The following is a 144179-nucleotide window of genomic DNA, read 5'->3' as shown; positions in this document are numbered from 1 at the left end:
TCGTTATTTTAGATGTGGATTGTCTGTTCTATTTTTCTGTCCTAAGGGGAATGTCTCGTCATAAATGACTGTATTTATATCGAGGTTTTATTCTAAACATATTTTTCAAACATTTTTGCGTTGTTTTTTTTTAAATTATTATGTGAGTATGCATATACAAAAAAAACCTAACCAGCTTATTATGTCTTTTTTCAGTGGCTACGGTCCCCCCCCCCCCCCCTATTTTACATTTCCTGTGTTCTGCAGCTCACTTGTTAGCTTTGCTGTGTAGATTGGGGCAAGTCCAGCAAAGTCATCTCATTATCATTAGAGGGTGTACGATTTAATGACAAATTATGACTCAGGATTTAATGGAGACTGTATTAGTCTATGGAAACTTTTTTGATTGATAATTTCCATTTATTGCAGCTGCCATAAAGCAAAAAACATCCTTCTGTACCGTTTATACAGACAAAGGAAAGTGTGCGTCTACAATATGGCAGTCCAGGGAAGTTTTTATAATAAATACATCATACTTTCTCTAAATGGATCATTTTCCTTATGATTGTTTAAAAGATTGAAAATTTAAAAAAAAATATCCATTAGGCCGAGGATCACACAGGAGGTTTTCGTGTTATTTATTTTATTAATATTATTATTAGTATTAGTATTATTTAGGTATTTCTATTCATATCTTGCATTTTAGAGCTCCCTGTATGTTTTTAAATTCCTCCATGTTCAGTTTTGTTAGTCTTCATTAAAGGTTGTGAGCGCCACCTAGTATAAAAAATAATCCTTGCAAAATCAGCAGAATAGATAAGTACTACTCATGAGCGTCAGGAAAATCATGAATGTATGTGTGTACATATAAGCAGCAAAAGCAACTGCTAAGAGGCCCCCAGAAAGAGGGGGCTCCAGATCAGTTTTGCTTTCTTAGGCAGTGTGGAACTCCTCAACAAAACAAAAATAAGAAGGGGGAAAAGGAAGAAAAATTCTCGCTGTTATAGGCAGCTACATTCTTCATGAAACATGAGACATTATCTTATATCTCAAGTTTAGCGTTTGAAGTCTTTCATCATTAACCCCTTAGGTTAGTTCTCATACATGAGCCCTGCTGACATCATTTTCTGGTAATACTATCAGCAGGAAATCCTTGGTCTCCATCCAGCTGTGTAGGGTGTGAGGTATCCAGCCCGAGGCTGAATTCAGCAGAAACCCTGGACTGCTGTTAAAGGGCATTTTTGCCAATTATCCTGTGGGTTTTTCGCCTTTTTAGAAATGATTTTGAGATTTTATTGCATCTCCTATTCCTGGACATCATAATACAAGAACATGAATATGGCTCATAGTATCCCTCATCTCTACAAGGGAAACTACTATGGGGCCCAGTAAAAGGGGGGCCCAGGTCAGATTAACATCCTCCTACTATTACACTTGTAACAGCGAGGACCTGCACTTATCTCCTTCTCTACGTGGACCCCCACAATGTAATTAAGAGAAGCAGGGGAGAATAGAAATGTGAGGTTCAGAGAGATTTTTATTGGGAATTAGATATGATTGCCACATTAGTGATCTATCTATCTATCTATCTATCTATCTATCTATCTATCTATCTATCTATCTATCTATCTATCTATCTATCTATCTATCTATCTATCTATCTATCTATCTATCTATCTATCTATCTATCTCATATCTATCTATCCATATCTATCTATCTATCTATCTATCTATCTATCTATCTATCTATCTATCTATCTATCTATCTATCTATCTATCTATCTATCTATCTATCTATCTATCCTCCCTTTTACAAATAAGTCACAGGTGGGCGCTGTAGTTTATTATATATGCAGAACTCCGGTCTATTTGTGTGATTGTAATTTGATTTACTGGAGGATTGATTCTGCTGATGCTGATCCTCCGCAGGTGAACCATTTCTCAAGGACTTCTCGCTAATTATCTAGAGTGTAACCTTCCCGTATGTGATAACACAACAAATGATGTTGGATCTCAAGGAGAGAGTAAGGAGAAAGGTGCATATATTACGTATCCTTCGCTTTATTTCTGTAATGACAGTACTACTCCATCTTTAACGTATAGTATAATTGTCATACATTATATAATCAGTCCACTCCTCAGTTGATGATATTTGCAGGGATAATCCCAATCTGTGATGTATTATAAATCTAATATTGGTAACTAGACAGTTTATGTAATAGGAATATACTCTGCATGCCTAGCTGTGAGCAGTTCCAGGTAATGGTATATAAGATGACAAGCTTGTCCATTGGTCCCTGCACTTTCATGTTCCGACACAGGTTAAGAAGATGGGTAGACAGAGTAGACAGCTGTCTAGGGAGCCATGGGAGAGGGGTGAGGCACAATTTAAAGGAACAGTGTCATCACAAATTATTTTTTTATATGTTAAAGATGTTAGTGCTTTATTAAAAACGTTTATATTCATTTGTGTGTTTGTGTTTTACTTTTTCTTATTTTTACACTTTTTCTTCCCTATGGGGGCTGCCATTTTTTGTTCCATTTCTGTCTGTGTCGATTAACGACACATACAGACATGGAATACGGCAGCCACAGTCCCATAGGGACTGCGAACGGCTCCCGTCCCATTGACTTCAGTGTACGGCGTCTGTGTGGGAACTGCGCATGCGCCGCTCCCACACAGTCCAATTCGAAATTGGCGCCGTCCGGCGCCATTTTCCTGTAGACCGGAAGTCGCGGCCGGACAGTAATATTACTACTTCCGGTCGCGGCTTCCGGATTTGTGCACTTGGACCAGCGGCAGCAAACGGAGCGGACGGGCCGGAGGGAGCCGCGGCGGCAGGAGCAGGTAAGAGATTTCAATGTATGTTCGTGTTTGTGTGTGTTTACTACTGTATGTAAACCTACTACGCTGTGTGTTAGCTCAAAAAATGGCGACACACAGCGTAGGAGGTTACACCGTTCAAACCCCTCGTTTATCCCGGCACTAGCCAGGATAAAGGAGGGGGGGATGCTGAGAGCTCACTAGAGCGAGGGCTTTTAACCCATTGTTGCAATGCTGCAATTTTGGGAATAGCTCCATCTAGTGACCAAAAATGGGTAGTATTATAAATTAGAATTAATTTATAATATTTCCTGACTATTTCCTGACTCGTGAAAAAAATAAAAAAAATTTGAACCATGTTTAATCACCCACACACTAAATGTTTAATTTTTAAAAAAAAAACATGTTTTTCTAGCAACACATTCCCTTTAATGGATTAATCCCATGGTTGTGATGTATTATAAATCTAATATAGGTATCCTATGACATCCTAGATCCTAGACATCCTATGGAATAGGAATATACTCTGCAAGCCTGGCTGCTAACAGTCCTAGGTATATGATATGACAACTTTGTCCATTGATCGCTCCTCTTTCATTGTCTGAGACAAGTTAAGAAGATGGGTAGATGGAGTGGGCAGATGTCTAGGGAGCCATGGGTCAGGAGTACATGGGTGCAGAGCCGGCCTTAGGATAGATGGCGCCCCATGAACAATTATCTCTCGGTGCCCCAGCCCATCATAAAAAAAATGCCCCATAAAAAAGTACAATGCCCCCCCACAGTATAATGCCCCATATAGTGCCTCAACAAAGTAAAATGCCACCTTAGTGCTCCACGCACAGTATAATGCCCCTTTAGTGACCCCCATGGAGTATAATAATAATATTTAATAATATATTATAACCCCTTCAGGGACACAGTATTTTGTCCTCTAATTGTGCCCACAAAGTATTATGCCCCCTAAGTGCCACACACAGTATGTTGCCCCCTGTAGTGCCCCTACACAGTATATTGTCCGCTTAGTGGCCTCCACACAGTATAATGCCCCCCTCCCCTGGCTGCCACACACAGCCCCCCCCCTTGTAGATAGTGTCCCCCCCTGTATATTGTGCGATACAGCCGTCCTCTAGACAGTGCCATAAATGGAAAGAGTCGTCAGGGGCTTCTCCTGGAGTGGAATGCCCATTCACAGCGTCGGGAACACTGTGGACAGGGATTCTGCTTCAGGAGTTGCCCCTGATGTCACTGTCAAAATATGGACAGAGACATCAAGTGCTCCATCCAGGGGTGGAATCCCCGGCCACAGGGGAATTCTGCTCCTTCAGGGAGCTACAGTGGCGCTAGTAGACAGCAGAGCGGAGAGAAACCTCCCTGCTCTACTGTAGTGTTCAATAGTATATGCGTCCTATGGCGCGCCCTATATGCGTCCTATGGCTGCTACAGCGGTAGCAATGCTACTGAGAGTAGAATTGCCTGGGCGGAAAGGCAGCTGCTAGGTCGCCGGGCCCGGGCGCTTCTGAAACACAAGCAGGGGAAGGGTGCCAGCGCATCGTCCCCTTCCACCTGCTGGAGTGATGCGCCCTGTGTAATGGTACAGGTCGCACTCCCCTAAGGCCGACCCTGCATGGGTGAGGGGTGCGGCACAATATTTTAGATTCACCCGCACCACATCAATAAAAGTTATTATAGTAACTGGGGCCGTGGCCTCCTGTTACTATAGTAACTAACAGTACTTACCTTCCTGCTTCCGGAGTGCAGCGGAGGTCCTAACGTTACAGCGCTGTGCGCAGCGCCTGACGTCACAATACTATGCGCCGCGAACAACTTCCTGATCCTGGATGGAGTCAGGACATCCGCTGCGGCTGAAGAGGAGGTTAAAATTAATATCCCTGTCTGCTGAAGCTGATTGGCGGGGTCTGACTCCCGGGACCCCGCCATTCAGCTGTTTTGAAGGGGCCGCAGCACTCGTATGAGAGCTGCTTCCCCTTCATTCCGGTCACTTGCTCACATTTTTAATCAGTGTCGGCGATTCACAGTGTGAGCGAGTAGGAGAAATGAAGAGGAAGCAGCTCTCGTACGAGCGCTGCGGCCCCTTCAAAACAGCTTATTGGCAGGGTCACGGGAGTCGGATCCCAAGCTATCAGCTATTGATGGCCTATCCTAAGGATAGGCCATCAATGTTTAGGGACTGGACAACCCCTTTAAGCCTACGATGTAGCAGGCTTAGAGGGCCCATGAGACAGTATCACAGATTGTGTGATTCTGTCTGCTGGCCCCTGTATCTAAGCCAATCACATGGTAGGCTTAGATACATGGCCAATGTGTGATGCTGTCTGCTGGGCCCTGTATCTAAGCCTACCACATGGTAGGCTTAGATGCAGGGCCCCAGCAGAAAGTAATCTTGTACAGTATAAGATTAGTGTCTGCTGGGGCCCTGTATCTAAGCATCTTACATAACTACATGGTAAGCTTAGATACAGGGCCCATAGGTAAAACCGTCTGTTGGACCCTGTATCTAAGCCTACCACATGATAGGCTTAGATACAAGGCTCCAGCAGACAGTAATCTTATACTGTATAAGATTACTGTCTGCTGGACCCTGTATCTATGCCTACCTTGTGGTAGGCTTAGATACAGGGTCATACAAACTGTATGAAACTTGGGCCTTGTATCTAAGCCTAACACATGTGTTACTAATAATTTTTCTTGTGTTTGTGATTTTTTACAAGTTCGGTCGTTGGACTTCGTCGGATTCGAGGACTACGATGGCGGCTTTTTTTATTATCAATAAAATGGTTAATGAGGGTTGTGTGTTTTTTTTTAATTTCAATAAAATATTTTTCTATGTCTTTGTGTTTTTTTTAAACTATATTACTTACTTAGTAATGGCTGCTGGCTGATTGACAGCGACCATTACTAAGGCAGGGTTTAGTGCTAGCTGGTGCAGAGGCTAACACTAACCCCCTTTATTACCCCGGTATCCACCACCACCAGGGTTGCTGGGAAGAGCCAGGTACGATCCAGTACCCGACCATCTGTAGTGATGGTCGGGTAACGGGGCGGCCGCAGGCTGGTATTATGAGGCTGGGAAAGGCCAGAAACAGCGGCCCTTTGCCCCACGGTAATGCTGCCTGCTGCTGCTTTATTGTATCTGGCTGGTTATGAAAAATGAGGGGGACCCTACGTCATTTAAAAAAAATAAATAATAATAATTGGAATGATGTGGGGTCCGCCCCAATTTTCATAACCAACCAGATACAACACAGCAGCAGCATTACCAGGGTGGAGAGGGCCAGTGTTTTTGGCCTTCCCCAGCCTAATAATACCAACCTGCGGCCATCCCAGTGCCTGACCGTCACTACAGATGGTCGGGTACTGGTTCGTATCCGGCTCTTCCCAGTACCCCTGGTGGCGGTACGTACCGGGGTAATAATGGGGGTTAGTGTTAGCCTCTGAACCTGCTAACATTAAGCCCCGCCTTAGTAATGGACGTTGTCAATCAGCCAGCGGCCATTACTAAGGTGGTAATAATAAAGTATAAAAAAAAATACAAGGACATAGAAAAAATATTTTATTGAAATAAAAAAACACACACAACCACCATTAACCGTTTTATTGACAATAAAAAACGCCGTTATCGAAGTAGTCCTCGAATCCGACGTAGTCCAACAACCAAACCTGTAAAAAAACAAGAAAATAATTAGTAACACATAAAGAAGCAAATCAATTATTATTCTTAAGTTTCCTGGGTCCAGCGCTGGAGCCGCAATGTCAGCGAGCTGGGCCCTATATCTAATCCAATCATGTGTGATACTGTCTGCTGAGCCACTGTATCTAATCCTATCATGTGTGATACTGTCTGCTGAGTCCTGTATCTAATCGTATCATGTGTGATACTGTCTGCTGGGCCCTATATCTAATCCTATCATGTGTGATGCTGTCTGCTGAGCCACTGTATCTAATCCTATCATGCGTGATACTGTCTGCTGAGCCGCTGTATCTAATCCTATCATGTGTGATACTGTCTGCTGAGCCACTGTATCTAATCCTCTCATGTGTGATACTGTCTGCTGAGCTGTGTATCTAATCCTCTCATGTGTGATACTGTCTGCTGAGCTGTGTTATCTAATCCTATCATGTGTGATACTGTCTGCTGAGCCACTGTATCTAATCCTATCATGTGTGATACTGTCTGCTGAGCCACTGTATCTAATCCTATCATGTGTGATACTGTCTGCTGAGCTGTGTTATCTAATCCTATCATGTGTGCTACTGTCATCTGAGCTGTGTATCTAATCCTATCATGTGTGATACTGTCTGCTGAGAACCTGTATCTAATCCTATCCATAGTTTATAGGGTCGTAGTGCTATAGATATGCTGTCTCCCATACACACACATACACATATATACACACACACACATATTATTTTTTTTGGGGGGGGGCACATATGTATTGGGGCTATTTCCCCTGACATTATGAAGCCCCTGGCTGCTAGTGCTGCATTGTTGGGTCACTTAGGAGCCGTCGGCCATGAGAAATTTGCAGGGGGGCCCAATAAGAACTTTTGCATCGGGGCCCATGAGCCTTTACCTACGCCCCTGTGTGTCTCTGAAGTCCTCTCTCTATCTGAACGGAATTTTTCTAAAACTGAGCTCCTTGTGTTCCCACCATCTACTAACCTCCCTAAACCTGATGTCTCCATCTCTGTGTGTGGCACTACAATAACTCCTAGGCGGCACTCCCGCTGTCTTGGGGTTATTTTTGACTCCGATCTTTCCTTTACTTCACACATCCAATCACATTCACGCTCCAGAAGAGGCTGGACGCAGCTGCAGGCTTAAGGGAAGCCGACATGACCGTCCTGGTAGGGAAAGGGTTAATGTTACGAGGTCAGGGAAAGTTGAAGGAGCTGAAGGAGGGACGGGGAGGAGTTAAGGGGGGCGGGGGGGCCGTTACTGCGCTTCCCGCTGTTTCTCGGCATTGAGCCGGAAGCAGCGGGAGGAGTAACACACATTAAGCAAAGCTCCCCGTTGCCCGGTTTTTTAGTAATGGCAGAGGCCTTGATTTTAGAGCGGCTGCGCGCCGCTGCTGTGCACCACGGTCCCGGATGGCTGGAGGAGACCGTGGCTGCATTAACGCGGATCCCGGACGCCGTTTCGCCACGTCGGGCACGGCGTTCGGGGTCTGTTGTAAGGGACAGGCTCCCCTCCCCCGGCCCCCCTACGAGCATGGCTATGGCGGCGGGGGGGGAGTCGGCAACAACCGCTCCTGCGCTGGGCAGGCAGAGAGCGGTGGCAGGGGTGACGGCGATGCAGGCTGTGTCGACCCGTCCCTCTCGGCGGTCCCGACCTCCAGAGCGCCTTAGTCCGGAGGTAGTCCCGCGGACACGGCGTCGCAGAGGGAGCCCGATCCCGGACGCTGCAGGCCAGGCAGCTGGGAGGACCGCCCCTTCCCAGGCCCTGCGTCCTGGCAGGAATCCCAGGCCGCGACGGGGTCCGGCGGTAAGCAGGGAGTCGCAGGCCGGGCTCCCTGTCACCCCTCCCCCATCAGATGGAAGATGTCGAGAGCAAGGTACGGCCGCCCCGCATGGTGATGTTCCGGCCAGGGGGCAGGCTTCGTCAGGATCGTCTAGACGGACGACTAGATCTGCAGCGACGTCGAGGCAACAGGTCCGGTCGGAAGTCTGGGTCCCGGCGGTCGGGCGGCAGGTTGCCGGCCCATCGGTCAGCGCGTCCTCATCCCCTTTCCGAGGATGTCGTTGGGAGGGACAGTCGTCGGCGAGAGAAGAACTGGAGGAAGGTGAACTGGACGTCTATCGTCGAGGTCAGGATGGTCCGGCTGACGGGAACACAGCGCCTGTGCAGCCCGGTGAGTGTATAACTCCATTATTGTCTTATCCAGCGATTTTTATGTCGGGTGTCGGCGGGGGGGCTGCTAGCATAGCATCGGGGGCCGGTAGTGGCGCGGGCGGACGCGACGGAGCGGGTTTGGCAGATTTAGTGGGTTGCTTACGGGAGCTGGTGGGGCGCCTTGATAGGGCCGCGGCGCCGGTTGTAACGGAAGTGTCCCCTGCGGTAGTTTGGGAAGGCCCCAGGGACGTGGGATCGTTGCAGGCGCGTCCTGTGGTGGCGGTTAAAGAGGCGGTCGCGGTGTCGGTGCAGACTGAGGCACAGAAGGACGGCGATCGAGTGCGCATGGACGATCGTGCTCGGGGGGAGGTGTATGTTTGTTTTGAGGGTCCGTTGGGGGCGCATTTAAAGCAGGAGGTGCGTGATCGGATCTGGAAAGATGAATACGTTGAAATTTTTTCTCTCTTGCCGCTGGCTAAATTCAATTTGGATAAGAGCAAGCGGGATGAGAGTAAAAAGGACGAGGAGGAACGGCGGCGGTATAGGCTTATCCCGCAGACGTTCGTTAATTGGTCGCAGGCGTTCGCCATATTGGCTAGTGTGATAGGGGAAAAGGCGCCGGAAAATTGTTCGGCGTTATTTTGTTATTTTGATGCTATTGGGGAGGCTCATAGGGCGTATGGGGGTCAGGCGTGGCTGCGATATGATGAGCAATTCCGTCAGCGGAAGGCGGTTCGGCCGGCGATTCGGTGGGACCAGAAGGATATTGCTCTCTGGTTACGGGTTACGGCTCCGGTTAGGCAGCCCTTTCCCGGGAGCGGTGGCCAGGGAGGCCAGACTAGTCAGAGTGGACCAAGCGGCGGGGGAAAGGCGGGGTTTTGCTGGCAATTCAATGAAGGCCAGTGCAAGTTTGGGGCCACGTGCAAGTTCAAGCACGTGTGCTCCGAGTGTAATGGTGCATCACACGGGGCGGCAAAATGTCTGCGGAAAAAGAGGTCCGGGAACCAGCACGGGGCTGGTCAAGGGGGTGTCGCCGGTGAGGGTGGAAAGGATGGCCCCTTATCTAAATGAGTATCCGGATAGGGCGGCAGCTAAGTTGCTTTATGAAGGGTTTAGTGTTGGTTTTGTTATTCCTCCGCCTCCTTATGAGGTTCCGGTTACGCGGAGGAATTTAAAATCGGCTTACTTGCATGCGGAAGTCGTGTCGGAAAAGTTGTTAAAAGAAGTTTCGTTGGGGCGCATGTCGGGGCCATTTGTGGAGTCGCCGGTAAAAGATTTAGTTGTGTCCCCTTTGGGTATTGTCCCTAAACGCGAGCCCGGAAAGTTTCGTTTGATTCAACATTTATCGTATCCCAAAGGTTCGTCGGTAAATGACGGGATTGATCACGAGTTGTGTTCCGTAGTTTATACCTCATTCGATAAGGCGGTGGGGTTAGTGCGGGCTGCGGGTCCGGGGGCGCTGCTAGCAAAAACCGACATCGAGGCGGCGTTCAGGTTGTTGCCGGTCCATCCAGAAAGCCAACGGCTGTTGGGTTGTTTTTGGAATGGGGCCTTTTACGTGGATCGGTGCCTTCCGATGGGGTGTTCTCTTTCTTGTGCATACTTCGAGGCGTTTAGTAGCTTCGTGGAGTGGGTAACGAGGGGAGTATCCGGGGTCGATTCGTTGATCCATTACTTAGATGATTTTTTGTGCGTTGGCCCGGGGGGTTCGCCGGTTTGCGGTAACTTGCTTCATGCCCTGCAGAAGGTGGCGAGGGATTTTGGGATCCCTTTGGCGCCGGAAAAAACGGAGGGCCCGGTAGCGACGATTTCTTTCTTGGGAATCGAAATTGACTCGGTGGCGATGGAGTGTCGGCTCCCGGCGGATAAGTTGGGTGCTTTGAGGCTGGAGGTGCGACGGGCTTGTAGAAGGAAGAAAATGTCGCTGAGGGAGCTTCAGTCGCTGCTGGGGAAGTTGAATTTCGCCTGCCGGATTATGCCGATGGGGAGGGTGTTTGGTAGAAGGTTGGCGGCGGCAACGGCGGGAGTGCGGGCGCCGCATCATTTTGTGAGGCTCAAGGAGGAGCACCGAGCTGATCTTCAGGTTTGGGATGACTTCTTGGGCCAGTACAATGGTCGCTCGCTATGGATGGCCCCAGCGCAGGATACGAGTGATCTGAATATTTTCACGGATGCGGCTGGGGCGGGTGGCTTTGGAGCTTACGGGGGAGGTCCGTGGTGCGCAGGTCAATGGCCGGCTAGCTGGGTGTCCAGTGGATTGACGCGGAATCTGGCCCTGCTCGAGCTGTTTCCCATCGTGGTGGCGGCTACCATTTGGGGGGACAGGCTCAGGGATAAGAAGGTCCGTTTTTACTGCGACAACATGGGGGTGGTGCTTGCCATTAATAACATCACGGCGTCCTCTCCTCCGGTAGTTCAATTGTTGCGACATTTAGTGTTGGTGTGTTTGTCGCTGAACGCGTGGGTGGTGGCGGTGCATGTCCCGGGTGTACGGAATTGTGTTGCTGATGCTCTTTCTCGCTCGCAGTGGGACCGGTTTCGGGAATTGGCCCCGGGAGCGGAACGTCTCGGTTTGGCGTGTCCGGATCATCTATGGGATCTGGTATCGGTCCCGTAGAGCAGCTGTTACAAAGGTCTTTGGCGCGCACGACGTGGAGGGCTTATGCTGCTTGTTGGAGGCAGTGGGAGGAGTGGGTAAGAGAGTTGGGTGATGTCAATACGGATAGAGACAGGTTGGTGGCACTTTTGTATTGGTTAGGGGATGCCTGGGAGGGGGGGTTTTCAGTAGCGAAGGTGAACCGGTTTATATCCGCGGTGGCGTTTGGGCTTAAGTTGCGGGGCTTGCGGGATGTATCGAAGGAATTTCTGGTATCGCAGGCTTTGAAGGGGTTGCGCAGAGGTAGGGTGGAGGCGGATAGTAGAAGGCCGGTGTCGTTTGCTTTGCTGGGCTTGTTGGGCGGTTCATTGGCATCGGTATGTCGTTCTTCAGATGAAATGGATTTGTTTCGGTTGGCTTTCTCGTTGGCGTTCTTCGGAGCATTTAGAGTAGGTGAGTTGGTGTCGCCAAGTACTAAACAGGCAGGGGGGCTGAGATCTGGGGAGGTGAGCCTTTTTGCAGATCGGTTGGAGGTATGGTTGCGTAGATCAAAAACTGACCAATTAGGGAAGGGAAAACTGATAGTTTTGTTCGCTCTCCCGGGGTCGGTCATGTGCCCAGTAGAGTGCATGCGGGGTTTTACAAAAAACAGGGGGTCTCCAGATTTGCCTTTGTTACGTCATGTGGACGGGTCGTTCTTGTCCAGGTTTCAGTTTGGAGCTGTTTTTAAAAAATGTTTGACGGCGGTTGGGGTTGCAGCAGGCTCATATTCATCTCATTCCTTCCGGATTGGCGCAGCAACGGAAGCAGGGCGCTGGGGGTTGGATGATGAGGGGGTGAGGCGTATTGGTCGTTGGGAGTCTAAAAGGTTTAAGTCCTATGTCCGCCCCCATATGTTGTAATTTTGTTGTTTATGCTTGCAAATGTTATATGGTGGTGCCTAACTGTGTTTTCCGTTTCAGATTCGCCTCCTTGTCTGGTGTGGTTGATGGGTCATTCGTACGTGCACTGGGGGGCTTTGAGGGCGGACGTCCGCCCGGATGGTCGCCAGTTGCGCATTCCGCGACAGGATGCGGTTGTGCATTGGCTGGGGTTTAGAGGTATGTCGTGGAACAGGGTGTTGGCGGAATTCCAGACATATGTGCGGCTTGATAGGGTTCCGGAGGTTTTAGTGTTGCACGTGGGTGGGAATGACTTAGGAGTCCGCCCTTTTCGTGAGTTGGTGCGGGATATCAAACATGATTTGTTGTGTTTGTGGGTATCTTATCCCAAGTTGGTGGTAGTGTGGTCGGACATAGTCCCAAGGAAGCATTGGCGGTTAGCTAGATCGGTGGAGAGAGTCAATAAGGCTCGGATAAAAGTTAACCGGGCGGTGTCCCGTTTTGTGGCAAAGAACGGGGGCATTTGCGTGAGGCATAGGGATTTGGAGTCAGGATTGGGGAATTTCTGGAGGAGTGACGGGGTTCATCTGACCGAGGTTGGCATTGATATTTGGAGCTTGGCTATAGCAGAAGGCATAGAAAGGGCGGTGGTGGTGTGGAGGAACTCACAGGCTTAAGGTGGTCAAGGCCTGTTTCGCGGTGGCGGGGGGAGTCCTTGAGGCCAGTCAGTACAAAATGGTGGGGGGGTCGCATCGGGGGTATGCGTCCCCCAAAAAAGGTACATGGTTGAAGACTTCATCGGGTGTTATCCCTTTGAAGTGGTCTTCTGGTAGAAGGTATGTCACTTGAAGGCTTCATCGGGTGTTATCCCTTTGAAGTGGACTTCTAGTGGTCGGTATATCACTTGAGGGCTTCATCGGGTGTTATCCCCTTGAAGTGGACTTCTAGTGGTTGGAGCCATCTGCAGAGGTGAACGGTGCTTCCGAGCTGGTTTACGGCTGGAGGTAATTAGTGGTTTGCAGATGGCTAATTCGGTGTGTTCTTGAAAGGAACATCTGAAGGGGCTTCAAGGACTTCCTCTGCTCGGGTTAATGTTAACGTTTAATTGTTATTTATGATTCTGACCCATGTTGGGTCATGTGAATTATTAGGAGGAATTCTCTGGTGGATTCCTAACTAGTTATCCGAATGTTTCGGATTTAAATTGTTTTTATAAAACTGTGAAATTAATAAACGGCTGCTGTGGCCATTTCACATCCAACCTCGGTGTCATGTGTCGTTACTAAATGGGGGTGGGGGATAGTATGGTTTAAGGTTAACACACGACTCTACCTAGGCAGGTCAAGAAGAGGCTGGACGCAGCTGCAGGCTTAAGGGAAGCCGACATGACCGTCCTGGTAGGGAAAGGGTTAATGTTACGAGGTCAGGGAAAGTTGAAGGAGCTGAAGGAGGGACGGGGAGGAGTTAAGGGGGGCGGGGGGGCCGTTACTGCGCTTCCCGCTGTTTCTCGGCATTGAGCCGGAAGCAGCGGGAGGAGTAACACACATTAAGCAAAGCTCCCACCCTCCCACCCTTGTTTTGTTACTCCTTAGGTCTTATGTACGTCTGCCTATGAGCGTTTTGTTTTATTTTGTGTGCTTATTTAACATGTTTTTCTTTTTTCCGGAGTAGGTTCTGTTGTCATGGCAGCTGGCGGGGGGAGTCCTTGAGGCCAGTCAGTACAAAATGGTGGGGGGGTCGCATCGGGGGTATGCGTCCCCCAAAAAAGGTACATGGTTGAAGACTTCATCGGGTGTTATCCCTTTGAAGTGGTCTTCTGGTAGAAGGTATGTCACTTGAAGGCTTCATCGGGTGTTATCCCTTTGAAGTGGACTTCTAGTGGTCGGTATATCACTTGAGGGCTTCATCGGGTGTTATCCCCTTGAAGTGGACTTCTAGTGGTTGGAGCCATCTGCAGAGGTGAACGGTGCTTCCGAGCTGGTTTACGGCTGGAGGTAATTAGTGGTTTGCAGATGGCTAATTCGGTGTGTTCTTGAAAGGAACATCTGAAGGGGCTTCAAGGACTTCCTCTGCTCGGGTTAATGTTAACGTTTAATTGTTATTTATGATTCTGACCCATGTTGGGTCATGTGAATTATTAGGAGGAATTCTCTGGTGGATTCCTAACTAGTTATCCGAATGTTTCGGATTTAAATTGTTTTTATAAAACTGTGAAATTAATAAACGGCTGCTGTGGCCATTTCACATCCAACCTCGGTGTCATGTGTCGTTACTAAATGGGGGTGGGGGATAGTATGGTTTAAGGTTAACACACGACTCTACCTAGGCAGGTCATGTCAATTTCACCACAAAAAAATCTGCAGAATCCGCTCTTTTCTTACCGTGGAAACAGCCAAAACTCTCATTGTCGCTCTGATTCACTCTCCTCTTGACTTCTATAACTCATTACTAATCGGTCTTCCACTCACTAAATTCTCCCCTCCCAAATCTATCCTTAAAGTTGTAGCTAAACGTTTAACAAACTTCTGACATGTCATAGTGACATGTCAGAAGTTTGGATTGGTGGGGTCCGAGCACTGAGACCCCCACCAATCGCTAGAACGAAGCAGCTGAAGCTCCCGTGTGATCACTCAGCCGCTTCGTGTCTGTTCGGCTTTTCCGGAAAGCTGATGTATCGGAGTACGGGCTCATAGACTTTCTATTGAGTCCGTACACCGATATATTTATTTCCGAAAAAAGCAGAACAGACACGAAGCGGCTGAGCGCTCACACAAGCTCTTCAGCTGCTTTGTTCTAGCGATTGGTGGGGGTCTCAGTGCTCGGAACCCACCAATCCAAACTTCTGACATGTCACTATGAGATGTCAGAAGTTTGTCAAACATTTAGCTACAACTTTAATGCAGCAGCCAGGCTCATGTTTCTCACCAACCACTACCAGGATGACTCTACCCTGTGGCGGTCACTGCACTGGTTGCCCATCCCCTTCAGAATTAAATTCATACTTCTTACTCTCACCCACAAAGCTCTCCACAGTGCTGCACCTCCTTACATCTCCTCCCTCATCTCTGTCTACCACCCTACTCGCGCTCTACGTTTTGCCAACGACCTTAGATTAACATCCTCCATAATCCAAACCTCCCACTCCCGTCACCATGACTTCTCTCGTGCTGCACCAGTCCTCTGGAGAGCGCTACCCCAGGCAATCAGATTAATTCCCAACATCCGCAGCTTTAAACGTGCCCTGAAAACACATCTTTTTAGACAGGCCTATAACATTCCCTAATCTGACTCCTTTCCTTAGCCGCCCTCCTTTTACATTAGCCACGAGAACTTGACCCCTTCATTCAGCAGTATCCCCCACACTCTTTGCACCCTAATGCATTGCATGTCTGCCATACACAGATACTGACTGGTGACGGCTCATGCAGCTTTATGTGTACTACCCCATGTGCACAAGCATGTTTTACATTTTGTGTCACCCTTATTTCCTCATAGATTGTAAGCTCTTGCGAGGAGGGTCTTCACTCCTCGTTTGAATTGTAAATTAGTTTTGTCACTACGTAATGTCTGATATTGTCTGTTCCCGAACCCTCTGAATTGTAAAGTGCTGCGGAATATGTTGGCGCTATATAAATAAAGATTATTATTATTATTAGAGCTAAAGACCAATAATTGACTGATTAACTCTTACTGCTCTTGTGGGATATCTCAGATTTGCCCTCTGTTCGTTGATAACATTATTGACTGCTCATTTGGAGGATCCAATATCCTAACAAGGGACTTGATACTTTCACTAATAATCTGGTTTTTATAATCTGGTTATGCATAATCTCAATCCACATGTTGGGTTTAGAGCGCTTGTTGGGGTTCTACAAAGTCCTACCGGTAACTGCAGGAACCTAGGTATCTATTAAGTAGGTAATAGGATTAAGGATGCCGCACAAAATGTTTGTCTGTAAGTAAATTGGAAAGGAAATGGATTTAAGGATTTTATCAGACAGGTTGGACAATTAGTTAAATTGATGAATTCATCAGTCTGTGTCTTTTAGACCCATAATTCGCAAATAAAGCTAGAATAATGATGTGATCTGCACTACTTTGCGGACTGCAATCAATGGTGGACAAGGGTGACTGTATAGACCATAAAGGCTACAGATCTTGAGGTCTTAAATAGGTTGTAACACGATATCCCTTTAAATATGGGGGCCAATACGGCGATCAGCTGATCACCACGGGTCTTGCTCCTGAGACCCCCAGCAAACATCTGATTTTGACAGGGAAAGTTGCTGTCACTTGATCATTTCCCCTGCAGCGGCCTCTGCAGGGCTAATCTAAGAATTACATGAGACTTGGTTCAACTTGATGGACATATGTATTTTTTCAACCATAACTATATTCGGATGATTGGGCGTCCATGTAGCAAGTCTGCCAGAGCAAGAGCCATTGCTTGTTAGTGGCTCTCTGCTCTGGTTCATAGATGGGGGACCCAAGCGGTGGGACCCCCATGACATAAATATGCCTTGATAGGCCGTAAGGGAGCCTTCGATGCAGAAATTCCTGATTTTATTTGCAGTAATATGGTAAAAAAAAAATAACTCCAACAGGAAGACAAAAAGTTCTCCTAGGTCGTAAACTCCACAATTCCTTCTGAAAATCCATCCACCAGCATCTACTTTTCTGAGCCATGAGGTCTTCAAGTGCTGGCAGAACCCCTGGGGTTTAATTATAGGGGGTGCAAAGGTTGAAGATGCACCAAAGTCAGATGGGAGCCATAAAAGAACACCAGTACAATAAATGGAACTTGATGGTTTCAGGGCCCTGGTACAGTTTTGCATGGGAGACCAGGAGCTTAAAGTTATGCCTCTGTAGAACACTATCAATGTCCCACCATCCCTTCTTCCACACCTCCCAACTTTCAAGTATCGCAAATAGGGACACATTTTGTTTTTTTAAGCCACGCCTCTAATTCCATCCAATCCCCACCCATACATACGTGATTTAGCCCACACAGTATCATACTCCCATAGGGACTCCCACACAGTATAATCCCAAATAGCTGCCCCTACACAGTATAATGGCCTCTAACTCCCACCATACAGTATAATGTCCCCATAGCTGCCACCATAGAGTATAATGCCCCCCGTAGATGCCACCATACTGTATACAGCCAACACAGATGCCCCATAAAGTATAATGCCCACACAGATGCCCCCATGCAGTATAACGCCCACACAGGTGCCCCTTTACTGTATAATGCCCACAGAGATGCCCCCATGCAGTATAATGCCCAAACAAATTCCACCATAGCTGCCCCCATACACTATAATGACCCATAGCTGCCCCATACAGTATAATGCTCACATAGCTGCCCCCATAATGCATAAGGCCCCCATAGCTGCCCCATACAGTATAATGCCAACACAGATACCCCCATACAGTATAATGCCCCCATAGCTGTGCCCATACAGTATAATGCCCCATACAGTATAATGTCCCATATCTGCCCCATACAGTATAATGTCCCTATAGATTCCCCCATACAGTATAATGCCCCATAGCTGCCCAATGCATTATAATGCCCCCATAGCTGTCCTCATACAGTAGAATGCCCTTTTAACTGCCACCATACAGTATGATGCCCATACATTATAATGCCACATTAGCTGCCCCATACACTATAATGCCACCTTAGCTGCCCCTAGTGGCAGTACCCACATATAAAGTGCCAGTGCCCTCGTAGATATTGCCACAGTGCCCATGTAGATAGTGCCAGACACAGTGCCCATGTAGATAGTGCCACAGTGCCCATGTAGATAGTGCCACAACCCTCTTGAAGATATTGCCACCACCCATATTGATAATGTTACCCCCCTTTAGATAGTGCCATTGGGACTCCCTCTAGGAGCATAATCCCAGGCTAGAGCTCAGCAATGCTCCGGCCAGGGATTCTGCTCCAGCACTAGCCCCTGACGTCACTGTCCATATATGGACATTAACGTCAGGGGTTCCCTCTAGGAGCGCAATCCCCTGCCAGAGCATTGGCAAAGCTCTGGCAGGGGATTCCACTCCTGGAGAAGCCACTGACGTCACTGTCCAAGTATTGCTGTGCTCAGGGAGTCCTCTGTACTAATGCTGAAGCAGGTAGCTGACGGTTCCCTGCTTCAGCATTGGGTTCAACTGTATCTGCATCCTGAGAACGCAGATATAGTTGACACTGGGACATACCACCATCAGGCCGGGACAGCGGGACACCACCCGGAATCCGAGACCGTTCCACTATTTCGGGACGATTGGGATTTATGGTTCCTCTGTAGTGTGAATGACATTGGGATTGTCACCCACTGTTTGTTTCCTCTTGCTAAGCAACAGTTTGTGCATCTTTAGGCTGCTTAAATCAAATAGCACCTTCAAAAATGAGTCTGAAATACTTCCTAATAAATAATTAAAATGGGTGATCCACTCTTACTAGAGTTCCTCTTTAATGCAGTATGGTGTATCAAAATGTTACCCTACTCAGATCTGAACAAATGGCTGAACATAAAAATATAATAATACATCTATACATCAATAATATATCTATACCCTTCATTATATAATATATCAATATAACTATAACCACAAAAAAATGGATATATACAAACCCACAATCTGTGAGAATGGACACTCCTCCAGTCATAGCTGTACAAGAAAATACACCGACTCTTTGTTCTTGGATGAAACTGAGCCCCCCTCTCCATAAAAAACAACATTTCCTTACTAGTAAAGCATCTACAGGGGGTCTTTGTAGTAGCTGCAAGGCCCATTGTGTGTAGTAGAAAAACAAAAGACTAATACAGTTTGTAGCTATGCTGAAAACAATAGGGGAGAGGAGAACAGAGGGTGGGACCCCGCAGGGAGTGTTAGAGACCTATGACTTTCGTCTACTCTGGTTACCTCACTTTTGTCTGATGGTTCTTGTTTTAATATCTTATATATGTAAATATAGATGCATCCTGACAATTGACCAAGGATACTGAGCACACATCAAGGGGACAGTCCTTGAGTTTAAGGGGTTGTCTGGTTTAGAAAAACCCCTTTCAAATACCCATTCAGGGGCCACATAGCCAAGAGCTATTAGAAAAATGTCTCTCAATCTGGAGGACCCAGCACATCCATGTGTTTCACATATAGCCCATTCATTTCAATAGGAACTGTGTAATGCCTCATTTAACCTGTGGTGACACTGCAGTTAAATTGAACACTTGCTGCTGGGTTGCTTTGCAGATTACAACTGATCGCTTGGGGTCTCAGCAGCAGGACACATTGTGCGAAGACATCCCCTTTAAGCTCTTCTAAACTATATTCTTTTGTTAGAATTGAGAATTCTTTACACAATGAGGGATTTGAGGTCTGTAAATGACTCCCAAGATGCTGATGAGTGAAAACCATTTAATTATAGTGTCTTCATGTCTGTGAATACCGGCAAGGCTACACAAAGGTCCAACTTTGTGTAGAGTCTGGGTCATGTCTGTTATCTGGTGATATGACTTGTCTGTTTCAAGTAGGTCAGAGCTGTTTATTTGGCTGAAGATGCTTCCTGTTTACAGAAAATATACACAAAAAGAATTATTAAATACAATATTCTCATTAAGGGGTTGTGTGGTTTAGAAAGGGCTACAGGGGGGAGGGCTTGTTGAGGACCCCCATCTATTAACCAGAGCAGAAAGAGTATTTAAAGAACGTCTGTCTCTATGGAGGACCCAGCACATCCATGTATTATACAAACAGCCCATCGATTTAAATGGGAATTGTGTAATGCTTTATTTCTCCTGTGGAGGCGTTGCGAGGAAATGTAACACTTCCTGCCAGGATACTCTACAAGTGATCACTGGAGGTCCAAGCAGGGGGACACCTTGTTATCAACTTAACTTCAAGGAAATCCTACAATGGCTCCAAACTGGAGGTTCAATTCAATGGACCCTCTTTGGATATCCACAATGTTGGCAGGCCTAACATTAAGTTCATTGCCTGTTTTCAAATGCCACGCACAGGTAGTAGATGCAGTTATTTTGAAATGTGGGCCAAAAATAGCGCACCATGTGAGTTTATTAGTAACTAAACTCAGCCCTCCTGACAATGCTAATGTGCCAAGAACAATAACATAGGTAGGGATCCCTACTCACTGAACCTCAACCCGAACCGTTTCTTTTAGTGAAAATAGATCCCTACGTAGGTACCTCCATTTGCCATCTTTAGCGTCAGGTCACACGTTGCGTAAATACTGCAGATTTTCCGGAACGGAATTCGTTGTGGAAAATCTGTAGCAAATACGGTAGCAGCAAAGTGGATGAGATACAACAAATCTCATCCATACGCTGCGTAAATACTGAGCAGAAAAAATGCTCAGAAATTGACATGCGGTGCGGAATATTATTCCTTAGCATGACAATTGTATTTGCGTAAATGCTGCTTATTTGTTGCGGGTTTTCCCCATTGAAGTCAATAGGGAGGTAAAACCCACAACAAATAGAAGTTGTTGCGTTTTTTTTGCAGCGGACTCACAGCAATTCCGCCACAACTTATACTTACCCAGGAGCCTGTGTTTCTTCTTCCAGGCCGGCCTGGATGACGTCAGAAGGCCGGCCTCCTGGGATGACGTTTCATCCCATGTGACCGCCGCTGCAGCCAATCACAGGCTGCAGCGGTCTCCTGGGATGAAACCTCATGAAGCTAAATATATGTTATCCGCAGCGGACATTCCGGGTGAAAAACTGCACCACAGTTTGGTGCGCTTTTTCGCCCGGAATTCCCTGCGGGGCACAGGACGGATACGCTGCATGCTTTTACGCAGCGTATCCACTCCGTGTGAACTTCCCACATAATACTGCAATTCAATTCCTAAATAATACCATCATACACCACATACTAATACTGGGTGGTTTTAGTTTGCCACCCCCTAAACCAGACCTGATTCTAACCTGCCAGATTTATTGAGTATCTGGGAGTCGTTGGCAGCCCCTTGATCATCTTACATATGTCCATAGTTTAAATCTGGTCTAATCCTTCTCTAAAGGGAACCTTTCAGCAGTTTTAAAGTGTTATATGATATAGGGGAGAGGAGGAGAATTTTCAACTCAACTTTTTTTCTCGATCATGCAAGATATATGACCTAAAAAACTATGTTTGACTCCCCCGGTGTGACAGTCGCGAGTGCCACGCTCTGCTCTGACTGATAGTTCTAGTGGCCAATCAGGAGACCGCTGGAGCCGTCACTCAGAACAGAGGGGCGGGGCTTGCAGCGTGCATTGCAGGAACACTTGCACATCAAGTCCCGCCTTACTGGCACTCGTGATCGGCACGCCGGGGAACTTAAACATTGTTTTCTCGGCCATGCAACTTGCATGATCAAGAAAAAAATGGATGTTTAAAATGCCCTCCCCAGTTTTGAGACCACAAACTTGCTGCCAGGTTCCCTTTAAGGTTCCATCTTTGGCCAACATATTGAGTGGTATGATGTCCGGAATTGCTCAGGAATGGAACGTGACAAGTTGACTTCATCCCTTTAATAAAAAATGACAACCCATGAATCTTCCGACTGAATATGTAGGATGATTGCGACAGCAAAAAAAATCAGTATGGCAGATAAAGCTACAGCACAAGGACATTTGAGGCGGAGGGTGGAACCAAAGCTGCTGGGCCGGAGTCTATGCGGAGAGAAGGCTTCATAGAAAGAGGATGGAGGCTGAGCTCAGGCCTGGATGTGAGGTGCATGCAAAGTGGATGTAGAGTACAACATGCTGCGCACACGCCGGGATCGGATCATCCTCTGTAATACATGCCGGGGGGATATGCAGGAAAGACAGCATGAAATCTGTAGAGAATTACTGAAAAACAGAGCGCGATACACTGACCCTACTACAAATTAAGCCGGTCGCACCATATAGATTTTATCATTCCTCACGGAACATTGTATTGATTGTGTAATGATCAGACTATTCATCCAGAAACAATTATCGTCAGGATTTTACTCTTGGCATGTGCTCGCTTCTACACGAATATTTTTGGATCCATTTGTAATGACAAAAACTCAACCTTTTATGACCTCAGAGTATCATGTTGGTTTGTTCCTTAGGCTTCGTTCACATCTGCGTCGGGGCTCCGTTCATGGGTTCTGTCGGAGCTTTCCGTCAGGGAAACCCGTGAACGGAACCCTGAATTAAAAAAACGGAAACCATAGGTTTCCTTTTGTCACCGTTGTTTAAGGGTTTCGTTGTGTTGCGGAATGAATAGCGCAGTCAACTGCGGTAAAATTACGGAACCCTTAAACAACGGTGACAAACGGCAACCATTTGCATCGGATCCGTCACCATTGAAATCAATGGTGATGCAAACAGAAACGTATGGTTTCCTCTGACGGAAAGCTCCAACGGAACCCATGAACGGAGCCCTGACGCAGATGTGAACGAAGCCTTACCAATACTATTGTGGAAAAACATAAAATTTTAATGAATTGAAAAGCTGCAAAAAATAATAATTGGAAAATTTAACTAATATTAACGTCAACATTCGTTTTAATCTAATAAGGTCTAATTTTCTATACTAATTAATGTCTTAATATGTCTTAAAAGGTGTCGGTGCTCAATTTTTCCTATACATTGCTCCAAATCCCCTACATAAAGTTAAATTATATACTTCTGGCTGCCTGCAGCCACCACTAGGGGGAGATTAGGATTGTACTGCATACTATTTATAAATTGAATAATAAAACAGTATGCAGTAAGCTCTCAAGCTCCCTCTAGTGGTGACTACAGGCAGCCCAATTTATATAATTTAACTCTATGGGGGAATTTATAAAACTTTTTCTACGTCAGAAAATGCAAAAGGGTCCAAAAGTTAAATTGCGACTTTTGGCTGTTTTACACCGCGCTCGGCACTTTTGTGGAAAGAGGGCATGGCTTCACAAAAGTGGGTGGGGCCACAAATGGCAAACAAATGTATTATAATTTACGCCAGAAAACTGACATATATTATAGTGGAAATCTTCATCAGCTCCTAGCTGAAAATGAAATGGTGTTAAAATGTGGACATTTCCTTTAAGGCCTTAATATGTCAATCAGTCTAGAATGTAGAAATATTACCCAGATATGTATAGTGCATGTGACGTAGACGTAATTTCAGTCCAGCCAAAATAATGCTACACTACCAGTCATCTGAATATCACCTGAAATACATAGGTATTGAGTCACTAGGAAAATAAAACGTTTATCTGCTAGGAAGGAAACCTCCCACCAGATATTTGGGGTCTGTACTGTCCATCTAGGAGATGTCACCATTGTATAGATTTTGTCCAATTGGGTAAACGCTATTCCTACCACTGGGTTAAAGAGGCTCTGTCACCACATTATAAGTGCCCTATCACCTACATAAGGAGATCGGCGCTGTAATGTAGGTGACAGTAATGCTTTTTATTTAAAAAAAACGATCTATTTTCACCACTTTATTAGCGATTTTAGCTTTATGCTAATGATTTTCTCAATGGACAACTGGGCGTGTTTTACTATTGACCAAGAGGGCGTTGTACAGGGGAGTGTATGACGCTGACCAATCAATGACCAATCAGCCTCATACACTCCTCTCCATTCATTTAGTCAGCGCATAGGGATCCTGCTAGATCCTTATGTGCTGTCTTATACTAACACATTAATGATACTGAAGTGTTTAGACAGTGAATAGACATTCCTTGGGATGTCTATTCACAATCTCTGCACTTCGTTACTGTTTCTGTGGTAGTTACAGCAGAGCAAGCGTAATCTCGTTGTACCCTGTCATTTACAACGTAATCTCGTGAGATTACGCTTGCTCTGCTGTAACTACCACAGAAACAGTAACAAAGTGCGGGGATTGTGAATAGACATCCCGTGGAAGGTCTATTCACTGTCTAAACACTTCAGTATTGTTAATGTGTCAGTATAAAACAGCACATACTGATCTAAAAGGATCCCTATGCGCTGACTAAATGAATGGAGAGAAGTGCATGACGCTGATTGGTCACTGATTGGTCAGCGTCATACACTCATCTGTACAACGCCCACTTGGTCATATAGTAAAACACGCCCAGTTGTCCATTGAGAAAATCATTAGCATAAAGCTAAAATCGCTAATAAAGTGGTGAAAATAGATCGGTTTTTTAAAATAAAAAGCATTACTGTCACCTACATTACAGCGCCGATCTCCTTATTTAGGTGATAGGGCACTTATAATGTGGTGACAGAGCCTCTTTAACCCAGTGGTAGGAATAGCGTTTACCCAATTGGACAAAATCTATACAATGGTGACATCTCCTAGATGGACAGTACAGACCCCAAATATCTGGTGGGAGGTTTCCTTCCTAGCGGATAAAGTTTTTATTTTCCTAGTGACTCAACAGGGACTGGGATTGGACAATATCTCACCTAATCCCCAGGCTATCATACGGGGAGTAGATACTAGATCATTAGGTCAAAAGGGAGTGGGTAATATCCTACTAGGTTATGAGGAAATGGATGTTATCCCATAGGTCATCAATGGGATGGAAATGTATGGGGGCATAGCTGAGAATGGTGTAGTGTTGTTTTTTTTGTATTCTATCTAATCTTACAGTGGAATGTATAGAGAGGGGGATGCAGAAAGGTTTTCTTATCATCAGTGGTCATTATCCTACTGAGTCACCAAAAAGTGAATGCAATCCCAATGGCCACAATATAGGTGCAAACTGGTATAGGTGAATAATATTCACCCATACCTTCAATATCCTTCGCCTTGAATGTCTCCAGTACAAATATTTTTGAATGAAACTATTACTATTCTTCCGTTTCTGGATCAAAAAAATATTTGCGTGGTGATCGGTTTTTCATTGCAATGAGAATTCTTATTTCTTGGTCATTTCCCTGTGACTGTCTCTTTAAGACGACAATAAAAATGGCTCCAGACGAGATTTTAAAAATACGCAAAAACTGAAAGAACCGGATAGACCAGGTCGATGAGACGACTTTATTTATACACATAAACACCGGGAAAAGCCAGCCGGGTAACGGGTGAATAGGAAGTGAAACTGCGTTAATAACAGAAAGCGAGAGGTCATTGTAGTCTGAAGACATCTTCATGGATGATTCAAAATCTCGCAGGAAGTTCCTTAGATGGAGTTGATACGCAATAGTCTGCAACAGGTGTGGATACTTATTTAAAGGGCTTCTCCAACTTTAGGACGTTTTGGACATATTATCTAGACATGCGCATAGCAAAAGAGTGTCAACAGTCTGTTACGGGCACCTATTAGGAGCGGTCGAACATCTAATGTGAATGGGGGTGTCCCAACTCTCAACCGACGTATACGGGGAAATGTGTTGCATTATATGTATGTCTTGTTCCGGATTTCTATTTATTCTGAGCCAATGCAAACTTCAATGATCGGAGGTGTCAGTCTCTGCATGGAGTGCTGAGACCGCTTTGTTCAGAGCTCACAGACAGAACTAATCTTATATTCTGTAATGTCGACAAACTTAGCTGGACAATTCTTTGTTTTCAAGGGCACTCGAAAGATCTGGTGAGTAAAACAAAATGACAGTCCTTTTACACGGTCCGATATGGGCCATGAAAAGGAGCGCAATCAACAGTTTGTTGTGTTCACAAGGAGCAATGATCGGTTATGTATGTGGACGAGCGATCGTTACTATGATCGCACGTCCCCATGCATTTCCATTATGTCGGCAGCACAGCTCCCTGTTTACCGACTGGCGACCATTTAATTTGCCACTCAAAAGAGCAGATCAGCCAATGAATAAGCGTTTGCTCGTTGATCGGCTGATCATTGACCTGTTTACACCGGACAATGATCGGGAACGAGCGTTCATATGAACACACGTTTGCCCGATCATTGGCTCCATGTATAAGGGCCTTAACATAAACTAGTCTTGAAGTAGAGAAACCTTGAACTCATCCTCTTATGCCCTTTTAGAAGGACCAATTATAGGGAAAACTAGCGTTCATATGAACGCTTGTCCCCATCATTGCCCTGTGTAAACAGGCGAACAATCAGCCGACGAGCGAGCAAACACTTGTTCATCGGCTGATCTACTCATTCATGCGACCAATAAAGGTTCTTTTACACGTCCCGATATATTCAGTGAAAATAACACAGAGCTCCTTGATCGGCGATCGTTGGCTCCTTGCTAAGATCGGTAATGAATGGGGACGAATGATCGTTACTACTATTGTTCCTCCCCATACATTTCCATCATGTCGGCAGCACATTTCCCTCTTTACACTGGTAGATGTGCTGCCGATTAGTGACCATTATATTAGCCACATAGACAAGCAAATCAGCCAATGAACGGGTCTTTGCTCCCTCATCGGCTGATTGTTGCCCTGTTTACACAGGACAATGATCGGGAACGAGCCTTTATATGAATGCTGAATTGCCTGATAATTGGCCCATGTAAAAGGGCCTTTAAATGGTCACTAGTCGGCAGCCCATCTCCCTGTGTAAACAGGGAGATGGGCTGCCGACATGATGGAAATGTATGGGGACAAGCGATCGTAGTAATGATCGCTCGTCCCCATGCATAACCAATCACTGCTCCTTGTGAAAGGAGCAAACGAGCGGCCCATACTCATCGTCGTCTCAAGTCAACAAGTTGTTATAATCAAAAAACATTTCAGGAAACTTGTAATTTCATCTCAGAGGAAGTGTCCATTATTAGTCAATGCCATGAATTAAAAGGTCCCATTAAACAAGCTTGTAATCTGCCTACAATGAGCAGTAAACAGTCCGGCCCTGACTTTTCATTATAACATGCGGATTTAATTTGAAAACAAAACAAGTAATGAGGCCATTGTAGTCCAGGTCGTGTCTGGGGTGTCTGAGTATCAAGGAAAACTATCAGCGGGCCCTGCATACAAAAAAAAAGATGTTTGTCTAGAGATACCGGATGATCACGTTCATTAGATCAGGGCTCAGAGAGAGATTCCAATCATGGAAGAGAAGGATTCGTAATATCTGCGGGTGATGGGCTGAATATATTGACAGAGGCGGCAGTAAGACCGATATCAGCAGTAGTTCATGATCCACATTGTGCGTTCTGATCAGTGTAATGGGGACCGCAGACCAATCATTTAGGTGATATGATAAGTTGGAGTAATAATTGCTGTGTATGAAGGGACAAGTAAATTGGTTCCGACCAATGGGGATGCAATCTATAAGAACATATAACATTCAGCTATTTAGGAGTATGCAAGTGTTCAGGACTGGATTATAGCATGAGCAAAATGGGCAATATGCCTCCACCAGGGAGTCTGGCTGGCCAACCAGAGTACCAGAGGATCCTGGTGGGTCCAAAAACCTCTAGGCCCACTTTGGCCTCCCCTATACTGTCCGCACCAAACTCTACACTTATATCGTAGCGCCCATTGTAATTTGAACTCAATAAAACATTGTTATGTTCACTGTAGACAATATTATGTAGGCATTTCATGGTGGTATTATTTGGGCACCATGTGTTACTGTTATATGGCATTATTTAGGCACTATTTGACAGTATTACTCATCTTTTCAGTTTTTAACCCTTAGTTAATGCCAAGCACCATTTATACATGGCACAGGGAGGTTGCAGGCTCAGGAGCTGAACCCGCAGAAGACGTCAGCTGTATGTTAAAGCTGACATGATGCTGCAACGACCCGGATCGGAGATAACTCTGATTCTGACCGCTTAACCTCTTTGATGCCTCAGTCTATAGTTACCGCAGGATCTACGTGGTTAGACAGAAGGAGGGGACTCCCTTTGTCACACACTCCCTTTGTCACACCATCGGCGCCTCCTCAGTGCGATCGCTGGGTGACAATGGGTTTCCATGGCAGCTGGGGGGACTAGTGAAGCTCCCCGGGTTTGCCACCATTGTTCTTCTATTAGGTCTGCCAGAGGCAGGGCCTTATAGCATGTGTGTCAGTTTTACACTGACAGGCATAATACGCTGCAATACAGAAGTAATGCAGTGTATTATATCAGTGATCGAGCGATCACATAGTAAAATTCCATAGTAAGACTCAAAAAAATACAAATTAAAAATTGGAAAAAAATATAAAAAAAGAACAAAATACATTATAAAATTTTTCCTCATTACAAAATGCTTTACCACAGTGTAAAAAACAAAGGTAAATGTACACAAAATTGCTAAAGCCGCAACTATAACGACCTGTACTATAAAACAAATGCATTTTTTATCCTGCACGTTGAGTTCTGTAAAAAAAAAGAAAAAAACAATTCCAGAATTGCTGTTATTTGTTCATCCCGCCTCCGAAAAAATGTAATAAAAAGCGTTTAAAATGACGTATGTATCTAAAAAATAGTATAAATGATAACTACAGCTCATCTTGCAAAAGAATAAGCCCTAATATTTCTCCGTCGCCGGAAAAAAGAAGAAAATACCTAAAATAGTGTTTTTATTGTGCAATAATAGTAAAACATAAATATATAAATTTTGTATCATCACCGGAATCATATCGACCTACAGAAAAAAGTTAACGTACAATTAAAAATAGCGAATAGGGAAACGGACAGCTCGAGTGGCTTTCGTGGAGTCATTTGCATATGGCAATAAGGCCGGGTTCCCAAGGGACTGATACGCTGCGTAAAAACGACGCAGCGTATTCGACCTGGAACCCGCGGTACATTCCGTTCCAAAACTGGATGACACTGCAGTCCATGCGACCGCTGTAGCCTGTGATTGGCTGCAGCGGTCACGTGGGATGCAACGTCATCCCAGGAGTCTGGACTGCAGGAAGGAGGAGTAAGTATGATTTATTTTTTTTCATTTTTTGTAGTTGCGATTTTTGCGGGGTTTTTGCTGCAAATACACCGCAAAAGTGGCAACACTTGGCTTTCTGTTCTGCATCCCCATCTAATTGACTGGGAAAAACCCGCAACGGAAAATCAACGAAAACGCAGCATAAATTGACGTGCTGTGGAATTAAATTCCGCACCGCAGGTCAAGTTCTTAACGTTTACGCTGCGTTTTTTTCCGCAGCGTGGCCATGAGATTTTCTGAATCTCATCCGCTTTACTGCTACTGTAAATGCTGCGGAATTTACACACAGAATTCCGTTGCGGAAATTCTGCAGCATTTACGCTACGTGGGAACCCGGCCTGAGGCGTCATTCACACGGCAGGGTTTCCCGTTCATAAATCGGCCGGCACCCGGCTGCATTAGGAATAATAGACCCCTAATGGGGCTATTCACACGAACACATGGGGATTCCCCTTCAGGAGTTGCCGCTGATGTCACTGTCCGGATCTGCCCGGCCCGGCACGGATGCAAAACTTAATGCAAACCGGCCGGGCAAAATGGCCGATTTTACTGGCCGACACTCGGGCTCGGGAACGACCCGGTCGTGTGAATCCCGCCTAAAGCCTTTTAATCCGGACAAACAAGATAATACAAACAAAAGGTATGTGGGCACATCGTTTTACAAGACCTACATGGACAAATTATTGGGCAAACAAGCGTTTCATGTGAACGCTCGTTTCCGATCAATGCCCTGTGTAAACACGGCAACGATCAGCTGATGAACGAGCAAACTGCAGCCTAAAATATTGTTGTTATCGGCATCACATGCCGCTGTGTAAACACGGAGGTGTGCTATTGACCAAGGTTGCCAACCAGATTTTTTTTTTCAGGACAACTTATTCAGAAATCACGGACAGTAAAAAAAAATTAATATGGAAAACCACAATGAATCATAAAGATTAGAAGTAATATATGTCTATAGCTTAGGATAGTGATATGAATACATTATCAGCAGGTACTGCCGCCTCTAAACCAATAATAATTACAAGCCCAATAAATGCTACAAACTCATTCAACTTCAAAAAAATCACGAACGCAAGATTTTTTTTTTACGGGCACTGGAAAAAAGACCAATATTTTTACTGAGTGTCCAGGAATTTGGGAACCCTGAAACCGACATGATAGAAATGTATGGGGACGAGCGATCAGAGTAACGAGCGCTCGTCCCCATACACGTCTCCTTATGAAAGGAGCAAACGAGCGACGATCAACGAGCTGTCTCATTGATCGGCGCTCGTTTACACGGCCCACGTCGGGCCGTGCAATAGGATCCAAACACTAGGACCACTTTGGTAGGCAAATAGGCTCTGACAGATTCCCTTTGAGAAAAAAAAAATGCCAGGACCCTCCCAGACATTGGTCCAGGGGTGTTTACAGACCTCGGTTTGGCACGGATATCGCTGAAAGGTTCTTGCTATGATGGGAATGTTTTTCCTATGGGAAAGTCATTCTGATTATGGGAAAATATCTTTGTTGTAATATTAACGGTTGTACCGCACAGCAGTGAGAGGGTCAAGGGGTTATATATATATATATATATATATATATCTGCTTATTTTAAGGCTGTAATATAAACACTTCAACACAAATTATATGAGAACGTTTTTTCTATCATACAATTAATAAACTTTATTTACATAAAACTGGAAAATCTCTTTAAAGATAAGTGGTGATTGATGTAAATGGCAGCCCCTTTTCTTCCCCTCCCTATTATCTCTGGATTCCCTAAAAGGGTGTAAGAAAATGGGTTTTCTAAACTGGTTAACCCCTTTAAGCATAAGAGATAAACGTGTTATTTCTAGGAAGTTACAAGCATCCTCCAAATTCTTCCATGAAATTTTCCAACTAGAACATCAGATTGTTGGTGGATCCCATCGAAATCCTTGACACGAAAAGCTCATGTCTATAATCAATTTGAAGGGGTTGTCCAGTTATAGAAAAACAGTGCCACCCCTGTCCATATGTTGTGATGGTATTGCAGCACAGCTCGATTGAAGTGAAGTGGGCTAAGCTGCAATACCACATACAACCTGTGGGCATGTGTGGCGCTGTTTTTGGCAGTAATCAGTTATGTTTTTCTAATTATGAACATGGATATCACTGACTTTTGACTAAACTGACTACTTATCATGTCTCAGTAAATGTATTGATGGGAATTAGTGCTTTTGGTTAGTTAAGATAGAAATGAGGGGTTAGCTCTAGACCACATATAGGAAAGGTGATATACTGGGAATTAAGAACTTGCCTAGAGATGTTCTGCATGCAGTGGTGGTCCAGCTCAATCTGCAGTTAGCATGCTGCTCAGCAGGGTCACCTATGAGATATAGATCGCTAAAGGTTTTCCCACATTCATAAATTATCACCTATTCACAGGATAAGTGATAATTTTCTGATCGCTGGGGCCCCCACCAATCGTGAGAACATTGAATGAAGCGATGGTCAAGCACGTGCGCTCCCGCTCCATTCAAAGTCTATGGGAATGACAGAAACAGCCGAGCGCAGTACTTGGCCGTTCTCGCGATTGGTGGGGGTCCCAGCAATCAGAAAATTATCACCTATACTGTGGATAGGGGATAATTTATGATTCTGGGGAAACCCCTCTAAGGCCCTTTTACACAGGCTGATTTACTACAAAAAGAAGAATAATCCAGACAATGGACTTTGAATTAGTATATAGTGGTCAAATAAGGCCTAGTTCACACAGAGTTTATTGCAGGCAGAAAATTCTGCCTGGAAAAATTAGCTCCGGTTTTTTGGAAGTGGTTTTGTACCACACACCTTTTTTTAGACCGGATGGAGAAGAAAAGAGAAAAAGAACTAAAAAGAATCTGATACGTCACCTGTGAGTCACTCAATGTAAATGTTTATTTTCCCTGCGACAGATCAGTACTATAGTCACTGTATGATCTGCAGCGAGATGACGGATGGTAGCATTCTTTTTTGTGAAACAGTAACTTCCAGCATATCCAAACCATTGTTCAGGCTATACTGGGAGCTGTCGTTTTATGTCGTACAAGCTTACACGGCAGGGGTTAAACGGAATTTGCAAATGATCTCTGTACTGAACTGTATTTGTGCTGGTGCTGTATATATGTACTGAGCTTAGTTCTGGTGCTGTATATTTATGTACTGAGCTTGGTTCTGGTGCTGGATATATGTACTGAGCTTGGTTCTGGTGCTGTATATAAGTACTGAGCTTTGCTCTGGTGCTGTATTTATGTACTGAGCTTTGTTCTGGTCCTGTATATATGTACTGAGCTTGGTTCTTGGGCTGTATATATGTACTGAGCTTTGTTGTGGTGCTGTTTATATGTACTGAGCTTTGTTCTGGTGCTGTATATATGTACTCGGCTTGGTTCTGGGGCTGTATATATGTACTGAGCTTTGTTCTGGTGCTGTATTTATGTACTGAGCTTTGTTCTGGTGCTGTATTTATGTACTGAGCTTTGTTCTGGTGCTGTATATATGTACTGAGCTTGGTTCTGGGGTTGTATATATGTATTGAGCTCGGTTCTGGTTTTGTGTATATGAACTGAGTTTGGATCTGCTGTTGTATATATGTACTGAACTTTGTTCTGGTGCTGTATATTTTCACTGAACTTGGTTCTGCGGCTGTATATATGTACTGAGCTTGGTTCTGGGGCTGTATTTATGTACTGAGCTTGGTTTTGGGGCTGTATATAAGTACTGAGCTTGGTTCTGGTGCTGTATATTTTTACTGGGCTTGGTTCTGGTGCTGTATTTAGGTACTGTGTTTGGTTGTGGAGCTGTATATATATATATATATATATATATATATATATGTATATATATATATATATATGTATATATATATATATATATATATATATATATATGCTGAGCTTGGTTCTGGTTCTGTATATATGATATATGTACTGAGCTTTGTTCTTGTGCTGTATATATGTACTGAGCTTTATTCTCGTGCTGTATATATGTACTGAGCTTGGTTCTGGGGCTGTATATATGTACTCAACTTTGTTCTGGGGATATATTTATGTACTGAGCTCGTTCTGGTGCTGTATTTATGTACTGAGCTTTGTTCTGGTGCTGTATATATGTACTGAGCTTGGTTCTGGGGTTGTATATATGTATTGAGCTCGGTTCTGGTGTTGTGCATATGAACTGAGTTTGGATCTGCTGTTTTATATACATGTACTAAGCTTGGTTCTGGTGCTGTATATTTTCACTGAACTTGGTTCTGGGGCTGTATATATGTACTGAGCTTGGTTCTGGGGCTGTATTTATGTACTGAGCTTGGTTTTGGGGCTGTATATAAGTACTGAGCTTTGCTCTGGTGCTGTATTTATGTACTGAGCTTTGTTCTGGTCCTGTATATATGTACTGAGCTTGGTTCTTGGGCTGTATATATGTACTGAGCTTTGTTGTGGTGCTGTTTATATGTACTGAGCTTTGTTCTGGTGCTGTATATATGTACTCGGCTTGGTTCTGGGGCTGTATATATGTACTGAGCTTTGTTCTGGTGCTGTATTTATGTACTGAGCTTTGTTCTGGTGCTGTATTTATGTACTGAGCTTTGTTCTGGTGCTGTATATATGTACTGAGCTTGGTTCTGGGGTTGTATATATGTATTGAGCTCGGTTCTGGTGTTGTGCATATGAACTGAGTTTGGATCTGCTGTTTTATATACATGTACTAAGCTTGGTTCTGGTGCTGTATATTTTCACTGAACTTGGTTCTGGGGCTGTATATATGTACTGAGCTTGGTTCTGGGGCTGTATTTATGTACTGAGCTTGGTTTTGGGGCTGTATATAAGTACTGAGCTTGGTTCTGGTGCTGTATTTATGTACTGTGCTTTGTTTTGGAGCTGTATATATGTACTGAGCTTGGTTCTGGGGCTGTATATTTGTACTGAGCTTGTTCTGGTTATCTTAAGGTAAAATTAGATGTTAAATATATACAGTAAAAACGAAACCTAAAAAAACAAGGAGGAATCGCAGATTTTTCACAATTCACCCATTATATGGTACTTTAAATGGTGCCAATAAAAACTAAAACTCCTCCGGCAAAAAATAATCCTTCACACAATACTCCATTGACATAAAAATAAAAAAGTTATGGCTCTAGGAAGGGGGCGAGTGAAAATGAAAAGAACAAAATATGTCTTGGACTTTAAGGGGTTAAACTACAGAGACTGGTTCGTTAACCTCTTCCCGCCGCAGCCATTTTTCAGATTTTCATTTTTGTTTTTTCTTCCCCACATTCCAAAAGCCATAACTTTTTTATTTTTCCGTCTATATAGTCCTATGAGGGCTTGATTTTTGCGGAACGAGTTGTAGTTTTTCGTAGCACCATTTATTGTGCCATATACTGTACTAGGAAACGGGAAAAAAATATTTGTGGGGTAGAAAATGAAAAAAGCGATTCCTCCATTGTTTTTTTGCGCTTCGTTTTTCCGGAATTCACTGTGCAATTAAAACAACATGTTAACTTTATTCTGTGGGTCAATACGATTACGGTGATACCAAATATATATAGATAAAAAATAAAATTTATTTTGTGTCGCCAAATTCCGAGAGACATAACTTTTTTATTTTTCCGTCGATTAAGTAACATGAGGGCTTATTTTTTGCGGGATAAGCTGTAGTTTTTAATTATACTATTTTGGCGTACATGCGACGGTTTGATTTCTTTTTATTTCATTTTTTGTGGGAGATGAGGTGACCAAAAAATAGCGATTCTGTCTTTTACATTTTTTTTTTTTTTACGGCATTCACCGTGCGGGTTAAATAATGATATATTGTAATAGTTCAGACTTTTACGGACGCGGCGATACCAATTATGTTTATTTGTTTCATTTTTACTATGCTCTCGGGGAAAAATGGGAAAAGGTTTTTTTTTTTAACTTTTCATTTTTTTAATTATTTTTTTTCATAAAAAACAACAACTTTTATTTAAAAAATTGTGACTTTTTTTATTAGTCCCCTAGGGGACTTCAACCAGCGATCGTTAGATCGCTTGCACTAAATACTGCAATACTAATGTATTCTGCTTTTACAGCAAATTCAAAACCGTGCCAGATCTATGGCCGCCTAAATTGAAATCTGCAAATATACGGTACAGCGTCACCAGAGTCGGGGGGGGGGGGGAGGGGTGCACTTTGTGAACCGGCCGGGGCCCATGGTACACTTAATCCGCCCCTGACTGGGGATTTTAAAAAAATGACCTTCCATGGGTCTCATACGATTTACAATACAAATGAGCCAGACACATCAGGTCCACTCACTCTACCACTATGTTCAATGGTTCCCAGTGCAGATATTGATTCATGATGGGGGTCACATGAAGACCTTGGTATTGCCCCCTCTTCCATGTCACTTAAATTGCCAATACAATAGACCCAGCTAATAACCGGACACTGGTATAAATAATGAGAGACGCGGCCGCAGCCAATGTAAAACTGGTCATACATATAAGAAGATTTCTTAAGATGAAACCTATCGATTTCAGGAGGATCAGACAATAGTCTAATGTCTAAGGAGCTGGAAGTTGTGGATTTCCATTGGGATAAGCGGCATCAGCTATATCCAGTTGCCGCTTATCTCCAATTATTAAAATACATACACATGCAACTAAGCCCAATGTAAATGTTAATCGTCGATTCAGGCACATAACAGATATTGTTGGCAGGTAAGCTGTATGGTCAGCGCAAGTTGGACGTAAACAACATAAGCAAAAGTAGGGAAAGCAAATATCTTGTAGGGTGTGTGCCCCTTTAACAGATGGTGTCCTAATAAGGAAAAAGAATGGAACGCTGGAAATCCTCTTATTTTTGAACAGCGATACAGAAAGTGTAATAAAACTGAATACCAAAAGCACAAGCAATGACCAATGTGCAAACAATGTGTAAATGAAAACGAATGGCCCCTAGCAATGGGTGTGAGTCACAGATAGTAGCGTGCCGTCATGGTGGGTGGCGATACAGGAAGTTACGCAAGGAACGTCCTAATCTCAGCAGGTTGAGTAAAACATGACAAAGCCGAAAGGGCACAGCCGGAAGCCAGAGAGCGTAACAGGTTTATTCCACTAGGCTGAACTTCTTACTAGTGATACCATTTTTTATATGAAACGTAATATTTATTACGGATTAACCTATAGCGCAGTTTATCGGAAGCATACTGGTTAATGAATAGAATGCGAGACAGTAAAGACTGACACGTACACAGGCAGAGCAGGGGAAATGAGACTGCAGATTTAACAATGTAGGTTTATACACCATTCAGGGCCTGTGGAAAGCTGGGTCGTAATTGCCTTTAGAGGTGTTGTCACTTTTTGAAAATGAAGCATTTGATAGGACAAGACTTTGTACAAGCGGAGTTATGGTTCAAGGTAATTGTGTTAGGTGGGAATTCTGATTCAATCCCCCCACCATGACTTATATTAACCCCACGTTCCCAGCAATAACATTTGATCTGCTGGATCCCGTGGTGTCCTAGTGCATTGCTGTTCTATCCCGAGCCTCCCTGCCCTCGCTGCGTTACTTTGTATAAGATTTCCTGCCGTCCTCTGCCAGCGTGACCTTTCAAAATATCAAACTCATCATGTGCCACATCACTGAGATTTCTTATGATTACATGACACACTTTTACTTTCTCGCTTTTGACCCTAAGCCAAATTTAACCCTTATGCTGTTATTGCTGATAGTGTCGCTCCATTCACGTGGAAGACGCCTACACCACATTTCAGGGATATGAGTACATAGCGGGACTTACCAGGTCTAAAATAAGCAGGGCAGCTGGGTGCCGTATATCAACGCCATATACTGTCACTGTAAAAGGTAATCAGCCTAGGCAAATCTCTCCTGGTCCTGATCGTTGGCTACAATGTATCAGTATAGGTAATATTCATCAGAATCTTTAGATTGTTTAGACTGGATGCAAGTGTAACAAACATTCAGCTGTGATCATGAGGTCTAAGTGGGTTTTGTATGTAGACAAGAAGGTTTTCATTCATTGACAGCAAGCAGGGTTATTGAAAATGGTGATAAAGATAACGTGTGCATGGACCCAGTACAGTGGCACATGGGGGTGGGTGGTGATTGGATTTGTATTACAGACCTGTAGGCACTCTGCGGTGTGGCGCTTCTTCCAGCTCGCTGGCGCAGAGTAGAGCAGACAGGTAGATGCCAGTTATTGACGTCACCAGCCTGTGCCTCCAACCATTCACTATAGTGTGCTGACATCTCTGTCTACTGCTTCCTCCAGAGTCAGACATGCCAACTCTCCCGGTTTTACCGGGATTCACCTTATTTTTAGCATCCCTTACCTGGTTACCTGGTGATATATATAGTTTTGTTTAGGGGCGCATCATCCTAAAAAAAAAAAAAGTCATACATTATGTATAGGATTAATCCAATAGACAGCTGCCTGTATACTTACCCTCCTCGCTCCCATCTCTTGTTCAGTTCCGGGCACCACCGCACCTGGTCCTGGCGCCATCCAGCATCAGGATGTAGAGTGTGGGGGCTTACACGTCCTGACACTGGACAGAGGAGAGGATATAGTCAGCTCTAATGTCAACATTTTTTCTTTGCTGGATCTGGGATCTGAATTAAGGGTGGTCTTACACGGCCCGATCAGCGAGACAGCTCGTTTATCGGCGCTCGTTTGCTCCTCCCATAAGGATCTAGTATAGGGAAGAGCGCTCGTTACTCCAATCACTCGTTCCCATACATTTCTATCATGTCGGCAGCGCGTCTCTGTTTACACCGCGAGATGTGCTGCCGACAGCGATAATATTTTCGCCATTTAAAATGATGCGATCAGCGGATGAACGAGCGTTTGCCCCATAATTGGCCCGTGTAAAAGGGGTCTGGGGTTTGATATTGATATAAAGGGTTTGGGGTCTGAATATAATTAGGGGGTCAGGTCTGGGGTCTGAATCTGATGTCTGAAATTAATAAAGGGATCTGGTCTGGGGTCTGATATTAGCATAGGCGATTGGAATATATTTAGGGGCTCTGGTCTGGGGTCCGAATCTGGGGTCTGATATTAATATAGGGAATGTGAATATATTTAGGGGCTCTGGTATTAGCATAGGCGATTGGAATATATTTAGGGGATCTGGTCTGGGGTCTGAATCTGGGGTCTGATATTAATATAGGCGATTGGAATATATTTAGGGGGTCTGGTATCAGGTCTGAAATCAGTTTTGGGGTCTGATATTGATATAAGGGTCTTGTCTGGATCTGATATTAATATGGGGGTCTGAAAACATTTAGCCTTGCCCTTTCATTTAAGCCACTTCATTTTAAAAAGGCCAATTCCATTATGGGGAACTGATGACTAAACCCATCCCATGGTTTTCCAGGGGAGCAGTTTTGTGTCCAGTAGCATCAATTTTGCAAACGGACGTCTCCCTGAGCTGGACAGGGAAACATTGCATACAATGGAGGAGATGGGGGGAGCTGTTACCCATAGCAGCCAATCAGATTCGACCTCTCATTTTTCAGAGGCCCTTTGGAAAATGAAAGCAACAAACTGATTGGCTGCCATGGGCAACTACTCCACTTTTCCTTTGCACCAGTTTTGATACATCTCCTCCAATTTTTCTGTCATCAGTTGTGTCCGGCTCAGGCAAAAAACAACTGGGCAGACATAACTGTTACATGTGAACGAGCTCTAACAAATCTATACTCTTGCAATAGCAAAATAACTGTAAGTGTGTCTTGGTCAAGCTTGGCATTGTATACCCCACACCTATGGAAAGTGAGATATTTTCTGGCCTCCTCTGGTGCAAGGGCCAAAAGGGACTGTCAGAGCCATCATTTTTGTATTACAATAAGGACTTGAACATCCCAAGGAGCAAAATTATTCAACAATTCTGGTTCAAGTAATAACTATAACAAAATCAATACTTCAGGGGGTTCATGTTGTTGTCATGATGTCTAGAGGATTGGACGACACCCATAATCGAATTGGAACTCCCTCCTGCAGACAATGAAACAAGGAGCAAGTGGAGCAGTGGACCAATCATATTCCAGCTCTCATATTTCTGAAGCCATTTGGAGAAAGGAAGCTAAAACCTGATTGGTCGCTATGGGAAACTGGTCCACTTTTGCTTTGCACCAGTATTGATAAATCTCCCCCATGGTCTGCACATTTTGTAGCACCATAATATGGGTCAATGTGTTTAATAGGTCATTGATAGGCCCAAGCTCAGGTGTCCATACTGCATACCTCCCAACCGACCCGGATTTAGCGGTGCAGTCCCGGATTCTGGGTGGTGTCCCGCTGTCCCGGGTGGCTGGGGGTATGTGCCACTGTCAACTGTATCTGCGTCCTGAGGACGCAAATACAGTTGAATCCAATGCTGAAGCAGGGAACCTTTAGCTCCCTGCTTCAGCATTATTAGTTCAGAGCGAAGGAGCAGAGGAAGCTCCTCCGCTCGCTGAGGACTCCCTGGGCACAGTGCTACTTTAAGCGCTGTGCCCTGGGAAGCCCTTAACTTCACTGTCCATATATCGATAGTGACGTCAGTGGATCCTCTGGAGCGGAATCCCCATTGCCGATGCTCTGGCCGGGGATTCTGTTCCTAGAAGTAACCCCTTAGGTCACTGTCGGCAATGCTCTGGCAGGGGATTCCACTCCAGGAGTAGCCCGTGAAATTACTGTCCATATATGGACAGTGACATCAAAGGTTCCCTCTAGGAGCAGAATCCATGGCCTATGCTCTGGCTGGGGATTCCGCTCCTAGAGGGAGTCTCAATAGCCCTATCTTGAAGGGGGTAGCACTATCTACAGGGCCGGTAGTGCCATTTTCAAGTGGGGTGTGGCATTATCTACATGGGCACTGTGGCACTATATAGGGGCACTATCTACAGGGGACACTGGCACTATCTACATGAGCAGCACTGTGGCACTATCTACGTGGGCACTGACACTTTATATGTGGGCACTGCCACTAAAGGCAGCAAAGGGGGCATTATACTGTATGGGGGCATCTATGGCAGCATTATACTGTATGGGGGAAGCTATAGGGGCATTATACAATATGGGACAGCTGTGGGGTCATTATACTGTATGGTGGTGCTAAGGGGGCATTATACTGTATGGGGGAAGCTATAGTGGCATTATACTGTATGGGGGCAGCTGTGGGGCATTCTACTGTATGGGGGGCAGCTATGGGGAAATTTTGCTGTATGGGGGCAGCTATTAAGCATTATTCTATATGAGGGAATTTGTTTGGGCGTTATACTGCATGGGGCATCTAAGTGGGCATTATACTGTATGGTGGCATCTGTGTGAGCATTATACTGCATGGGGGAATCTGTAAGGGCTTTATACTGTATGGGTGCATCTATGAGGGCATTATACTGTAAGGCGGTAGCTATGGGGGCATTATAGTGTATGGTGGCAGCTATGGGGGCATTATACTGTGTGGGGGCAGCTATTTGCCATTATAATGTGTGGGAGGCACTATGAGAGCATGATACTGTGTGGGCTGAACCGGGTGTGTATTGGCGGGGATTGGATGGGATTAGAGGCGTGGCTTAAAATAAAACAAATATTACATACTGCCCTCAGAGTAAATAAACTAGTGACACAATCTTATGAATGCACCAACTTCAGTCTATAAAATTGCCATACAGAGTAACCTGCTGCATGTGTAAGCTCGAGTGGCAAACCTAGGGTATCCATCGCCACCAAAACAGTCCACAACCAACTTACTTTGTGCAATATCTCATCTTGTACTGGCAGACTTCTCAGACCTTGTTTACACAGAGCAGAATTGGATTCAAGAAAGAAGATCTATAAGGCCTTTCTTTATATATTTATCCTGTTTAGGTTCCATTCCTGATTTAGGCTTAAAAAAATATGTGCAAAATCTGCACTGTGTGAACAAGTCCTTAGGGTGGAATCACACATGGCAGATTTTGTTACTGAAAATAAGTTCTATTCATCTGAATAGAACTTTCAGAAATGCATGCACCGGCTGCAGAAACTGAATGGAGCAGATTTTCAATCGCAGAAATTTCTGCAACAAGATCTGGTGCTTGTGACTGCGCCCTGTACTGAGAGGTACAAGCGACTTTAAACAACAACTCAGGAAACAGTTCAATTCCAAATATTCCATTTTTTAAATGTTCCTTAACATTTAATTCTTCAAGCCAACCATTGTTTCTGCTTCCTCCCTGATACAGAGATGTGCGATCTCTTCTCAAGGGACCCAGTCTCCGTTTGGATACAGGGAGCTTCTCTCCACCTAAACCGCCACTACTACTGACACATCTACCGCCTCGTACATATCTGTATTGGGCTTCCGTTCATGGGTTCTGTTAGACCTTTCCGTCATGGGAACCAATGAATGGAAAGCTAAACGGAAACCATAGTTTCTGTTTGCATTACCATTTATTTCAATGGTAATGCTTTAGTTGCAAATGGTTTCCGTTTGTCTTCGTTCAGTAAGGTTTCTGGTTTTTTTAGCGGAAACAATGGTGTAGTTGACTGCTATCGGACATATCTACCTTGGACATAGGGAGCTCCCTCCACCTGTTCCAGCACTACTACGGACACAGCTACCTCGGACATAGGGAGCTTCCCTCCACCTGCTCCGGCACTACTATGGACACATCTACCCCAGACATAAGAAGGTTCCCTCCACCTGCTCTGACGCTACTACGGACATATCTACCCCAGACATAAGAAGGTTCCCTCCACCTGCTCTGGCGCTACTACGGACATATCTACCCCAGACATAGGAAGCTTCCCTCCACCTGCTCCGGCACTACTATGGACATATCTACCCCGGACATAGGAAGCTTCCCTCCACCTGCTCTGGCGCTACTACGGACATATTTACCCCAGACATAGGAAGCTTCCCTCCACCTGCTCCGGCACTACTATGGACACATCTACCCCTGACATAAGAAGGTTCCCTCCACCTGCTCTGGCACTACAACGGACATATCTACCCCGGACATAGGGAGTTTCCCTCCACCTGCTCCGGCACTACTATGGACATATCTACCCCGGACATAGGAAGCTTCCCTCCACCTGCTCTGGCGCTACTACGGACATATCTACCCCGGACATAGGAAGCTTCCCTCCACCTGCTCTGGCGCTACTACGGACATATTTACCCCAGACATAGGAAGCTTCCGTCCACCTGCTCCGGCACTACTATGGACACATCTACCCCTGACATAAGAAGGTTCCCTCCACCTGCTCCGGCACTACTATGGACACATCTACCCCTGACATAAGAAGGTTCCCTCCACCTGCTCTGGCACTACAACGGACATATCTACCCCGGACATAGGGAGTTTCCCTCCACCTGCTCTGGCACTACTATGGACATATCTACCCCGGACATAGGAAGCTTCCCTCCACCTGCTCTGGCGCTACTATGGACATATCTAACCCGAACATAGGAAGCTTCCCTCCACCTGCTCTGGCACTACTATGGACAGTACTCCGACTTTCTCTAGGAATCTTTACCACAGTTGCTCACATTTCGAATCCCTCTACACCACTATACTCATGGCTGGGATCACAGCCCTTTATATATCCTACAGTTTCTACTTTTGTCACCACCATGGTGCCGGGGGCCGTATTCCTCCACACCACCATGTTGGAATAATGGCCAATAGGAGGGAGTGCCATCTTGCCAGTACATATCCAGTTTGTTTATAGGTTAATAGAGTGAAACATTCCGGAGCATGAGATTATAAGCAAATCTTATAATAATAAAAGGTGCATTTATATGAATGAGGTTACTGAACAGATATAGAAGGAATATGTTATTTCTTAGAGACCTCCTAAAGTGATATAAGGCACAACATAGTTGAACACATAACTTTGGGGTCGTTTCCCAGACACCCTTACACAGGCACTGTATTCATCCAGGGACACCAACTTCCCATTAAGGACTAATCAGCCACAAAGACTATGTTGACTGCATTGTCTTTACTGCATGGCACGACTAATAGATCAAAGTGGAGGAAATAAATACACTTGCGAAGGTTGCATTAATGGCTCTCCCAAGGGTCCCAGTTTTTCCAAGATGCTTCTCTTTCTCACTAGAAATGTTGAATTCATACATTTTCTATGATTTAGAATCTCGGTCATAAAATATTGACCGGTGAGGTCCGACTGCCGGCCTTATTGTTCTCTAGAAATGGCTGGTTTTAGTCCATTAGTCAATTGAGATAAATGGGTGTTATGGAAATTACACTCAGTATGTCCATAATTCCTATTCATTTCAGTAGAGGGGCTATACCTAGGTGAGTAGGATTGGTTGCAAACCACTGATCAATGTTTTATGACCTATCTCATTAATAGGTTCTAAATCATTATAGTGGGAAAACAATTGAAGGGTCATTTTAAAGTAAAACAGACATGGAAGAACAATTTATTTTAAGGGCTTGTCTCACAAAGGCGGAAAGTCATCCTAGCAATCCGCATTGAGTCCGACTTCAGCTGTGATCGCCAGGAGTAATGGTGGAGAGTCATACATTTCTCCTGTAGCAGGAGCTGAAGGGGCACTGTAGTATTACATGGCAGCCAGTACTGGAGGACCCTCCGGTAGGCCCGGGCTATGAAACAATAATGGGTCTCAAAGGTCCAAAGGTAAATTTGGATTTAATCACTTGTCACTAGGGTCTATTTCTTATGGGATGATTCACAAATAACCTAATAGACCTGATGATGAAGTGTATGATGCATTTAAAGTGGACATGAACATGTTCTGTGCAGATGGAGAGTGGGACCCTATAATTATTTCCTTTACTAGGCCCAAGGAACCCCAATCTTTGCCATCAATATATCTGTTCAGCTTGGACACCCCATTGTAGGTTGCCTTGGAGAAAAACAATCAGACTGGGTAAATCCAACCTGTTCAAATAACTGTCGCGTAAAAAAACGCCCTGTGGGAACAAAACACTGTTTTTCCTTTGAAATCAATTGGCAGATGTTTGGAGGTGTTCAGCCTCCGTATTTTCAGCCATTGTTCGGGGCGTTTACGGCTCGAAAAACAGCTGAAAATAAGCCGTGTGAACATACCCTTTCAAACAGCGGCGTAAAAAGACGAAATGCCGTTTTTTCCATTGATTTTAATGGGCAGATGTTTGTAGGCATTCAGCTACCGTTTTTTCAGTGAAAACACAGCGTGTGAACATACCCTAAACTGGAAGTGTTTAGGAAACACAGCAACTCAGCAACGAAGTGGAAGATCACGCAAAGTTACAGACCGCGGCCGCCGAGTGCTGAGGAGCATAGTATATGAAAGTCTACAACGCAGAGTACAAACCTCCCCTGGTATTAACATCCGCACAAAAACTGTGCCCCGGGAGCTTCATGGCATAGGTTTCCATGTCCGAGCAGCTGCATGCAAGCCCGACAAGACCAAGCACAATGCCAAGCATCGGATGGAGTGGTGTAAAGCCGCCGCCACCGGACTCTGGAGCAGGGGAGACGTGTTCTGTGGAGTGATGATTCACGCTTCTCTATCTGGAGTCTGATGGATGAGTCTGGGTTTGGTGAATGCCCGGAGAAAATTACCTGCCCAGCTGTATTGTGCCAACTGTAAGGTTTGGTGGAGGAGGGATAATGCTATGGGGTTGTTTTTCAGGGGTCGGCCTAGGCCGCGTAGTCCCAGTGATGGGAAATCTCAACACTTCAGCCTATCAAGACATTTTGGACAATTGTAGTTTCCAACTTTGTGGGAACAGTTTGGGGTTCGGCTCTTTTCTGTTCCAGCATGAATGTGCCCCAGTGCACAAGGTCCATAAAGACATGGTTGGTTGGTTGGTTGGTTGGTTGGTTGGTTGGTTTGTTGGTTGGTTGGTTGGTTGGTTGGTTGGTTGGGGGAGTTTGGCGTGGAAGAATTTGACTGGTCCGCACGGAGTCCTGACCTCAACCCCATCCAACACCTTTGGGATGAACTAGAACGAAGATGACGAGTCAGGCCTCTCCTCAAACATCAGGTTCTGACCCCCCAAATGATCTTCAGGATGAATGGACCAGAATTTCCACAGACACCCCAAAATCTTGTAGAAACCTTCCCAGAAAAGTGGAGGTTGTTTTATCTGCAAAAGGGGAGACCAGTTCTATATGAATGTCTATGGATTTAGAATGGGATGTCATAAAAGCTCCTATAGATGTAATGTGTAGGTTTCCTAATACTTTAGTGTGTATAGAGCCATAAGACAACTGTGTGCATGAGTCTTGAAGATATTCCTAGTAATTAAATTATAATAAACATTATTATTAATAATAATAATAAAAATAACAACAACAACAAAGACATAAAAAGTCTAACAAATATAAACTGTGTTGTAGTTGTGCACGAGATAGAAATATATTAACATAAATATATGTTAAAATAGTTTTATGCTGATATCTTTGTGCAGTAGTCTCCCAACACAGGACTGGGGCGTAACAGAACAGAAGAGCCGAGCTGTCAATCACACTGCAGTCCCACCCACATTTAGATGCTCAGCAGTTTAAACAATGGGGAAATAACTGTAACCAGTAGAGAATGATACTTTTTTTCCCTTTTATTTGCCATAACACAATATTTGTGGAAGATCCTGATAGAGTTTACATATGGAATCAACAAAACTAATTAAAGTTCACCCTGGTCAATTATACAATGAAAATTTTGTTTCATAATCCACATTCATCATTCCGTATAGATTTAAGATCACTAGACAGGCAGCGCGATAGATAGATAGATAGATAGATAGATAGATAGATAGATAGATAGATAGATAGATAGATAGATAGATAGATAGATAGATAGATAGATAGATAGATAGAGGACACTCACACTAAGCTGATAAAACTGAGGCTGATTTATTGAACACTTAGGTCAACTCTGAAACCAGTCAATAAATCATCTCAGACCTTCTAGTACCTGCTCCACCTTTCTCCACTAGTAATAATTCATCATACAATATAGGATGACCCCCTCCCCATCCAGCTGATATATTAAATTCTGCCACTGCTTCCCTTCCCCCCACCTCTTCCTAGATACAAACAATCATTAAAGAACATTTCCATGTAGAATAAAAGAAACAATAATCACAGGTAGATGTCCTTGAATTGTCCTCTATTCAATCATTCCTGTTCAAGGATTTGCCACCCATCTTTCTTAGACCCCTGATTGGCAAATCTACCAGGGTAAGTATCACTACAGATTTGCTATTCAGGAATCCAGGAAAGCTGGGTTACAATATTAGTTAAATTGGCTGAATAAAATGAAAAACTGTAAAATAGCCCCATGATCCATTACTTAGTTTTTTGTTGTTGTTTTAGAAAAGCTGGGTGGAAGTCAGTTACTGCTCACACAGGGTCTTGACACCCAACTTTCCCGGACTACTGAACAGTATGTCAGCCTAGATGTGAAAGAACAAAAAGAACATGTTGATATATATCTCCATAACTAGGCAAACTTGCCATTCAGTAGCCTGGGAAAGCTGATTGAAAATCCCACTAGGTGCTGACCATATTGGTGGTCACTCAGCTTTCCCAGAAACAGATCTAGCTAAAAAAAAAAAAAAACTTTAAATCCATCAAATGCATACCATCCCATTATTTTTCCAGCATACAAATAGTTATTAATACATTGCATGTAATTCCAGTAGCAGTAGACTTTATTAGATCCGGGCTGTCCTCTCTGTGCATGTCAGATCATGCAGTGTCCTAGATTTTATAGCCTTGCAGTAAGGAGAGGGTTAATCCTTGGATGAACAGGTGAAAGAGGAGGGATCTAGTATGATAATAGTAAAGAGTGACGTCAGCAACTGGGAGCAGTTCCACAGCTTAGAAGAGGGAGAGGTGATTGATACTGGAGAGAGAAGGAGCAGAGTCTCCTATAGGAGCCTATACAGGAGCCTCATCCAAGGCGAGAGAGAATTGCCAAGGAGAGCAACAGAGTGCAAAGGAGACCCAGAGAAAGAGACAGCAGGCAGAGCCAAGAGACAGCTGGAGCCAGTGCCTGCAGGATGCAGCTTTTCTTCCTTCTGCTGGGACTGCTATGCACAGGTAAAGCAACAGCTCCCATGGACCTTATACTTTACACTACACCCCACCAATACACACACAGGTGATCTCTTCTTTTGTACCTACACCCTTAAACTTACCCCTTGCAATATGGCCTCTCATTGAACCTTGAGATATTACCTGTCTGTGTCCTGTATAGAGCCCTGCCCAGTCATTCTGCATCAGTCCTAAGGACTCTAGTGCCTGTTCTTCATCGGTTCTTTTATCATTTGTGGGTGTTTTGTGCTACAGGTTATGTTGCAATTTGTATTTGTTTGTTTTTTATTCTACCTTGTTACAATGTATCCGGGGAAAGTGTAATATTATGTTGATCTATGTGTTTATTTAGAATTCTACACGGTTGCTATGCTGTTGCTGCTGATCTTTGTGCCCAAGCTGGTATGGCTGTATTCTCTATATACATGGATACCAGTTCTATACAGTATAGTCCCTTCTCTTTGGTGTCTGCCCAGCTTTGTATCTCTACTATATCATATTTATGTTCTTTAACGTTTACATGCCCCTTTCTTCTGTAGCTCATATAGGTGCTCCTGCTTTCTAGCTAGAGCCCCTATGGGATCTGTAGTAAGACATGAATATGTATACAGAAAGAAAGGCATCTTGCATTAAACATTACCATAAATACATTATATCCAGTGATTGAATGGGCCTGGAGTCCTCTTGGATGTTCTGTTTACCCATAAATACGATCTGATCCTATACACACCCTCAATATTAACATTTATAGCTTATGAAACTCCTACAGTACATTGACCTTTTCTCTCTGACAGATACAGTGCTCTTATTTGCTTGTATTACCTGTAGCCATCTCTAAAGGAATTGACTTTTTATTCTAAGTAGGGTATATATGTCTCTTTGGGAGGGGGCTGGATCATAAAGGGTTAAATACATAGGATATTGATGATCATTTTCAAGGCTGCATTGACTGGCAGCTTTTATAGGTGATTTATTTGTGTGCTGCAAAATTCCAGATGAGGACTTTCAACCCTCATGGATACTCGTATACTGTCTTAAAGGGGTACGCCCCTCACAGCCAAAGTTAGCCACCAGGCTTTCCTTGGATATGTCCCTAGTAACGCGTCCATGTCGCTGGTAGAGTCATTACAAGGTATAAATGTAAATGCCAGATGCACCTATGAGAGAGAGATCAGCTAGTTTGCTATTGTAAGTGTAGAACCCCTTTAAACAGTCTAGGACCACTGACTGGATGGAGGCCACGTTTTTAAAGAGACATGGTCTATAAAATATAAAATTGCATTGTAGAAAATATATTAATTCTAGGGCTTATTCAACCAGATGGCACCGGGTAATAGGATTGCATGGAGTCAGAAATGAAAAGATAATGCAATAAAACAGAGGACCCAACAAGCTTTAGAGACCCATTAAAGCTAATAGTTGGGCAGTCTGGTTTTATATCCTCTATAGCTTCTTGCAGTTTACAGCTCTGCCCTCATTATACCATCTCCACTGTATAAAGTAACTGGTCTGTGGTGTTCTGGAATTCTGGGAATGCATGGGTAATAATTAGATGGGGGGAGGGGTGATCAGGACTCTATCTCCAAGGGGAGCTTATTGTATATGTGAGAGAGAGAAGAAAAAAACTGAGGTCACAGTCCCTTGTATACACTCGGCCTGTCACACCCAGCTAGGAGAAGCGGCTCTTAAAATGATTGTGTGCCCCATCCCCCAGAGCCCAGGCTTTCTCACCGATACTAGTTGAGTTTCTTTGTTGAAAGGAAGTTATTGTGGGGATGAGCCAATTCCAGGGCTTGGGTCTCAATGAAAAACTTTTTCCTGTTCATATCCTGATACAATGTTGCAGAATTATTTCTCAACAACTTGATACTGATGCAACAAGTGACAATTTGGTTCACATCAGATAGTGGTGTCATTGAGAAAGGGCATTTATAATTTATAGACCTAGTTCTACGAAATGTTCCTTGAGCTGTATCTATAGAAAATTGCTTCCCAAGTGATGTTTATTTGTTATTTAATCTTTTTTTTTTTTTTTTTTTTTATTATTATTATTTTACCCTCCACAAGCCATTATTATCTGTTTAGTGCATTCTTTAAATTGAAAAATGCATATAGAAAATATATCCAAAAACATCTGCAGGAACCCGACCTAACAGTTAGTACCGAAACTTTTGTATTTCTGGTTTGACAAGTAGTAAAACCGCTCCCTGCAGTGCCTTACAAGTTGTCGGGTGTGTGTGTGTATATATATATACTCCGTGTTCCTATGCTGGCCAGAAAGCTTTTCTGACTATTGTGTAAGGACTCCACATGTACAAACGAAATTATTCTAGCCATTACCCCAAAAAGTTCTGGTGTGTGTTTTTATTTTTTTTGTTTTTTTTTGTGTATTTGACTTTAGGTTACTCTTGTGTTTGAGATGTACTTTAGGTTGGCAGTCTTAGGGCTTGTCCACACGTAACGAAATTGCCGCAGAAAATAAAACTAGCAGAAATTCCGCTGCGGAAAAAACGCACCATTTCCTGTGTTTTTTGAGTGCAGAAAATGGTGCGTGTTTTGCTGCATTTTTCTCAATGCTGGCAGATGGAAACTTTACGCAGCGTGTGGATGAGCTTTGTTAGATCTCACCTGCTTTGCTGCTAATGTATTTTTTTTTGCGTATTTTCCATCCGCCATTCCGGACAAAAAATACGCAGCAATTCCGGACGAAAAATACGCAGCAATTCCGTTAAGTGTGGATGCGCCCTTAAGGTTTGTTTGCTCCTAACAATTCTCATTTGCACCTTTTCCAGATCAGTTGTAATGTGCCCGGTGTAAACATACAAAGTGATGAACTGGTTGGCCAACTCTTGCCCATGGTGCTACCTTGTTGGCACATTTGTATATACGATGAATGTCCTTGGAAAGTTTTTGGAACTTGAGTCATTTGTCTGTACTTTAAATATTTGATGTGTAAATGGGCCTTTATGTATAGGCTGAGGGTGTGCAGGACGATTGGTGGCAGTAATCTGTAGGGAGCAAAGGGATAGATGAGTAGTGGTGGTGATGAGGGCTGGTGAGACCCCATTTGCGCTGTCTTAAAACAGAGGTCCCATAATTTTAGTTGTCTCCTCCCTCCTTTTCGGCCAAACCTGGTCTTCCTTGAATATGTCCAGGACAAAAAAAAAAAAAAAATGTTCTCACTGGTGGATATCTCTATGTAGGTGCCCTATTTCTCCAATATTGCCCCTCCCAGTGGTAGAATGCCAAAGCTTTCATCTATAGAAACTGAGGCAGTCTGAATGCCTCTTCTGCTCTTTACTTTGCACCATGTTTTACACTGCAGCACAGATTAATGAATTTTGTCAATTATTCTATATGTAACATTTTAAATGGTGTAGAGGTGGTAGTCAAACCTGAGCCCTGGTGCCTGCCACATAAGATACCAGTGTTCTAAATGGCACATTTATGGTGGGGGCCCTGTTACAGATTTTGCAGAGTATATGCCCACTATGTAAATACAATACAGATACCGAAGGTTTATGAATGGGGGATGGGCATCTGTTGATGCGAAGAAATTTGAAGCAGAACTGGACAAATGAAAAAGTTTCTGTGAAATTACTATTGTTCTTGTACTTTCCCTTTCATCATCTCCAATCTGTTCTAAGTGTTCCGGACAAATGTTACTTATTGATTTAATCTGCTACAAACTCTGGCTTGAACAAAAAAATAAACTGCAAATAGCGAGAGGACCTTATTTTAAAAGAAATTACCAAGGATTGGCAGAGATTACAAGAACGCCATGTACTGTTCTGCCATCCAGTCTGTTTTCTACCTCCTCCGCGCAAAACGAATATTAAAGACATCACTCAAAAACATGAGTTTGGCTCGGTTGCCATCACTTCTTCATTCCTTCTTACTGACTGATGAGAACATGAAGTAGAACTATGAAGAGGTTTTACCATAAAGGACATGACAATCGGACATGGGTGGGGGCAGGTAGATGGGACCTTAACCAATTTTGGGACCTATATTCCATGGAGAGAAGACCACACGTGCATAGTCCTCTCCTTTGAATAGGACATATCAAAAACCCATTCATTCTTCTATCAGAAGAATGTTTGGTTGGTCCTGGAACAACCCGAACCTGCTCCGGTTTTTTTGGCCCTAGACCCCCCCCCCCCCCGTTCAGCCAACTAATCGAGAGGACTGTGTTGGCAGTGGAGCCAATCGATCTAATCCATCCATCCAATGCATCTTCTCTATAGGCTTCAATGCAGCCCATCAACATCATACAGATAAAACCTATACCTCCTATCAATGTATATGGTGAACTATATACTTCCAATGCATCCTATGAATATGCTAAGTATCCAACACATACTACATTGTAGGCATATATTGACTGCCTATTGATTGTCAATCACTATATAGAGAACTGTATACCTTAAAGTGTGTACATAGGGATAAGGGGGCCACGTGACATGGATCAAATACCCCATCACTTATGGCTCTGGGTGACGCCAACAAGAACAGAAGGACCTGTTTGTTTGTTTTTTTAATTGCCTTCCTTAACTCTTTTGAATGACTTTAATGAGGATTTCCCCCCCCCCTCCTTTTTTTTTTTTTTTTTTTTTTTTTTCCATATTTGCCGTTCCTCTAGGGAAGAGCTCTTCACATGTTCTTGGCAACCAATAGATGTTACTGACATTGAGTGGGCCTTTTCTTACCCAGAGGACCCATAGAAGCCAAAATGGGCTTCCCTATATGCCCTTGTATACCTCCAGTTCAGCCTGTTGGAATACAGAGAACAAGAAGCTTCCTGTACATGGGGCCAATGTAGAGGGATCTATAGATCTCCAATATATGGTGAACTATTTCAGTCCATAGTCAGTATATAGAGCACTATAGGCCTCCAGTACAGGGTGTGCATACATAGGCCTCCAATGCTTGGGTCTATAACCCCCTTGCCTCGTGATTTTTACATAATTTACCATAGAGCTACTAAACGTGAATTGATAGGCTACTACCAAGTTTAGCCACCTCCAGTGTGCCGCGGCAACAGGTACGTGATTGCCCCTTTAATAACTCCTGATGTCCCCTCTACCTGTATTAGCCGTCTTGCCGCCCTACATTCCCTTTGATGTAGTATTCATCTGATTTTTTTTTTTTTTTTTTTTTTTTTTTTTTTTTTTTTTTTTTTTACTACCGATCCTGGAGTCGTCCAACCCTCATTGTTCTCCCCGTCCTCCCCCCTTCCTCCTGTTCATTTATCTCTTTGCTCTTATTACAATCTCTTCCCTTTTTACTTCTCGTCTCCACATCTATTTTTTGCTCTTGGTTTACGCTCTGTTGCTCTCGGATTTTATCCTGGTTACAGTCAGCGGCAGCGAAGAGGGGTAGATAAAAAGCAGAAATCATCAAATGCCAGTGAGAGTTAACCCCGCTCGGAAACAGTCCGTTAGATGAGCGTTTAATACGAGCGTGCTCCCTGCGTAACACTAGTGATTATTAAAGAATTATGCATCGGTTTGTGTACGGCCATCTGTATGCACACGGGAAAACAAAGCAAGTCTTATATAAAGCGGAAGCAACAATACCGCACGCCTGCAATGCAGTTTATGTTCCACATTATTTAAAGGGCAATTACCCATAGAATAAAAAAAGTCTTCAGTAGATCCATGTCCTTGAGTCGTCCTCTGTTGTCAAATTGTTAAAAATTCTCCAACAATTTTTGGGTCTTGTCTCTTTCTGGGTTATAACCAATATGGCTGCCATCCCAGGGGGTGTCACTCGGCTTTTCCAGACTCCTGAATAATGTGCCTATATTTGCATCACTGTATTACTAGGCAGATGAAGTATTCAGATGTGTAGGAAAGCTGGGTGATGACCTTTTTGGGACTACAGTAGTTGTCACTCGGCTTTCCTAGGAGTAGATATAGAACTAAGAAATGGCTGAATAGTATTTTTAAAAACTTGAGAAAATAAGACGGATCAGAGTGTTGCCCGGACCCTAAGGCATATATACGGACCCGGGGCCACTCCGAAACCGCAATGCAGCCCCATTTATCTCCAACTATTTACACACCGCTGGGTTGGTAGCAGCAAATCTACGGGGCCAGATCACCTTACCTTGTGCATTGGCCCCCCTCATTTTATATTTTCATATAGATGAGGGTCCGAAGGTTATACGATCTCTATGGCCTACCTAATCGATATATCATCAATGCATTTTCTGGAAAAACCTTCTTCAATTATGTTTATGATAAGATTTACCCAGCAGCAGAGTTGCCCCTATGCAAAATCTGTAATGGGGCCTCTTCCAACAAACTCTTGCCAATCGTCCTTTTACGGGGCAGAGGGGCCTCTGGCCCAAAGGTCATGGATGTGGGAGAAAAAAAAATCAGGCCCTTCTGTTCTCGATGGCAAAACCCAGTATCACAATTTGGGTGGCCCAGCTTGATTTTTGGTATGGGGGGGGGGGGCCGCCTCTTTCTTCTTCCGTCTGCACTTTAGGCTAGGCTGGCACAAGTCACACATGGGTTGCCCTGCCAATGCCTGACTTGTGGGTTTTTTTCTGCTTTTAACGAAGTTCTCTTTTCATTCCTGATTGCTGTAAAACTCCAGCGTCATGAACAGGCCGAAACCTTTTCTCAGAACTTGCCAGTTAATCCATTTAAAGCCGCACACACGCAGAATGCAAATTCACCTTGTTGATTTGATGTGATGAATGGGCCCTGTCTGCAGCTGGAATGGAAAGCCCAATGCGACCGCACAACCTGCACGTATCCCATGTCCTGAGAGAGTTATAGCCGTATATTTCTTATACTGTGACCTTGTGTACGATAATGAGGTAATGCAGAATTTAAAGGACCCTCTGCCTTTCTGGACCTAAATTAACTATTGTGTATTGCATTAATGTACTTGATAGGGCCACCAGCCACTGCATTGGGTCGGCCCTGCTACAGATTTTATTTAGAGGGTGATGTGATGTTGCACGTGGTATTCGTTTTCTAGTTCGTATATGTGTTTAGGAATGGGGGTCCCCACTATATTGGCTTAACATGCCCTTTTAAGGGCATCAGAAAGGGGCTACTTACAGGGTTATCCTGTCGCCCTGGCTACTGTAACTACCACAGTTTGTGCCAAAAAACTTCCCATTACCTACATGTTTTGCAGAGAAAATGTAGTATTACATAGCTCCAATTGAATTGGAAGACAAAGCATGAAGTCCTCTGGAGCGAGAAACGCTGATCGCAGTGACTCTCCGCACTCCTGGTCCCGAATCAGACCTTCTTTTATGTCAATGTACTCTCCCTGCATATGATTAGGTGTTGTCCTGATTGGTTTACCTTGTCTGGCTATTCTATATAAAGTTCAGACCAGTTGGCTGCGGTCAGTCAGGGCGTGCTGGTAGATCCACTGATTGGGGACCATTAAGTTGTATTATAAGATCACTAGCATGCAATTCATTATGAATTGGTCGGGCACGTAGCCAATGGTGAATAAGCGTGGAGTAAAGTGTTGCATTCTAAGTCGGTCATGTGACTGATGACCGCCGATACAGTAAGCGTTCCACTTGGCACAGTTTCGACATGACTTACTGAATGTCTCTTACTCATCGCATTTACTCATCTGCTCTACATGGGTTATGGACAGGATGGGAAGTAATGACGGCTGTGGCCTCTGTATTTCTGCATATATATGCTGTAGTGTGTTGCCTTTAAAAAAAAAAAAATTCTAGCAGGGGAGACGTTCATAAACGTTGGTGTTACTGTGTAACCCTTAGGGTATGTTCACACGGCCTATTTACGGACGTAATTCGGGCGTTTTAACCCCCGAATTACGTCCGAAATTACGGCTTGAAAGCGTTGACAAACATCTGCCCATTGAAAACAGCCCCGTAATTTCAGCCGTTACGGACGCTGCCGTGTGAACATACCCTTAGCATTCCGCAAGAGTTCAATGTTACGTACAATGTTGCAGCCACCAGATGTTAAAAACATCCTCCCTTGTGTGTATGTTACGTTTCCTCCAGGAAACGGCATCCTCATCGTTTTAACTAAAATACACGCTTGGTTTCTTTTTTTGTACATGATGATGTTTGTACACAATAGCCTTTCATATTTTACCGGCCATTGGCCTAAATTAGAATTGTCGGCCATTCATGTACCTTGGGTGTCGTAGAGCTCTATTATGGCCATGAGGGTATGTTCACACGCAGAGTCAAAAACCTCTCAAAATACGGAGCTGTTTTGAAGAGAAAACCGCTTCTGATTTTCAGACGTTTTTTGTGCCACTCTCGATTTTCGCAGCCTTTTTTTTTTACGGCCGTTTTTGGAGTTTTTTTCAATAGTCTATGGAAAACTGCTCCAAAAAACGTCCCAAGAAGTGTCCTGCACTACTTTTTCGCGGCCGTTTTTTAAGTGTAAAAAAAACGCTCCGTCGGAACAGAACACTGTTTTCCCATTGAAATAAGTGGCCAGATGTTTGGTGGCGTTCTGCTTCCGATTTTTCGGGCGTTTACAGCCTGAAAAATGGTCGAAAATAGGTAGTGTGAACATACCCTAAGGGCTTATTCAGACTAACCGTCTACGCGCGTGATTTTCTCACCCGTCGCACGGTCCTATGTTAGTCAATGGGACCGTTCAGACTGTCCGTGATTTTCATGCAACGTATGTCCGCTGCGTAAAACTCACGACATGTCCTACATTTGCCCGTTTTTCACGCATCACGCACCCATTAAAGCCAATGGGTGCGTGAAAACCGCGCACGGCACACGGAAGAACTTCCGCGCGCTACAGTAGTCAAAACTATGAATGAAAACAAAAGCACCACGTGCTTTTCTATTTACAAACCTAAAAACAGTGTCATGATGGCTGCGCGAAAATCACGTAGCCACGCATCATATGCTGCTGACACACTGAGCTTTTATGGACATTTTGCGTGCGTAAAACGCACAACCGGCCTTACTGTAATGATTTTGGCTGTTTTAGCCAGAAAGAAACAGAACTTGTTGGATATAGTCCTAGTCAATAAAGGCTTTGCTGCAGCAGACTGATGTTGGGTCCCATGTGGATCATACCACTTTTGGGAAATTTAAATTTTTATTTTTTTCCCCTTTTACATAGAAGGTACTTGGTAGTGGACTTGTCTGTATTGTATAAACTGAAAACCATGGCATTGATTAAATTGATTTCTAGTGTTTTATGGCATTGATTACACTTGGTACATTCCCATTGATTTTCTTCAAGCCCTTGGGAGAGGTATTGCCTGCTGTATGTAATACCATTAGTTTCCCTGTTTGCTTGTGAAAGGCATCATAATTCAGAAATGGCGCAATATTACAGTAAACGTTCTTTAATCCTGCATTCATTGGTGCCGGATTACCAAATATTCTGGTTTATTGGATAGTCGTAGAACGTTATATACAGTAACTGATGTGGGTAATTACAATCTGTGTACCGTGCTGGTTAATGGGAATATGTTGGTGTTATATAAACCATAGAAAATGCTTAAAATTCACACCTTGTCTGGACTATCAGATTAAAGGTATTGTTACATAGTCAGAATAAAGGTATTGTTACATAGTTACTACGGCGGAAAAAAGCCATCAAGTTCAACCAAGAGGTGCGAGGAAGGGATATGGGTAAACTTTTGAACTTTGTTTTACCTCTGTTGATCTAGAGAAAGGTAAAAAAATACCTATAAGGCATGAGACCATTTTCCCTAAAAAGGAAAAATTTCCCTCCCGATCCAAATTGGTGATCAGACTGAATTGATTTTCAAGCAAGAATTCTACACCATGACATAGGTGCTGATCTTATTTGGTTGTAAGAAATTATCCAAGTCTTTTTAAAAATAAAAAATAATTTTTTTTTAAGCATTACACAAATTTCTCCAACAGTAGGACCGGTGTGATATTTGGTAAAACTTACCATTTCCTTGATTTAGGTTGACACCTTTTGTCCAAATTCTAGCTCAACCCGACCAGCATGGACCTCAGATCTTCTTTTTGTGTAGGTTTTGCGGGGCTAAAATAAGACCCAGGAACCTCCATGACCCTTCTCTTCATAAATCCGTTCATTTTATTCTAGTTTTCAGATGGTAAAACTATGGGACTTATCATGATGTAACCTCCTTGGTTCCACATCTTCATTTTGGACTTGGGTGTCTGGTGATTCCTCAATTTCACAAGTGGACAACTTATAGATCTGAAATATGGTAGAAGGAATGGGTAGACCGTTCTTAGAAAATTAGGACACATGAGAGCCCTAAGTATATGGGATTTGGTTGTAAGGATGACTGACTATCAATTCGGCTAGGTCCAGCCCCGGTCTACCTGAGGGGGGGGGGGATGAAGTCTTTGAAAGGTATAAACTAGTCTTGTTGCCCAGTGACCATCATCCTTTGTAGGATAGACAAGCCCATAGTCCTCTGTTTCTAGGTGTGTAGTAGGATTATACTGTTTGTCTGTTTTTTACCCTAGACAAACCTTTTTTGGTCTCGGTTGAGTTGTATAACACCGTAATTCAGTGGCTTAAGGAACGTCCCGGTCTTTCTGGTCCAACAAATACTGTTGAACCAAAGTACCCTCCGATAGTTGTTTTTCCTAAAAATTGTTCCTTTGATGTGGCAAACCGATGTAACTTTTTTTTTTTTTTTTTTTTGGATTACATTTATGAGCCGTTTCTCCTGAATATTTAGTGATGATAGATGTATATATGCAATAAGTGGACCATGGAGACCTAGCAGCTCTATGTACAGTGTCACAGGGACATTGCTACGTGCTGTTTGTACAAACCTTTTAGACCAATGTTACTCGGCAGTATTTAGGTCAGTATTTTTTTTAGTATTTGAAAGCCAAAACTAGAAGTGTGACCAAGACAGAGGGGTACAATTCTTTCCATTATACTTTTTTCTCTATGTAGGTTACACGCCTGATTTTTGCTTACAAACACTGATGCAAAATACTGGCTGAAATCAGGGGCAGACATATCACATGTGCAGTTGCATCGGGCCCATTGCCACCTATTTAAAAGGTTTTCTGGACATTTTCTACTGATGGTCTAGCCTTAGCATTGGCCATCAATATCAGATTGGTTCGGGTCCGACTCCCGGCACTCCCACTGATCAGCTGAGTGAAGGGGCGGCGGCGTTCGCAGTCAGTTTTACAGGCATATCGCTGTACACTTCTGTAGCGGCTGGGGATTGTAGTTCCAGTCCCAAGTGAATGGGACTTAGCTGGAATCCCATGCATAGCCACTACGGAAGCGTACAGCGATCTGCCTGGTAAACACTGAAGGGGCCACTCAACGAACACTGGGGCCCCATGAATCGGCTGATCGATGGAGATCGCCGGCAGTTGGACCGATGTGATATTGATGATCTATCCTAAGGATAGACCATCCCTATAAGATGCCCAGACAAACCATTTAAAAGCAGCTTCCTACTGACTATTAGGGTATGTTCACATGGCCTATTTACGGACGTAATTCGGGCGTTTCACGCCTCAAATTACGTCCGACAATGCGCCTCGATAGCGTTGGCAAACATCTGCCCATTGAAAGCAATGGGCTGACATTTGTCTGTTCACACGAGGCGTATATTTACGCGTCGCTGTCAAAAGACAGCGCGTAAATAGACGCCCGCGCCAAGGAAGTGTCATGTCACTTCTTCAGACGTAAATGGAGCCGTTTTCCATGGACTCCATGGAAAACCAGCTCCAGTTACATCTGTAATGGACGTGGCGTTCAAGCGCCTGCACATGCCGTTACGGCTGAAATGACGGGGCGGTTTTCTCCTGAAAACAGCCCCGTAATTTCGGCCGTTACGGACGCTGCCGTGTGAACATACCCTTAGATTGCATATAAGGCTGGATTCACACGAGCATGTTCGGTCTGTAATGGACGGAACGTATTTCGGCCGCAAGTCCCGGACCGAACCCACTGCAGGGAGCCGGGCTCCTAGCATCATAGTTATGTACGACGCTAGGAGTCCCTGCCTCGCTGCGGGGCAACTGTCCTGTACTATAATCATGTTTTCAGTACGGGACAGTAGTTCCCTGCAGTGTGTTCGGTCCGGGACTTGCGGCCGAAATACGTTCCGTCCTTTACGGACCGAACATGCTCGTGTGACTCAAGCCTTAGGGATTGTGCATAAACCATTGTGCCACTAGGGCCCTCTGCTGTCTCTGCCCCTGACCAAAATACTGCCATGTAATAGTAGCCTGAGGGTGGCTTTACAAACGGCGTTTTGGAAAACCGCAACTGCAGTTTTTTGGTTTTTTTTATGCCGATTTTTGAGCCAAAGTCAGGAGTAGATCCAGGGGGTGGGAGAGGTTGTGTGTGTGGTTTTTATTTTGTTGAAATATTTTCTATTCCTTTTTGAATACACTACTGGCTTTGGCTCAAAAAAACTGCCATGAAACTGTAGCGGGTTCCGAAAAATTGGCTGCAAAAAAACCCTGCTGTGGCCAGAGTTTCGCATGGGGGTCAATGGGGAAATATGTAACTAACTACAAAGTTGTGTTTTTTTTTTTTTTTGGTTTTTTTTTTGCCTTTTTTTCTCTTTCAGAATAAATCATGTGTTGCAAAAAGGAATCTTGATTTGCAATGTATAAAACATCATAAAAAAAAAATCCATCTAATAAAAAAAAAGAAGGCCACGCATAAAGTTAGTGGAGAACGTCTGACTGTTCTCGTGAAGCCTCGGCTGGTGGTCCTCCAAGGCTTTAAATTAGAGATTTTTATGTGACAACTAAGAGTACACAATTTTTCTTTTGTCCTCCCGGAGCGCTTAGTACAGTATTTCTTCTGTTCCTTTTGGGGACGAGCCAGGGACTTGTGTTACTATTGATGGTCCTAACTTGCACCTAGTCTTAACCCTGGCCCTTTCTTCTTTGTATTTCCTTTTATTCCGGACTCTCAGCGGTTACACGTAATTGTTAGGTAGTAACTGCTGGATCACGGCGGTGTCAGAGACGGGTCATAGCGGTTTATATCGCTTCCTCGCAGTTACTGGATGTGGCTTTTATGAGAATTTTTGTGTCTGTAGTTTTTGTTTTTTTTTTAGAACCAGTCGCTGGGTTTATGACTTGGTGGATTATTATTCCATTTTATTGTAATTAGTTCAGCATTAGTGAGGGAGTTATACATTTGATACAGTAACTGAAACCTTATATTACCTATGATTACTGGCATTTCTAATACAGAAGGTCGTCTGTATCTTAGAGGCAGCCCTGCTAGGGGGCCCTGTTATAAGAAGGGGTCCCAATTTATTCCCCTTTACCACCTGTATGTATGAACCTGTAGGGGTTCAGCCGTCCACAATCACTGGAAGGGGTTAATGACCAATAGGTCCCACGACCCTACTCCTCTACGTGGTGTGAGGGAAGGGGGTGTAATGGCAAACACATCCCCAGTAGTGGCCCCATTTTGGTTTTCACTATGCGGCCCCTCTTGTGTATCGCTCCCGTTTCATGCAACCATACAGCAAACGGGACGGACAGCATGATGGCGGCATCCTATGGTCTAGCATAAAATTTGTGGACTTTAGGAATACACACCCCATTCTGCATTGGGGTTCATGTTTTGTTGTGACCTCAACCAACCCACTATCACCCCCCCCCCCCCCCGCCATGTACAAGCCTATAGTGTAGTGATCGGTGCTGCTTTTAGTTTCCGCAACCTTTTCCTAAAGAGCACCCAAGCTAAAACATACAAATATTTATTGGGTTGCTGGGGATAAGCGGCGCCCCGTGTGTATGGCAGCTGCTTATCTTAGAGGACTAAATAGTTTGTCTGACTGTTCTCTTATATGTGTGCCCATTACACATCCAGCTCTTGCAGGACAAAGATTTATTGGAAATTACATGTACAATTTCATTCTTGATGCTACAAAGCGCCTTGGAAAAATATCCTGGAGATTTGTAATTTATTACAAGCTTTGGATGTTTTTTATGATCCATTATTTATTATTTTTTTTGTTTTTTTTTCACTAAATTTGACAGTAAAAAAAAACAGCCGGTAATGTCAGACGCTCGGTATAAAGGGCTCATTGTGTTCTCTGAGTGGCATCGTCGGCCCGGGCTTTCTTTTGTGCGGCAGGTAGACATGAAGGCCACGGCTACTAGAATTATTTTTTTTTTTCTATAAATAGCTTTTCCGTACTGTAGTGCTGTGTGTTTCCATGGCCGTTCTGTCATCTAGAGGTCGATCTCTGCAAGAGAAAAGAATGAGCGCGTTAATATTCTACAGGTGTCCGCCTAGCAGAGTCGAGCAACGTGTGAATCGCTGTGGAGAAGTAGTGTGTGTGTGATCGTAGCTGTGTTCTGTGCGGACGCTCATTCCTGCCATTATTAACAACGCGTTTTGAATTGTTTACCCAACACCAAGATTTTCTTTGCCCGGCGTGTGGATAGTTTGGTCACTCGTTGTGAGGAAACTCCGATTGAGACCAGGACACTTCATCTGATACGTCTTCGATTTATTTAGAAATAAAATTGTATTCTTGAGCTTCTCCGGGGTTGTCCACTTTCAGCAAATTAATGTCGTGGCGATTTTATTTTTTAGAATTAAGTTATACGACTTGTCCAATATACCTTCTGACTTCATTAGTTTTCAAGATCTCTGCTTGTTGTTGTTCACTTTAATCGTTCATTGTTTACTTCCAGCGGTTTAAATTCTGTCCATGATCATGTGATGGACGCACAGCTGCACAGCTTGTCACAGGGTCATGTGATGGACACACAGGTTCACTGGAAGACCCAGCTCTGATACACATACTGTAACGAGCCATGCACCTGTGTCCATCACATGACCGTGGACAGAATTGTATTCAATGGAAGTAAACTGATGGTTCCTACTGAATAACCGCAAGCAGAGATCTTGAAAACCGTAAGTGTATTGGAAAATTGTTTAACTTTTCATGACATAAAAAAAAGAAATTTATAATTTTGCTGAAACCGGACAAGTTCTCACTGCAGAGTCTACATCATGACTTGAGAAACTACCGTACCACCACCTTCCCCCAATAATGGCTTAAGGGGAGGGGGATGTAAAAAAAAAATGTGCCAACCTTAGAAGCCATATTGTGAAGGGTATTTGCTTCCCCTCTGCCACACAAGTGAAGGTTAAATTGCAAGGCTGGACCGATCCAAGGAGCCAGGTAGCCAAGTTGCCTAGAGGTTTGCGCCTACATTTTTGGATTGTCTTCTATTAAAAAATTGGGGTTCTAAAGTCAAGTGTTTTTGTGTCTTCCTGGTGTAGCTATCTAAATAACTGGGGCATTTAATAAAGCTGTAGTAACAAGTGACCACGGAGTTAAGATGTAGCACTCAATGATGTGGGAAGAACATCCAAGTGTAGACCATAAAGTGTTGTAAGAAGTTATGGAGATACAGTAGACCGGTTCCTTGGACTTTCCTTTATGACAGTCCGAGTGAGATCTCCACTAGGACTATGTTGGTGGAGCAATGGGACAATCCACCGTTGTTTTAGGCCTACCTGGAGGGAGGAGGCCACCTGATTTAAGTTGCAGATGTTTAGGTCAACAGGTCCTACATCTAGGTCGGGTTCTTCTGGACACCAAAGATAGCTATAACGTTTCTGATGGGTTTAGTCTGGTTGTACAGGGCAGATCCAAGGGGGACCATAGAGATGACTTATCCCATAAGGGTAGAAGCATTTAAGAACCCCTTTAATCTATTCTTTATATTGGGGAACATGTTGACCTTTTTGGAAGTCTTTGTATTTTACTTTAGTCCTAAACTCCCAAGAACTTGGACATAAAGTTACAAGTTGGCTTTGTTATATTTGCTTACTTGATATTTTATGTTCTGTGACTTCTCGGAATGTGGTAGCCGCGTGCACGGGTAGATATTTGTGGTATGAGAGACTGGTTGGTTTATTCTATACAAAGCTAAAGAAATGTACGTTCCTGCTAGACTGTTAGTTTTTGTGTGGGGTATTGCCATCGTTCACCTACACAGTGATTTGTGGCATGTTTATTCAGTAACTTTATCTCATTCCACATAAGGATTTCCAAGCCTTTGACATAAACCAGATGTTAAGGGTAGAAGCAGACTTGGCAGGCTAGAGGTTAACGGCTTTAGACTTTATTACGCCTTTAAGCCTCGTTCCAGACTCCAGTGTCTGTTTTTTTTTTAGCAGTCATTAGTTTTTTTCTGTGTGGAGGTATTTTATTTGTTTCATTCTTTAGGCCGGATTCACACGAACGTTGCAAACCTCGGACGCGAAAAACAGCAGTTTTTCACGTCCGAGGTTTATCCATGATGTACGCTGCGGGTCTCGTTATCATTTGTCCACCATAGACTAGAGTCTATGGAGGGATGCGTGAAGCGCAAAAACAAAATAGGACATGTCCTATTTTCTCTCGGACCCTTCACACGCTCCGTTGAAACAACGGCCGTGTGAACGGTCACGTTGAATTATATAGGTCCTTGTGACGGCCGTTGTTTTCGACGGCCGTATTACACGTTTGTGTGAATTGGCCCCTTTTACTGAGGATTTATATTACAAGTAGCCGTTTAGTAGATGATCTGGTGTTCTCTAAAGCGGACCGTGAGATATTAAGGCTGCAAAGGGGGTAATGGTGCCAGGGGCCCAAAATGTCATAACCAGAAAGAGGCCTGGGTAGCGGGTGAATTGGGGTTTGTACAATTTTATCTTATGGGCAACAAATGAAAATTTAGATCGAAGTGTCCAATTATGGGTACTGTTAGTTCCCATAATAAATGATTAATGTACATTAAAAAAAAACGGAAAACCGCTTTTAACATGTAGATTTGATTAGTCTTGGTTGAACTTGCAGGATCGGTTTTCTTGGTGATCGTGAGGGTGTCCAACAGACCCCCAACCTGGTCTGTGGCACACCCAGAATCCTCTGCTCTAAGCTACAGTCAATGATCCAATATCTGGATTTACATGTATGTGCCGGGTTTTTTTTCCTATCTCCGCTATGGTGTCGCGGAGATCATGTTGTACATCTAGAGACCATCTCCCTCCCCCATCTAAAATGTAGTCGCGTAGAATTCCAGTATTCGCTATGGGTGGGATTCCAAGACGGAGATTTATTAAAACTAGAGTTAAGCTGGGTTCACACGAGCATGTTGCGTCCGTAAAGGACGGAACGTATTTCGGCCGCAAGTCCCGCACCGAACACACTGCAGGGAGCCGGGCTCCTAGCATCATAGTTATGTACGACGCTAGGAGTCCCTGCCTCTCTGCAGGACAACTGTCCCGTACTGTAATCATGTTTTCAGTACGGGACAGTAGTTCCACGGAGAGGCAGGGACTCCTAGCGTCGTACATAACTATGATGCTAGGAGCCCGGCTCCCTGCACTGTGTTCTGTCCGGGACTTGTGGCCGAAATATGATCTGTTCTTTAAGGACCGAACATGCTCGTGTGAATCCAGCCTAAGGAAAAAGTGGATCCGTTGCCCATAGCCACCAACTAGATTAGTTCTGAGGCCCTTTATAAAATGAAAGCCGTGACCTTATTGGTTGCCAGGGACAACAGCTCCTCATTTCCTTGCACTTGTTTTGATAAATCTTATATATATATATATATATATATATATATATATATATATATATATATATAATCTCAGTCTGACAGGACAATTTTCCTATGCGATCATTTTGAAACACAAGGCCGTGACGTCTTTAGGTGTTTTTTTATTTGACTACACTTTATATGTCAACGCGCCGGCGTAACCAACAGTCCCATTATTCGAGGACTTGACCTCAAGTGGTGGAGTTTATGCACATTTACATTAATGGGCGTGGGCCTTCAAATTTTACCGCAATTTGGGATACAATTGTTGGACGTACACCTGAGCGTGCGAATGATCACCAGGTTGAGGTTGTACCAGGCATTGTTCACCTCCAAGACCTTCCGTAAATAGTCATGGCATCGGAAAACTAAAGGGCGAGTCATTTGTGTCGGTAAAAATAATGGCCGCCCACCATAAATTTCATATCACGGATTTCTGCCGTAATTGCGTTCGTAAATCTCCAGCACCGTGTTACATGTAGTGAATGGCCTGTATGTACGCTCCATTCCCACCCTCGGTATAATTCTCGTGAAGTGGGGGGGATGGGCTGTGCCGATGAACCAATGAACCATATTAGTTACATGGCGACTACCACCCCCCCCCCCCCTTCCCTATTTACTGTCTATTCATTTGCAAACACCTGCCTGGTGCGTCGCTGGTTTCATCCTCTCTGATCCTCAGTATTTACATGAACAATTACACTCATCAGGCGGCAGATGACAATCTTGCAACATGCTCATCAGCTTCCAGCCATTATGAACATAGAGGGGGTTCTTGTGAATGATTTCCAGCACACGTACGCCGCTCTGATCATATGAATATATAGAAATGACGTCATATATGCCGCATAGAAGGATCATGGAACGCAGAAGCCATTTATACTGCGCGCTGATGGCGATGCATGAAGTCTTATGTTTGGTTAGAAATCCCAGTCGCCCAGTTTTCCCACATATCTGAATGGCAAATCTGGCAATTTTTGCACCGATATGGACGTATGATTATATATCTGCATAACTAAACAGAGCTGCCATTCAGGAGTCTGGGAAAGCTGGGTGTCATCTGTAATAGCAGCCATGTTGGTTGTCATCGCTATATTATCCAATTTGAAGTTGCATCAGTTTCTGGGATAACTGGATGGCGACCGCCGTAGCCACTATTACAGCTCCCATGGAGGTGCCATCCAACTTTCTATGGCTCCTGAATGGCGTGATATTTAAGCAGGGGCGTATATTCCTACGTAACTAGGCAGATTTTCTATTCAGGAATCTGGGTGACAAAATCAGTGGGAGCTAGAATAGTGTAGTCCTGTTGTTTGTCACCCAGCTTTCCCAAAAAACCTAAGAAAAGTAGTTTTTAATCTGGATACCAGGAGTTATCCAGCAACCAGGACACTACAACTCCCATCATGTCCTCGCAGCTGCAGGAAATGCTGGAACTTGTAGTTTATCAACAGCTGGAGAGTCACCGGTTAGAGCGCTGTTCACACGACTCCTGACCTCTGTCAGTAGAGAGATTGGCAGTGGATGAATTGCAAGCTCCGTATCTGATAAAGGGATCGGGCACTTGGGAGGGTATAAAGACTTTTGTCATATAATCAGTCCTGGGCTGCGTCAATGCCTTGGAATGCCGGACAGCTCATGATGGACTCCTCAGAAGATAAGTCTGATTAGTCATCTGGGCATGTGGTGCCTGGTCAATGATTCATTGCCGACAGGGCATTTAGGAGATTTGCTCATTGATTGTACTTGAGTGAAGGGTTAATAAAGTGATTGCTGCGAAAGATCTAGAAATACAGACCGTCATCTATATAATAGAACACCCCTTTTAATTATATTATATCATGGTAGAGCGAATTTGATCCATACGGATGTTTATCTCTGTTTGCTTTGGATGGACTTGCGCACCCAGGGCTATCTATATCCACTACCCAGCTTTCCCTGAGACCTAAAGCGCTCACACCGCTATGGGAGCTACAGGAATAGCCATATTGGTCATCGACCAACTTTCCAAGCAAAATCTATGTAATGTGGTTTTTCGGATTCGAGGCCTTTACCGGCAGCTTCCTGACACTAGCAATAGCCTTTCCAGTCAAACTACAGAGCGATCATCATGGGTTAAAACTGACAATGGGATTATTTTGCAGTGTGCCAGATTAATGAGAAAAACATTATCTCTCCCAAGTTTCCAGCCTTATGTGGAGGGGGCATGTGGCATAATCCTAAAATTGTGCCACAGAATAACAAAAAACTGCTGGAAAGTCTGTAGGCCAAACTGTGCAGCAGCACCTGCATGGTGGATGATCTCTGATCCAGCTGATTTGGACTGTAACCACTCTGGAATGTTATGCATGATGGGAGTTGTAGTCTGGGAGGTAACTAGAGAGTAGTGGCCCTTTTATTTGGATCGCTTTAGTTGCTTGGGTGATCAGAAGTAGGGTCTCCCCTCCCCCACTCTTACTGCAGTAGGTTGCGTTCAAGTGCCAGGCTCCGTTAAATACTTGAATGCTATAAAACATGCAGATCTGTTCCCTGAGGTGGTACATTTACATGTTCCCTCGCCAGCGAGTAGCTGGGTAATGGCTGTATGTAGACGTGTGGAGACGTGCAGGATTACTTCTGTGTGTCCAGATGTGTTCCTCTAAGTCTCGATAAAAAGGGAATTAAAATAAAAATAGTCTTACAGAATAACCTACCAATAACAAACGCTTAAACGACACACAATACCAATGCTTGCTTTGCATGCGGCTGGCAGAGTGATTGCCTATGGCATCACACCGACTCTCCGCCCCATGGAAATTAATGGAGAGGCCCAACAAAGAGCTATGGAGCTTCACGTGACTCCGTTATTTTCTATGGGTCATTGTGACATTGAAGTGGGGCAGAAGTTGCTACAACACTAATGCAAATGCTGTCGAAGGGGGCAGTAAATGAATATGCTGAAAAAATCCAAGATGGCTGAAACTTTTAGGATCGAAGATCCATGGTAAGGCCTGGCGGCACTCCTGCTTCATAGTCCGAGCCAGCTGGAGATTATGGGATGTGTTAATGTTAATCTACTATCTATGGGCAACTGCTGTAGACAGCCCTTTTTAAGATTGCCCTTTAGGGCATAAAGGGGTTCCCCATATCTAGAAGCTCTAATAGCCAAAGCAACGAGCGATCTGGGTAAACCTGTTCCATGCTGAGGATGTATTAGACAGGGGGTACACTGTAATGTTGCCCAAGGGCCCACGTTCACCCCAGACCGGCCTAGTTAAGGGCAGATACACAGCGCCCCATTGTTTTTGCAAAGGGACTTTGAATAGAAGTGGTTTTCCTAGTCCCTGACAGCTGCTCACCCCGTGCATCTTGCCAAGTAAATGTTCAAGAGGGAATTGCTCAGGGTATTTATTGGCCAAGGGGACTATGATAAATGGCTTTGGCCGAGAGCGATATTAACAATTAGGAAATCGCATGATGAGGGGAGACCAATTCATTATATTAGTGAGTTGCTAATAATATTTCCTAATACGATTGTCAGTGTATCGAAACCTTGAATTGGCGGCGTAAACTTCTGCATACTTGTACTTTACTTTAATTGTTGCAGTGACTGGAAGCTCAATTATTGTTTACCAAGTGCGCCAAGTGTTCCTCGTGCCCACCAGACATTAAATCACATGGTGCTAAGATGTCTCGAGTCCAGACATATCCGAAGCTCCAACTCTGTAATTTATTCAAAACATTATTCACATTCTCAAGATTACAGGCTTGTCCATACACAATGGAATTGTTGCAGAAAATTTCTGCAGCAATTCCGTTGAAAGTAGCAGACCTTCCGCTGCAGAAAAAACGCAACAATTTTTTTGCTGCAGAAAATGGTGCATATTTTGCTGCGGTTTTCTCAATGCTGGGGGATGGTGACATCTCTTCTGAAAAACGCAGCAATTCTGGCCACGTTCCACAGCAGGAATTGACATGCTGCAGTACGAAAAATACTTTGTTAAATCTCATCCGCTATGCTGCTACTGTAGTCTGCTGCATTTTTTTTTCCGTCCGCAATTCCGCTGTGTGTGGACAACCCCTTAATAAAACTTCCCGTTCTGTTGAGCGGCGGTCTCATGAAGACAAAATCTTCCACCAGAGCCGCTCTTTGTGAGCACTTCTCTATTCTGGTTTATAGAGGGGATCCTAAGTAGGGGACCCCTTTTAATGGTGTCCATATGACCTAATGGGGTATATAGACACCATAAAAGGGGGTGCCCTACTTGGGAACCCCTCTAAGTCTGAGTGGAGGGTTACACACAAGGAACGGCTTTAGCGAACCCACCCCTTCCATGTATTACACGGTCAGCCAGTCGTTTTGAAAGACCCAAATGGGTGGCTGCAGCTCCCCCTGGCTGATCAGCGGGGGTTTCTGAAGATGATCTGTGGTGGTTGGCTAATTGCAGAAGAGGAAAATTCAAGGACTTGTCTGTCCTCTTTTCTTTTCTTTTTTTCTTTAATACTTGTCTAGAATCTCCTTTGACCTCAAGGGTTAACGGCCTAGATATTCCCAGTGAATCATGAAGTCTGCCATTGGAATCCTAGAAAAGTAATTAATATGGGATTTCCCAAAAATTCCAAAGGAAAATAACACCTGCAATTTTAAGGGCTGACAATTTTTTTTTATTTATTTTGTTTTTTTATTGGTGGAGTAGAACAATATCTCTATTTTTTTTTTCCCCCTCTTCTAGGGAAGTTTCCATACTTTAGATAAATTAAAGGATATGCGCACCATATAAGTAGCCCGGCTTGGTCACATCCACGTAGGTTGGATGAACTTATCACCTAAAAGTTGGTGTAAACACAACTCAGGTGGGGGAGACCGGCCCGAAGGGTCATTCCAGGAAGTCAAGCACACAGGTCTAGAAAGCTGAGCTACGGGGTGATGGTTGGTGCAGTCCTCGCACTGTTTATCTGCCAGGAGGGGGTCACTGGGGTCTGCAATGTTTTTTTTCCCTGACTAATAAAATAGCGGCTCTGTGTTGCCGGTTAGAGAACTTGCTCCTAGTTTATAGCTCTCTACTAAATGCTATGCCAGAGGCTGGGAAAGATCCTCCTCTATAGTCTTATCATGTCCTTAGCAGTATTGTGTTTTTATGGTTTGGGAGTGGTGTATGTTCTTTCCTCTATTAGTGTTGACAATTTTCCAGCGACTGTCCTCTTCCCGTATAAGCGGGGACTTGTTGAACCATTGATAGGTTTACTTTGGGATTTCACAAATGGTGTAAGCCGGAGTTCACACTGTGCATTTGCCGTGCATTACATATAAAATATGGACCTCAATGGGGGAAAAAATGCAAAATGTAATGATATGATTTGCTCAGACTGAACAACCAGATGTTAGTAACATTTGTCTTTGGTCTCCGGTATAATTGCATGCCGTGTTTTTTTTTTTTTTTGTTTGTTTTTTTTTTTTAGATCCAACCAATATTAAGTCTTTTGATTACTCCCAACATGCATTTCTGCTCTGCTTCCATATCCCTTTCCACCCTACTCATCGGTCTACTTTCTTCAGTCTTGCAGGCCAAAGATGTTTCAGTAACGGACAAGCTGACCGGTATCGTTGGTAAGGAAGTCCTTTTGCCATGCACGTTTACAAGCACCGACGCCAGCGTGCGCGTCACTCAGATTATGTGGATGAAAGGTACCACCAGCTTAGCAGTGTATAGTCCTCAGCATGGCATCCATTTGCCCTACCCAGAACATTACCAGCTAGTGGATCCATCTCAAACCAGTGCAACACTCAAGATCTCACCGATAAATTACACAGATGAAGGGGACTATGTGTGTGAGGTGACCACCTTTCCAGGTGGTAATGTCAAAGCCACCACCACTTTGATCATCAAAGGTAAATCTACATATAAACCTATTGCGTGACTATTTGAGATTGATAAACCAATCAAATACTTGACTAAAGTTGTATAACCCCAATATTGAGGGGAAATTTTGGACTAAAACTACCTTCACCAGCATTATCTACCATCAAGTGCTGCTGAAAAGGGACTAGACGTTTCTGATGTTCTTGGCCAATACGCCGAGGCTACCGCCTCCTTTTGAGTTTTGGCATCTTTGACCATCTACAGTAGACCAGGCAGTCAAAAATGTTGATGGACACTGTCTATTTTTGCCGTGTTGTATAAAAAAACCTGTTGACCATTGGCTGCTTGATCTCTATGGACTGCTTTATATTGTGTACGGCTAGCCTAATTGGGTATATGTAAGTGGCCACACTAGACGTAAACCCTTTTAAGGTGGATCCAACTGGTCCCTACGGACGATAACTTTTTCTCTTGGTTCATGTTTTTACAAATATCTCCTGTGGCTTTCCAGTTCATAAGATTTTCTAATATTTTTCCACTTTCAGCCATACCACAGAATTCTGCAGAAGCCAACTTCGGCGTGGTGGCAGGTGACCAAGAACAGGCAGTAGCTACATGTAAATCAGCCAATGGGAGGCCTCCATCCCAGATAACATGGCACACTAGCATTCCTGGCAATGTGAGCAACACCATGACCAATAACACTGATGGAACATACACTGTAGTCAGCCAGTACTTTCTTACACCGACGTGGACTGCTGATGGGATGCCAGTCACTTGCGTAACCAACTATGAGTCAACGGACTACCCGATTCCTTTGAAATTATCGGTGCAATGTAAGTACCTTTTGATGTTTGTGGGATTTATCATCTCTGCAATAGACCGGGGTAAAGCAAAGTCCTTAAACTGTAACTCCCTACTTTTGTAGATTATCCTGTGGTTACCATTGAAGGCTTTGATGACAATTGGCACTTACATCGCAATGGAGTCTACCTCACTTGCACTGGAAAAGGCAACCCCCCTCCTACATCATACATCTGGAAGACGTAAGTAGAAATATTTAATGCAGAAACTTAGATATTGATTTTAATGGGTAGATTTTATTTTTATTTTTTTCACCGTAAGACTATGGAGCGCTCTGCCATTGAGTTGATTTGTAAGTCTTTGTTTTTTGTTTTTTATAAGGTGTACGTCTAGCTTATATGGGTTTGGGTTTCTGCACCCTCTGAATCAACACTACATGAACATAATGGACCCCAGTGATACCATTTGTCCATATATTGTAGGTCTCTAAGCCCCTCCCCATTAGATTTGGTATATGATGCCGTAAGGCTTCATTCACATCTGTGTTGGGGCTCCGTTCATGGGTTCCGGGAGAACTTTCCGTCAGGGGAACCCATTCACGGTACCCTGCCTGAAACAAATGGAAACCATAGGTTTTCATTTGCATCACCATTGATTGCAATGGTGAATGATCCGATGCAAATGGTTTAAGTTTGTCTCCGTTGTGCAAGGGTTCCGTTGTTTTGACGGAATCAAGAGCACAGTCGACTACGGTATTGATTCTTTCAAAACGACGGAACCCTTACACGACGGAGACAAACTGAAACCATTTTCACTGGATCCGTCACCATTGAAATCAATGGTGATGCAAATGGAAACCTATGGTTTCAGTCCGGGTATCTACCGTTCATGGGCTCCCCTGACAGAAAGGTTGGACGGAACCCATGAACGAAGCCGCGACGCAGGTGTGAACTAAGCCTAACATGGTTGTTGAGTTCGTTTTCAGTCAATTAAAGCTTGAGATGACGGTTCCTAAAACGTACCCCTTGATACAATCTGCCTTTTGGCCGGCTGTTTAATCTGTGTGACCCAAATGATGGTTCAGTTGGGTTAACTTGCCTGTGTATTGGTTCTTCTTAAATGTGGAGAAGGAGGTAACAAGACCAAAAGTCCACCTATCTCCACTTTCCCCGCATGGTATTGATTATTTTTCTTTCTAGTGTTGCTTTAAATCATGTATCGAGAACCTACCCAAAAACATCTGTCTCAAAGAATCTTTGTGCCACACTATTTTTAGTATAATTTTGTGTTCTTTTTTTATAAGTGCCGATGGATCTCCACTCCCTGCATCGGTCCGGGCAGAGGGCAATGTATTGTACGTGGATGAAGTAGACGAGCGTGTAAACAGATCGTTTTTATGTGAAGTCACCAATGCTCTTGGGAGCAGGGCGTCCCGTCAGGATGTCCTCGTGAGAGGTAAATACCATGATGCCAACTATTGCATGTGTGACCGGTATGCGGTGCCTGTGTGACTGAACCAAACATTGTCCCAACAGACTGCCTTGATCCTATCCTCCCTCACGCATACGTTTTCTATTTCTCTAACTCCCCATAATGGACAATTCATACATTTGCTCATCCAGATACCTACTGACATCAAGTTCTATTGATGGTTCTCCTACTGTTCACCAATCATCTGCTAATGGTGGTCATTTTCTCTACTAACTGGATGGAACCGCACACCACACATCTAAAATTGATTTTCTTCCCCTCTGTATAAATTGTCATGCCCCATATACCTGTCCAAGGTGCCATCTTGTCATAGTCCACCAGCTGAATAATGACTTTCTGTCTGTTCTTCTACAATTCTGCATGACCTAGCATGATTACCTCCCAGGTCATAATAAATTGGCTTGAAAGTTCTGACCTGCTTGACATTTTGCATGTAGTGTAGATCCTGGACTGGTCTACAGGCAAAATGTTATATAGTTGGTCTTTTTTAGATCTCTCAATATCATACCTTTTTTTTTTTTTTTTTTTAAATAGAGTCTCAAGTAGTCTGCATGTGGTATATATTTTCAATGGGAATTGGGTTAATAATTTTTATTTTATTCATATGATGTATACAAAGAGTAGTCAACCACATATCCGAGAAACCTACTTCATTAATCCATCGTATAAAATAACCGCCTATGATGTAGGTGGGGACCAGAGCTGTTTAAAGTGTACCCCCAGATTTGAAAGGACAGTATTGTGCAAAAAGTTAAATCTACAGCCCAAGGCTACATTCACACGAACGTAGCCCACATCGGACGTGAAAGACTGCCGTTTTCCACGTCCAAGGTGGACCCGTTCGGGATGTGTGGTCATGGACCCCCTATAGACTAGTCTATGGAGGGATGCGTAACGCAGTAAAATAGGACATATCCTGATTTTCATTGAAATACATGGGTCCGTGTGACGGCCGTTGTTTTAACGGACAAGATTCACGTTCGTGTGAATGAGCCCGAAAATATTAGAGTTCCGATGAATGGGACAGATTTCCATTGGTTGGAACTTCTCATATTTAATGCCACAGACCGAACTGTTATCCTTAGCAGTTCTTAAAAGGTTTGATACAGATATACGGCCTCCTTTTTTCAGGATATATTTATCACTAAGTCCACCAACTTTTGTATGAAAGCATTACAATTATTTGGGTGGTTCCTGACTTTTGACTCTCTCCCACCGAGGGTATGTTGACACTCAGTTTTCGGGACGTAAAAGCCTCAAAATACGCCTGAAAAAACGGTAGCTGAACGCCTACAAACATCTGCCCATTGACATCAATCTAGTTCAGACGAGGCGTTTCTTTCTACGCCGCTGTTTTAAAACATGGCACGTAAAAGAAGTCCCGTAAAAAGGAGCATGTCCCCTCTTGAGGTGTTTTTGGAGCAGTTTTTCATTGTCGCCTGGAAAAACATTTTCATCTTAAAAAAATGGCTGATAATCCGAGGCCGTTTTCTCTGAAAACGGCTCCGTAATTTTCAACCGTTTCTTATTCGGCGTGTGAATATAGCCTCACCATTTCCAGTAATTATCCCATTTGCAAACCATACATCAAAACTATAGCTTGGTGATCGGATCTCAGAACAACTGAAGAGTAGAGCGCCCCATCTTCCTTATGGCCCGCTCCATTTTGGAATGACTCCATCCACAATTCTGATACCCATTCCAATAATATTAGAGAATTGCCATTTATACAATTTTCCTAATCCATTCTGTGAAATTCTAAGATTTTGTTTTCATCCTGGACGCGTTGGTTGTCAACGAACAGCATTGTCTTCAAGCCGCAGGCCCCAAAAACCCATTTAACGCCTAAGTATATATTGCACATTATGTGCAAGTCTGCAGATGCCCTTTAAGTTCTCATTTATGGGTAAAAGGCGGGAGATTGGTTTAGATCTAATTCAATTTTCCGTCAATTTGGGTTGTAAAAATGAAACCTGTAAAGTTCTTCTGGGTTCCAAGCAGGAAAATGAAAAAATTCCAGGTTCCCATCATGAGCGGAGATTTTTGTATCTGCCATTTTAATTTTAATCAATGTAAGCAATGACACTGACCTTCAATAGTATTGATTTTTGGCTTAATAGCCTGTACTGGTAGAAGCCGAGAGACATTTTTGTATATGTGTCTACGGAATGAAAAACTCATCAGCATTCTGTCACCGGCCCTGCTAAAATCTTTGATTAGAAAGCCATGTTGTTGGGTCGACCGTATCCAGCTAATTATTATTAGGACTGTTTGATGTATACGTTTTTTTTTTTTTTTTGTAAATTAAAGATTTTAAAGAAAAATAGAAATTTCAGAATCCAAACAGACTCTGACTCATTTATCACACAATAATTGTGCAAGTATTTCCATATCTCTATGTTGTCCCCTTTCCCATGAGAGCTGCCCTCATTAAAGAGCATTATCAACCACACAAAATGTAAATATAAAACATTATTTATGGCTAGAAAAAAAAATAAAATATATATATATATAATTTTTATTTTGTGTTTGTTTGTTTTTTTTTTTTTATTAAAAAAAAAAAAAAAATTCCCCACTTTTTACATTTCTATCTACCTCCTGAGAAAGCTGGGTGGCAACCGTAATGATGGCTTTTTTGGTTCTCTCCCAACATTCCCAGACTTTTTAACCAAGAGAAGTAAAATCTGTAACCGTTTCACAGCAGAAGACGACCTATGGGTTAATGTTTTTTGATATTTTTATTTTTATATATAGCCATGCCATTTAAGTGAGCGAGAGGTTACAATACGACAGCAGATTGAGATACGACATAGTGAAGACAACATTTCTTCCATTTGTGTCTAACCCCTCTGACCCAAGCTGTTATATAGTATATGGACCCACCTGGAAATTTGCCCCATCTTATTGCTATTGCACGTGGTCCTCCATTTCTGTGCACCCTGGTGATTATAGATGCGTGCCCCACACCAGAAGTGTAGTAATCGGGGGCATGATTGTAATCGACCGTGCTGTGTGAGCGCTGGGTTGAAGGAGTACTAGAACCGGTGAAGGTCTCTGTGGCGCCTGGGTAGCATTACAGATATGTGGGCGGTTCCTGACTTTTTTGATTCGGACTGTCACCGTACGTAGGGTTAATCCAACTGCTTTAAACATTGGGCTGTAGGTTACAAGATAGGACATGGAAATCTCAATCTTTTTATCTTTGCTTAAACTTTTTTTCTTTTTAATGGCGTACTGTCTCTTTTAAAAGCTTAGGGCTTTTTACAAAATACCTCATCGGAGGCGTGTGCCAACGCTGTCAACGGCCCTTTTGTTATTTCACGCTCTGCCTTTTCCAGGTGAACCAGCCAGGTGATAGATTTAAAGTTTCTCATTTCCTATCCTGGCAAATGAGGTCACGTGACTATGACCCGAGGCAATACGGTGGGGTGATGGACTTTTCAAAGTAGCGATTTAAAGGTCCTGTTTTTCTGGCTCTTGTCTGGAAGGTGTTGAGTCATTGACCGCGTGTGACGAGAATTTATGTAAATCGTTTAACTTGGAGGAGAAATGAAAAGAGATTTCAGGCCGTGCGCATATTTCTCGTGTGTTCAGCCACAAACTACTGTAAATTTGTTTATAGACCGAACACGCTAATATGTTCTGCGTGACACGATATCAAGATTAATTCGAATTAATTACATGTCACAGTGAGAATTAGAAGTATGTTAAGATAGAAAATACTGATCCATCTACAGATAGGCACATAATAAAGGATGGATATTAAAGAGCACTTCCCCTTTAAATAAATACAAAAATAACAAATTGAAGCTAATTTTTAATTTTTTTTTAAACTTTATTTAGCCACAGTCCCAATATAACAAAAAAAAAATAAAATAAATAAAAAAAAAAAAAAAATATATATATATATATAGCACTTTGAGAAAGTGAAATCGGATCAATGACTTTGCCACAATTTTTGCCATGTTCGATCTTGTACCCAGTTGATAAAATCCACATGTGGTTTTGTATATGAATCTTATTGATTTTAGGGTTCCGGCCCATGTCCATGCCGTGAGCGTGGCGCATACCGCCCAACATTTACCCTAGAAGCAACGCGTGTAGGTAAAAATACCTTGATCACAACATGTGATGCAGAATATCACTATTTTTGTCATGGATTTGTTTTGGATTCTTGGGGGGAAAACTGTGGCGCACCACAAAATCCCAAGTAAAAATAATACACATAATTGGTATCACCACAACCGTAACGACCCCGAACTATAAAACTATCATGTTGTTTAACCCGCACGGTAAATGCTGTAAAAATAAAAAAAAAACATGCCAAAAATTACTCCTATGGACTAAACAAACCCTCATACAGCTACGACACCACAAATACTCTAGATTTTTTTTTTTCTGTTTTACTACTTTTGCATAACAAAAACACTATAAAATAAATAAATTCAGCATCGCCATGAACTTACTGACCCATAGAATAACGGTAACATGTTACGGTAAACGGCATAAATTTAAAATGCAAAAATTGTGCCATTTATGGGGTTTTTCCATTTCCTCCCATTTTTGGGGTGATTTGTACCCCCAAAAAGGGTACCAAGAAAAAGTCCTCCCACTGCTATTTTACCGGAAAAATAAATGACCGAGTTATGGCTCCACAAAATCGCTTGGTCATTTATGCCCAAAATAGGCTGGCCACTAAAGAGTTAATGGTATTGACAGGCCATAGAAATAAGCATAATCACTGATGATCCAGAAAAGTCTGGGGTCCAGGCAGGGACCAACCGCATAAAATTGAGCAGGGGTGTAGAGTAGCAGGGTTGAGCAGGTGTAGCTATAGGGGGGTGTAGAGCATGTAGATCCAGACCCTGGTACCTAGGGGGCACAAAGGTCCCTCTGCCACATTAAAAAGAACACTAGCATTATAAATGGTACATGATCGGTGGGGGGGATTGGCTGTTTCAGATTTTGCATTGGGGCACAGATGTTACCCTTCTTAGATGTATCGTAGAATTTTTAAATCGGTATCGGACCGCAATGCACGGAAAAGAGTGATGTAACTTTTTGTGAATTTTTGAAGAAAATAAAAATAAAAAATAGTGCCAAGCAACTGCAGGGCAGGAACCCGGAATCTAAATTTTCTTTCTTCCATGGAAAATAAAACTTTGTCTTACTGACTTGAGGAGATTTTTGTTAAGCTGGTTTCTCGTGGTTCAGTTTTAACCAAAAATTGCCATCGGTTTTTGAGTGTTTGAGTTATTTTATTTTTGTATACGGTTATTTACAGGGCATTCTGCCAAAACCTAAAGCAAATAATGTGTGACCATGACCAGGTTATAGATTGAGGAAGCCCTGGTCTTGCTCGACAAGCATCCTGCTCTTGTTTTTCAATTTCCAGTGGCTTCTTTGATCCCCGTGAAGAAGGGGAACGTATGTGAAAGACGAGTTAGCAATCAACAGGCAGGCATTGTGCTCGAATACGGCTCTCCGGCTGACACTGCAAGCGCCGGGCTGCTATGGGAATATCAGAGGTGGGGGGAGGGGATCATACAAGATGGAGATTTCAAGCAACCAGCATCCAGCAACATGTTCCCTACATTCATGCCTATTGAAGCAACTAGGTCAATTATTAACATGAGTACACGACGCAGCTGCGCTCCAATCATTCGCGCTCCTTCCTCACAATGAATGGCTTTTGTGTTTTTCGCTTTCTAATCTGTGTGCTGTTTACAGACTTGGGCAACCGGACTATTTTTGGATTTTAGCCTTCATTTGTTGCACTGGCCATTGTGAAAGTGCAACCTTTACAAACGAAATATAAATTGTATGCCAGTCCCAGGAATGCTGGCATAGTGTAACCGCCTCATGTTTTCACTTGTCGAAAACCATATGCAAAACAATTGCCGATAAGAGGCTGCCACGTAGTGATCTCGTGTGTATATATATATATCTCGTTTAGACTTCTATTTACGCTTTCCGATGGGGACAAGAAGCTTTTCAAGTTGGAGAAGGTCTTATTTTTGTCTTCTTGTTTCCATTATACCTCTGGCGGAGGAGAGGGTGAACGAAGTTGTTAGACCCCATGGGGTGTCTGCCGTAATACGGATCCTAACAGGTGACCATCTGAAATTGAGTGCCAACTGTACTTTTTAAACTATAAGACATGTTCGACAACAGGCACACGCTTGTATAGAAGAAACGGACCGTAAAAACCTTAACATGGCATTCAGACTATTAGGCTGAGTTTTTTTGCAGGCGGGAAATCTGCCTGCACGCCGATTTTCGTGGTGTTTTTTGCCGGGGGCAAAAAACAGAGCGAAATACGCTTTCTCTGCCTCCCATTGATGTCAGAGGTGTAAACGCCCGAAGATGGGGCATGTTCCTTCTTTTTCCCGCGAGACTGCTTTTCTGCTAGCGTGAAAAAAAAAAACAAAAAAAATAACTCCTCAGTCTCCCGTTGAAATCAATGGGAGGCATTTTTGGCGCGTTTTCCGTGTAAAAAAAAAAAGTCAAACTGTGTGAACTCCCCCTTAGATGTGCAAAATCTTAAGCACAGTCTTTGTAGTTAAAATATTATTAGCATTAGCGTACCCATTATTTATACTCCCCCCCCCCCCCCCCCCCACCTACGGTTGTTTTTATGTCCAGAAACTCCCTCTACCTACTTCTGTATTACAAAAAATGTCTTCCATCATGACCAAAAACCTGTTCCCTCTACAGGTAAAATGTATTCCACTGTATCTATTGCTGTTCATTTGGGCTCTTAGTTATAGCACCCAACCAGTTAACCTCTGAAATTATAGTACAGTTGTTCGCTGGTTACTGTGGGTATAAGGTTGAGTCATATTTTTATTTATTTTTTACTTTTTGTATTCATTCTTACAAAAAAAACTTCAAAGCCGATGAATTTCCATGGTTAGGTTATGTTCACACACCCTATTTGCGGACGTAATTCGGGAGTTTTACGCCTCGAATTACGTCCGAAAATACGGCTCCAAACCGGCTGCAAACACCTGCCCATTGAATTCAATGGGGTTACGATGTTCTGTGCACACAGGCTTTTTTTTTTTTTTACACACGCCACTGTCAAAAGACGGCGTGTATAAAGACGCCCGCATCAAAGAAGTGCATGTCACTTCTTGGGACGTAATTGGAGCCGTTTTTCATAGACTCCATTGAAAAAAACAGCTCCAATTACGTCTGTAATTGCCGCCGCGATAAAACGCTGGTACGAGCAATTACGTCAGAAATTCAGGAGCTGTTTTAGCCTGAAAACAGCTCCTTAATTTCAGGCGTAATGGACGTTGCCGTGTGAACATACCCTTACAATATTCCATAGAATGAGGATTCCATAAACTATAGATATAACCTGGTCATTCATGGCTGAGGGGGGTTCAGGGACAAGCGACGGATGTTTAAAGAGTGGGGTTAAAAATGTTTTTTTTTTTTCCTGCAAAATATAGAGCGGAGTCCAGGTACGAAGACTCCTCCAAGTATGCCAATAGGGCTGGAGGGGCATGTGTAAAAGGGTCTTGGTGATGTGAGTGTCTATAGGTTGGGTCTAGTATTTTGCTATGTGTATTTTAATTTCTCGTTCGAAATCGAGGCCTGATGAATTAAAAAAAACATCAGTCCTAAAAGTAGCATATATGTAAATTTGTACAATATGACCGTAGGAGCAACCGTTTTTAGGTGAACTATGTTCTAATAAGGGCTCTACCGTGAGATGTCATTCGGTATAAAGAATTGAGAATTAAAAAGAAAAAGCACGGTGCCACATAGTGTGAGTAAGCCCAGGAGTAGCAGACAGTAAAATACAAGTGAATGCTCACCACAGGACAGTAGAATAATCGCGTTGAAATAGCTGATAGGAGTGAGTGCTGCTGCCGAAATCCCAACCGGTCAGGCCAATTGGCCACCGCAATGAAGAAAAAATATAAAGTAGGAAAAAATGGAGATACATGCGGCACTGCTTCTCAATAAACGTACAAATGATGTAAGGTGATGAAGTTTTATTGATACAAACCAGGCTACGCGTTTCAATGCCGCACCGGCATCTTCCTCAGGCCATATCGATATGGCAAGAGGAAGATGCCGGTGCGGCATTGAAACGCGTAGCCTGGTTTGTATCAATAAAACTTCATCACCTTACATCATTTGTTCGTTTATTGAGAAGCAGAGTCGGTATAAGGGTATGTGCACACACACTAATTATGTCCGTTACATACGGACGTATTTCGGCCGCAAGTTCCGGACCGAACTCAGTGCAGGGAGCCGGGCTCCTAGCATCATACTTATGTACGACGCTAGCAGTCCCTGCCTCGCTGCCGTACAACTGTCCCGTACTGTAATCATGTTTTCAGTACGTGACAGTTGTCCTGCAGCGAGGCAGGGACTCCTAGCATCGTACATAAGTATGATGCTAGGAGCCCGGCTCCCTGCACTGTGTTCGGTCCGGTACTTGCGGCCGAAATACGTCCGTCAATTACGGATGTAATTAGTGTGTGTGCACATACCCTTAAGGGCAGAAGGGGATTTTTCTCTCCCTGTTGCTGTCAGGTCCTGCTCTGCTTTGATTGCTAGGAGGAGAACCCGTCCTGTTGTGCGCAGCCCACAATCCATTACCATTAGTAACTCGAGAGCCAAGAGCAGTTGGGAAATGGAAGGTCCAAGACATGAGTTGGGAAATCAATGTTTTTTTTTTTTGTTTTTTTTTGTTATTATTATTTTTTTTTAGCTATCCTGAGGATGATGAGAATTCTGAAAAGTCTCACATTGTGTTACAGTAAAAAGCTCTGGAAGATTTGACCGTTAATTTTTTTTTTCTTTTCAACGGGTGAGATCAGTGTCTGGAAATAGTTAACTGGAAAATCCTGCACTACTTCCTCTTCCCTGGGATTTCTTCCCGTATGATAAGTCATATATTCCGGCACAGGAATGGTCATGGGGCCTCCAAAGTGTCCAGCTGAAGACACCATTACTGTAGAAAATTAGAACCTTTTACTGTATCGAAGAAAGTCCCAGAGATTATTTTTTTTACCCCTAATAGTGATTTATCATAAATGCGTAATTGCATCTTTATGGCAGGTCTATCGTACGTTAAGAGTGGCGCCCGCTTAGTTTTGGGAAATGGTGGATGGGATCTGAGGTTACAGGTTTACATAGTAGTTGTTGTGGCTGTCAGGGGAATGTTCTGTCTGAGGTGAAGCTTCAAATTGCCTCATAAATGGTGATATCTGGATACAGGTGAACTTATTACAGAGGATTTCCACCCATGATATATTTTATACATGGATACGGATTTGCAAAAATATAACTTGAAGTTTCTGGGTGTGAAAATTTGAACCGAGGCCACTACCCAACAGTTAAGTGACATTAATGGGGCAGTGGGGCCTCTGTCACGCACCAGGGGCATTGCTGCGACTGCGACCTCTGCACCCCCTATGACTATACCACTACAAAGTTGACCATAATTGCCTTCAATTGTGTCCCCACATAGCATTGAAGTCAAACCTCTCCTAGCATTGAGTCTTCCACCCAAGGTTTGGAAATCTATCCCCTTCCGTAACCTCCGTGTCGGGTACGAGATGTTTCAACCCTTCATGACACAAAAGAAAACAATGGTTGGGGCTTCTTTTATTGCACCCAACCTATGGGTGAGGCCAACTCCATTCCAGGTCCAGTTACTCCCTAGTTATAACTTGAGCACCAATTTGCTGAATGAAGGCTCCTTTTTATAGTCTCAATGCTTAGCCGCACTCTGTGCACTTTTTGGAAATCCATTGAAGTGTTTCCACTGGTTGATCCATCTTTGTGTACGCTCTTGGATTTCATTTTTTTCCCCTCCATTTTATCGTCTATTTGTTTTTGTTACGGATTAAGTATTAATGTTTTTACGGGATACGTCGCACCATCCAGCACACACTGTGGTTAATATTCCATAATCCGCGGGATATTTTTGTGATCATATCCGTAAGCACAAACACTGCTCCCGTTGAGTGTTCTATTCTTCAGCCTCGGCACATTACATGGAACCGGTTCTTGTTTAATAATAATAATGACGCTCAATGCTGTTCCTGTGAATGAGCTCATAGTGTTATAATTACTACAAACTGTGAGTTCAGATTAAATACCTAAGGTTATATTATCAGCCGAATGAGTCGTTCCACTTATAAGCTGGCTTCTGTTGTACTGTAATCATTCAGTTTTCTGTAATGCACTAAATCCCTGGGCTGACCTGTTAATACAGTAGCGCAATAATAGTATTAATGCATGTACATTAAATTGAATGAAACTGGGGATAACGGAAGAGAAGGACTTGGGTATTCTGGTTACAAATCGGCAAAGCAGCAGTACACAATGTCAAGCAGCAGCTGCAAAAGCAAACAGGGTTTTCGGGTGTATAAAAAGAGATTCAAAACCACTCTATAAATCCCTTTTAAGGCCACATCTTGAATATGGAATTCAGTTTTGGGCTCCAAATTGTAAAAAGGATATAGGAGAACTGGAGAGGCTTCCAAGGTGGGCAACTAGAATCTTAAATGGGATGGGAGGTGTCCCTTACAATGAAAGGCTAGAATAATTGGACTTGTTCCGCTTGGGAAAAAAACGCCTTGGGCCAAATTCACTTGAGCATGTTCGGTCCGTGATATACGGTCCGTGTGTCAGCCGCATTTATGACGCTAGGTGTCTCTGCGGAACTACTGTCCCATACTGAAAACATGATTACAGTACGGGACAGTTTTCCCGCAGTGAGGCAGTGACACCTAGCGTCGTAGATAACTGTGATGCTAGGAGCCCGGCTCCCTGCAGTGTGTTCGGTCCGGGAAATGCGGCCGACACACGGACCGTATATCACGGACTGAACACACTCGTGTGAATTAGGCCTTAGAGGTGATCTTATACTAATACATTTTAATATGTGTGGTCAATGCAAAGAACTAGCACATGATCTGTTCTTTCCAAGGACTCTACAAAGGACCAGGAGACACCCATTGTGTGTGGAAGAAAGACGTTTCAGACCTCCATATAGGAAAGGGTTCTTTACAGTTAGTGTAGTCAAACTATGGAATGCCCTACCCCAAGAGGTAGTAATGGCAGATACTATGTCAGCATTTAAAAAAGGCTAATTGAGGGTTATTAATGAAGCAATGAATGACGTGTAATTGATTTGAGAGAGGTTGAACTTGATGGACCTGTTTTTTTTTGTTTTTTTTTCCAACCTATGTAACTATATACTGTTTAATAACACTTAATGCAAAGATGGATCCAGGTGTACTCTGGGTCAGGAATAAATATTGGAATTTCATTCTAAAAAACTTGCAAGCTTTTTGGTGCCCTATGTTATAGAGGACCCTTATGGCTACTATTAGGTCATTGTAGAGGGAAGAGTACAAATTAAGCCTAGCCATACCTTCTATTTAGAAAAGTTTTGGTGTTTGAACAGTGCCAAAAATATTGGCTTTTTCTCCTAATGCCAGTTAGATCATTTCTATACTTGACCCTCATTCATATTAAAAGTAGTGCAGGCAAAAACCAATCAGAACATAGCGTCCATTTTTTGGAATGGGTTAGAAAATGGATCTAATAGGTGCTATGTCATTTCATTTTTATAAATGAAGCCCAGGGGGTTAAAGCCATTTATCCAAAATTGAATGTGGTTCTTGCCCTAGTGTTCTCAGAGTTCCAAGATGAAGATGAATCCTATAATCTATGTTCAAAAGTTGGGCCTTACTGCCTATCCGAGAAACCAAAAATGACTTATCCGAAGAATCGAACAGGTTCTTCACTTTTTTTTTTAATATGGCAGTAAGAGCGAGACCTTGCACTGGGGTCTCCTTGCCCCTTCTCTACTCTTAGCTCAGCCTAAAGAGTAATCTGAGCCAAACTGGTTGCTAGGGACATGCTTCCTGACAACTGTCAGCTTGTGACGTTTCATATCCCACCTGCATTATTAACCAGATTTTTTTGAAAAATAAATTAAAGCCATACTTTTGGATAATTTTTCATTCACGTAGATCTAATCCCATCATAGAAAAACCCCTTCCTTATGGGTTTTCCTACTATTCTATGATGGGTTCCAATTTGGTAAGAACAGATCAAGCATGACCAAGAATGTGTCACGATAACCGAAAGCTTTCTACACCCTTCTGCCCTCCTGCTTTTTTGATCCTGAACCCTCCTGTTTCATGTCATTTAATTTTATATATATATATATATATATATATATATATATATATATATTCTAATATCTATTAAAAAAAAAAAAAAATCCCAAAAATTTTCAATGATTGATGTGATATTGTAATCATGAAAACTTTGGCTGAAGCTTGCAGTGAGGCTAAGATTTTCTGAATTCTCAATGTATTCTACCTATATATTCTGTGTATGCAAGAGAATTTTTAGGTTGCTCCCATAGAACTGCATGTCTCACATACTGAACCCTGTGTTTTTAACTGGTCTTGTGCATGTACAGATTGAGAAATTCCATCATTCTGACATGTTCATTCTATGGGGAGACCAAGCTGGGCACTCAGTAATGCATGTATTGACTCCTAGACTGTTCACCCTGTTTGTTTTGTGCATGTTTTTTGAGTAGTAGATGTATTTATAATATACTAATGTTGGGATTTTGGGAGGGCAAATGGACTGAAATGGTAGGCTACAGAATTGCTATGTTTCTCTCGTACCCAGAACACGCAATGCAGACGCAGACAAACGCAGGAGCCATTGCCGGGGGGGTAATTGGGGGGATTCTGGTCCTACTCCTTCTGGCTGCCGTCATCTTCATCGTCATAAAGAGAGGAGGTCTTCAGAACAAGAAGGATCGTGGAACTTACAATCCGAAGCCCAGAGCATTTGGCACTGGCAAACCAACCGAGCAATTTACCTACCAAGATGATGGAGACTTGGACAAACCCCTTAAAGGTCCCGTACCGATGAGAGACAGTGGTCTAAGCCCCTCCTTGGGAGATGAGGATGATGACGATGAGGAGGAAAGGATGAAATACAAAGTCCTTGAAGATGATGACGACGAAGAACGTTTTAATGAGGTGGGGCCCATGTTGCAACTTAGACCCCATCATCCGATTGACTCTTACCTGGATGATGACATGGAGTCCCAGACTGATGGCTCTATCATCTCCAGGACTGCTGTGTATGTGTGACCGCTCCAGATGAGAACGGAGTACCTATCCTCTATTAAACACCTGGACTGCAGTGTGTTTATATCCACCCCAGTGATATGAATTGTAGAGTATGTGGAACTCTACCCATCCTTGTCCCACCATCACCTGGACTTTATCTAACCTCATTTACCATCAGCCATTTGGACTGCAATGTACATATGCATTAGGATTAATCACCTTCATTTAACTTTTACTCTTCAGTCAGGTATGTGCAATCCCCTTCCCACTTTCTAGTATAAAAACCCTCCTGTACAACGTTGCCTAAGCTGCGGTTCCCTCAGAACGTCTTAGATACACTCCAATAAAGTATGGTGGACAGGTAGACTTCTTCCCTTCATCTGCCCACTAGACCGCAAAGAACTTTTGCTCTTCCTCCCACAGAATATCCAGGACTCTTAAGACGAATGACTGTTTTTAAAATATGGACTTCCTTATCTTGCTGTGCATTATGGTTACCCCTCATTATTTCAGGGGGCTGGGTAAGGTATGGGGGAGCCACTTTACATGTGAACTTGTGGTGCCAGGATATAGTTGCCAACTGCAGATTTTGGGGGGGGGGGAATATCTGCGGAGTGTGCACTGAAGATTTCCTTTTAAAGGGGTTTGCACTAATAATGGGAAATAAATATGAACTTATAAAGGGTTAATATGAAGGAAATTGAGCCTTGAGATAAGGGGTTGGGAGGGTTTTATTGTTTTACATTTCTGCTATTCTATTTTTTTTTTTGTATTTCTGTAAGAAAAGAAGAAAAATTGTAATAAAACATCATCTAAAAATTTCTTGTTTTTACATTTTTGTATTTTTTTTTAATTGCAAATTTTTATGAATTGTTTAAAGGTAACTAAACTTTCAAAAAAACTTGTCATGTCAGAAGTTTTTTGATCGTTGGGGGTACAAGACCCCTACCGATGGCTAAAACGAAGCGGCAGAACTGCTCGGGTGAGAAAAGCCGATCAGAAACAGTGGCTCAGCGCTCACCCGAGTGCTTTTTCCGCATCATTTTAGCCATCGGTGGGGGGGGGGGGTCTCTGTGCTCGGATCCCCAACGATCAAAACTTCTGACATGTCACAAGTTTTTTGAAAGGTTAGTTACCCTTTTAAGTCTTTTAAAGACCATCTCCTCCTTAGATTTCCAGTCCACAGACGTCCTTATATAGTCTTCTGTCTAGTTGTAGAAAATTCTATGTAGCTTCTTCCTGGTTAAAGGTGTTCCTGGGAAAACTGGGTGACAACCAATATGGCCGCCATGACCGTAGTCGGGTACAGCTGGGTGACCACCCCTATTGAAGCGGAGTACGAAATTGGCCTAATTACTCCAGGACGTCTATGTGCACTTTTTTTTTTTTTTTTTTGAGTGGACTCGTTTGTTTTAAAAAAATTTTTTTTTAATTAAAAACAAGCCAAAACCATTTTAATACATAAGACCTAGTATTGTTTTATTTTAATTCATGTTTATGGTCTATTAACACCCACTAATCCTTCCTTCAATCTAGCCAATCTGCATAGCTGAATACAGTCTATTGTTCCCGGTTATCGGCCATTAACGCATACCAAATCGGACAAAAATAGAAATCTTATTACTATATATTTTTTTAAAAAATATGCATGATAAATGTTCTATTTATTGTATAGTAACATGACACTGATTATATCTGGCAAGGTTTTAATTCTGAAGCTTTTCGGCCTTGATTCTTCCTTTGAGGATTTGCACCACCCTTCAACTTTTAAGAACATCTTTCCTTTTCTGTGATCTAGAACTGAGGTCGGCAACCTTCGACACTCCAGCTGTTGTAAAACTACAATTCCCAGAATCCACTGACAACCTTTGGATGGAATAATTAAGTCAGGGAATGCTGGGAATTGTAGTTTCACAAAAGCTGGAGTTCCGAAGGATTCTGACCCCTGATCTAGAAGTCAAGTGTACATGCAAATAAAACTAGATATAACAACAAATATTTAAAGGGGTTGGATGTGATTAGGAAAAATGGTGCGGTTTAGAAATGGCTGCAATGCCAGAAAAAAAAAAAACATGGACAAGAGTGGTGCGAAGACCCCTTAACTTGATTAGGGCCGAGCTGCAAAAACTTGCACAACCCATGGACATGAGTGGTTCTTTTTCTGGGAGAAAATACTCCATTTTGGATGAGTCCCCCCCCCCCCTTTTTTTTTAAATTAGGTTTTATTCATAGACTACAGTGCCACCTAGTGGACGCATTATCACAAAGGTGTGACAAGTATTCATAGGTCTACTTAGAGAAATTGGAATTGGGCCCTGCTCTGCCTGACCACTTACAACACCTAACCCGCTCAGGACATGAAAAGCTTATGATTATTATGGTCCACTGTGTCGTCTCCTTCTCCCCTCTGACTGATGGTGGCCGTCTCTTACAGATATGTAATTATGGGGGAACGGTGCTTAATAGTTAATTTGAGGAGGCATATGATAGACTGGGTAGCCCTGTTGCGCTTTGTGGGCCAGGAGATTGAAGTTCATGCTGGGCTCGAGGCCACTGAATGCCTGCTACCCCAGTAGTTACACCCATGCATTATCAGAAAGGACATTTCTCATGAGTTGGAAATGTATTGTTTTACTCTTAGGCTTGCCCTTTTTCTGCATGATGCAAATATAAAAATAAGGAATTGGCTCAACCCTTGATGTGCACATTTCATACATTCCTTTAGTCAAGCATTAACAGGACCTGATAAGAGTCTGATTATCAAATATTCTTGCCTTGGTCTAGAGATGTTGACCCTTATCAATATAAATACTTTTGTTTAGGGCAAAGCTGTGAAGGAGAGGCTGTTCTACCCAATGGAGTCCACAAAGACTGCCAAAAAAAACATTGACATCAACTCTCTCATCTCGGCAGTCCTTGTGGTTCCATAGTACACGGCAGTAAGCATCCAGTTCTACTTTTTTTTTTTTTTTCCCTCTTTCATGTCGTCTTCTTCGTCTTTCCTTTTTTACTTTTTTTATTTTATTTTTTTAACTCTTCCTTTTCCTCTCCATTTTTCCTATTTTCCATCCTTTCACTTTTTCCTCTCTCCCACTTTCTTTTGTTCTTTGTCTTCATTTCCTCTTTCTCCTTCCTTCCTTCCTTCCTTCCCTCTTCCTTTTCATATTTTCTTTCCCTCTTCCTTTTCATCTTTTCCTTCCCTCTTCCTTTTCATCCTTTCCTTCCCTCTTCCTTTTTCATCCTTTCCTTCCCTATTCCTATTTTATCCTTTCCTTCCCTCTTCCTTTTTCATCCTTTCCTTCCCTCTTCCCTTTTCATCCTTTCCTTCCCTCTTCCCTTTTCATCCTTTCCTTCCCTCTTCCCTTTTCATCCTTTCCTTCCCTCTTCCTTTTTCATCCTTTCCTTCCCTCTTCCCTTTTCATCCTTTCCTTCCCTCTTCCCTTTTCATCCTTTCCTTCCCTCTTCCCTTTTCATCCTTTCCTTCCCTCTTCCCTTTTCATCCTTTCCTTCCCTCTTCCCTTTTCATCCTTTCCTTCCCTCTTCCTTTTTCATCCTTTCCTTCCCTCTTCCCTTTTCATCCTTTCCTTCCCTCTTCCCTTTTCATCCTTTCCTTCCCTCTTCCCTTTTCATCCTTTCCTTCCCTCTTCCCTTTTCATCCTTTCCTTCCCTCTTCCCTTTTCATCCTTTCCTTCCCTCTTCCCTTTTCATCCTTTCCTTCCCTCTTCCCTTTTCATCCTTTCCTTCCCTCTTCCCTTTTCATCCTTTCCTTCCCTCTTCCTTTTTCATCCTTTCCTTCCCTCTTCCCTTTTCATCCTTTCCTTCCCTCTTCCCTTTTCATCCTTTCCTTCCCTCTTCCCTTTTCATCCTTTCCTTCCCTCTTCCCTTTTCATCCTTTCCTTCCCTCTTCCCTTTTCATCCTTTCCTTCCCTCTTCCCTTTTCATCCTTTCCTTCCCTCTTCCCTTTTCATCCTTTCCTTCCCTCTTCCCTTTTCATCCTTTCCTTCCCTCTTCCCTTTTCATCCTTTCCTTCCCTCTTTTTTCTTGTTTTTTCTCTTTTTTTTTTTTATTCCCCCTTTTTTCATCTCTTCCCTTCCCCTCTTTCACTCTTCCATTTCCTCTTTCCCATCCCATCTTTCACTCTTTTCCCACTTTTTCTCTTTTCAGACCTCACCCCTCTTCTGCTTGCTTACCTATGAATACATGTGACCTGGATAGTATATCCTTTTAAAATAAGAACATTCGAGTTTACCAACTCTAGTCCATCAACTTCATCATTTTTTATTAACCCTCAGGTAGATTCCAAATTCTCCTCCTGATGGTGGAAGCCAATTCCGCTCCCCTATAAAAATAAATCCCTGGATCAATTATCCATCTCTCTAAGTGAAGTAGCGTCGAAGACGAAGGGAAATGGAGACCAGAAACTATTATCCTTGTACAGCCTAAATCATTAGAACCGTAAGAGTCACCGCTCGGTGTCCTGGTAGTGAAATCAGTGTCTGTTAGAGGATAAGAATTTCTGATCCATTGCAGAAACTTCTTGGATGGCTGCTGGGTGCCCTCCTAATGTGTACGGTAACTGTTGCCAAGTGTACATCGCTGCGGGCCTTTTATAGATCTTCTACGAAAAAACATAATTGCTCCATTTTAACCAAGTCTCTTTTGTATCCATGCCAAATATCTATAGGACTCAAAATACTTTTGTATTTGCGTCATCGAGGACATGGTTTGTTTTTAGTTTTTGTTCTCTAACTTGCTCCGTCAGTGATGAAGCTCTTGCTGTGTTTTTAGATGTTTTCCTGCTTTAGACCAGGGGTGTCAAACTTCTTTTCACCGAGGGCCACATCCGCCCGCTGGTTGCCTTCAAAGGGCCGATTTGTAATTGTAAGACTGTATAAAAGTAACCGCTCACCGCTCTACCTGACGTGAGTCCCATTTAGCAGCAGGTCAGGCGGCGGCAGTCTGGGTGAGGTCGGTGCCAGCCCGGGAATGGTCCAGTCACCTGACCGCACGTCTCTCTAACGTGAGGTCAGGTGACTGTGGTGGTCCACTCCCGGCACCGACCTCACTCCGACTTAGCGGTCAAACTTAGAAGTCCTACGGTTGTGGCGCTGCATGTAAAAACCTGATTTCAGGCTTTTTAGATGGAGCGGGCCACATAAAAATGAGGTGGTGGGCCACATAAAAATGAGGTGGTGGGCCTTATGTTTGACTTGTGTGTTAGACTTAAGAGAAGTTAAGTATATAGAAATGGTGTTTGTTGTGAGAAATTCTCTGTGGGGACCAAATTAGCTTAGAAGTGGTCAGCCCCAAAGTTCAAACGATATAATTTTGATTAATTTCGGAATATAAAATTTACTTAAATGTATCAAAATGATGTGTGAAATTAAACTAATGTTCATTACGCAATGCTATATTAACACCTAGACCATTGTAGTAGGGCTATGGGTCATAGCAACCAATAACGCCAGGTTGTCCCAATAGTTCAGCATAATAACCAGGGTTACGGTTGACTAATGGAAGTGTCTCCAAGCCTAAAGGAGTTGTACAGGATTAGAAAAATACTGTGACTTCCAGAAATAGTGCCACACCGGTCCACAGGTTGTGTCTGGAACTGCAGCTTAGCTCCCATAAAATGGAAGGGCCTGAGTTGCAATACCACACACAACCTGTGGACAGGTGTGGCGTGGTTTTTGAAAGTAAGCAGTGATGTGTTTTTTTTAAAAAATCTTTTACAACCACTTTAAATGGGTTGTATGCAATGAGAAGACCATGGCTGCTTTCTCCCAGAAACAGTGCCACTCTTGGCTATGGGTTATGTCTGGTATTGCAGCTCAGCCGCATTCAAGTAAATGCTTCAATACCAGACACAGCCCATGTACAAGCGTTGTGCTACTTCGGCAAGAAAGCCGCCATGTTTTCTCTAACCCCTGTAATGTCTGATGAGGTGTTCATTAAATAATAGTACTCATGTGATTAGTATTGAAAGGACTCGCCCTTGATGGGTGTATATCAGTATGTTGCTCTAAAAAGAGTTTACTTCAATACCCTTTAAAGTGGCAATTGGGGCAAATGATTTCTAAGAAGGCAAGGAAGTAGAAAAGTGTGCCATGTGCCCCCCCCCCCCACACCCATTTCTTGGATGGCTGTGGGGGTCACCGATTGGAGGGACATCAAAGTTTTTTTTGTTTTTTTTACAGCTGTTCGAGAGAGATATTTACTGGGTGAAATAGCGTAGTTAACCGTGACTCAATCTTTTTAGGGGATCAATAAGATGCCTTAATGGGGATGTCCCGAATTAGAAATATATGGCTGCGTTCTTCCAAAAACAGTGCCACATCTGTCTACAGTGTGGTATTGCATCTCCGCCACATTCACTTGAATGAAACAGACCTGCAATACCAGACATATCTAACGGGCACGTGTAGCACTGTTCCTGGAACAAAGCAGCCATTTGTTTTCTAATCTTGGACAACCCGTTTAAAGGGTAACTAAACTTCTGACATGTCAGAAGTTTTGATTGGTGGGGGTCCGAGCACTGAGACCACACCAATTGCTAAAATGAAGCGGCATGATCGCTGAGCCGCTTCATTTCTGTTCGTCTTTTTCCGGAAATCGGTGTACGTGCTCCATAGAAAGTCTATCGGCTCATACACTACATCGGCTTTCCAGAAAAAAAACTAAACGGCTCAGCGCTCACCCCCCATTGGTGGGGGTCTCAGTGTTCAGCCCCCCACCGATCAAAACTTCTGACATGTCACTATGACATGTCAGGAGTTTGTTAAATATTTAGTTACCTTTTAAGGATGTCCAGGACTACCAAAAAGGATTGGAAGTGCCTCTCTTGTCCACGGGCTGTGTCTGGTATGGCAACTCATTCCCATTCACGTGAAAGGGGATGAACTGCCATACCAGATACCATACCATGGACAACAGTGGCGCTGTTTTATGGTGTATGCGAAGAGGGCCCATTAGGTTCCCTTTTAATAGAAATTCCTCAATATTCTGATTTTTCTTTTTCGAATTCGGACCATTCTAATGATACACATACAGGGCTACTGGGATCTGTAATACATTCATTAAAAATGTAGTTAATATTGGCCGTCTACTGAGAGGTTGGGGATATCAGCGCACATTTTACACACTCCCTTGGCTGATAATTGTGTACTCTAATCTATTTTTTTTTTTTTTTTTTTTTTCAACTCCATAACAGAGGAAAAGTGCAATAATTACCCCCAAAACGTAATACATATAGGCATACAGCGCAATGCAGTGCCCAATCATAATAGTATTCTCTATTTTAAGATGACCTTCAGTAACTTGGGGGGCCTCCATGCTGAAATAATGGACCAGCGAAGGTCACACTATACAGTCGTTGCTCCAGAATAAGGCCCAATCTTATTCATTTTCTTTATTCCCCCCCCCCCCCCTCCCAGATTTTCCTGAACCAAAACTAGATCACCTTAGAACACTATGCTGATCTAACGTCAATCCAAACACCAGGGGTGGGGGCGTTGTTTGTGAATTGGGTCTTTAGGGGGTCTGGCGGTACTCCGGCCACCCGAAACAGGCCTGAGGCAGTTTCGGTGTCCAGTGACTCTCTATAAAAGTTGACTTGAATTTAAGGGTTACTGTTCATTTAAGAGACCATCATTGTAACTTATAAAATTTTAATTTCACAGAAAACGTATTGCATTTTAAACCACAGGACGTACAAGTAAGATGCGATGAGTTGGGATAAGTGACAGCCTCTGTTTCATAATTTACGTAAATGCAGGCGAGCGACATTACTGACTATCCCTGTGTGAGTCAGTGTCAAACTGTTCAACTGAAACTGCTCTTCGAAATCCATTGTGATGAACTTCTCTGATGTCTGGGGAGTCTATGTTCTGCTTTTATGTGTGCTGATCTAAATGCTGCCTAGGCGTCTCTGTGGTTTGGATGAAAGGCAGAACGACTGCAGCCTATACGATGAATACGTCTCAAGAATCGGGGGATGGTGCGGACGTTCTGCTCCTCATGAGTCATGATCCCCGTTCCTGCTCCTTTCTGATTCCATTGATGACGAAGACTTCGTTATAGAGGTAGTGATAGAAGGACTGACTCTACATGTAGTATAAGTTTCATGGTTCCCGGTTATGTAATACGGAACTGCGGGTTATCACCATGCACAAAAGATACGGCTGCAAAATTCAAAGATAAATTCAACTCTGCTATATCCTTATTTTTCAAATAGTCTAGTTCCTGTAAAATCCCTCGACCGTACGGTGTATGCCTTTTGTAATAATGCAAGAGTATGGATAGACTAGAAACCAAAGTGGAGTCCTGTAGACAATGGACCTCTTCCTGAATATATTTAAAGGGGTTGTCCAGGAAATGCTAGAATCTGTTATAACAGAAAAAGAACAATATTGTTATATATATGTGTATATACTGTGGCTTCCCGTATCCCTCTTCCTTCATCCCATGTGATCTATCCATGAGATATTGTCACATGACCATGTCATCCAATGGTTCCCATAGGACAATGCTTCACTATAGAATCTGATTTATGCCGGTTATGACCAAAGGAATAAGCTTAACGTTACTTTTTGTTGGCATTGGTATGCTTACCATGTAGTTTTTGGCTTGTGCATGTTTCCACCTGCCTCAAGTCAACCACACACAGGTTTGGGCCTCTCCATGACGAAAGATGAGACCCTTTCCTGTGTTATGTAGAAGTATTGGACAAAAAATATAAGCATTCTGATTCGGAAACCAATCTCCTACCTCCAACAATGCTACTAACCTTGTGTCCCGCAACGAGGAGGTCTATAGACCTCTCGTTGCTGTCTTTAAGTGGCTTATGACCTTCTCAACCTTCGTATGGAGCAGTGTCCTGGACCGGCACCTACTCTGTATGAATAAATACTCCTTCCACTAGATGATATAGGTTCCAACTGAGGAAATATTTCTATATACAGATGACCAGGCAGTTTATGGCACCACCATGGTGGTAGATGTTATAATAAAGTGTTTCCGCATTGTGGGACCTGGGGTAAGTATTTATGTGAAGACGAGACCCTGGCCCGCTTTACTCACCTGTTGGCCTCCAGTAGAAAAAAAATGCCATGGTAAAGGCGGCCTTAAATTCACAAGGATTCTGAGGCTGGGCAGATGGCGGCCGGTTCTACCAAGACCAAAATTTTAAAGTGGTTGTTTTTTTAAGGACAACACCTTTACATATGCCCCATTAGGTTATATGGGTGCCATAAAGGACAACCCCCTCTATTAGCCAAAGTGGAGAGCAGGTAGCAATGAGTGGCTATCACTAGTAGACTTGGCTTGTCCATGGACAGCCATCTATTTGATTAGCCGGTATGCAGTAATACATGACTGGTCCCCCCGTTTCTTTAGTCTGACTCGTGTCAATTGGCTGATGGCCACGCCAGATTTTAATTTAAAATGGATTTGTCTTTCACTTATGATTTATTTATATTGAGTTGAGGTAATTTATTCAGACCACAGATAAAATATCAGAGACTAAGATATTAGTTCTGCAAAAAGTAGAATTATGTAAAGATGTCTAAGGAGACCAATACTTTGCAGACAGCTAAGAAGTTGCTAATGGGCAAAGCTCGGTCTCTACTCACCTGCCATCTGCTGCCCCTCTTCTGTGCCCATCACCAGTTTAGCTTGCTGATAATTAGATCTATAGAGCAATGGAATATCTTGGTTTGGAGTCGGAGAACAATCCTCTTAATGTTACCATCGTAGCTGCCAAACTTCCTAGTGTCTCCTCTTGGCAAATCAAGTATGGATAAGATATTTGTTCTTTTTATGCCAGTCTTCAGGTAGACTTGGAGACTCTCTAAAAATGTAAAAAAATTTTGACTCCTAATTTTAGAACGTTATAGTGCATTTTATAAAACTTGATGATAATTATTTCTTCTTTAAGGAGGAACTTCACTCCTCTTAACGGTAAGGAAAGTAACAGGATGTATGTGTTCTTTAAATGCAAGACATGGAAAGTGAGCCTGGATCTGTATACACGTATTAGTGGCCAAATTGGTCAAGACTAGCCAATATAAGCTGTGACAGATGAATGTGGTCTAGACCATCCGTTAATGCTTTCAGCACTCATATGGAAAAATTTTTGAGGCTTCTAAAAAAAATTTTGGTCTATACCTAACAAGAACTTTAATTTAAGAGGATGAATATCTGACATGTAGGCCACGTTTGGGGCCCATAAATACAATCGGGGACAGTTGTTATATTCTACTATAATTTCTCATCTGATGATGTGAAACTGCATCTCTGGTGTTTTTTAAAATTGGCCACAGACTAAGTCGAAAGATCAACCAATGATTAAGATGTCTGGTCCCTTAAAAGATTCTATTGAATTGGCTGAAGGGACATATTAAGTCTATGTAGGTTGGAAAAGAGCTGAACATGCCAGGAACCTACGAAGACTTCTCTTTGATTTTAATTGTTTTTTTCCAGACGGCAAAATCCCAATATTTCCAATGTCCCACTTGATATGAGCTGTCCGTGGAGGATCTTGCCATCTCCATAATTGTTGGTGTATTATGCCTCTTTGTTTTTAGCGATTGGTGGGGATCTCCGTGCTCGGACCCCCACCAATCAAATCTTCTGACACGTCACTATGATATGTCAGACGTTTGAATGTTTAGTTATCCTTTAAGTTTAAAACTGGTCATACGCATTAGATTAAAGTTGGACGAACCCATTGATCGGCCAACCATCTATGTATTGGGGCAAGACTGAAGTCCACTGATGGAAAATGTCCAAGGAAATAAAGGATCAGGCATATTGGATTTCAACAGTGGTGTCTGTGGCATTCCCCCCACTCCAGTGAAACAAACATGGATGTTCAACCAATCTGAGCACGCATATTTATAGAGGAGATTGGTGATATCGGTCGACTATTATGTATATACAACGGAGGACAGTCCTTTTACAGCAAACTTATTGCTAGTGATAAAGTAATATAGTATAATATTTGTGTGCCCCTTGTCTAGCAGTTGTACTCCATTATAAGGTGAGGTCACGGGTTCTTCCAATTTAGACGTTTGAAGAACATTTGATGATTTCCCCCCCCCCCCCCTTTAGCAACAAACCTTTTCACATGAAATATGTCTGTAGGGGACTAATAATGTAATTATTGACTCCTATTTCCTTTTAAAGTGACCCTCTGGTCCTGGGACAACATATATGATGGAGTAATATTTTTTTCCTGGTGCCCCCCAGTTGTGAGCCTCTGCCGTGGATATGCCTTTTTAGGGTCCCCTCTGTGCTGTCCCAAAATGCCCTCAGTGCTACTTAGACTAAGGGTCTGGGACACTCCCACTGTTCTCGGATTGGCCAGAGCTGCTTACGTGAGCAGTCTAATCCATGAACAGAAGATCAGTCTGAAGTGCTGAGGCCATTTTGAGACAACACCGCAGGGACCCTAAAACGGCAGAGGGGCACAACTGGATTGCACCAGGTAATATTACTCCATTTACACATACACATTTATTATTTTGTCCCGAGACCGGAGGGTCGCTTTAAGGGTCTCTAAACGCAAATGCCCTGAAGCCTAGCCACCTTGAATTATTAGATACTTGAGGTAGAGTATATTTCCGAATGCCATTACGCTACTAGTCATTATGTCACTAAACTCGCCATCACCAATCTCTCATCTTCATTCACACAGAGAAACCAAACACGTCTGGAGCCGGTACCACAGGTGGCATCATTGGGGGAATCATAGCCGGTATAGTTGGTCTAGCAGTAGCAACCACAGTAATAATGATCTGTCGGCAACAGCGAAGGAATGAGACTGACAAAGACGAGGAAGAGTAAGTGCAAACAGTCATCTGTTTTTCTTTTTTCTGTTCTGAGAGATGAAATCTGGGATTCTTCTTGCATTGCTCTTCTATGATTCCCACCACATATATTTTTGCAGTAGTGTTTTGGATTATTTTTTTCAAATAGCCCATATATGCCATATAGGAATTAAATTAAACAATGCTCTTCTACGGCAGTAACTTTGATTATGACATTTGTCCCCTGAGGAGAGGAGGCACTCGGCAGACTGGTCGCTTGTAGAAATCTAGAAGAGATCGTCTGTCTGGATCCTGTTTTAGGCCGTTTGGTTTCTGCGGTTAGAAGTAGTGTCAGTACGCTCGGCAAGAGAGGGTAGTCGCTAAGGGAGGTCGTGATTGGATCCGGTTGACAGATCCAGTATCTGACTGGAGGATTAAGTTACGGTATCTACAGTAGTCCTTTCTTTAAAAGTAACTCCAATACAATAATGGAGAAAGGACCCCCAAAGACTCTAAATGCCTCTTGGAACAAGACCAGAAGACCACTACTATAATTGTACCCTACCATAATAAAGGTGATCAAGCCATTCACCAAATTACTCCATATTACACCCTCTAGCACTTCTCTGGTTTTGCTTTTGCTGTTACCCCTTGGGGGCCACCTCTCCTCACCTTGGTTCCCATTATAGTCTATATACGCTGGAGAGACCTTGCGATTCTTCCATAGGTACTTGGATAGGAAATTAAATCACGAGCACTTCGGTAATTATATTATGCAGGGGATTTAGTCCTTGGAGTGAATGCTACAAACGATACCCTAGTTTAGATGTCCTTCATTATAGAAAATGACCTGGTCAGATCTTTGGTAATGACGAACCATAGAAGGCCAGTGGAGTCATGAGAACTTCAAGTGGTTGGATGTATTCCCAGATATCTAGATAGACCATGTACTATTTGCCGGAGAAACTTCATCGCAATCAATTTGCCTTGTAAGGATGTCATCGGGTAACAGGATTCCAAAATTAATTCAAGTAAGTTTGCTGAAAAGTAATGGCATCCACTAATTGAATAATAGAAGGTACCAGATTGCTTACAGTTCAAGTATTGAATGGCGACTAGATCACCAACAACCACTGCATGAACTTGGGGTCAGACTTGGCCCACCAGAGTATGACAAGTCCCTCAAGTAGGCGCAGGCTCTGACACCATAGTGGGCCTGTAATACAACGGGACTCCAAAGGTACAGCAAAAGACATCCCTGTTTGGAGCCAATCATTTGACACTATGGCCTATTGCTTATTGGCTATAGTGAAATTAAAAGTACACGTCTATAGACAAAGAGTGGGGCCTAGGAACGCCAGTCCTGACTGCATGAACTGGTATCGAGTCCAGACCCAGAGGGCCAGATGGCCTTTCTCAAAGAACTGTCCCATAGGCACGAGTCTCTTATGCCTAATGGAAATCAGTCCTGCTTACAGACAAACGTATAGTATTAAAACCTAGTCCATCATTGAGTAGAAAGCTATATAAATGGTGCACATCTTCCATTTTGATGGCATAAGGTTATTCAACTACAGAAGCAAGAAATTAATTCTGCCAGATTGTCTAGTGATCACGACAGTCTCAAACCCAGTGGTGCGGACCCTTTGGATCCTGCGCCGATCAAACAGTGATTGCACATCCAAGTGATATACCATCACTGTGTGGAAAAGCCCCTTTGTCTGTTCATATCCGTTAGATGCTTATTAACTGACTTTTTTGGCCAATCGCTATTTCTCCCCTTCTGGTAAACTGGCATCTGTGCTGCCCGTCTTCAGTGATATAAACCAGTATGCTCATACTAAACTAAGGCTCAGTTCACACCACATATTGGTTGCCTTAATGGGTAAAAAAATGTTTGGGATCCCTTTTGGAAGTGGTTTTATTTTACGCTCTTCAGATGGAGCTGAAATAGGAATAGTCAAACTAATGCAAATGGCTGATCATTAACTTGTAATCCATCTGCTCGTTGACTTTTATTATCCGTGGAATGGTCAGAGGTAAACAAGAATGCAGCAGGCTACAGTAATCCGCACCTTAAACCTTTACTGGATAATTGTCAAACAAGCAGATGTCCATCTATGTGGACACTATATACATTTTCTATATGTTTTTGGGTATGCAACATAGTTCTTCTCCAGAAGAAAGAAGATGGTCTATCTAGTGCCACCTATAGGTGACTACCCTAGAAGTCATTGTCTGACCCTTTAAAGAGCCTTGAAACATGACGGGTTATCAGCCAAACCATAGACCTCCATCTGTAGACGGCACTGTTTTGCAGTTGTTGCTCCTCATCAGTACAGGGTAGGCCTCTCTTTGATGCCATGGGAACTGACTTGCCACTGATTCTCCAAATATCCAGCCCAATCGTGGTGTGAACAAGAGCCTATAGTTCATATTGATGGACCTTTATACAACAGATGTTGCGGTGATGAACTTTCTTACCCCATAACTTCTTAAATGAATCATCTAACCTCCCTATTCCTCTCCCTAGTTACCTCTACATTATGTACTATACTTGACGTTATAATTCCGCATTCATCCCTGTCCTGTTCCGCATTCAGTGTTTATTCCATTTCACTGAAATTCATTGAGTTATTACATTTATTCTTTGCCCCTGTCCATGGTCATTTTATATTTACATACACGCCCATAATTGTTTTTTCCTTCTATACGTCCACCGTAGATCTCACCATTATTTTCTTTTTTTATCAGGAATGATGGACCACCTGCATATAAACCACCCCCTCCATCTATAAAGCTGCAGACAGAACAGGTAAATATATATGTACACCCAGCGTTACAAAACACATTGACAAAAACACTTAAGGTACTTGCCCTTTAACAATAATCCTCTCTCCTATTAATCCCCCGTCCCATATGGTGCAGTGGGAATCACCTCCTAGAATGACATCTGTGTCGTCCTGCATAACTATTTAGTAAATGAGTGCTTTCCTGATATTAGAATATTAATATTAGATTATTATTTCCACCCACTGTCTTTTTCCTTTTGCTGTTTGACTCTCAGGATGGCCATAGATGTAATAATGGATAAACCTACAGTAATAAGATTTTTCTATAGGAAGGTCGGTGTAGATCCATAAATCATACAGGATCGATCATCAGACAAACCTCTTTCTATCAAGGTAGTAGGACTAGCTGCAAGGGGTTACGACATTAAGGCTTGTGGACCCACTGGGCTACTCCACCAGTTAGGTTGAAGGCCACCGCTCAGGGCGTTATCTAAGTAGCCTCCCCGGTCTTCACACTCTAACCCCTATACAGGGATCTGGTCTTCGCTGCGGGGCGACTACCAGGTCACTACCTCTTGAGGTGGTCCCGGCGGAGCAGCTGCTGGCCAAACAGACATGAGACAGGCACTGGCAGGTGGTAGCTTGACTAATGAAAGCTAACGGCGGATCGCTGGCCGCAGGCAGGTATGTGGATCGCTGGCCGCAGGCAGGTATGTGGATCGCTGGCCGCAGGCAGGTATGTGGATCGCTGGCCGCAGGCAGGTATGTGGATCGCTGGCCGCAGGCAGGTATGTGGATCGCTGGCCGCAGGCAGGTATGTGGATCGCTGGCCGCAGGCAGGTATGTGGATCGCTGGCCGCAGGCAGGTATGTGGATCGCTGGCCGCAGGCAGGTATGTGGATCGCTGGCCGCAGGCAGGTATGTGGATCGCTGGCCGCAGGCAGGTATGTGGATCGCTGGCCGCAGGCAGGTATGTGGATCGCTGGCCGCAGGCAGGTATGTGGATCGCTGGCCGCAGGCAGGTATGTGGATCGCTGGCCGCAGGCAGGTATGTGGATCGCTGGCCGCAGGCAGGTATGTGGATCGCTGGCCGCAGGCAGGTATGTGGATCGCTGGCCGCAGGCAGGTATGTGGATCGCTGGCCGCAGGCAGGTATGCGGGTAGCTGGACACAAGCAGACAACAGATGGCAACAGTAGACTGGATATGGGCTGGTAATGGACAAGCAGACACAGGCTGATAACAAACTGTATACAGGTCAGATGCATGCAGGAGCCTTTGCTGGATGACACTAGGTTGTTTCAATATTGCTCAGGCACCTGGTGGATAGTGAAGGTGCCTTAAATAGTCCTGGGAGGCAACAGGGATTGGTGAGACACTTTTTAACTCCAAGGCAGCCAGTGCACACGCGCACTAGGAACAAAGCGGCTGTGCGCAGAGAACACTGTCCGACCCCGGCGGCCTAAAGGAGGGACAGGACACCGGACAAGGTACGAGACCAGGCGGCGGGTCCATAGACCCTACTATGTGGCCATGCACATTACACACAATTTTGGCGGGATTGGATAACATATATGTGGTTCTCCAGACTTTCCTCTGATGGCAGATGTCAGGGAAAAGAAGGATCGGGTGTGTTGTAATCATGGGGGTCAGGGATTTTTCTAAATTTGCCATTTTACAACACTACAGTTACTTCTCCCCATTCTAGGCTGAAATGGCTGATAACAGCAAATATTGATAAGACATACTTTGAGCCGAAGGGCTCATGCGCACAACCGTTGTTTTCTTCGGTGTCCTATCTGTTTTTTTTTTTTGCAGACCGCATACCGAAACATTCATTACTATGGGGCCATGCAGACATCTGTTTTTTTTTGCGTATCTGTGTGTCCATTCCACAAAATTATAGAACATGTCCAATTCTGATCTGTGTTTGCGGTTCGTCTCACCCATTCTAGTGCATGGGTCCGCAAAAAAAAAAGGACGGCACAGGGAAGCCACTAGGATCCGTGTTTTGCGGTCAGAAAATGGTTGTGTGCACGGTGCCTAATACTAGTTTAAGGCTGGATTCACACGAACGAGTGCAAACTCGGACGTGAAAAACGGCCGTTTTTCACATCCGAGTTGCACCCGCGAGGGTCCCGTTTTCACGGATCCCCATAGATTTGAGTCTATCGAGGGATACGTGCAAACGGAAGAAAATAGGACATCTATTTTTTAACGGACCCTTCACGCGGTCCGTTGAAACAGCAGTGTGAACGGCCCCGTTGAAATACATGCGTCCGTGTGACCGACGTTTTAATGGCCGTCACACGGTCTAGTTACACGCTCGTCTGAATGAGCCCTAAGAACGGTGACTTGCTCAGTCCATTTTCTTATTGAATTTCACCTTGTATATGAAGCCACCATGAGAAAGAAAGCAATTTTGTGTTTAGGAAAAGTAACAAAGTCTCCGTTTAACTTTGTGAGTAGTGTCCCAGATCGCTGAGATCTCCGAGGCTTCTGGCTACATTTAGTAAGTGAAAATATTCCACCGCTCACGTTGGCACTAGAGCCGGAGAACAACCTTGAGAATTCTCGTCGAATATAAACAGTCGTCTTCTTCTAGTATTCTTTGTTTGGGAAAGTAAAACAATGTACAGGACCTAAAACAATAAATTTCCGGCTAAGAACATTTGTTGTGGATAAATTGGTCCGGACATTGTAACGCAGGACCAGTGCGGGGTTTACAGTGATGTCGTTGTATTTTAAAGTATAGCCTAAAGTTGTGTTTTTCAATTTCTTCCTCTATTTTCTTCCCTGGGGGCCAATGTGCAAATTCATTGTGGAGTTCAAGGTCAAATTAAAGGCCTTATACAGGATTAAAAAAACATGGCTGCTTTCTTTTCAAGACAGCGCCACTCCTATCCACAGGTTGTGCGTGGTATTGCAGCTCAGCCTAAACCAGTTCAATGGAGCTGAGCTGTAATACCAGACACAACCCACGGATAGGAGTCGCGCTATTTTTCTAATGTATAACCCCTTTTAAAGCTGATCACAGATTAAATGTATTTTTTCACAATATTGGTTCTGAAAATGCAAACCTCTGAAAAATGATTACAGTTGAGTGTTTGTATTGCTCCTCAACAAAAACCTAGATGCGACAATAGTGCTCATGGTCAGACTGGTGAAATGTGGACCAAGGTTCTGCAGAAGACCACTCCATATGAACATCCTCCAACAGTGGAGTAGATCACTTGCTCATGATGTTTGGGTTGGTCCAAAAATTGATTATTAGTTATTAATATGACCCGTATTTTCATTGATATCACATAGTTCATAATTAAATAATTTTCCAAGATTTTACATTGATGACCTATCCTCAGGACCCCCAACAATCAGCAGAATGGAGGGGCAGCAGTGCTCCGAACCCTTTACTGCAGTACCTGACACAGTGATGTGTATATATACGTGTGGGTGGCCGTATCTGAGCTCAGCCGATACATCTGAAAGGACTTGCCTGCGGTACCGGTTACAGTAAGACGAGTACGGACAACGCTGTGTCGGGCATTGCAGCGACGGGCCAAGCGTTGCTTGTTTCTGCTGATTGATGGGGGGTATCAGGGATGGACCCCCACCAATCATAGATTGATGGCTTAGCCTAAAGATAAGCCGTCGATGTAAAATCCCGGAAAACCTCTTTATCAGTGGTCATGTACCTCTTCTTTATAGCCAGAAGGAGGGATCTTCTAGTAATAACAACCATCATCTGAGAAACATTTGTAATACGTCAGACAATCGAAGAATTTTACATCTGTCAGAAATCATCTATAAACACGGAGATTATCAGCGTAAGAGTTAAATATGGAGAATTTGGCTGTTCTGTCGTTCCCGTAAATAGACTGAAGTAATACGAGCAAATAATTGGTCAATTAGAATTAAAGCTGAATGGAATACTGAAAATTAAATTTTTGGTTTGAAAAAGCAACTCATCCTGTGTGTGACATTCACCCAATCAGAATGTAGAGGCAATGACAGTGATTTTCCCCAGCAGTAAAACCGCGGTGTGACCCCCCCCCCCATCCGAGATGACAACTTGGAGTCAGGGTGGCCACCATAAGAACTTCTGGTGAGCACAGATCCTGTCATTATAATGGAGCCCTGGTGTAGTAGGGTCCAAAATGCCCAGCAGAAGACCACACCATCCAACCCTACTGAGGTCGAAGAGTTTTTGACTTTTTTTTTTTGTTTGTTTTTGTTTTCCTGAAATATCTTGTTTGGGGAGGTTTATCAAAACTAGTGAAAACCAAAAGTGGAGTAGCTGCCTACAGCAACCGATCAGATTCACCTTTCATTTTTCAAAGGGTCTTTTTTTGCTCCACTGGACTTCTCCTCCACTTTTGCTTGCACCAGTTTTGATAAATCTCCCCCTGTAATGCCTTATTGATGATCGGACCTGTTTTTGCAATGACACACAGGCTATAATGCAGTTAAAGTACATGTTCTATACATCTGTAGAGTGGGGCCTCAGAATTTCGTCTGGTTGAGCCCAACGTACCACCGTCCAATGCAGTATGTCTTTTCCAACATGGTTGAACTTAGGTCTTCTGTCCAGGCTAAAAGACCTAACTAGACTTGTAGATGTTCAGATTTCCAAGTGGGGTGTTTTTGTCGTCGCCCCCCCCCCCCAATATCACCTCTAAAATGTACGTCTGCAGTAAGTTGGGAATACAGCAATTGGCTGAGATTTAGATAATTGTGGGGCAAATGCTCATTCGGCCGACCGCTAACTTTCCGGTCTCCCACTTAAATGTGTGTGCAGCTTGGCCGAGCATGCATTCCTACCTCAATGGGGAGAGGGAACCTGTCAAACACCTCTGATACCTCTTATCTCCTGCGTGCATTTGTAATCTGAAACGACACTTAGGAGGACCCAATACACACGAGAGTCAGCTGGCAGGCGGGTCCGGACGACTTTTATGTAATGTGTATGCCCAGCTTTACCAGTGTTTTGGCATCCCCCCCCCAAAAAAAAAAAAAAATACCAGCATGTGTGCAGTCAGCTTTACCGTAGGAGAAATTTGCAGTTCTGGCTGCTCTATGCCAAGGTTACCCTCTTTTCAAATATGTAATTAATTCGTAGCTGTTTCCAAAGTCACCTTTTATTTCTGCAGCGAAATGAACATCTGTCGAAATAATTTGACCAAGGAGAAGTGGAACCCAATTTATTATCCTATAGTCAAAAAGCCAAATCTAGTTGATCTGACGTGATCATGTTTATACCACCCAGTACTTGGAAGGTGTCCCTAGGACAGTAGGCACACAATTTGTGAATCCCTGACATAAAAAGCAAGTTCAGGAGGAACTTGCTTTAGGGAGGATTTACATTTCTCTTGTGATATAAGTGGAAAAGAATTTAGTGGGTTGGGTTGTTTTTTTTTCTTTTTTCGAATCCAGAAAGGTACAAAGTCTAAATTGGTTATATTACACAATTGCGTGTCGCTACGTGCAGTCGGCAGGCTGATACTACCTCCGATGTTATCATAGCATTGCTTCTCAAGGTTGTCCATAAAGTGGTGGCTTTATAGTAGAGCCCATAAAGTGATGATCAACAGCAGTACCATAGTAAGTCATGAAGTAAAATTCTCCTACATTAAATACCCCATGCTCACATAATGTGTGTAGACTATGGGAAAGTCCCATATAATCTTCCCCCTTTCCTTCAGTCTGGTCTGTGCAGAACTGTTTAGAAGAATGGAGATGGGGGGATTGGTATGTTAGTATGTATACTGCTTGGTCAACATTCGAACTCGCATAATACGTTTTGTAATGCTCCATTAGAAACCCAAGTTGGAAATCACCGGGCTATACAGGTTGGGCTTAAAATGGGTTGTTTTGTTAGAAGGTCCCCCGATAGTAAGCTGATTATAAGGTGTCCCGCAGTTGGCACCGCCAACCATTAGTTATAATTCATGGGGGAACCTGGAAGCAAGTGTTTAATTCCTCTGCAGCGCCTCAACAGGGGAAATTCAGAATTACAAGCTTCTTGTTGAAATCATTGGGCTATCTGTGCCGGGTCCTCCAGGGTGAGAGATGCTCTTTGAAGCCACTTGTTGCTCTGACTAATAGTTGAGGGTCCTGAATGGGGATCTGCTTCTATTAACTAATAACTTATAGGATATTTGGAGATGAGCTTTCTAAACCAGACAATCCCTTTAAGATACCCTAATTGTGGAAGATCTTAAAGGCGTTGTTCATATCCCTAATAGAGCACATGGACAGGGTTTGACAATTTTGGACAACCCTTTTAAAATGGTCAGATTTGTAGTCACTGTAAAAATTTTATGTTGTCAGAAACCCTTATCATTCAGTATTGAAGAAGCCATCAACCTCTCACAGCCTCGATTTATGAAAATAAAAGGATAATTTAGGTAATTCTCCTATTTTTGAGTTAAAGATCTTAAAATTGTAACATTTCCTTGTTTTTTCAGCCTTCCGGACAAGAGACTCTTCTAACGAATCTACCAAACCAACATGAAATTACATATGTTGAGGAAATGGTAATAAATATTCCACATCACACTCCTAGAAATGCTTCATGAAGTCTGTGATTTCAACCAGGTCTATAATTCTAGCTTTCTTCTAAAATAGCCCCCATGTTGTAAGCCATCTGAATGGATAGTTGTGTGGGTAGGTGGATGGATAGGTGGATTAGTGGGTAGGTGGGTGGATGGATAGGAAGATCGGTGGGTGTATGGATAAATAGGTGGGTGGGTGGGTTGGTTAGATTGCCTGGGTGGGTGGATAGCGAGGTAGATCGGTGGGTTGGTGACTGTATGGATAAATAGATGGGTCGATGGGTGGGTGGATAAATGGGTAGGTTGATAGCGAGGTAGATGGATAAATGGTTGGGTGGATAGCGAGGTAGATGGGTGGGTGGATAGCGAGGTGGGTGGGTGGATAGCGAGGTAGGTGGGTGGGTGGACAGAGGGGTGGGTGGGTGGACAGACAGATGGGTGGATAGAGTGGTGGATGGGTCTGTGGATGAATGGATAAATAGATTAATGGGTTGGTAAGTGGGTGGGTGGATGAATGGGTAGATGGGTAGGCAGATGGGTGGAGCGGCAGATATTATAGATGGATACTTACCAATTGTCATTTTCATGAGCCTCAATAGTAACCCAAGTCGTCTCTTTTCAGACTCCCCCCAAACTCCGGCACCCATCAGAACCTCGGCTGTATTTAGCCCAAGATGACGATTACCTGGAACAAGAGAACCCAATCTACAATGAATTTGCTCCTCATGAAAGGGAAGCCCTGAGAGAGGACCAAGGCTTTGTGATGTCCCCTGCTGTGTATGTTTGAGGAACGTAGCCTCCTATAAGGGAAAAGGACCTAGCACCTGCGTCAACAATCTCATAGGCCTGCCTTTCATGGACTCTGTTTGGACCAACAGCACTGCAATCGGTGCCGTGTAAGGATCAAACGCCAGAACTAAAACATTTAGAAAAAGCAACAAGTCGTATGTTGCCATGTTCTACCAATGGGCAATGAGCGTGGAAGAAGGTCACACATGGACGTATGTAGACATTTCACTCAGTGATACGTAATGCGGCTTTGTTCCATTTCATGGTATCACTGCTGATATGGGGATTTTTACACGGACATGACTGTATATAAAACATTGTGATACAGCGTTAAGCACAAAAAGGGATGGTAAGTATGACGATGGGTCCAAGGAATGCGTGTTTGTATGTATGTAAATTTATATGGGTTTATCATGAATTATTTTACTAATACCGTGATTAACTGTAAGGTCTGTGACTTCTTTGTTAAAATTTTGCAGTCTATTTTTAATAAATCATTAATTTTTTTTATAATACTGTAATAATCTTTGTCACTGGTTGATATAACCATCTGTTCTGCTAAAACTTTGCTTGCGAAAGTAAAAAAAAATCCTTATCTTAGTATCTTGATGGAGATCTATATGCAAGTAGAAAAGATCATGGGTGGTTGACCCCTTTGTCAGATACAGTACTAGAAAAAAGTATTTGCCCCTCCTCCGATACCACCCATGTGAAAAAGTAATTGTCCCCCAAACCTTATAACTGGTTGTGACACGCTTGGCAGTGACAACGGCTCGTATAAAGTCTTGCCACAGCATCTCAATGGGATTCAAGTCAGGACTTTTACTCGGCCACTCCAAAACCTTCATTTTGGTTCTTTCGAGTCATTCAGAGGTGGACTTGCTTGTGTGCTCCGGTTTATTGTCCTACTCCATTAACCCAACTCCGCTTGAGCTTTAGATCAGGAACAAACGCGCGGACGTTCTCCTTCAGGATTTTCTGATCGAGCAGAATTCATGGTTCCATCAATTATGGCAAGTTGTCCATGTCCTGAAGAAGGCCAGAAGCCCCAGACCATCACACTACCACCAACATGTCTGACTGTTGGTATGGTTTTCTTATGGTAGAATGTGGTGTTGGCTTTACATCCGATGCAACGAGACTCAAGTCTTCCAAAAAGTTCCACCTTTGACTCATCAGTCCACAGAATATGATCCTAAAAGTCTTGGGAGTCGTCTAGATGTTTTTTTGGAAAATGCAAGACGAGCCTTCATGTTGTCTTTGGTCAGCAGTGGTTTGCGCCTCGCAACTCTCCCGTGGATGACATTTTTGCCCAGTATCTTTTCTTTATTTTTTTTATTGTGGAATTTTGAGCATTGACTTCAACTTAGACCGACAGTTCTTTAGATGTTCTATTGTGACCTCCAGGATGAGTCGTTGTTGCGTTCCTGGTGACATTTTGGTCAGCCGGCCACTCGTGGGAAGCTTCACCACTGTTTCAAGCCTTCTCTACTTGTGAATAATGGCTCTCGCTGTGGTTTGCTGGAGTCCCAGAGCCTTAGCAATGGCTTTGTAACCCTTTCCAGACTGGTAGAGATCAGTGATTGTTTCTCCTTTTTGAGACCTTCTATCCGGCTTCACATTGCCAGACGTGTTCTATGTAAGTGATGATTCGATTCTGGCAGTAATAATGTCTGGTTGTAACTAGTGAAATTGAACCCAATTGTCAATTGAATTTTGGTAACTGGTTGATTTAATAGTTAAGGGGGCAATAACTTTTTCACATAGGGCCAGGTAGGGCCGAACAGTCTTTTTCCTTGAATGAATGAATGAATGGAATAATTGAAAAGCAGCATTTTGTATTTACTTGAGTCATTTTTTTTCCTGATATGTTGTTTGATGATCTGAAACATACAAGTGTAACAATGCCAAATTAGAAGAAATTGGGAAGGGGGAAAATACTTTTTCACAGCACAGTATCTGGAATCCAGTTCCTAAAAGGCCTCGTTCACATCTGCGTTGGGGGTCCCGTTCTGATGTTCCGTCTGAGCTTTCCGTCAGAACGGGACCCTGAGCAAACACAAATTGACAGACGGAAACCAGAGGTTTCCATTTCCATCACCATTGATTTCAATAGTGACGGATCCGGTGCCCATGGTTTCCGTTTGCCTCTTGTGCACCGGACCCGTAGTTTTGCCGGAAGCAATAGTATAGTCGACTACGCTATTACTTCCGGCAAAACGACAGGTCCGATGCACAAGAGGCAAATGGAAACCATGGGCACCGGATCCGTCACCATTGAAATCAATGGTGATAGACTGAAACCAGAGGTTTCCGTTTCCGTGTCAGCTTGTCTGTTTAGGGTCCCGTTCTGACGGAAAGCTCCCACGGAACGTCAGAACGGGACCCCAATGCAGATGTGAACGAGCCCTAAGAGGCATTGGCACCGGTTGTATTGATATAGACCAATAATATCTAGCTCAAGGTTCGGTTAAGGTACTTTCTAGTATACGATATTCTGACATTCTGGGCAGAATGTGATGGGGTCTCCTCCCTTGAAGGGGCAGTTCACACGTTGCGTAAATACTGCGGATTTTCCGCAACTGGATTAGTTGTGGAAAATCCGCAGCAAATACAGTAGCAGCAAAGTGGATGAGATAAAACAAATCTCATCCACACGCTGCGTAAATACTGAGCGGAAAAAACACTCAAATTGACCTGCGGTGCGGAATTTTATTCCGCAGCAAGTCAATTGTATTTGTGTAAACGCTGATTATTCGTTGCGGGTTTTCCCCATTTTGGTCAATAGGGAGGTAAATGCCGCAACAAATAGCAGTTGTTGCGTTTTTTTGTGGCGGGTTCGCAGCGATTCTGCCGCAAAAAAACTCAACTCGGAGAAAAAAAAAAAAAAAATCTTCTACCTACCCAGGAGCCTGTGTTTCTTCCTCCTGGGAATGGCGTTTCATCCCATGTGACTGCTGCAGCCTATCACAGGCTGCAGCGGCGGCCACATGGGATAAAACGTCATCCCAGGAGGCTGGCCTGGATGACTATCAGAGGGCCGGCCTCTTGGGATGACTCTTCATCCCATATGACCGCCGCTGCAGCCAATCACAGGCTGCAGCGGTCTACTGGGATGAAGCGTCAGGCCGGATAAGTGCTGCAGTTTTCCTCAGTGGACATTCCGGGCAAAAAACGACACCACAGTTTGGTACGATTTTTCACTCGGGATGCCCTGCGGCGCACAGGGCGGATACGCTGCGTGCTCTTACGCAGCGTATCGGCCCCATGTGAACTCAGCCTGATGCATGGCTAACATAACATTACATACAGTAATGAGTCCGCAGATCCAACCGGTTTCTACAGGACTCAATGACCATCTAATGTGTATGAAGGAAAACCATCCCCCAATATCTAATGTTGGGGAAAAAAAAGGTTTTGATGATGATTTTTTAACATGCACATACTGGGAGATAAGGGGAGCCTATGTTGTCTGGCAGCTGCTTATCACCCTCTCCCTATGGTAATAACATGATTGCTTGACCACCACTTCTATTGAGCAGTGTAGGCAGATGCCAACTCTTCTGGCACATATTAAAGGGACTATCCTCAGGATAGGTCATCAATATTAGATCGGTGGGGGTCCGACTCTCGGCACCCCTGCCGATCAGCTTTTTGAAGGGGTCACTGCACTCTGAGCGCCGCCGCCTCCTATTTGTTTACATGGATTTAATCTTTGTTCGTACTTGCACACGCCGTTACATTTGTATCCGCTGTGCAAGATATTGCAGCACTGTCCCATTCACTTGATCAGTGGGGGTGCTGACAGTCGGACCCCCACCAATCTAATATTAATGGCTTATCCTAAGGACAGGCCATCAATTTTTTAAATCCCAAATAATCCCTTTAACGCTTTTTTTTTATATTGTTGGATTTGCCATCCTTTCCTATGTCTTGAGTGTCTGAGAAGGGCAGGATGATGGTGGTGGTGGTGGCCACTGGGCTATTGCCCCTTTTATGCCTATAATCCGGCCCTATGATTTATGTACAGCTGAATATGTTCTTCGAAATATACGTCTGGAATGGCAAATGCCAAAAGAGCTGATGAACTTGAAAGAAAAACGGAGTAGATGTGCATTTATATGACTGGTCAGAAAAAAAGAGGCCTTCAAAGACCCGCCTTGGACCTCTCTGCCCGTCTGTGTGACTGATGACAGCGTAACTTATAGCAGTAGAAGAAAATGTTAAAATATTGATAAAATATATCTTAAAAAATCATTTTTTATATAATCTGAACCAAAAGGGCAAAAATACTGCCACCTCCTGGCTAGAAGACAAAATGCACAATAATACTGCCACCTCCTGGCTAGAAGAAGAAATTGCCAAAAGAATCCTGTGAAAAATATCCCCTCACATGTATCTTTGGCATATTAGAGGATCACATTGGTCTGTTATCTCAGACCAACATAGATGTTGAGTGTTGCTAATATTCACTGACTGCAAGCAAGGATCTTGATGCATTTAAGCGCCTTGTAGAAATGCAACAATACCATACACTGTATACAGCTGGGCAGGACTGGCATGAATTCATATATTAGAATAGGATTGAAGAAGTTGTCCAGGGTTAGTAAAACATGGCTGCTCTTTTCCAGAAACAGCGCCACACCTGTCCGTGGGTTGTGTCTGGTATTGCAGTTCCGCTTCAGTGAAGTAAACGGGGAAGAGCTGCAATACAACACCTAACCTGTGGGCAAGTGTGGTGCTGTTTTTAGAAGAAAACAGCTAGTTTTTTCTTATCCTGTTCAACTTCTTTTAGCTTTTATTTGACTTTTAGCGACTACTTGTTTGTCTGTCAGGTCAAAAAATTTAATCATTAGTATATAATCATTAGTAATCATTCTATATCATTAGTATGAAACATTTCTGACATTCTGTTATATCATTAGGGTGTGGCGGAGGTTGAGCTTCATGGGACGTGGCGGCCAAGGGATCCTAGGGCACGAAAAAAACTCAATGTCAGACTCCAGCGGGGATTTACAGTACTCTGCTGCTTGTCTATTACATTGTAGCAAGGGGGGGGGGTACACACTTAGGCCGAATTCAGACTAATGTTTTATACGTTAAAACAACGGCTGTCAGACAGATGCATGTATTTCAATGGGGCTGTTCACTCGGCCGTTGTTTCAATAGAACGTGTGAAGGGTCCGTTGAAAAGTAGAACCTGTCCTATTTTCTTCCGTTTTCACGGATCGCTCCATAGGCTCAAGTCTATGGGGATCCGTGAAAACGGGGGCAACTCGGATGTGAAAAACTCCAGTTTTTCACGTCAGTTTCCCCACATTTGTCTGAATTCTGGCTTGAGTTGTACAGACTTTTATTTGTGCAGTCAGTATGATGAGGTCCGGATGATACATGAAGCCTGAATATACAGCACAATGTACTAGGCCGGGATAGACTGGGGCCATTAATCAGGAGGATAGAGAAGCGAAAGGCAGGACTGATATTGAGCAAAGTCAGAGCGGGGATGTGCGGTGCATGAGAAGTGGATGTGGAGCACGCGCAGGAAGGATGGAGAACACTTCAAGAACACAGGCCGCACAGAGAAGACGTCACCGCTGCAGATCCAGCATTCCTTGCTGATGAGATCCCCATCTTGTCAATAGTTTTAAATAAATCTGCGCCCCCTAAAAGTCTATGCACTGTTTTATACGCCCTCCTATCCACTTGAAACCTGAAACACCGTTCATCCTGACCTTACTGGTTCATGAATAGAACACTAGAATTAGAGTGAATACTGACACAAACCGAAGGGCATAGGATAAAATTTAGAACAATTGTCTAGGAAATAAACATATGCTTGTCATACTTTTTGAATGTACCCTAAATTGTTTAACTGTCACTTATGTTTCTTATATGGCATTCTATGTAGGGCTGTTTGTATGGTTTTGCTTTGTTTGCATTGCTTCTACTTCATGCGTACATATACTGATTACTCATATAGTGTGCACTATCCAAGAAGAGAGGTGAGTGCCCATCATCTATCATACTATAGAGGTGAGTGCCCATGCCAGGGGTATCCATAACCAACACTGGCATTGCATCTCTCTTCTGAGGACAGGGTGTCTGGCACAGTCATGGCTGGTATCATATGGGGGCTTGCCAGCTATATAGGCATTATGGCAGGTACGATTATAGGGGTAGCATGCCTAGTTCTACTTTTTTACTCAATTATATTCTGTAAAGGGCTTGACCAATCAAGACCACCTCTATCTTATATGTCCCCACTTCATAGAGAGTAGGGAGCTGCAGCAAAAAGCTAATTCTGTTCCGGAAGATTCTCCGCGACCATGTATTACATGATCCGTGACTAGTTTCAATGGCCACCGTGTAATACTACATTTGGTAAGTGCCCGCAGCTTCCGACCGGTAACAGCTCATGATTGGAATAGCTGCCTAAAGGGAGTGTTTCGTCAGGAAATAACCTATTGTTTAAATCAAGCTTCAAACATATATTTGTAAGAATTATTGGTGATATATTATTTTTTTTTTTCTCCATGCCTCAATCCTAAAATCTTGCAGTTTTCACTCTGGCCACTGAGCCTCATAATAGATTGACCCTTCCTGTTCTGTAGAGATCACTTTTTTAGCAGTCTTCTCCTTATCATCACAGGCAGGATTACAATGACCGGTAACACCTATATATAGATAACACAGGAGCCACCATTTATAATATACTGATCTGTCATTGTAATCCTGCCTGTGATGATGATAATAAGAAGACTTCTGGGAAGTGATCTCTACAGAACAGGAAGGGTCAGCCTAATATGAATGGAGGATCCAAGTAATATGTAGAGGACCACCTATCACACAGTGGTATAGGAAATAGATCGCATTGGTGTACACCACGGTCACCTAAATAAGTTGCATGTTGGAGGAAGGGAGGGAAAGAGGAAAATTGTGTGATCTATAAATATTTAACTTTTATTAATATACAATAAAATTGACAATTAAACTAAAAATCCAATGGTGCGGGTGACCCCCAAACTCAAATACTCTTTGGCCATATAACCAGTGTAGCAATTGATGGTGCTGTGAATTCACATTAAATTGTGTGCTGCCAGCTTCGGTTCAGTGGTAAGCACATAGAATTCTGTGCTGCCTGGGCTAGCAAGCAGCACAGTGTGAATGGATCCATCACGGCAAAAGCCATGAGGGACCCTCCAAAGATGGTCAGTGATCATATAAATTGTATCACAAAAGTAGACCGTCAAGTGTACTGTCAGACTGTCTCAATACAATTAATTGTAACGTGTTAATAAATGTGTTGCCGTGCGGTTGGCATACGGCACGGTATGGATATGTACCAGCCGACTGCTCTCTCACGATTGCGCCCCTGGGTGCCGCAGCAGCGTGATGAACAGCCGTGGCTAACACAGCGCTCAGCTGTCAGCCGGGACAGCAATGGCAATGAGCCGTCCAAGTGTCAGCCTCTGTGCGAGACCCAGCATTTACGCTGTGCCTGAGAGCAGGGTGGCAGGAAACTGAGCGCTGTACGGCCGGGATATCCCTGCAAGGCAAGGACCGCTCTCGCCTCCCGCAAGTGGACGGGGCAGCAAAGCGGAAGGGACCGCACGATAGAATTAAACAGCGATCAGCAGTCGATGTAGCGGGTAAGTGGAAGATCACACCCAGCTGCTGGTATGAGACACAGCGGGGTGTGTTTTGCGAGCTGCACTGTTGTGCTAGTGGGACAGCTGACGGCTGTCAGTTTGTCCAGTAGGAGAGTATTGCTAGACTAGTGACCGATTGGTTTATGCTGTACAGCTAGAGCCATATGTTACACCATTGATGTATAAAAGTGCTAAGCACCCGACGCGCGTTTCGCCAGCATTCTGGCTTCTTCTTGCTAGACAATGGATGTGTGCCCGGTCCTGCCTGACCCACCTCACCCACAATACAATGTTACAGCACGCTCCAGTTCATTCTATGCAGCAGTAACCTAGGTAGACCTCAATAATTAATGTTGAAGGTACTCTAACATCAAATATTTACTTTAGTCAAGGTGAATTAAACTGGAAAAGTTGAAGTTATAAAAAAATAAATTGGGTCATATTCGATTATATGCAGGTGTCCAGGAGCGGACTGTCAATTACGGCTGCAGGAGGATTCCGCGGTGCTCCCATTAATAAACTAGGATCAACATTATTGTTTTTTCTGTTCACCCAGGATCTGAAAGTGAATGCCCACCTTTTATCATGTTGTCTTTTTTAGGTCTAACATTCTGTACAGATTAATTTCTTAATATATCTTTGTATCAGGAAAACGAAGCTCTGGCTGCTATAGTCTCAAATTCCTTGTATAGATATATAAATGATAAAATTCTGGCTGCCTTCAGCCACCACTAGGGGGAGATTACTGCACCATGCGTATACAATGACCACCAGAATAAAACAGTATGCAGTGAGCTCTTTAGCTCCCCGTAGTGGTGACTACAGGCAGACAGAATTTAATCAAAATCGAAATTAGTGAACGATTAAGCAATTGCCCATTTCTGCAGGTTGCTGCCTTTTTTTTTCCAAAGGGCCACTGAAAAAAAGAGCGGGAATCTGATTCCCAATTTTGTCTGCTCCAATTTTTACCTGCACTACTTTTTGTAAAGCTTGTTCACGTAAATAGCAACCCTTATTGTATAGTTTATCAAATACTATATTTTATTTTTTACACTTTTTTGGCGTGATTTTTGACACGGCAGCAAACTGCAGCGGTTTTTCTGCAATTACAAAAGTTGTTATAATCCGTCACAGCCTACGTTGAACCCCACCTGGCCCCATGTGAAAAAGTAATTGCCCCCATAACTATTAAATCCAACATTTACCCAAAGTCATTTGAAAATTGGGTTCAATTTCACTTGCCAGACCCTGGTCTGATTACTGCCGGACCTGTTGAATCTAAACCTGTTGATCCTGTCTGGCAATGTGAAGCCGGCTAGAAGATCTCAAAAAGAAGCGATCCAAAGAGATTCAAATACAGATGAGAAACAATCATTGACATCTACCAGTCTGAAAAGGGTTACAAAGGATTACATTGATAAGGCTCTGGGACTCCAGCGAACCACAGCGAGTGCCTGAGGGTATGTTCACACGGCCTATTTTCTGCCATTTTTTGGGCCGTAAACGCCCGAAAAACGGCCGAAAAATCAGACAAGGAACGCCTCCAAACATCTGCCCATTGATTTCAATGGGAAAAACGGTGTTCTGTTCCGACACGCCGTTTTGAAAAACAGCCACGTAAAAAAAAACGGGTGCGAAAAAGAAATGCAGGTCACTTCTTGGGCCGTTTTTGGAGCCGTTTTTTATTGACTCTATTGAAAACAGCTCCAAAAACGGCTGTAAAAAATGCTGCGAAAAACGCGAGTTGCTCAAAAAACGTCTGAAAATCAGGAGCTGTTTTCCCTTCAAAACAGCTCCGTATTTTCAGACGTTTTTGAGTTTGCGTGTGAACATACCCTTATCCACAAATGGAGAAAACTTGGAAAAGCGGTGAACCTTCCCATGAGTGGCCTGTCTACAAAAATTTCACCAAGAATGCAATGACGACTCATCCAGGAGATCACAAATGAAGCCAGACCAATATCTAAAGATCTGCAGCCCTCACTAGAGGTCAATGTACACAATTCCACAATAAGAAAGACACTGGGTAGAAATATCATCCATCGGAGACTTCAAGGTGCGAACCACTGCTGACCAAAAAGAACACAAAGGCTCGCCTACCATTAGCCAAAAACATCTAGATGACCCTTCAGACTTTTTGGATAATATTCTGTGGACTGACGAGTCAAAGGTGGAACTTTTTGGAAGACTTGAGTCTTGTTACATCTGGCGTAAAGCCAACACCCAGTGGTCGGACCCCTCCATGACCAGCAAGGGATGGCATATCCTCTTGGGAAATGTAAACCTAAATGTGAATACATATCTTCTGACATATCATTGAGAGGGGGGTCCATGAGATTAGACCTGAGACCCCCACCAATTGGTAGAATTAAGGGACTTCATGCAATATTACTGCTCCAAATAAGTCAATGTAGCCGCTATTATCATAGCTCGAAGGTATGGAAATGGATTAGCTTTGAGACGAAGGTGCAACATGCTCAACATACCGCGCCGCAGCCGCTTCATTCTATGGATTGTGGGGGTCTCAGTTCTCAGACCCGCACCAATGCTGTCTACTGACTTGTCTTAATGAAGATACATTAGATCTGCATGAACGTTGCTTATGGTAATAAACAGCACAAGATTTCCTTCTTCTCACATGGAGGGGAATGCCCACCTTGTATCTTCGTGCCATGACTAGGACTATGCCCACATTCCCGATTTTTACAAAACAACACCGATAAAATTAAAGTTATGGGTGGGGTGAAAATGTGCATTGAGGGAAACCGTTAAAATACCGGTTCAAGGTCATTTCCACTTTGATATTATATTTGTATTAATTATTTTCTCCTATTTAGCACCTCCCATAAAGAAACAGATGCCAGTAGGAAAAACGCAAGCGTGGTAAGGAAAAAAATATCCTATTAGGTCTCGTAATATGGCAGAAAGGTAACGGTGCTAACCACTGAGCCACCGTGCTGTTTGATCAGTTGGTGACTGGTACAACCCACAATCCGCACAATGAAGTTCCCCACACGTGCCACGGCTCCTCCGTGTGGGTGGCTGTGCCAAGCACTTCCTGTCCTGGCTGCCAGTAAAAGCAAGATGGCGGCAAACACAAACTACTAGATTGTGGGTATATATTTTTGGAGCGGGCCAGGGGGGGGGGGGGGATGTGGCAAGGACTGTACATCGCTATACTGGAATTTTTCTTTAAAATGAGATGGAAACAGACTCAAGGGTTCAATAAGCACTGGGTTCTTCTATCCTAATATGGGGAGTCTGATGGATGGTGTAGGTTGGCACCAGTAGGGGAACACAAAGGGTCGGACTTGCCCACCAGAGTGACTTCTAAGGTTCAGCAGAAGACAACCCCATTTGGAGGTAAGTTTGGAGCCAATCACTTGTCACTAGGGTCTATTTCTTATTGGATGATTCACAAATAACCTATTAGACCTTATTGATGATAAGTTATGTGCAGGGCCGGCCTAAGGTTGGTTGGCGACCAGTACCTTCTATTAGCACCCCCCCCCCCCCATTCATGATAGTGCCCAACAAACATTGCCAAGTGAATAGACCAGGGAATGTAATGTGGATGCATCCCGTAGGTTCGAGCACCAAGTGTGGTTTTGAGGGTGGGAGCTGTGGGTGCCCAGGCGATTAGGACTACCGATGCTCCTTCAGTAGTGACAGGGATGTGACTGCACAGGTCGCACACCTGTAAGAGTGTGGGGAGAAACAACACTCAACATGGTGTATTTATTGCACTGTAACATTTGTGATTTGTGGTTGACCCCGCTCCCTCCCACTAAGCCCCACCCACTTTTTTTAAAGTGGCAGAAGCATGTAAAAATTCAAAATCTTTTTTTGCAAATTCCGACTTTTTTAAGCTAGAAAACTGGCGTAGAGTGCTCAATAAATCCATCGCAATTGTTTTTTCCACTACTCTTATTCTCGAAACCATCTTATGACCTGCACTTCTTTCACGCGGGCGTCTTTATACGCGGCGCGTAAAAAAAAAGCCTGTGTGCGCAGAACATCGTAACCCCATTGATTTCAATGGGCAGATGTTTGCCGGCGGTTTGGAGCAGTATTTTTGGACATAATTCGAGGCATAAAACGCCCGAATTACGTCCGTAAATAGGGCGTGTGAACATACCCTAAGGCTTGTCCTGTTTGTGTGTGTGTGCAATGATATCAATAAAGTTTATGATATAATGAAAATGGAGGTGAACATGTTCTGTATAGATGGAGGGTGGGCCCCCAGAATCATTTCCTCTGGTGGGCCCAGGAAACCCCAGTCCGAAACTGGAGTCACATTTTGATAATTCCCTTTGGGCACCTAATCTTGTTTGTACACCCCGGTATATAAACATACATCTCCCCTAATTATTCTGTTATCAATAGGCAAAAAAATTAAAAACTCTAGTTGACATCTCGTATAAGAGGAGCAGTGATGTGAGTGACATATCCGGGTCCTCCTTCAAGATGCCAATGGAGTTTTCTTCAATCCCAGGAGACGTTCCGGCTTTATTTTGGACCCCCAGCGGCCTTCTTTTTGGATATCTCTATTTATGTCGATGTTTGCTGCATCTTTCGTCTTCCTGGTATTGTCTGCTCTGTATCTGCCGGAGTTATTTTTATGTTTTTTATTATATTGTTTTGTCTGCTTTTCTGAATTGTTCTTTTCATTGGTTCCATGGAAAACTTGATGATCACTATTAAAAGTTTTGGTTCTTTCTATATATACCGCACATTCTTGCCATCTATTGTTTGTTGTGTCGTCATGTGACTCCTCCGCTTCTCGTGTCTTCTCAAGCTCATTTGAATATTGCTTTCTTTAATTTGTTTCTTAATTGTTTTATAGAGGAAGGTTTTTCTTGTAATTTAAGGGGTTGTCTAAGGACAGGTATTGATGGATGTGAAATCAATGTCCAATCAGCGGAGGTACGACCACTGTGACCACATCCGATCACTACGAACAAGTGGCAACGATAGTAGGAAAGCGGTGCCGCCTCATCTGCTGCCAACTCTGGCCGGCTTTCTCGAGGCCTCATGATCGGCCCATTATAGCCAATGGTGGACCATACTTTTATCTGTAAATAGCTGAGCGGAGCCGAATACCTCCCAACCATGCAGTTTTTGCTTGGGATTGACCTCCAAAAATGGACCACGGGGCGTAGTCTATGGAAATGAGACCCTCTGGGAGGTTTTGTGGACCCAACAGAAGCAGCTGCTACTTTGTGCTAGTAAAATGCCATCAATGACTCTCCGAAGACAATCCCTTTATAAGGGGACAGTACAGGACCTCGTTCACACTTTGTGATTATTTCATGTGGTATGACAGTGAATATGTTGTCGTTTTTTTAGACACCATATTGGGGGTTCACCATTTTTATTGTCTTTTATTGAACTGTTAATGTTTTCCTATTTGCAGCTTTTATGTCTATGTTCATTAAAGGGGTATTCATAGAAGGCCGCGGACCCAGGAAAAGAGCATTGGACTTTACGGCTTCTCTCCTATAAAGTGCCACTCTAGACCTGTCGCTGTGGAGCAATTACTACACAGCCCCTTTCCACTTAAATGATTGTGTTATGCCTAATTCACACGACCATAAGAAAAACGTCCGTATTGCGTCCAGAAAAACGGGCATCATTTTATTCGTATAGAGTTCCATAAGTAAGGTCATTTGATTGCATTTACGTCCATACATATTCTTAGAACAGTTCTTTCTTGTCCCAACCATATAGTACGGATCTAAAACAGATATAAATCGAATTGCTTTTTTTAGATCCAAATTTAGATTTCGATTATTTTGGGTCACCATTGACTTTGATGGGGATTTCCCGTCCGTAAATCGCCTTCCAATGATACATGCAGTGTTTTTGCATATACGGCATCCGACTTTGCATGTGTCCGTGCAGAAATAGTTCATGTACCATTATAGGATCAGTGTGAAGATAGAATTGTGCTCGTTGCAGGCTAGGATACTACACGGAGATAAAAAACGATCGTGTGAATTAGCCCTAACAATACCAGACTCAACGCCGGGTCGGAAGAGGCCCTGTGTGAGACTAAATCCAAAGGGGCCGTTCCATAGGCATTAAGGGCCTTTTACAAGGGCCAATTATCAGGCAAACGAGCGCTCGTTTCCGATCATTGTCCTGTGTAAACAGGGCAGCGATCAGCTCGTTCAATCGATCGTGTCGTTTATGCAGCCTAAAATATTATCGTTGTCGACAGCACATCCCCCAGGGAGACGCGCTGCCGACATGATAGAAATGAGGACGTACGATCGAAGTAAAGTTCGATCATCCCATGCATCACTCCTTGTGAAAGGGTCAAACAATTGCCAATAAACGAGCCGTCTCGTTGATCGGCCTTCGTTTACACGGTCCATGCGGGGCCGTGTAAGAAGACCCTTAGAGACCCACTTGACAAAACCCCCTCTGATCAGACATTGATCTCTTATCAGGGAGATATGGGATTACTATCTATCTTTAGGATATCCCTGTAAGATAAAATGGAATAATGAACGTATGCCCTAACAGGCGTCGACAGTCCTTTCTGGAATTTGTAGGGAAAATTTAGCTAGCCCTTCTGGGGGCAGTATAGCTGGCGCTTGTGTAGTGAGGTGTTTTAGTGGACAATATGGCTGGAACTTGTGGGTAGAATGTGGCCGGCCCTTATGGGGGAGGTAGCCAGCACATATATAGCGACTGTCACGATCTGTGGGGATGTGGGCCCACTAGGCCGCACCACCGTAGCGGGGAGGCAGCTGGCCAAACAACAGAGTACCCAATATTACAAAGTCCAGCACAAGGGTACCTGAATAGTCCAGACAGTCGCAGACAAGCACAGATGGTACTTCAGACGGCAGATGATGCAAAGCGTGGCAGATGACACCAGGCGTGGTGCAACACAGCAGGTGTGACCGGTGGCACAATGCGACTCCAACTTATAAGGCACAGGAACAAGGTAGCACGGGATACAGGATACAGGTAGCAGGTACGGCAACACAGGATAACACTAAGGGACCATTTGCAAGACTAACACAGGTAAACACAACAACGCTCAGGCAATGGGTGAAGGGACAGAGCCCTTCTTATAGTCCAGGGTAGTCCTGAGTTAATTGGTAATTATTTTCATGTGCGCACGCTGGCCTTTTAAGGCCGGGCACGAGCGTGCACGCGCACCCTATGGGACACAGCCGAAAGGAGCGGAAGTGAGCGCTGGGGTCTCCTGGGGAGGAGATGCGGCCCAGCACTCACTGATCCATGGCTGCGGCCATGGGGGGGGGGGTCAGTAATCGCGACGGTCCGTGGCCGTGGGCGCTACAGTGACCAGTGTGGCTGTGGACATTGTGGTTGGCACTCATGGAGGTGATTTAACTGATACTTGAGGGGACAATATGGCTGACACTGGGTGGGTACTTGGGTGGTAATTGCACACAACCGTAGTTTTCATCCGTAATTACGGATCAGGTCATTACGGATGTATTTGCGGTCTCATTTATATTGGCCACGGACACCATTCTGTATATTTACGGATGTGTGTCCGGGCCGTAGAAATGATCCGCAAAATATAGAACATGTTCTCTTCTTGTCCGCAATTGCGGCACAGACTGACCCATAGAAGTCTATGGGCGCTTCCGAAATTGTGGATGGCCATGGATGTGCCTCTGTATTTACGGATCTGTATTTGCGGACAGTAAAAACCTTTACGGTCTTGTATATGAGGTCTAAGGTGTACTAGGAGCCATATTGAATGTAGTTAAAGGGAACTTGTCAGCAGTGTCGAGGCCTTGACACTGCTGACAGATTTATATAGGAGAGGGGGGGGCGGGCATTGTAAATTTAAGTTTTGTCTCGCATGACCGAAAAAACGATGTTTAATTCCCCCGGCACCATGATGGCAAGTGCCACTAGGGTGGGCACTCGTGACGCTCTAAGTGATGGCTGTAGCAGTCTCCTGATTGGCTGCTAGAGCTGTCACTCAGAGCAGAGAGTGGTACTTGCGATCGCCACCCTGGGGGAATCAAACGTCAGTTGCACGGCTGAAACAAAAACGTATGTTTACAATGTCTCCCCCTCCTCCGCGTCGCTCTGTCCGCATTTTTTAAGGCCTCAAAACGGCTGACAGTTTCCCATTAAAAATGATGAATAAAAATCTTATCACACGATAGAAGAGGACGACGAGTCGTAGTTACAGGTATATAATCCATTTCATTCCTGCATGAACCTCATCCCTGCTGTAGCTGCATTTCAAAAAGCTGAAACTGTTATTTTATGGTATATAACTCTGCTTTCCTGTCTTGCTATATAGTCTAATGTTATCTCAAAGTTTTGTCAAAGTGTTTGATCGTCGTTAAGTTTTATGATCATCCAGACCTGCTAGTTTGTTTGTTTATCTCTGCATAGCTTTTCACCTCATGTGTCTAGTTGATTTGATTAATAGCTGAACGAGCTTAATTAGGCCTAGATCTGAGCATCTACTCCCCTATAAATTTAGATGTAGCATATGGGGAAGGCACTCGTGCAGGGGGGCACGACGGCAGAAGTCATCTCTGTGCAAGTGTCATATTGTCAAAGTGTCCTGGCAGTTATACATGGCACTTGCACAGGGTCAGTGACAGGTAAGCTGCATTACCAAACCAGACAAACTAGCCCACGCTCTCAATATTAGATTTCTAACTATCTGTAAACAAACATGTTTGCCACCGCTCTCATCATTATAGCTGCTCTTGGTTTTCAATCCTATCACCCATTTAAGACTTGCCCAAAAACAGTCCACATCAGTCCCTCTCTCCTTGCCTCGCCCATGTACAGCTCCCATTCACTATTCACTTTCCTCAGTCAACTTAACCCATCTCATCCCACTGCCCAACATAAAAATCACTCTCATAAATCACATAACCATATGCTGTCTCTCTGCATTCTCCTGCTACTAGCTGCAGGGGACATCTCTCCCAACCCTGGGCCTCCCTTTTCTTCTGCCAAGCTCAACCACTTACCTGCCACACATAGAAACCCTGCAAATCTTCTTGCCATTCCTTGTATGTCTTCTCCTGTCTCTTTTAACTGTGCTCTCTGGAACTCTCGGTCCGTGTGCAACAAACTCACCTTTATTCATGACTTATTCCTTTCTAACTCTCTCAACCCTCTGGCTCTTACAGAAACATGGCTACACCTGTCTGACACTGCTTCCCCTGCTGCTCTATCTTATGGTGGTCTCCAGTTCTCTCATGCCCCCAGAACTGAGAACAGGCAGGGTGGAGGAGTAGGTATACTTCTTTCCCCACACTGCACTTTCCAGGTCATTCCCCCGGTCCCCTCACTCACATTTCCCTCTTTTGAAGTCCACACCCTCAGACTCTTTCACCCTTTTCCCCTCCGAGTGGCAGTTGTCTACCGCCCACCGGGCTCACCCCGCCAATTCCTGGATCATTTTGCTGCCTGGCTTCCACAATTTCTATCCTCTGAAACACCCACTCTCATCATGGGTGACTTCAACATCCCCATTGATAACCCAATCTCCTCATCTGCCTCCCAGTTTCTATCTTTAACCTCGTCCCTCGGTCTGTCACAACTTACTAACTCTCCTACACATGAAGACGGCCATTCACTTGACCTGGTCTTCTTCCGGCTCTGCTCAGTTTCTGACTTTATTAACTCTCCTCTCCCGCTTTCTGACCACAATCTTCTCTGCTTTACTATCAAATATTCTCTGCCTCCTCAGGTCATCCCTACGTATCAGACATACAGAAATCTACATGCCATTAACACTGTGAAACTCATAGACAGTCTACAGTCCTCATTGTCCCCTATCTCTTCCCTCTCCTGTCCCAATCTGGCTGCCAAACTTTATAATAACACTCTCAAAAATGCATTGGATGAAGCAGCCCCCACTACACTCCGAACCACCCGACAAAGATGACGACAACCCTGGCACACGCCTCAATCCCGCTTTCTTCACCGGTGCTTGAGATGTGCTGAACGACTGTGGAGAAAATCGCATTTGGATGCAGATTTCCTCCATTACAAATTTATGCTCAAAACTTACAACTCTGCCCTTCACCGCGCCAAACAAGTCTACTTCACTTCTCTCATCTCCACACTATCTAATAATCCAAAACGCCTCTTTGATACTTTTCACTCCCTCCTTAGTCCTAAAGTGCAGACGCCAATCACAGATCTCAGTGCTGAAGACCTGGCCAATTATTTTAAAGTTAAAATTGACAACATCCGGCATGATATTATCTCCCAGTCCCCTAGTAACATCGATCCCCTTCCCCCCCGCACTCCCTCTTCTTCACTCTCAGCATTTGACCCAATAACTGAAGAAGAAGTCTCGAGGCTCCTCTCTTCTTCTCGTCCTACTACCTGCCCTAGTGATCCTGTCCCCTCACACCTCCTCCAGTCCCTCTCCCCAGCTGTCACTAGTCACCTCACTAAAATATTTAACCTCTCTCTTTCCTCTGGTATCTTTCCCTCCGCTTTTAAACATGCCATTATAAACCCATTATTGAAAAAACCAACACTTGACCCATCCAGCGCTGCCAACTACCGACCAGTCTCTAATCTGCCCTTCATCTCCAAACTCCTGGAACGCTTGGTCTACTCTCGCCTTATCCGCTATCTCTCTGCTAACTCCATTCTTGACCCCTTACAATCTGGTTTCCGCACTCTACACTCCACAGAAACTGCCCTTACTAAAGTCTCAAATGATCTCTTGGCGGCTAAATCGGACGGTAAATCTTCTCTCCTGATTCTTTTGGATCTCTCTGCAGCCTTTGACACTGTAGACCACAAACTCCTACTTAACATGCTCCACTCTATTGGCCTCAAGGACGCAGCTCTCTCTTGGTTTTCCTCCTATCTCTCTGACCGCTCATTCAGTGTGTCATTTGCTGGTTCCACCTCTTCTCCTCTTCCCCTTGATATCGGGGTTCCTCAGGGATCAGTCCTAGGTCCGCTCCTCTTTTCTCTCTACACAGCTCCTATTGGACAAACCATCAGCAGATTTGGCTTCCAGTACCATCTCTACGCTGATGACACCCAATTATATACCTCTTCCCGTGACATCACCCCTGCTCTAATACAGAACACCAGTGATTGTCTGTCCGCTGTCTCTAACATCATGTCCTCTCTCTATCTGAAACTGAATCTTTCTAAAACTGAGCTCCTTGTGTTCCCACCATCTACTAACCTCCCTAAACCTGATGTCTCCATCTCTGTGTGTGGCACTATCATAACTTCTAAGCAGCACGCCCGCTGTCTCGGGGTTATTTTTGACTCAGATCTTTCCTTTACTCCTCATATACAATCACTTTCACGCTCCTGTCATTTTCACCTCAAAAACATCTCCAGAATCCGCTCTTTTCTTACGGAGGAAACTGCCAAAACTCTCATTGTTGCTCTGATTCACTCTCGTCTTGACTACTGTAACTCATTACTAGTCGGTCTTCCCCTCACTAAACTCTCCCCTCTCCAATCTATCCTCAATGCAGCAGCCAGGCTCATCTTTATGACCAACCGCTACACCAACGCCTCTAATCTGTGCCAGTCACTGCACTGGTTGCCCATCCCCTTCCGAATAAAATTCAAACTTATTACTCTCACCCACAAAGCTCTCCACAGTGCTGCACCTCCTTACATCTCCTCCCTCATCTCTGTCTACCACCCTACTCGGGCTCTACGTTCTGCCAACGACCTTAGATTAAAATCCTCCATAATCCGAACCTCCCACTACCGTCTCCAGGATTTCTCTCGTGCTGCACCCGTCCTCTGGAATGTGCTACCCCAGACAATCAGATTAATTCCCAATATCCACAGTTTTAAACGTGCCCTGAAAACACATCTATTTAGACAGGCCTATAACATTCCCTAATCTGACTCCTTTCCATGGCCCTCCATTTAGATTAGTCATCAGAATAAGATTCCCTCACACTCCTTCTCTTCATGTCCGTCATACACGGATACCGGCTGGTGACCGGCTCATGCAGCTTTATGTTACCACCGCATGTGTATAAAAATGGCCGGACTATTGTGCAGAACAAACACTGTTACACTTTGTGTCTCCCTTATGTCCTCATAGATTGTAAGCTCTTGCGAGCAGGGTCCTCACTCCCCAGGTTTGAATTGTAAATGAACTTTGTCACTATGTAATGTCTGATATTGTTTGTTTCATGTTCCCTCTAAATTGTAAAGTGCTGCGTAATATGTTGGCGCTATATAAATAAAGATTATTATTATTATTATTATTATTACTGGTGATTGCATTTTTATTACTATGTCTTTTTATAGATCCCATGTGCTGAACACGGGTGACATCTGCAGGTGGAGACCATATATTACTCAACAAGGTCACATGACCGCACTAAATACTGTCATTCCAAAGACTTTGCTGGCAGTGATGGAATCACGTTTTAGGGCGCAGTCACACACGGCAGATTTTTTTTCGGAAATTTTTGCGACTGAAAATCAGTTCTTTTCATCTGAATTGGGTTGTTTCTGCAGCAGGTGGATGGATTTCTGAAAGCTCCAATCAAATGAATAGAACTGATTTCCAGTAGCGGAAAATTTCTGCAACAAAATCTGCCGTGTGTGACTGCTCCCTAAAGAGGACCGGTCAACTCTCCTACATTTTTGATAGATTCCTCGTGAAATAACAATTCTAGAGCATCTTTTTTTTTTTTTATACAACTCTGCATTTTGCTGTTCCTCTGCTATTCCTCCTGGAAATATATGAATCAATTGACAGCTGGGTGAAATCATTCCTCTTGTCAAAAAGTGTGGCCCTACACAGTATGAAACTGTCCAATCGGTGCGGACAGAGTGAGATTGTGTAGGGGCACATCCTATTTACAAGGGAAATGTTAACACCCTTTCGTCAATTTATTCATACATTTCCAGGAGGAATAACAGAGGAACATCTGAATGCTGAGTTGTAAGCAAAGGTGCTTCAACATTGTTATTTCACGGTGAATGCAAGTATTTAATTTTAAAAAAAGACATGTCCAGGGAGCTGACAGGTTCTCTTAAGTTTTCCAAAGAGCATCAAAGGCTCAGACTACCGCTCCGTCCATCCCCAATGCTTTACACTCCAGCTACACTTTATCCAAACAAGGAAGGTTCCCATTCAATGACTGCAAGCAAAGACCTTGAAATCACATCCTGATCATGTTCACAGGTTTGTATCTTGTAACAAGTGAGCAGTCTGATACATTGTAACAAAATGTGACTCTGTGCCATTGCTTACATGGAGCTGCTGGGTTTACATAGGGAGACAACAGATGCAGACATTTTTATTACAACCTATTTTGCCATTTATTTTATATCCTGGGCCAATTTTTTTTATAATATTCATCAAATTCATGAAACTCCCCTTTAAATTCATACACAAAAAAAAATCTATATATACAATTACCAACGATACAGAACTACAAATCCCAGCATGCACACTGTTTACACACTCTGACGCAGCATTGTATAGGGATCAGAGTCCAATAGATAACGTAAAGCGAGAACCGGGCGTGGAACTAGACGTCATCATCAGTCGCCAATGGAACGTCACCATCACCATAACAACGGGCTCAAAGATGGCGGTAAAGGCCAAAAGAAAAAAAAATCGCATGGAACTGTGGGGCGGCTCACATGACCTTGCACTGCGACCTCGATACCGGCTTCGACCAATGGCAAGCTGCGTTTGCCGGGCGGTCAACCAATCAGAGAAGGTCACTGCGTAAGCTAGGTTGCACCGCGAACAACCGGTTGATTGACATTAGAAATGAGCCAATGAATGTGAGAAACCGAGGCAGGGCTTCTGTTTTTCTACCAATAACCTGAGAGAGGAGGCGTGGTTTAGGTGGCTAGCGGGTTCGGCTGCACGTGCCGTGCGTGAGTCTATGTGAAAAATCCCAGCGACCCCCCCCCAGGAAAGAGAAGAGGTACGAGGAGGGTGAAGTGGGGGTGCGTAGGGGCCGGGTAGAGGGAGGATGTTGGCATGGGGTAGATAAATAGAGGGGCAGAGAAGGGGGGCACGTGTGACTGGCACACACAGTATGAATGGGACATGCTGGGAAGGTTATAGGAACATGTAGGGCAGGGAGTGGACTAGTGTGTGGGGGATTACAGGATAGACTGGGGGGTGCGGGAAGGTCCTCGTTCTCTCCTCCTGTCAGTATTCTCTCATTTGCAGGAAATTTTGACTATATTGAGACTGAAATAATCTACATCCCATAATACCGATCACTATAAAACGTGTAAGCTCCCCAGCAATGATGTGACCGGAAATCCCATAAATAGCAATTCCCTTATGTCTATATGAGCAATTCCTAAACTGCGGCTGTTGCAAAACTACAACTCCCAGCATGCCCTAATAGCCGCACACTGCCGGAGCATGCTGGGAGTTGTAGTTTTGCAACAGCCGCAGGTTGGGGGAGCAATGATCTGTATTCTAGAGACGTTCCCTTTAGTAATAGTAAAGTATGTCCGTCCATTGTCCACAACTCCGGCCACAGACTGCGGTCACTGGTACAATACACAGGCTGACCTAAAACAGCGCCCAGGTTCCCAAATACCATAGCCAGGAATTTTGCAGGATGATCTCCTGGCCCGAGACCCTCATGAATCTCCTCCAATTGGCAGCGGTCGAGGGTGGTGCTCCGGACACGTTACTATAGTTTTGTCTTCTCTCTCTCACTTGGTTGTCTTTGTCCTTTATAGCAAAAATGGGGAACGTTCTAGCTGCTAGTTCTCCTGCCCCTCCTCCGGCCGGATCCCCCCCAGTCCCAGGCTTGGTAAATGTGCCACCCGGGTTCACGATGCCCCCTTTATCTGGCCTTGGCACAGCTGCTGTGAAGAAAGAACCCCAAGAAGAGCGGTTACCTAATCCCGGCACCTTTGAGGAGTGTCATCGCAAATGTAAAGGTGAGAGATCTGTGTGTAGCCGGGATATTATGTGCGGCAAATCACGTGTTGCGTCTGTGAGCAGCGGCGTGTTCCTCCTGCTGGACATGTAGGTCTTGTTCACACAGTGCAGATTTGCGGCACATTTTGCATGCGTTTTTTTTTTTTTTTTAGCTAAAACTAGAATTGGATCCTGGAGAGCAGATCGATAAGGTCTTTCTTTACATATTTCTCGTGCTTATTTTCCTTTTCATGGTTTTGGTTTAAAAAAATACGTGCAAAATCTGCACTGTGTGAACAAGGCCATACAGTAACTGTCACGGAGTAGTCATAGAAACCACGTTGCGGCTTCTTGTTGGGGCGGCAGTCAGTTGGGAGCTGTTTGTTACCGTACATCGAATGAATGGAACCTCCAACGCTGATGTGAACAAGGCCTTATGCTCCATTTGAAACGGATCCGTGTTGTCAGTTTTTTTTATTTTGTATCATTTTCATTCTGTTGGAGCGGAGCAGGGCTGGTGCTAAAACCAAACCCATGGAAATCAATTTGTATTTTGACAATCGTTTATTTCTGTTCTTCTGTCCCTCTGATGGAGCAAAAGAACGGAAATGCACAAGGCAGATGTGAACGAAGCCTTATTGACCAGAACGTGGAGATCAGCGGCGTCACCTCTGTTGCTAAGCAGCGTTCTGAATATAGTTTGGGTGCTGCTTTAGCAAATGACTGACAAATTATTTATTTATTATTGAATTCTTTTTTCATATATATATTTTTTTGTATATTTCTTTCCGGACTTTTCAGAGTTATTCCCCTCGCAGATGGAAGGAGTGAAACTGACTGTAAATAAGGGGTTGAGCAATTATTTCCAGGTGAGTCATCGTCACAGAGGACTGCGCCACTAGACTCCCGGTCCCCCGGCAGCGCTATAAACAATGAAAATCTCAGAATAAGCGCGACGCAATGTATATTAGTGAGTGTACGACATACCGCAGAGAGTAAACTGATAATAATTTTTGGTCCCCGCATAACCCCTATAACGGGCCAGGCGCTGCACTTTGGTATTTCTACTGTCACTTGGTTCTCACGATTGACGGCTGTAATAGCAGTCAGAACCCCAAAGAGTGGACGTTGATGGCGTGTCCGAGCAATGACATGTCTATCTTATTGCTGCGTGTCGTGAGGACCCCTGTCCGTGCCCTCTCGGTAGCCGTCACTTCAGTATTGTGGCCCGTCAGGGATTGTTGGTGCGGTTATTTTGAAACTTTTGTTCGTTTTGCAGGTAAATCACACGGTCTCGCTCAGTACCGTCGGCGACTCAAATTATCATTTTGGAGCCACGTATGTGGGAACGAAGCAGCTGAGCCCGGCAGAGGTGAGTGGAAATAAAATGTCCCGTCCTGTAACAAGCAGGCCGGCTGGAGTGGGCATATAATGAAATGGCCTTTTAGTCGGCGGGAGATGTTTCTGCTGCTTCTTGATTGGATATTTAAAGGAACACTCTAAGCAAAACTGATACACTGTGTTAAGTCTAGTTCAGGGCCCGAAGGGGCGGAGCATGACACACATTCATTCTTTTGTGTTCTTGGAATCCCTGTGTCAGGCATGTTGTCCATATAACCTAGTAGGACATATGGACAGGGGTTGTCCTGATGGGACAACCCCTTTTAAGGAGTAAAAGTCCCCACCCCGGGTATGACGTGGTTAACATTGGCGATCGTTGTAAAGCAGGAAGCCGCGCTGTAAGAAATGCCGTCATTGATGCGTTGTCTTTGTTGTGACTCCCTCGTAAGTTTATTGCTTTGCAGGGTCTTTTCCAGCGTTGGAGATTTAGTTTGGTAGCGTTTCCCCCTCCGTCTTTCACTGTTGACTCTCGCTGCAGAGAACTCGTGACTACGTGTCAGGGAGATTAGAACATTTCTCAAAACATTTTTTTATATGTATTTTTTTCCCTTCTCTCCAGGCGTTCCCAGTATTAGTCGGAGATGTGGATAACAGCGGCAGCCTGAATGCACAAATAATCCATCAACTATCTCAGCATGTTAGAACAAAGGTGGCATTACAGGTAAGATGAATGTAGCGGGTATAACCATCCGGTCATTCTCACACCATAATCTACCTCCCTTCCATATAAAACAAAGACCCCCGACCCCCAGAGATTCGTAAAGGAGATTCTCCTTCTAATACATAACGGTCCCGCATCGCCGGGACCATAGTCTAGTTGCACAGTCGTCTTCTATGATGATATGACTCTTGGTCATGTGACCCGCACCCCCCTGTGCTCTCTGTACAAGCAGGAGACAGAGCGTAGAGTTACGGCAGGCCGGTCACATGACGGAGAATCGTGTCCTCATCAAGGAAGGCTACCGGTCCCCCGCCAGCGCTATCAAAATCGATGAGAATCTCCGAATCAGCGCGACGGGGGACCGGAATGTATATTAGCGCGTGTACTCGCATAATTTTCAGTCCCTGCATAACCCCTTTAAGGCAGAGTCCCACCATAAACGTTTATTGCATCTTGGAGGCGTGATCTGGATGCTGGGACCTCTACCAATCCCAAGCATGGTGGTGCTGTGCCCCCTGTTTGCAGTGGAGAGGAGGCTGCACATGTTTGGGCATTCTGTATTCCCTATGGGAGATAGGAAAAAATCTGAGCACATGAAGTTCTTGTGAGGTTTTGTGGGGGTCCCAACATTTGTACCCCCCCCCCCCAACGATTGAAATATTTATGACCGATTCTGTTGTGTTACATTGTAAAATCACTTTTTAAGTCCTCACATTTCTTGTTGTACTAGTTCTTATAAAATTAGGCCCAGAGAGACCCGTCTGTACGAGCGATATTGATATGAATTTGTGCGTCCTTCTCTCTAGACTCAGCAGTCCAAGTTTGTGAACTGGCAGGTAGATACGGAATACAGAGGACAAGACTTCACCGCCGCCGTCACCCTCGGCAACCCAGACGTAGTGGTGGGATCCGGTGAGCACATTATAAACATTCCCTTCTTTTCCTTAAGTATTTCTAGAACTGGACCAGGACATGTATCTGCTCTATACTGATCCAATATTATATGCTGCGTCTGTAAAATAGTCCAAACCCTCTACTTCCCTTCACACAACCAGAGTTAATCGATGGCAGCCGACACCAGGGATGTTCCCATCGAAGACATTTAATGAATATCCACGGGCCGCTGCATCCCTCAGAGGACTGGTGGCCGGGATTAGACACCGCCAAGCTCGCCGTGCTACGCCGTTTCCACAACTTCCAATTCCATTCTATGGGAGTTACGGAACCAGTGTAGCACCGTAAGCTCGGCGGTTTCCGAAATGCTCGACACCTCTCCGCTGATTTTTCCGTCTGGATTCAACTGGGACAAGGTAGCCCTGTTTTCGAGATAGATGCGGGTCCAAGCTATTGGTCGTATTCTGTGGATTTCACCTAAATGTTTAAGATGGGAACACCCCTTTAGGCGTTTGCTGCATACATATTTATTATTAAGGTCAATGCAGTCGGCTGTCAAGCTCACACTACTGGTGGATTGTAGGCAGCCAGGATTTTACATAGTGACGTGTGAGAAGTTTTGATCGGTGGGGGGGCCGAGCACTGAGACCTCCACCGATTGCTAATATGATGCTCAGAAGTGCCCGGGTGAGCGCTGTGCCACTTAGGTTCTGATCGGCTTTCCTCGTAAAGCTCATAGACTTTGAGCCGGTACACCGCACTGAGGAAATCTGATGAGAAACGAAGCGGCACAGCACTCACCCGAGCGTTCCTGCCTCTTTGTTTTAGCGATCGGTGGGGGGGGGTCTCCGTGCTCAGACCCCCGCCGGTCAAAGCCTCTGACATTTCACTTTTTTGTGTGAAAAGATTCAGCATAATCTGTCCTTTATGCATATAAATCCCTGTGAGCTAAAGAGTCCAGTGGGCGGTCCCACTCAGTGATTGACAGCTATGTCCTGTTGACTGTGGTGTTTTTGGTCCCTTGCAAATGATAGTAATTTAAGAAGTGCTGCAAAATATACAGGCTGTGGAAACGTTGTCCCCAAAAACCTCTTTGCATTTTCACAGCCTGGATGGTACGAAATTGCAGCATCTTTGGCGCAGAGTTAAACGAAAAATGTCTATGGAGCCAGAGAGCTCCTTTTAGTAACCTCAGTCGTTCATCGTCTCCATTACATCCCGCTCGCTAACCCTGCCTTCTGCTTTTTGTTTTCTTAAGGTATTGTAGTCGCTCACTATCTCCAGAGCATCACTCCTAGTCTGGCACTGGGAGGTGAACTCGTCTACCACAGGCGTCCGGGGGAGGAGGGAACAGTGATGTCACTAGCAGGAAGATACACAGGTAACGCGCGGCCCGCTTCTGCGCAATTAACAGATTATATATGTTGAAGCAAAACAATCGTATACACCGACCTCTCTACAGCTGTTAAAATGAAAGGATAAAATCCTATGTACACGTTTTTATTGCCCTAAAACTAAATCAAGCCAAATCTTCTACCGTTTTGTGCATACAGCTTCTATGCAGACCAATGTGTATCCATGGTTACAGACTACAAACCCGTGTGAAGTCTGATCCTGCAGTCATGTGTTACTCTCTACTGTCTACAGGTTCGCATGACGAGGGAGTGGAGTAACACATGACTGCAGGGTTAGCCTATTCAGTTCAGGGTTTGTATTCTTTATTATTGAGACACCCTAGGAGCTGTATACACAAAACGGTGGGAGGTTTTTTTTAATTTATTTTTTTAAAGTGGTTCTCCGGACCTTTTATATTGATGGGTTATCCTTAGGATAGGTTATTGATATCAGATCAGTGGGATTGTTAACTTTTGTGTAGCGGTAACATCACAGGTGGTATAGCCAATATACAGACCGATTTATCTGTAACCAGGAAGAGTTATAAAATGTCATCAATATCCGATCAGTGAGGATCCGACTCTCGGCACCCCCAATGAACAGCGGCCTAGTCGGTGTGCGAGGCGCGGCGATGTTCACTTCAGTAGCGGCTGCTCCTGGGATTGCAGTACGGTCCCTTTTATTTGAATAGGACCGGAAATGCAACCCCAGGCACATTCGCTGCGGAAGTGAACATCGCCGCGCCTTGTAAACTATGAATAGGCCGCTGATCGTGGAGGTGCCGGGAGTCGGACGCCCACTGATCTGATATTGATGACCTATCTTTTAGCTCTTGGTTACTGTTACGGTTACTTGGTTACCCCCCCCCCCCTCCCCCCCCGTATATTGGTTATTTCACCTATGGCAGTACAGCTACACAAAAGTTAACAATTCTAGAAGTTTGCCTAAATGTGATTGAGGGAATGCCAGACCATTGGGCACACCAGTAGTCCGGCACATAATGGGTGGCCGCTGTCCTTAGGTCTTCCCTTGTCTGATGTCTGTAGCTGCAGTTGCTGATATCTGTGTGTTATGCGTGTTTGGTTGTATAGGCTGACTCCGTACACTGGCGTTGATAACGCACCGAAATCTGTAAATATAAGGGTATGTTCACACAGCTTATTTTCAGCCGTTTTTCGGGCCTTAAATGCCCTGAAAAAAACGGAAGCTGAACGCCTCCAAACATCTGCCCATTGATTTTAATGGGAAAAGCGGCGTTTCGTTCAGACGGGGCATTTTTAACGTGGCTGTTTGTAAAGAAAAAAAAAAAAAAACGTGTTAAAATTTGCCCCGTAAAATAAAGTGCATGTCACTTCTTGAGCCGTTTTTGGAGCTGTTTTTCAATAGAAAAGCAGCTCCAAAAACGTCCGTAAAAAACGCATCAATAAATGCCTGATGCTTTAAAAACGGCTGAAAATCAGAGGCTGATTTCCCTTTTGAAAACCCTTCCGTATTTTACGGCCGTTTTTAGTTTGCCGTGTGAACATCGCCTTAATACACGTAGCTTTAAAGTGGCACACGCATTGTGGTATAATGGGCCGGATGAAGTCTGAACTGGCGAGCGGAGCGCTGATGTGTGTGATTCTACCTATAATGAATGGGGCATTAAGTGTAATTTAGCGCTCTCCGTATCGGAATATGTGCGACATGGAGAGATATTTATTTAAGGAGAGCTACATGGTGACGTTGTCGGGAAAGCTGTAAGGAGTGACACGTCTATATACACCCTCATCATCTCCCCGGTATTCATAGCGGCGATTATCAAGAAGAGCGCCCAGCTTGTAGGCTCCGGAATCCTTCCCATGTTCATATCGCTTTATCTCTCGTGCTGTCAATGGGAGACCACAGTATTAACTTACTACATCTCTGTTTAATGGGGATGAGGTGCAATACCAGAGACGGCCTATGGACATGGATGGCGCTGTTTCTAGGAGAAATCAGCCATGCTTCTCTAATCTTACACCATCCCTATAATGCCGGTTTCACAGACAGTTTCTAATGTCCGGCCTATGGCCGCAACACCCAGACCATCCGTTGCTCTACTGAACCGAACAAGGACCGGCAAAGGGTGCTATATGTAGAACTAGGGCTGGGCGATTGGGACCTAAATCAAAATCACGATTAATTAAAACGCAAAACCTCGATTACGATTAATGAACCATTATTTAGGCCACATCCCTATCTGAGCCTTGAGCGTCCGGCAATACAAAGTGAATGGTAGAGCAGGGACCTTAAGGGTCAGTTAATACAGAGTTTTTCGACGCGGAAACCGCGCCAAAAAACCTCAGAAAATGCGGAAAAACCATCTCGCATCTAGCGACATGCCCTATCTTCGGGCGTTTACGTCTCTGACCACTCATTGACATCAACGAGAGGCAGTGAAAGCGTGTTTCACGGCTTTTTTGCCTTTGGCGCTCAATGGGCGCGAGCGAAAAACGGCATGCAGTCAGATCATAATCCGCCTCAAAATTCCAAACGGAATTTTGAGGCTGGATTTTTTTGCCTGCAAAAAACTCCGTGTGAACAGGGCCTAAGGCTCCCTGCTCTACCATTGGATTCCACTGTATCTGCGTCCTGAGGACAAGGACACTGTTGAAACGGGGAAAAAAAAAAATGAAGAAATGCAAAAAAATGACTCTGCTTAACTGTGCTGAATTTCATATTTTTTTTTCTTTTTTCGATTAATTGCCCAGCCCTAGGTAGAACCACATGTATCATGGCATAATACAGACTCTAATGTGCGAAGTAACGTTGCTTTACTTAAAGGGGTTATTCCCATAATCAATATTTATTATCTATCCAGTTGATAAACATCTGATCGGTGAGGGCATGATTGCCAGGTCCCCCACCGATCACGAGGATGGGCTTACCTTGCTGTCTCTGTGACCCCCCCATAGGAATGGAGCGGTACTGCGCGTGCTCGGCCACCAATCCATTCATTTCTATGGGTCTGTCGAGCACGATCTTTGGCAGCCCCATAGAAATAAATGGAGCGGTGGTCCAGCATGCGCTCCATTCCTATGCGGCTCAAAGAAACGGCAAAGTAAACCAATTCTCGTGATCGGTGGGGGTCCTGTGGATAGGTGATACATGTTGCTTATGGGAAAACCCCTTTAATTTGCATTCTGGTGTAGATTTCACCGCAACTCTCCCCCCTCCGTTCATCTCCAAAGCTAAAATCAGAATTCTACTGGTTTACTGTTACCAGAATGAAAGCTACAGTGTTAGGTCACATGACTATCTGCAAGGCGTAAACAATACATTTAAGGTATCACAATGTTGTAAGTCTCTTTGGATGTGATTGGAGAAAACCTCTTCTAGCTCCATAACCGTAAGAATTCGAGGGGATGTCCATTTGGATGCCTGCCGATCAGATCAGTGATTGGATGAGGAGTCTGAAAACTCCTCAGATTATGGTAGATCACCTCTTGTATTCTGCACTTCTGTTTTACAATGAGGCTTTTTTTTTTTTTTTTTTTTACAGCTCCTAATTGGACGTCAACACTCACAGTAGGACAGGCCGGAGCACACGCAACGTATTACCATAAAGCCAACGATCAGGTATGTGGAGCCACCTCCATCTGACAAACCTTCTTGGTCTTGTTCATACAGTGCAGTTTTTGTATAGTTTGTGCTTCTTCTCTGGTTTCCTTTTAGTTTCCTGGCATAACAAAAAGTCACAGACTTTGGCGCAGCCCACAGTTGTGCTAAAATTTGCGACCTTTTTATTTTTTCTCATCACTTTCAAACGGTGGTGAGATAAAGGGGCGGGGCTTATCCAAAGAGGGTGGGGCCTCCACCGTAACGGCAGATTCACCATAACTTACACCTGTTGGTCGTGTGCGCCTCATAATAGATTTAACACATTTTCCGCCCACATGCATTAGTTTAAGATTGACGTTTTAACACGCCTCTGTCTTGATATATTTTTTCCAGCTGTTTTTTTTCGTGGCGTTTCTTGATGCGTTTTTTTAGTGCGGCCAGATGTTACATTAACGTCTGTAGTAAAATATAAGAAGCGCTACACACGACCGTTTTGGTTTGTGGCGGTTTTGACGCAATTTTATGGACCGTGGTAGTTTTTACATAGGACTATAGGAGTTTAAAGGGAATGTGTTGCCAGAAAAACATGTTTTTTTTTTTTTTTTATTAAACATTTAGTGTGTGGGTGATTAAACATTGTTCAAATTTTTTTTATTTTTTTCACGAGTCAGGAAATATTATAAATTAGATTCTAATTTAAAATATTTCCCATTGCTGGTCACTAGATGGAGCTATTCCCAAAATTGCAGCATTGCAAAATTGGGTAAAAAGCCCTCGCTCTAGTGAGCTCTCAGCATCCCCCCCTCCTTTATCCTGGCTAGTGCCGGGATAAACGAGTGGATTGAACGGTCTAACCTCCTACACTGTGTGTCGCCATTTTTTGAGCTAACACACAGCGTAGTAGGTTTACATACAGTAGTAAACACACACAAACACGAACATACATTGAAATCTCTTACCTGCTCCTGCCGCCGCGGCTCCCTCCGGCCCGTCCGCTCCGTCTGCTGCCGCTGGTCCAAGTGCACAAGTCCGGAAGCCGCGACCGGAAGTAGTAATCTTACTGTCCGGCCGCGACTTCCGGTCCACAGGAAAATGGCGCCGGACGGCGCCAATTTCAAATTGGACTGTGTGGGAGCGGCGCATGCGCAGTTCCCACACAGACGGCGTACACAGAAGTGGATGGGACGGGAGCCGTTCGCAGTCCCTATGGGACTGTGGCTGCCGTATTCCATGTCTGTATGTGTCGTTAATCGACACATACAGAAATGGAACAAAAAATGGCAGCCCCCATAGGGAAGAAAAAGTGTAAAAATAAGAAAAAGTAAAACACAAACACACAAATAAATATAAACGTTTTTAATAAAGCACTAACATCTTTAACATATGAAAAATAAATTTGTGATGACACTGTTCCTTTTAAAGACGCCAGAAAAAAAGCGTATATAAAATCACACAGAAATTGAAAATGATGAGACTGTGGATGCTCTGAATATGGGTTTCTAGTAGGGCCGGGCGATTAGGACCTAAATCAAAATCACCATTAATTGAACTTGTAACCTCGATTACGATTAATGAACGATTATTTAGGCCACGCCCCCTATTTGCATGCCATGTCATTGACTTGATATATATCCCCCTGAGCTTCTGTATACCACTGTACATAATCTACCCCCTGACACTGTTCCCCACACTGTATAATGGCCCCCATAGTGCCTAATAAAAATAGTTGCCTAAGCCCATTCCCTCGACGGTTGGAGGAGATCCCTCAGCAGGTCTCCTCCTCCTGCCTGTGTAGTTTGTGGCTCGGCGTAGACAGGTACGATGACATCACTGCATTGCGTCTCTCTGCGCCAGACCGCTCACGGCTGTCGTTACGTAGTGAATGGTGCAGCAGGAAGCTGACGGCTCCCTGCTCCACCTTTGGTTTAAACGGCATCTATGTCCTAAGGATTCAGATACAGTTGAAACTAGGACATAACAGAACCGAAATGCGTAAGATGACGTCGGTCACTGCGCTGAATCTGTTTTTTTCGATTGATTGCCCTAGTATCTAGTAACAAACACTCGCCAATACTGACATGAAGGGAGCAGAACACCAATAAGCTATTCCTCCAATGTGTCACCCATGCTTCCTTTTCAGACGGACTGTGTACAACTAGATGTAGCGTACAACACCTCTGAATTTCTGTTTTGGGCCTTCATGGGCATATCACATGTGCCCTTATTTAAAGAGTCTCTGCCTCCACATTATAAGTGGCCTATCTTCTACATGATGTGATCGGCGCTGTAATGTAGATTACAGCAGTGTTTTTTTATTTAGTTATGGCCTATATTAGCTTTATGCTAATGAGTTTCTCAATGGACAACTGGGCGTGTTTTACTTTTTGGCCAAGTGGGCGTTGTGGAGAGAAGTGTATGACGCAGACCAATCAGCATCATACACTTCTCTCCATTCATTTACACAGCACATAGCGATATAGCTATATCACTATGTGCAGTCACATAAACACACTATAACCTTACTGCAGTGTCCTGACAATGAATATACATTACCTCCAGCCAGGATGCGATGTGTATTCAGAATCCTGACACTTCTGTAGCGTCTGTGTGATTTGTCATGACACATGAGTAACGTTATAGTGTGTTTATGTGGCTGCACATAGTGATATAGCTATATCGCTATCTGCAGTGTAAATGAATGGAGAGAAGTGGATGACGCTGATTGGTCAGCATCATACACTCCTCTGTACAACACCCACTTGGTCATATAGTAAAACACGCCCAGTTGTCCATTGAGAAACTCATTAGCATAAAGCTAATGTAGGTCATAACTCCGTCAAAAATGATCGCTTTTCTAAATAAAAAACACTGCTGTAATCTACATTACAGCGCCGATCACATCATGTACAATATAGGCCACTTATAATCTGGTGACAGAGTCTCTTTAAGCATCCATTATGTCATGACTGTGTCGTCCTAATCAGCCAGTAGAGGGAGTTCACCGCACCCTGCCACGGAGCTTATAACTAGAGATGACTTGGTTAACCAAGCGAGGAGCCACTCCTGCACATACACCGCCCGTCTACACACTGACATCCGGATAGAAGTCATACACGATATTTAATGGTTTCATTTGACATTAGCCACGCCCATTTCCAAAATTGTTCGCGATTATTAAGCAAAAATAAAGGATTAAAACCTCGTATAAAAACCTTCTTCGTTAAGTTTATGTATCTGAACATGTAGTTTAGTGAATTTTGCCGCAGTATGTGCTATAAAATGTCGTCTTTTAAAAAACGCATTTTGTTCTATTTTTTTTCCAGTGTCACCGTAACTTTCCATTTCTAATACCCTTTTGTTTTTAGCTTCAAGTAGGGGTGGAGTTTGAAGCCAGCGCTCGGATGCAGGACACCAGTGTCTCCTTTGGTTACCAGCTGGACCTCCCCAAAGCCAACCTGCTTTTTAAAGGTATGAGCTATTCTGTTGTGTCGGCACCAGGGGGCAGTGTTTTTATTATTGCTGTGGAACGGCCAATATGATCATTTCTGCCCTGTGATGGCCGTTTTTACCTCACACAGAGTTACCACATTGCAAACTCGCTGGGCAGTGAACATTTATTCTTCATCTCTTAAAGGGATTTTCCTGGACATTTACATTGATGGCCTATTCTTAGAATAGGCCATCGATATCAGATCGGTGGGGGTTTTTCTCCCAGCAGCCTCACTGATCAGCTGACGTAAAGGGCCGTGGCAACAAATGCCGTGGCCTCTTCATGGTTTACCAGCCACAGCGCCGTACACTTCTGTAGCAGCGGCGCCTGGAATTGCCGTTCTGGGCAGCCCGGTCTCTTTCACTTGATTGGGACTGGAACCGCACTCCCGCTATGGAAGTTTACGGCCCTGTGCCAGGCAAACTAAGAGACCACGGTGTTAGTCAGCTGATCGCTGGGGTGCCAGGACTTGGACCCCCACTATCTGAGATTGATGACCGATCCTAAGGCTACCACAGAAAACTCTCCCTCTTCTATCCTAAGGATAGACCATCAATATTAAAGTCCTGGAAAACCCCTTCAACGGACGGCATATTTCCTGTTCTTAGTCATGCTGTGCTGTATTATTTGACATCTCGTTAAAGGGGTTTTCCCATGAGGGACAGGATATGTCATAAATGTCAGATAGTGGGGGCCCCACCCTTGGACCTGCACCTATCTCTAGAACGGGGGCCCCCTAAATCCCGTTCTAGCTTTTTCTGCTCCCGCTGCCTCCCGGCCACTCCCTGATTACATGGTTGGAGTTATGGAAACAGCGCAACTCACTGAGCTACGCTGTTTCCGTAAGTCCCATAGCACAGAATAGTAGTTACGGAAACAGCGTAGCTTCGCGAGTTGCACGCTTTCCGTAACTCCAACCATGTAATCGGGGAGTGGCCGGGGGGCAGCGGGAGCAGAACAAGCTAGAATGGGGTTTAGGGGCCCCCCGTTCTAGAGATAGGTGCAGGTCCAAGGGTGGGGCCCCCACTATCTGACATTTATAATATATCATAAATATCCCTCATAGGGAAACCCCTTATATGGTTCTCTTTGCCTATTGGTTTGACATTTGACCTGTGTAGTTCCTCGTTTGGTTGACCTTTTAGAAGGGTCGTCAAGGGTTAGAAAAAGGGTCTGCTTATTTTTTTTTATTTTATTTTTTTCAGACTCCGTGCCAGTCATGTTCATAGGCTGCGCCTGGTATTGCAGGTCATCCTCCGTCATGGCTGCAATACCAGAATAAGCCTATTAACAATGGTAGCGCTGTTTCTAGAAATGTAAAAAGACCTTTTTTTCTAATCCTGAACAAAAAGGGAACTTAGAAAGGGAGAGATTTATTTTTCCTTCCGGTTGGGACAATTTACTTTCCATATGGGCTTCACTTTATTGTTTTACGTACAGTTTAGCATCCAGAACTGCATTTCTGAGCATTGCACTGAGTTGTACCAGCTGCACCGCTGGCATCTTGCCACACGCCCAGGCCACAGGTGAATGAACTTGCCCGTTGCTTAAACTGGATTTGCTGGTTGTAGGATTTGTACACCTGGTTATAATCTTTTGTTCTTGTTTTTTTTTTACCATACTTCCCGCCGCTCCTGTCAGTAACCGGCCTCACCCTTTTTCTTCACGTAGGTTCGGTGGACAGTAACTGGATAGTCGGTGCCACTTTAGAAAAGAAGCTCCCGCCGCTGCCCCTCACGCTCGCCATGGGAGCCTTCCTCAACCACAAGAAGAACAAATTCCAGTGCGGCTTCGGCCTGACCATCGGTTAACATCATCTTCTCCGTTCTCATCTTGTGGTCTCCCCTCCACAGCCAGACAAGTGGCCTCTCCCACCTGCTTACTGACTGCCTCCCCTCCAGAGCCTAAACTTGCTCTTCCGCCCCAAACTTCCTGCCAGGCACATTTTTATAAAGTTTATTTTATCATTGGGGGCAGGGAGGCAGTGAAGGAACGGTCTGTGAATATTTAATGCAGGTACCTAGAATACTGAGGATGCCGGCCCTGTTTTCTCTCCGTCTCCCCTTCTATCTTCCCGTAAGGGGAGGGTCTATCTTTTTTTCTTTTGTGGTCTTCCCCTTGGGAGTTTGTTTTATTTTATCGTCCCTCTCTTATAAGGGGGAGGGGTCTTCATCTTATGAGTGGGGATTCTGTTTGCTCCCCCCCCCCCGCCTGTATATGTTTCTGCTCCATCTTACTAGAGAATAGTCATGTCTAGGAGGGGAGGGGGCCTGTTCTGGGACTTTCCTGAGCCCTGTGTCCTTATAGACCTTGTGCTGCTGTCAGAGGGGGGGGGGGGAGGGGGAGGGTGGCGGCCGGGGGGGTGCTGAGTCCGGCTGCCACCTGATCTCCACCTTTAGGAGCGTGGATGTAAATCATGTTTATAAGTTATAA

At 43.9% G+C, this 144179-nt stretch overlaps 2 protein-coding genes across 3 annotated transcripts; both read left to right on the top strand.

Annotated features, from left to right (window-relative positions):
• The first annotated feature begins 46748 nt into the window (after nt 1-46748).
• NECTIN2 (nectin cell adhesion molecule 2) lies at nt 46749-108297 on the top strand. 2 transcript variants are annotated; one of them, XM_075840253.1, is made up of 9 exons: nt 46749-47015; nt 70103-70435; nt 70952-71242; nt 71335-71452; nt 72514-72665; nt 97539-97683; nt 100405-100465; nt 106909-106977; nt 107618-108297. In XM_075840253.1, the coding sequence occupies exons 1-9, from the start codon at nt 46976-46978 to the stop codon at nt 107780-107782; spliced, it is 1374 nt and encodes a 457-aa protein (XP_075696368.1). In that variant the 5' UTR covers nt 46749-46975; the 3' UTR covers nt 107783-108297. The 2 variants fall into 2 exon arrangements, with proteins under 2 accessions (XP_075696368.1, XP_075696369.1); XM_075840254.1 differs by lacking the exons at nt 97539-97683; nt 100405-100465; nt 106909-106977; nt 107618-108297 and adding an exon at nt 85392-86641 and having other exon boundaries at nt 46852-47015.
• A 20756-nt stretch (nt 108298-129053) lies between these two features.
• TOMM40 (translocase of outer mitochondrial membrane 40) lies at nt 129054-143644 on the top strand. The gene is made up of 10 exons (XM_075838984.1): nt 129054-129156; nt 130140-130343; nt 131125-131192; nt 131603-131695; nt 132284-132385; nt 133192-133297; nt 134538-134660; nt 138198-138274; nt 141622-141724; nt 143418-143644. The coding sequence occupies exons 1-10, from the start codon at nt 129069-129071 to the stop codon at nt 143555-143557; spliced, it is 1104 nt and encodes a 367-aa protein (XP_075695099.1). The 5' UTR covers nt 129054-129068; the 3' UTR covers nt 143558-143644.
• The last annotated feature ends 535 nt before the right edge of the window (nt 143645-144179 follow it).

This window comes from Rhinoderma darwinii, chromosome 10 (assembly GCF_050947455.1).
Source record: "Rhinoderma darwinii isolate aRhiDar2 chromosome 10, aRhiDar2.hap1, whole genome shotgun sequence".
Classification (NCBI taxonomy): domain Eukaryota; kingdom Metazoa; phylum Chordata; class Amphibia; order Anura; family Rhinodermatidae; genus Rhinoderma; species Rhinoderma darwinii.
Note: the sequence above shows the minus strand (reverse complement) of the source record. Positions and strands in the feature narration are given on the sequence as shown.

What these genes read in the sequence shown, in the direction of transcription:
- NECTIN2 (XM_075840254.1), top strand. Translation starts at nt 46,976, where the DNA reads ATGCAGCTTTTCTTCCTTCTGCTGGGACTGCTATGCACAG. An exon ending in GCTGGGACTGCTATGCACAG is followed by an intron (nt 47,016 to 70,102) that starts GTAAAGCAACAG and finishes TACTTTCTTCAG; the next exon opens with TCTTGCAGGCCAAAGATGTT. An exon ending in TCAGGATGTCCTCGTGAGAG is followed by an intron (nt 72,666 to 85,391) that starts GTAAATACCATG and finishes TCTCGTACCCAG; the next exon opens with AACACGCAATGCAGACGCAG.
- TOMM40 (XM_075838984.1), top strand. Translation starts at nt 129,069, where the DNA reads ATGACCTTGCACTGCGACCTCGATACCGGCTTCGACCAATGGCAAGCT. An exon ending in GAACAAAGGTGGCATTACAG is followed by an intron (nt 132,386 to 133,191) that starts GTAAGATGAATG and finishes CCTTCTCTCTAG; the next exon opens with ACTCAGCAGTCCAAGTTTGT. An exon ending in AGCCAACCTGCTTTTTAAAG is followed by an intron (nt 141,725 to 143,417) that starts GTATGAGCTATT and finishes TTCTTCACGTAG; the next exon opens with GTTCGGTGGACAGTAACTGG.